The 111,051-nt window shown below is 28.5% G+C and overlaps 3 protein-coding genes across 10 annotated transcripts in view; 1 reads left to right on the forward strand and 2 right to left on the reverse strand.

Annotated features, from left to right (window-relative positions):
• The window catches only part of LOC147812746 (cell cycle checkpoint protein RAD17-like), a 9,806-nt gene extending 1,080 nt beyond the window's left edge, over positions 1 to 8,726 (reverse strand). The window contains exons 1-5 of the mRNA XM_087158727.1: positions 8,537 to 8,726; positions 5,359 to 5,487; positions 5,207 to 5,246; positions 3,010 to 3,090; positions 2,866 to 2,920 (exon numbers count right to left, since the gene is read on the reverse strand). Coding sequence (XP_087014853.1) covers positions 2,866 to 2,920; positions 3,010 to 3,090; positions 5,207 to 5,246; positions 5,359 to 5,475 — 293 coding nt within the window. The 5' untranslated portion in view covers positions 5,476 to 5,487; positions 8,537 to 8,726. The remainder of the gene's footprint in view (positions 1 to 2,865; positions 2,921 to 3,009; positions 3,091 to 5,206; positions 5,247 to 5,358; positions 5,488 to 8,536) is intronic.
• Positions 8,727 to 21,020: 12,294 nt separating this feature from the next.
• LOC122273133 (uncharacterized) lies at positions 21,021 to 40,120 on the reverse strand. 2 transcript variants are annotated; one of them, XM_087158752.1, is made up of 8 exons: positions 39,968 to 40,119; positions 39,693 to 39,895; positions 33,093 to 33,208; positions 32,400 to 32,589; positions 28,895 to 28,982; positions 24,372 to 24,545; positions 22,219 to 22,305; positions 21,021 to 22,137 (listed from the first exon to the last, which is right to left on the reverse strand). In XM_087158752.1, exons 3-6 carry the CDS (start codon positions 33,171 to 33,173, stop codon positions 24,482 to 24,484), a joined length of 423 nt encoding a protein of 140 aa, XP_087014878.1. In that variant the 5' UTR covers positions 33,174 to 33,208; positions 39,693 to 39,895; positions 39,968 to 40,119; the 3' UTR covers positions 21,021 to 22,137; positions 22,219 to 22,305; positions 24,372 to 24,481. The 2 variants fall into 2 exon arrangements, with proteins under 2 accessions (XP_087014878.1, XP_087014879.1); XM_087158753.1 differs by lacking the exon at positions 28,895 to 28,982 and having other exon boundaries at positions 39,968 to 40,120.
• A 125-nt stretch (positions 40,121 to 40,245) lies between these two features.
• On the forward strand, positions 40,246 to 73,314 carry LOC139424848 (cell cycle checkpoint protein RAD17-like). 7 transcript variants are annotated; one of them, XM_087158743.1, is made up of 13 exons: positions 40,246 to 40,484; positions 43,290 to 43,367; positions 47,561 to 47,696; positions 54,118 to 54,242; positions 56,113 to 56,165; positions 58,083 to 58,208; positions 58,826 to 58,889; positions 58,968 to 59,079; positions 61,782 to 61,895; positions 61,976 to 62,593; positions 63,527 to 63,602; positions 67,668 to 67,792; positions 73,092 to 73,314. In XM_087158743.1, the coding sequence occupies exons 1-10, from the start codon at positions 40,371 to 40,373 to the stop codon at positions 62,101 to 62,103; spliced, it is 1,050 nt and encodes a 349-aa protein (XP_087014869.1). In that variant the 5' UTR covers positions 40,246 to 40,370; the 3' UTR covers positions 62,104 to 62,593; positions 63,527 to 63,602; positions 67,668 to 67,792; positions 73,092 to 73,314. The 7 variants fall into 7 exon arrangements, with proteins under 7 accessions (XP_087014869.1, XP_087014871.1, XP_087014870.1 ...); XM_087158745.1 differs by having other exon boundaries at positions 67,668 to 67,744; XM_087158747.1 differs by lacking the exon at positions 40,246 to 40,484 and adding an exon at positions 42,961 to 43,114.
• Positions 73,315 to 111,051: the final 37,737 nt, after the last annotated feature.

Below are 111,051 nucleotides of genomic sequence, written 5' to 3' on the forward strand. Positions count from 1 at the left end.
AATGCAACTTTCTAAACTAGCTAACATGCGGTGAATGAAATTATCACTAAGTTTAGTAAGTTAAATTAAAAATAATGTAACTCTAGTGAAAAATATCAGAAAGTCTTTTTTTGAAATGATAATAATATTTGCTTTCTTGGAAAGGTGCGTCGTTTATGAAAGAGCAAAATCATTGATCTGTCTGGGCTTTTTTAAGAGGTACCTATTTTGTGAAAATTTAGACATAATTAGTGCAAATAAAAAATTATATTTAAAAAATCAACACAAAAATATGGTAAAGGAAGAAAATATTTTCAAAAATTGTCACTACAAATAAATATCATTTATGACTTATCTCTATATATTTTTCCCTATATACTCAAAAATAATTTTGGTATTGTAAAATTTTGGGCTAAAAATTTTATCTAAATTACAAAAAGCATAAATCTGTAAAATTCATTGTCCATAGTAAAATTTCAACTTGAATTTAGTAAAAACATGCATTTAACAGTACTAATACTAAAAGTTATTCTAATTATGAGAACATTTTCCTCTGGGTCATACAGAAAAAAGTTTCACAGAGAAAAAAATATTAGAAATGTCAGTTAAAAGAAATTTACAATAGTGTTTATGATAATGTTCGAATTTCGACTTCTTGTAAAGCTTACAGAGGGGCCTTGCTTTTAATTTTAAAAAACTCAGAGGGAAAAAAATTCGCTTTGATAATGCGTAAACGACCGATTAGGTTTCCCACATTGACTGAACACATGCTACCGTTTTGTAAAAGACAGCTGGCAGGAAAGCTCTTCTTTTCCATAGATTGCAACAAGAACACAGGTTTGCATGAGAACTTGCTTTTTTATTTGTGAAACTGCCGTTTTTCCTAAAGTTGAATTTGTGAAGGTACCGCTAAATGGTAGGAAATTTACCCTGAACAGACCCTTGAGCTCAGTATTTATTTAATATCCATAAAAACAATACAGTATAACCCTACAACAACACAGAATTCAATACAAGTTAGCGTTCCAAAATCGTGCAATTCTAAGATGTATTTATTACTTAGTTCTATATATTTAAAGAATAATTAATACATTTAGGTATATATTTATAAAATAAAAATAAAAAATACCTTGGCAAATATACTAAATTAAAAAATACATGACACTAAAATTTTATACTTTCATTGTAAAATATATAAAATTGTATCTATTATTTGAAATCAAAGTTCTAATTTTTGGTTAAATTAGAACTAATCCATATTGCCTTTATAGACAACTGAATTTAAATCCTTAAAAATATTTTCTCACAGCGCTTCTGTTTTGAGATTAAGCTCTTTCGTTCTCCTATACGGTTTATTTTTATGTTTGTACGATTACCTACGCTTATGTACGGTTACTTTCTTATGTTTGTATTGTTTAAAAAATGGTTCCAAGGAGTAAAAAATAAAGATTTGTTAAATAGCTGCAAAAAACAAAAAAAAAATTTAAAAACTATAATTTTTATTTTTCAATCATAAGACCCTTATTTTCTTGAAGAAATCTTAAAATAGTTTTTAATTTAAGAGAAATTGTAATGGTTAGCACCTCTGAAAACAGCACAGGAATATGAGTGTGATGCTATTTTCAACATTTGTTTTGATGCCAGTTGATGGTAAATTCAGAAGGAGTAGGTGGGAACAAATTGTGTAAATATTTTCATAAATAAGCAGACATTCAATTTCAATATGAAGATGAAAGAAAAGCCATGATCTCCAAATAATCTGCTGTTGAAAAATTTAGTGTTAAGAGTTACGATTCTGAGAAGAAAAAGAATGGAACAGTCTTCTTCTCTAACTAAAGATAGTATTATCTCAATATATTTATCTTTAGCGCAACTTTATATTTCATTTTACAACCGCATTGAACAGTCAAGCCAATTTCAGGTTTACAACCATCAATGCTTAACTATGTTTCCTTGTAAATTTTGAACCCAACCCAGAAGACAAGAAAACTCCTGGATCAAATATTGGGACTAACCAACCCTTGTAATGTTGCACACAATTTTTGCACAGCACAAAACTTAATTTATAATCCTAAATTGAGGTACAGTGTTTCAGAAGATATAATTTTCAATATTTATAAAACATTTTCTTGAGAGTGTAAAGACAAATGTATCTAGTCCATCTAACTGGAAAGAAAAACACAAAATTCTTCAAAACAGACAATCTTTTACAAGGTCTAACATCAAAGCAAATGTACTACATTAGAGAATAAAAAGAAAGATAGTATACATACAAGTACAAAGTAATAGCAATTGTATGTGGTCACCTTTAAGACAAGTTGGAATATTTTTAGCTTTAAAAATATTTAACACATATTTTTTCAAAATATAATTTACAATTTTATTAAAAAATATAATTGATAATTTTAAAACTAAAATCAATAACAATAAAAACCAAATTGAAGAGATTTTAATTGTTTGAAAGAATCAGGGGTGATTTTGAGATGAAGTAAAAAAACCTGAAAATTTCTTGAGTAAAATCATTAATGACGTATTTCAAAAAATAAATGTTTTTATAAATTTAAATCATTGATATTTTCACAACATGAAATTCTAAATAAATCATATACAACATAATTTAAATTAATAATAGAGATGCCTGTAAAGAGATGCCAAGCATAAATTCTAGTTCCTAATATTTCTAAATAAATTATACAACAATTTTTATGCATAAATGTGATCAATGATTTCTTGAAACTTCTAGATCTTGGATTTTATGAAATTTTCGGATTGCGGTAAGCAGAATCATCTCTGAACAATATTGGACTTAATACAGCTTAATTAGTAGATTGCATCACTACAAGGTTTTAAAAATTAAAAAATTAACATAAAATGATAATTAGTTACCTAAAAAACTTTTTTATTTTCATATCTCCTAATTCTTTTGTTAGTGTTACTTGAGCTAAAATAAAAATAAAAAAAATTGAAACAAATATTTTTAATCTATTTATTATGTTTTTTTTTTCAAATAGAATATTAAAGTGTTAATACCAGGATTTAAATCCCTTATTTGCAATTTTGAAAGATAAGGAACTAAGTCAACTTGTAGCTGTCTCATACTAAGAGAAGAGCCTGAAAAGAATAGGCAATGCACTTAATTCATAAGCTAAAAGAAAAATCCAAGTTGAACAATAAAATATAAATTAAAAAGTTAACAACATTTCATAACCATAAATACCCATAGCTGCCAACATGGATAGGAATAAATCCAGTAGATTTTACGAAAAAATAAAAATTTTATAACTGTTCCATAATTTTTTAACCGTTTTGAGAAGTTTGGGATTTTATAGTCATCACAATACAAAAACTTTATTACACTAATAAAGTTTATTACAGTATAAAACTTTATTACACTAATAAATAGTCTGCAATATTTTCCATTTATGATTAATATTAAATGAATTTGAAATGTTTCTTTTTATTATTTTTAACATCTATTTTAAAAAGACAAGTAAATCATTATTGATGATTAATAGATTTTACTATTTAAGTACAGAATAAAACAAACTTAAATTTTCAGAAAAAAAAAAAGCTTTAAACTAATTACAATAAGTGAGTCTCGTTCCATTATGCACTAGCAATACTTATTTAAGTATTCAAGCAAGTGATAAATTGTGTAAAAATTCTATTCCGATTAAGGATATTTTTCAAAAACTTAATCAGTTATAGGGAATTTTCTAAAATGTACAAAAACCAGGAGAATTTTCATTATACCAGTAGACCTGGGAAAAAATGGCAAAATCCAGTAGTCGACTGGTAAATCCAGGAGAGTTGGCAGCTATGAATACCCATTTTAAAAACATCATCATCATCAATGGCTCGACAGCCCAGGGTGGGCCTCGGCCTTCTCAAGAAGTTTAAACGAAGTTCAAGTGAGTTTAAACTTCTGAAAAAGTTTAAAAACATACAAATGCAAATTTTGAATATTTTAGGTGGATCCAAGAATCTAGTTAAAAACTTCCAAAGTCTAAAAAAGTTAAAGCTTTCTAGGAAGACCAATGCTTCCTAATAATGAAAAAAAAAACCTAGAAATATTTTCTCTGTTAATTGTAATCTATAGTAACTGTTAGGTTATTTTAAAAGATTTTGAGCAGAATGAAACATTTTAGAAAATCATGTTATTTATGCCCATGCAAATTTTATATCAACTATAATGCATGGAGAATTAGTGGCTTTTGGATTTGGCTTTGGTTCCTTTTTGAATTGTGGCATTGTAACATAGTGTCTCTTTTATTATTAGAAAAAATAAAACTATAATTTCTTTCCAAGAAAAAAAAACTATTTTGAGAGAATTTAATGAATATTTACAGTTATATTGTTTTCAAAACTCACAACATAACACTTTTGACAGCAATGAAGCATTGACTGTATTATTATTGCAGGAAGCGTTGCCAAATCTTCCAACAATAAATAAGCACCTTTTAAGTACTTTTTAAGAGTTCAAAATATATTTTTAATCACTATATACATTAACAAAATGCAAAATAATTTTCAAATTTTACATGATCATGATAAAATAACCAGTTTCTGACAACGAACTCTTTTCTTGATTATATTAGCTTTTATAAAAAGATCAAGAGTTTTTCCAGTCTGATATCAGGTGGTGGAGAATGAAGTCTAAAATTAAGAATATCTAGCAAAATACAGCAGAGTTGCACATGAGAGAGCAAGAATGTCAGTGAGCCCAGCTCAGTAGACGCACATGCAGACCCGCAAGTATTTCATCAAACAAGTAAAATTATTGGCGCTTTCATACGCTACGGATCGAGGGTACATTGAAATGGATTGTGGTTGAATGAACTGTGAAAACGTTGAATAGAATAATGTGAAAAACACGCTTCTGCATAATATGCGGCAAAAATCGACAAAGTAAAGAAAAAAAATCTGATTTTTGAAAAGGAAAAATTAAGCAGTTTTTAAAAACACTGAATAAAAAAAGCATCTTAAGGGCCTTTAAAAAAAGAACATCGAAGATAAGCACCTTTAAGCACTTTTTAAAAACTCTATGCACCATGTATTAAAACAAAGATAAAAAAATTCATTTTACAAAACTGCAATTAATCTTCAACTACTCACATAAGTACAGTTAAGATATTTTTACTAAGTGGTAATGCTGGAAGCAAGTTTATAATTTTGCTTTAAAAAAATAAAAAGTAGGAACAAAGTAACTATTAAAATAAAGTCCTACCACTAAAAGCATACTTCAGAGATTTTTGCAACCGCCTTTGCTGTAAGATAAAAAAAGAAATAATAAATAAATAAAATTTTAAAAAAATGAAAGCAGATATAAAATTACAAATCAATAATTTTGGCAAAGAATCGAAGAATCTTCATTTATACCTTAGATAAATTTTCATAAAATTGAGGTTTGTGCAGTGCTCTCCACCTCCTATTAGTCACAGAGGACAAATTGAACATCAGACCTCTAGACGCCAAAGACACCATATAATCATTCATTGTGTCACGACTCTGAAACAAATATATACATAATTTACCCTAGAATAATGGTAGAGACCATTTCAGTTTTTGACTTTTTTTTAAATTTCTCAAGGTTTTTAGATCATGAGAGTTTTTTTTTATACTTAGCTATAAAGCTTAAAGTTGTCAGAAGTTTGAGAAACCAACAATAAATTACAAAAAAAAGGATTTTTTAACACCCTATGCCAGAAAGTCAATCAAGAATCTTGTAACTTGTATTGATTATTTTGGTTGTTATTTGCAATAACAGCATAAAATTTCATAAACCTAGCTTAAATATTTATGGAGTTATAGACATTTTTAAAAAAATTAATTCCCTTGTCTTATGTTTTTTTTTTTTTTTTTTTTGTTATAACTTCAATATCTAATATAATTAAACAAAGTTGTTAGAGAAATTTAAAATTATTTACAAAAATATAGATTTAAAATTTGAGAAAAAAAATCAATAAAAACTACTTAAGATATGAGTAAGACCCCTGATGGTAAAAGAACAAGAGGAAGACCCAGACTTACCATCCAGCGCATGTTTTTGGGCGAATTAAAAGAATGTAGAATATCTGGCTGGGAGGAAGCAAGATCTATTACTAGAGACAGGAGGCGTTGGAGGGATATGCTAGAGGCCTTAAGTGCCTAAGGCACGTAGAGGATAAGTAAGTAAGTAAGATATGAGTATTTAAAGTAATTCGCTTATATTGCGCACACACAGAAAATTTTTTAAAAAAAATTCACATTTTTGTAATAAATTGTATTTTGGCAACTAATGAAAATTATCTAATTTAAATATCTTAAAAATTGTAAAAGTGTCTAACAATTTTCTAAGTTGTTTATATATTTTTTAAAAGAAAGCTCAGAATGATAAGGGTCTTTCCACAAGTTTCATTTTATATTATAAAACAAGATTTATTAAAATTGATGTCGGAAAAAATAGGCGAGACTACAAAATAAAATTTGTGAAAAACGCTAACCTTTTGTGATTTCTTTTAAAAAATTACTTAGAAAAATGCTTGAGATTCTTAAAATTTTTAAGATATTCAAATCAGTACTCTTTTCATTAGTTGCTAATTGCGGTTCACCGCAAAATCAAGGCCTCCATTAAACTTCGGAGAAAAAAAAATTTGACTTTTTCAGGTATACCAGGTAAATTTCAATTAAAATCAAGATCATATTTTCCTCGGAAAACTTTGATTCTTTTATCTGTAATGTGAAATATTTGATTTTTTGTGTAAAAAAAATTTCATTAAATGAGGATGGGAGTATTTCAGTTTGACTAAAATGTGCAATTTTTATAACAAATAATAGATGTCAGAATTATTTAACTTTAATCTCAATAACTGATTACTGTTACTGACAATTTTAAGACTGGTTATTTTCCAGGCATGATATAGAAATTTTCCAAGCTTTTATAAAGAAAATGCAGCGTTCTCTGACTATTCCCTGATTTTTAGAGTCAAAAAAAAAAATTCCCTAACAATTCCAAGTTTACCCTGAGCTAGGGGAACCCCGAAAATTATGAAGAAAAAAGAACAGTTTAATCGAGATCCCCACAAAAAAAAAGAGTTAATAAATTAAATATTTAAATAAGTTGTTCTTTAAATATTTTGAAATAAAGGCAAATAAAGGCAAAGATCATTTCATCTTCAGACAAAAGAGAAGAGCAAGAAATAATAATTTTTATGTGATTAGTTTTTCTTTAAGTCTTTCTTTAGGAAATAAAGATTAAATTTAATTTTAATAACCTTAAGACTAATTCAAAAATTTTTAGAAAGGAAAAAAAATATAATGCCTCTCTTCAGACATATTCAGACTTCAAAAACTCCAAATTATACAGCTAAGAGATTTTGCTTAACTAAATTACATGGCACAGAAAAAATAAAAATTCAACTGAAACAAGTGATTCCAAGATTAGGGACTGGAGTATATTAAATAAATCAAATGTCACATGACTTTCTGTTCCAGAAAAAAATTTAACGTCCCAATAAAACCTTTGACATAAAACAAATTGATTTAGAAACAAGAATTTGACAAGAGAGTTTCAGCCAAATGGTTTCTTTAATGAACATACAACATTTCATTTTATTTTATTTTATAACCGTTGTTGAACAGCCGACCCAATTTTTGGACTTACGACTGCTAATGTTCAACTCCATAGCCTTGTAATTTTGAACCCGATCCAGAAGACAAGAGAACTCCTGGATCAAGTATTGGAAGGAATTTACCTTCTGGGAGAACTTTTTGATGAAACTAACCCGCATTTGCATTACATGGAGGGGAAGACCACTAGAACCCCCAGGGACAGGCTGACGGTAATGGGACTGTAACCCATGATCCGTCTACCACTAAGGATATATCACGTCAGCATTGTGGTTGGTGTAAGCGAGATTCGGAATTGTATCAACCAGCCATTGCTGGGATTTGTGCCCGGTTCACCTCATTGGAAGGCGAATGCTCTAACCCCTGAGTCATTGCGGCTCAACATACAACATTTTATTTTATTTTATAACTGTTGTTGAACAGCCGTTTTAATTTTGGGTTTACAACTACTAATGTCGAACTCCCTAGCCTTGCAATTTTGAACCAATCCAGAAAACAAGGAAACTTCTGGATCAGTACCCCCATAGGAATGATTTGTTATGGGAACATAAAGAACTTTGTGACACGAAAGATTTAACGTGCATCAGTCAACATTTACTACACGGAAAGTCTTTGGTCGGCAGGGACCGAACCCAGAACCTCTTGAACATGGATCCAGTGCCCTACGGACTTAAACAAAAATTCCTCAATCATAGAGCCTTTGGGTATTGAAAACTTTGCCCTACTTTATAATTGAGGAAAGTTTGGAAAAGCTGATGGACACTCCATTGAAATTTAAGCTTATGTAAATATAAAAACAGAGTGTTTGGTTTTAAAAAGAGAATTATTTTGGGAGTTATTGTTCCCACTCTTCAAATTTGCAAACTAAAAGATACATAAAAAATATAACACTATTTCTCAAAGTTTTTAAATAAATTATTAGTAGTTTTAAAAAAAAAGTGATACATACATTCCATAGAGCGCTGACGTAATCAGCTTCACTTAACCAATGTGCACATTCAAAGTTAGCTTCAATGTCATCAACAAAGGGAATATAATTCTCTTGCAAAAACAAAGTAAAAGCTTCAGCAGAAATAGATGTTTTATCAAACACTTCCTAAAATAATACAACACAAGATTAGTAAACATCAGCAAATGAATTAAAGTGATAATTATTAAATACAGTCTGCACTGCATACCTGCCAACATTGGAGAAATAAAATAGTGGAGATTTTACTAGCGACATTTTTTAGGCTATGAGTAATGTTTTGAAACATTATGCATAATCATGTAAGTCAAAAAGAAAAATTCAAAATTAGAAATAACAAAAGCACTTACATTTAGCGAAGTAAAAAATACGTATATAAATCTTAATCTAAAGAAGTTTTTTTTTTAAAACCATTATTTATAATTACTTAAACTATTCTATAACCGTTGTTAAACAGCCAACCTAATCCTGGGTATATGGCTACTAATATTCGACTCCGTAGCCTTGTAATTTTGAACCCAACCCAGAAGACAAGGGAATTCCTGGATCAAGTATTCCGAGAAACTTGCTTTCGTGGAGGACTTTTTGATGGAACTAACTCGCATTTGTGCTAGATGGAGAGGAAAACCACTAACTATCAACAGCTATTAACAGTAAACATTATGCAGTACTGGCAATAGCACTATCTGTTGAGGAAAAAGAGAAGTATTTTTGCCTTAAGCGGTTATTTTATCAACAATTTTTTTTTAAAATTTCATCAGCAAATACGGAAAAATTTGAGAATAACAGATCAGGAGATAGTTGTAAAATACAGGAGTGTTTTTTAAAAAACTGGTGACTAGGCAGATATGGCATTGCAACCAATACATCTATTCCATAGACAAAATGTTATTTTATTGTCAGTTAGAAAGTCTGAATGTTCATTCCAATAAAACATGAAATTTTTGTTTAATTTTTTTATAAGAAAATCACATCCAAAATAAGTGTTAAACATTTTTGCTCTTTCAAACACTTTGTTTTAAATTAACAGAAATATGAAAGCTCTCAGTAGTAGTAAAGATCATAATATTTCTGAAAACACCAAAATATCTGATGTTCTTATATGCATGCAAAATTTTAGTATATTTTCAATATAAAAATTAAACAAAATATTGACAAAGAGAAGAAAAAATTCTCAAACATTAAATGTTTTTACTGTCACCGATATATAAGAATCTAGCTGAAGTATCAGGTCATTTTTATTTTGCTAACATTTTAAAACCACACTAATTTACTCATTTCTTTTCGTTAAAATATTTGAACATAAAAGTAACTTTTCTGCGTTGTTAGTGCCTAATCACTTGCACAGCTTGGATTGAAAAAAAAATCTAAAGTTAGAAAATATTTTTTCTAACCTAGCTGTTGAAGAAATTAGACATGAGGCTGGCCAGATGCTTATAAGAAAATCACATCAAAACAGAAAAGTCTTCTGCTTGCAATGCATTAATAACATTAGTAAATTTTTTAAAAAGGATTCAATAAATTCATGACTCATATTTTTCTTGTTTGAACTCTCTCTTTTCGTTAAGTAAAGGAATTAATAGTTTTCTTTTTTTTTTTTGAAGATAAAACTTAAGGTATTTGTATCCTTCTTGATTTTAGTATTGCTTAGATATAAGAGCTATCTGGATATATGTTATTTAGCAGAAATGTATTTTAGTAATCAGCATAACAACATATGCTAAGAAGAGAAATTAAAAATTAAGAACTAAGTAGATAGAATAGCAGAAGAAGAATATTTTTGTCAAAATAAGTTCCGCATTTATGAATAAATACTTGCTGTAATTTTAGGTACTTATGATGCAGCAACTTCATGTTTAGAAGTGTAATTTCATTTAGACCACACAGTACGAGTCCCCATATCAAGTGTCGACTATATAGTTAAGTACCTATATATTCGACTCTAAGCAGAAGCTTAGAATTGAAGGAGCAAAAATTCTTAAGTCAAAAGCTCAGGATGAATACTTGTTGGGTGGGAAAAAGTATCTAATTTGACTAGAATACATTGTTTTAACAAAAACTTCACATAACAAATGCATTGTATGGCACAAAAGATGACATTGTATACGAAACACTTGAAATCAAATGTAATAGTGGGAGAGGACAAAATCATTTTCAGAACATAATACTGACAGTTTGAGAAATTATAGGTCCATTTAAGTCTGTAATGCTGGTAAAGCACTTCTTATTAGTCCTCATTTTAATTTTTTTTTAAAATTCCATGCTGTTGACCATTAAGGCACTGAAGGTGTGATTGTTCTTGTTTTCTAGTCTATGCCCAAGAATTTTGACTTCTGCCACACCCATATGCAGTGTTGCCAAATTGGGGTTTTCCCCCGAAATTTAGGGGGATGTTTTATCTTCAGTGGGTATTTTAGGGGAACTTGTTTATAGAGGTTTGTTTTAGGGTTATTTGTGAATTTTACTAGTTTCAATTTGGTTACACTCTAATATTAAATTTTATAACTGAATGTGTGAGATGGTAATATGAAAATCAATGTTAAACCAAAACAAAAAGATTAAGATTTAATTTTAGAGCTTAACCCCTTTGTTGAATGTTAATAGTAACTTATTACATAGCTCGATCAACCTGTATGTTTGGTGAATTTGAAAACAAATTATTTAAAAATTTTAACGTGCATGGTTTAAAAAAAATAACAAAGGATAAATAAAAAAAGAAGTACATACAAAAGTACAAGAAAGATTGGGAACACAAAAATCAGTTTAATGGTAAATTAATAGTACAATTGTTCATCCTTTTTTCAATTATCAGCACATTATTAATTTCTTGATAATAAAATATTCAAAAGTATTAAAGCAACGTTTTCTATACATTATTTAACTTTTATACTATTTTATAATACTTATACATGTTTAAAATTTTGGGTTCTTTTTTTAATTTTTAGGGCATTTTATAACGCCATCTGGGGTGATTGGTTACCGGTACCTGACAACAGTGCCCATATGTCACACCTATTTATAAGGCAGACCCATTCATACAATCTTTCTTTCACTCACAGATCGTAATTTTGACCTGAAGCAGAAAATGATCAATCTCCTATCAAGTACCCCCAGAGGTATAATTTGTTATGAGGGCATGGAGCACTTTGTGACCCGACAGATTTAATGTGCACCAGTCACCATTTACTACATAGAGAATCCATGATTGGATTCGAATTCCTGTTCTCACAATCGTGAGTCTAGCACCCAACCAACCAGGCTATCCCGGCCTTTTAATATCATAAATGTATGATATCAATAAAACACTTTACACTATTTTTAGTATTACTATATTACTCATGGGCCAGGATAGCCTGGTCGGTAGGGAGCTGGCCCCATGTCCGAGAGTTCGAACCCTGCCGGCATTAAATGGTGACTGATGCACGTTAAATCTGTTGAGTCGCAAATTTCTCCATGTTCCCACAACAAATCAATACCTCTGGGGGTACAGGATTGAACATCGATCGTTCTCTGATTTTTCGAATTGATTAAAGAAACAAAACCTGTAGATTAAATTTTTAAGAATATCTAAACTATTACAAAAATCTTCAATTTCAAAAATAATTATATAAGAAAACATGCTTTTTATCACTTATTTTTATGCAGATATTCAATAGAAATGAGGTTAATTGAAATGAAGCTATGAAAAAAAACTAGCTTAACTCTCTCGCTTAAATAATGAATGTTTCATTACAGAATTCACTTAAAATCTCAATTTTTTTTAAAAGTTACTACTCTCTCAATTTCAAAATTTACCCCTCTCAAATTCAATCCCACTCAATTTTCAAAATTAATAAATAAATAAAGTAAAAAAAATAATAACAATGATTTTAGGATTTTTCAATCACTTTGAAGGACCTACTCAATAACAGTTAGTATGCTAAAATACATGTCCACTAGATTTTATAACATTGGAGTATATATTAATTGCATCAATTTTACATTGTTTAATAGTTCTGGCAATTTTTAAATATGTGTTGCATATCTACCAATGCAAATGAATTAACAGTTGCATTGTGGTTTAATTAACAAAAAACCTCGAATTGACATTAGCATACATGCAAACTTTTAAAGACTAGAACTGGTAAGACTTTTCATTAAAAAATTATGAAGCATATAAGAATTTGAAAACTAATATTTAGCATGTCTGTTTCAATTTTAAAAACACAACACCTCAGAATATCAATAAAGTATTTTGGGCACAATAAAATCCTTTGTAGTACAATATTTTGACAGATAACAAACTTAAGATTTACAAAACTATAGTTTCCTTAAAATAAATCATAAATTGCCAATTTTTTTTATTATAATTCACAATGACTAGTTTTTTAAAACGTGTTTATATAAAGTGCAATATGTTGCCCATAGATATAATGACATGAAACATGAAGCAAGTCTTAAAGATGACGTAAATTACGTACAAGATATAACTTGCAAATTGAAATGCAACGTATGTTCCGTAAATCGAAGCATATATGAATAGCAAACAATAAAGTTTGAAAAATGCACAAAGTAACAAGTCATTAATAGCAATGAGTGATTAATAAATCCCCAAAATGCAAACTTTGTCACATGATTCTTTGATTACTTCAATGCAAAACACAACGCGTTATTTGGTAATGATTTTTATGTAAAAAATGATGCATAATCTAGCAATCATTAAATGCAAAAGGAGATTCATATATCACTTTGATAAAAATTGAAAACAGTAATTTTTAAATCCCATTAACGCTATTTGCAATAGGCAAATTTTAAATCCTTTAAACACGAATCTCAGTGTGTGATTCATAAATCACTTAAATAAGAATCGTGATGCTTGATTCGGAAAACACTTAATAGCATGTAATACTTAGTATGATTCAGGAAGCATTTCAATGCAGACTCTGATGAGTTATTTACAAATCATCATAATGAGGCACATCATCTGTAAATCACTTTCATATTAAACACTATGCTTAATTCTTTTTTCACGGAATATTTACCTATGAGGGATAAAAATATAATGTATAAAACTGAATATAAAATGATAAAAAAGTGAAATGAAGCTAACACAGTGACTACATTTAAACTTCTGAAAAAACACCACATACCGAGTGGCAACTATAAAGCTATGCACAGAAATGAAAATTGTTTGCTAAAAATTCTAGTTTACTAAATATCAAAGTGAAAAATAATCTGGCAAGAAAAAGCCAAAGGGAAAAATTATGTATTCCTTTTTGACCTTCAAGAATTTACTCATTGTAGCTTTTTAAAAATTATGTTGGTGCAAATTTTTTTACCATTTCATATTTGATAGCTATATAGATTAAACACATCACAAATTATCAGATTTTCTGAATTAGAATAAAACTTCAATTTTCATACACTAGCAAATAAAATAAAAAGCTTCAAAAACTACACATTTTAAAATTAGTGCATGCTATGCATGGATAAAACAAGGCTATTATTAGACATGGTTTCGCTAATTACTTCCTTTACACTTTTCCCACACCCTACTTGTATTTTGATATCCAATCACAGGAGAGGGGTAAATAAGGATAAAGGTCTTTTCCAAAATTTAAATCAGACTCTCATTTAACTGACCTAGAACTATTTTTATAGTAAAAAAAATGTCAAAGGAAAGAGGAGTATTTTTTTAAATTTCATATTAACTTGCTATAAAATTTGATTTATATAAAGTTAATATCTTTTATTAGAATTTTATCCTTAAATTAAATTAGTACAGTAAAAATCAAAGTGAAAACCAGGGGCTGATGTAACATCTTGACACATGGAGAAAGGTCTGCAATTTACCTAATTATGCTGATAAGGTGTTCAAAATTGTCCAAAATATTCTTATATAATATTTGAAAGGCTTCTAGTTTAAAGCAATCATACTGTGATAATAGTAAGGAAAAGCATTAACTAATTTGTCCAAACAATGTAAAAGGATAAATAAAATGGAAATAAACAAGGTTTAGCACTTAGAACACTATTAGAAACTTCATAATTTGGAAATGAAGACAATATAACTCTATAATATATAATATTACATTATAATAAATAGGTAATTATAAAATTTTTTTATTTTAAATTGATCGGAAAAGGCAAAATATTATCATTGATCGGAAAAGGCAAAATATTATCTTCATTAAATATAATTTTTCAGGGCCATTGAAAAACATTCTAAAATGGCAACATTTAGTTATAAGAAATTCATTAACAGTATATTTTAATACAGTGTTCTGCTTAACTGTTTTTTGAAGGGCGACCCGCCCTGCCCCCCCCCCTTTGATCCCAATAAATGTACACTCTTTGCTCTTTTTATAAAAATAAGACACCCTTCATTAGAAACTATGTCTTTTTATTCAGATTCTAATTTGAAAAAAATTAATTCATTGTTTAAATAATAATTATATTGGTAAAATTATGTGCTTATAGGTTAAATTCAGATTTCTTATACAAACATTTACTTTGCTTGGATTATTCTCAACTGGTCAAATTTCTAATAAGTATCTTTTTTGGGGCAGGTGGAAGGGGGATATTAATTTTTTTATAAGTGATTTAAATTTTTTTTTTTTAAAAATTCACCTTTAAAAGTTTATTTTCTTATAATTTTCTGTTAAAATTATTGAGAAAAGCTTTCTAGTTGTTTATCAATTAATCGTTTTTTGTTAGTTCTTTTATTGAAAAAAAAACATGCACAGAGATTGCCATTTAGCATGGCTTTAATTATTTTTATAAGCTACAATTTTTCTCATATTTTGATAACGAAAAAGAATTACTTCTTGAAATATACTCATAAGATAGTATGAGATGGTAATTTAAAAATTGTCTAGGATAAAATTCAATTATACATAATAATACACATTTTAACATTTTGCTTATAAAGCTTTTTTCAGAGAGGAAATACCCTGCCCTTATTTTATTCATAAGAAAAACTCTGTAATACAATATATTTCTTATTTCTATAGACATGAGTTTGAAGAGCTTTTTTTAAGATCTCATTTGTTTTAAATTCATATTAATAAACAAAATTCATAGGAATAAGTCACTAAATAAATCAAAGTAAACTAACTAAAATGAGTTTTATTTGTTATCAAATAAAAAATTGATTTCAATTAAGAAAGATTTAGTTGAGAAGAATAAAAAGAAATATATAAAAATATAGAAGACAAAAAGTTTTTATTCAGAAACTTTATTAATTCTATAATAGCTATATAACATTTTGTACATCATTATAATGATTTTTTCAATTTTGTATTTGTGTATATTGCTAGATTAAAAATAATGAATCAGAATAAGCACAGATATTTTAAGATCCAAACCTGTTTCAATATCATTAAAAAGAATTATTATTAGACCATGCTAGTTTAATAATAATTCTTTTTAAAGAATCATTGAGAATTTTAGAATCATTAAAGTATTTCTAAAATCTAATGGATTTAATCTATATTCTACCAAAAAATGTATTCCAAATTTCTATTTCGCAGTATACCTTCATTTGACTAAGCAAAGAGAAAATAACATGGGAGAAGCTAATAAAAATTTTTTACTTTAAAAATCTGACACATAAACCTTGCTTTAATTTTCTATTTTTAAATTTTTAAGATAAATTTGTGATTGTTTTCATTAAACTAAAGAATAATTAGGTGATTGGTTGCAAATTGCTTAATTCCTTTTGATGCCCAAGAGCTTAACCTTTGTCTCTGAGTTTTTCGTCTAAAAAAATTCCTCTGCTTAGTAAGATTTTTTAAGACAAATTTGTTGGATGAAAAATTTGAAAAAAAAAAAAATTCAAAATAATAAGGTATAAAACTTGTAATTTTTCAGTGTTTTATGCAAACTTTATTATAATTATTTATTTTTATTAACGAAAAAAAAAAATTCAAACTTTTACTTTAAAAAAATATGTACCATCATTGATAATGAAGATAAATAAGCAAATTTTATAAGACTACAAAAATATCAGCAGTTAAAGGAAGTTTAGCAAATTTATAGTTATTGTTTTATATTTATTAAGAGTTTTTATATTCTGATTTAACCCAACACTGTATAGGTATAGAGGTGGGTCGGATAAATACCCAATGAGTATGGTATTTATAAATGGGTATTTACCCCCGCCTTGGGTTAATACCCTAAATCAGGGGTTTCATAACTTTTCATTATTATCTAACTAACTTTTATCAAACCATCAATTGTGTTCCTTATAGTTTTGGAAGTAACAAAATTTTCAATTTTTAAAAAATGAACATTAATACTTAAACTTTATCGATTATAGGAAAAATATTTTTAAAAAAAACTTCAGACACTCAGAAGAGGAGCTACATTGTCACAATAGAGAGTATCGTAAAAAGGTTTAGTTGTGTAGCATCACAAAGTAAATTTTATGATAAGTGATTTATGTGAAGGTTAAGCCCCTTTCAAGAAAAAATCACTTTTTTCCCAAGACAATGGTATTAACTAGATAAAATAAATTTATAAGCATAAAGGATGAGTTTAAAATTTCCTAAATGTGTTTATTTCTATTAATTCCATAAATTTAATATTTATATTAGATGACTAAACTAAAACTGGAAATTTCCCTTGTAAATTTTTATAAAAAATAACTACATAACTAATTTATTTAAAATAAACATATAAATATACATTTTTTATTTTAAATTTAAAATTATTTGATATTTTGTTTAAAAAGATTTTTTCTGCCTCCTATTAGAAAAAATAAAAATGATTTTTTTTAAAAATTCCTGGATATTTTAGTCAAATTTAAAAAAATCATTTTAACAGAAAAATATTAAAATATACAATTTAGTTTTTAAATTAACGAATTATTTTGTTAATTATGAGCAAAACACAACTTAACCTTTAGAATACAAAATAATTTAGATAATTAAACAAGAGATAGCTGTTGTTTAAAAATAATAAAATTTGACTGAGTTAAATTTATTAAGAACTTGTATTTTGCTTTCAGTTTCATATGAAAGATTGATTATTAATATTGTGCTCTGGATTTTTAATTAAATATTAGTTTAAATCAAACTCTTTTGTGATTTGTAAGAAAAATACACATTGTAATGGACAATATAAAAAATTTAATGAGTTTTTAAATATAAGTTTTTCTTCAATGTTTGTTTATAGAAATATGTAAGCAGGGATACCCTGGAGGATGCACTTTTTAGGGGGTGTCATGTGATATGTATATATTTATATATCAATACGTGAATATACGCAGTGTTTTCCTTAAGTGATTTTAGAAGGGCAACCTGCCCTGTCTACCTTTTGATCCTTATAAATACATCCTCTTTTCCCTTTCTGTAAAAATAGCCACCATCCCTTAAAAACACTGCCTTTTTATTCATATTCCATTTTTAAGAAAATTCAATGAGAATTATACAATGGTAAAATTATCTCTGTTTATTGACTTAATATTGATAACTATTATAAATATTTACTTTGTTAAGATTATTTTCACATGGTAAAATTTGTATTTTTCTGAAAGGGGTATATCAATGAAATTTTAAGGTTATTCTTTAAATAAATACTTTACTTTAAAAAAATGGACTGTTAAATGCTTAGTTTTTAAAAAAAATTCTGTTCAAATTATAGAAAAAGGCTTGCAAGCTGTTTATTAAAAAACAGTCTTTTTATTTAACTTTTTTAAAAAAAAAAAGAAATATGTATGCAGAGAGACTGTTTTTTAATTATTTTTCATAAACTAAATTTTTTTTCTTATTTAGATGAGTAAGAATTACTTTTTGAAATATATACATAAAATAGTACAAGAGAGTAATTTAAAAGGAACAAAAATAAAAATAAAAAACATTTTCAGAGAAAAAACAATGTGAAAAGGGTAAACAACGAATTATTATTTTTTTTTTACAAATCAACATACATTTGTAAGTTTTTCCCTTTAAACCAAAGGGAAATTAATACCAATTTTTATATTTTTTTAAATTTATTTCAGCAAAAAGTAATCAAGATGGAGGGCACACTAGGATAGGTCCCAGTATCCCACTTCATCCCTGTATGTAAAGAAGATAAACTTTTTGAATTCTTAATCTATCAGATATTATTTAAAAGTTATATCATTCAGGAATAAAATATATTTTCAAATAAAATTCGGTTCAGATAAATTATATATAGATATGTGTGCTTTTGCTATCAATCTCACTTGCTATAACCTAATCAGATTTAAAATCATGCCTTATTAAATAATTAATCATTTAATGTATTTAAAACATCGATTTCCAAGTTAATTACATACGTTTAAATAACAAAAGAAAATAACAATAAATTTTCATTGCTAGAAGTATAAATAAATTTCAGTTCTCAAAAACAATAGGTATTGAAAAACCTATATATTTTATTTATTTATAATATTTCATGTAATAAATAATACATGTAAATCTTGGTTCAGAGTTAAGCAGTTAATTAAACATCTTTCAAACGCAGAAAAAAAAGTAGTTCTTAAGAAGAGGTTTTTTTTAAAAAAGGGAAGAAGTGTAACAAACTATTAAACTTGACAAGCATGCTAGCATTAGCATATATTTTCACTCCATTGAAAATCTATTTAATATTAATCTCTATACTTTTTAATCAAACACTAATAATAAACACTAATATATAAAAACTAAAAAATTTACTACCAATTTAAATTAACACATTAAGCATTATTGTTCAGATATCATCACAGCACATCTAAATATGGAGCTGCGAAGGAATGAATAATATTCATAAGTAGCAAAAGTTTTGTATGATAAATTTTCTAAAATAAATACTTAAAATCTGAAAAATATTTTACATTTTAAAAATATATATCTGAGATCAGAAACCAAAAATAATAGGAATTATGAATCAAAATGTAAACTTCAGAATGATTAAACCATAGCCACACTCAAATAAAAACTTAAGTTCAATGAATACATATAATGTATAATTACATATGTTGCAATATAAAATTTTCATTTAAATGAGTTATAACATTAAGAACAAAATAATTAAATGCTACAGAAATTAAAAAAAAACAAACACTGGCGAATAATTTCAGTATTGACTACTCATTTAAAAAATTGCAATAATTTTGAAATTCCAATTTTCTTTTTTTTAAACTTTCTTATTCTTTGCGCCTTGAGAGTATAGGACAAAATTAATAGTCACCCGAAGCATGCAATGTCTAAAGTTGTCCAATCACATGTTGTTTTTGCTAGCTAAAAATCAGTTTTTGGTTTTGTTATTCAATGAACATGTTTTGTTCATTGTGTGATCATTTTTTGTTCATTCAACTGATGAAAATTTTCGACACAAACATAACCAAATGTGAAATGCTCAGACTGCATGCTGCAATAAGGAATGATTACAAAACTATTTGTTTTAAATACTAAATTTTAACATTGCTTTTAGTGAAAAATAATTTAAATCTGCTAAATTTATTCCTACTAGTAGGATATTAAATTAATTTATTAAATTAATTACTATCTAGTTAAATCAAGTGGGAAAAATTATATAACACACAAATTATAATAAATTAAAAGTTCAACCAAAACTGCTTTGTTGAGCTGATTTGTTCTTAAATTCTAGATGTTGTTTTAATGTAAAATGGCTTTAATATGGCTTAAACCCACAAATTAAAAAATTACTAGCTTGAATATTTTTAAACATAATAACAAAATTGTGCATTGTGGGAGTTAAACAAAAATGTAAAATTTCTGCAAATTAGTCCAATTAACATTACTCTTTACAAGGTTTTTGTTAAACCATTTCACATTCAGATGTTAGAACTACACTTTCAGCAAATTCAAAACCCCTAAGTCAAAATTGAGTCAGATCAAAATTGAGCTGATTTGTTCTTAAATTCTAGATGTTGTTAATTATTTTAATGTAAAATGGCTTTAATATGGCTTAAACCAACAAATTAAAAAATTACCAGCTTGAATATTTTTAGGCATAACAACAAAATTGTGCATTGTGGGAGTTAAAGAAAAATGTAAAATTTCTGCAAATTAGTCCAATTAACATTATTCTTTACAAGGTTTTTGTTAAACCATTTCACATTCAGATGTTAGAACTACACTTTCAGCAAATTCAAAACCCCTAAGTCAAAATTGAGTTAGATCACAAATGATCAAATATAGAAAAAAGTCATGTATTTTTAACAGAACTCAGAGGTACTAACTACACTCAATATTTATTAATGTGTAAAAAAAAGTTTACAGCTTTCTAATAAATATTTCAATGTATCCATTATGAAAGGTTTAAACTAGTGCAATGTCTGTAAGTGTGCAATCCAAATGAATAGTTATGTGGTATAGATCTGAGAAGTATAACTTTTTCTAATTGAATGGGGAAGCCTTTATGAGTAAACAAGAATTCTCTATTTCTGGACAAAACCAAAGTATTTGTATTTGAAAAATACAAATACTTTGAAAAATATTTATTAATGTGTAAAAAAAAGTTTACAGCTTTCTAATAAATATTTCAATGTATCCATTATGAAAGGTTTAAACTAGTGCAATGTCTGTAAGTGTGCAATCCAAATGAATAGTTATGTGGTATAGATCTGAGAAGTATAACTTTTTCTAATTGAATGGGGAAGCCTTTATGAGTAAACAAGAATTCTCTATTTCTGGACAAAACCAAAGTATTTGTATTTGAAAAATATATACCAAAAAAGGGAAAAGTTTTATTATTAAAAGATAAATAAAAAATAATATTAATATATTTTTTTTAATACTGTAATGATTACATTAAAAATTCTTAATGCATAAGAATTTCAATAATATAAAATGTTTTTAATTTATTTATGTTTGCAGGATTAAATGTAAAAAATTTAAGGTTTTGGACAAAAAAGTATAAATAGTCTTACATGAATCTCTCTTCATTAATATAGTAATTTAAATTCATATTTCCAATATGAAGCACATAAAAAAAACTTTACCTTTATAAAATTTCATTTAAGAAAAATATTTAACTTGTAATTTACCAAATTCTACAAAGAGCTGCTTCTTCAATAGATTTAATGAAGTATCAACTTGCACAGATACTGGTGTATCAAAGGAAAGCTGGCACAAACATTCTTTACCTTTTTTTTCTCCCTAGCATACATTGCTGATTTTTAGAAAACTTCATAGAATATACAAAAATCAGGAGAATTTTTAATGAATCAGGATAAATAAACAAAATCTGGCAATGCTGATAACTACAAATTTATCTCTCGAAATAAAACTACATGCTGTTAAATAGCATTGCTATCAATCTAAGCAATGACGAAACTACTTTTCTTAATCTTCTTACACATTCTTTTAAATAAAGCATCTGAATGGAGGACAGTTCACAAAACTATTAAAAAATGTCTCAATATATGCTTCTTTTTTTGTATTTTAGAACTTAGATGCAATTTTCTACCAAGTTCTTGGGTGATTTTCTTTGCCAAAAACTCCATTTTCGAAGCTTTTCCGTGCACCAGCAAGACTTTAGATGGCTCACAATGCTGAATTAGTTCTAATGAATCCTTTAGCATCAGCATGTGCACTGAACAACATATACTGCACAGACATTTTAACCTCTACCTATTTAAATACTCATATCATGAAAAGAACTTCAGATCATAAATTTATTAAAACTAACAACTAAGTTAATAACTAACTTACAATCTGGCTTTCAAATTCAATTTTCTTGGCACTGATAATGACTTTATGACCAATCGTTTCAGATACACAATAACCTGGCATAATTATCTATAAAAAAATATGATCAATTTTGATTTAAACAAATATTTTAAACATATACATAATTTCTAAAAAGTCACTTAAAATAAAGTAGCCCTTCACTTAGCCACAATTGGGTACAATGAAAAGGTTCATCGTATTAAAATGAATTTTTGCCAATTTATGCTCTTTGCAAGATTGATTTTCTTAAATTGTAAGAAATAAGAATTGAAAAATGACTTACAAACTTAGTTATGGTTACAATTATTCTAAATTAAATTTAGGAATTCAAATTAAATATTGTAGGGGACTATTGCCGAACTAGATTTGCCATCACTCTAAATATAAAAATTATAAAAATATAAAATCTAGCAGAAAATTTGGAGAAATAGGTAGCATTGAAAATGTAGGTTATAACGAGACTTATGAAAGCAATAAAAAATATAAGTATGTTAGTTCCAGCTTGCTAATTATAATTCTACTAAACAATTACACTTACTCTTATTGTAAACTATTCTTCAAAAATAGCAACGTATGCTCCCTTCAAATGAAAAATGAATCAAAATTGGTTCTCAATCTCTATTGCTACAGATAAAAAAATAATGAACGAGGGTTATAGTTATGTGGGGGTTCTCTTATATTTTAAAATACAATGAGAATTCATAGATAAGGCTAATCTTCATTAATAGAAGACCCAAAAAAAATTTGCAAGGTTATCCAAAAGCATCAAAAGAGAGCAATACATTAAAAATGTAATTATCTGGAATGCACAGCAATCGGCAAATTCTGGATTTGGAAAGTTTCGGATACTTAAGCACCAAAAATCTTGGTATATTACATTATATTAATTTCTGGAAAAATGATACACTTTAATAATAAAAATTATTGCAATTGACACTTATAAAAAAAATGATAAAGGAAAAAACCTAAAAAAGTTATTCAAAAAAATTACTAAGGATAAACAAAAAAAAACTGAAGGGCAGCTCTTTTTAAACTAACTACTTGTTTATAATTGAGAGATATTGAAGGAGAGGAGGTATTCATTAAGAATCCATCAATATTTTACAGTGTATTTTCAAACCTTCCTTTTTAAAAAGAATAAACTATAAATTTCTGAAAGTTCTACTTTCTTTATCTTTCTGGTCAGTCAAATTTTGAGCAGCCAGGCTTTTACTTTATATCCATAGAATGAAATATGTGGAATGGAATTCAAAATTCATAAAAAAAAACTTTTTTCATTTTGTAATATCACAAGTTAAATTATTTATATAGCTACAAAGTATGATTACAAAATTCAATTTAATGTTTACCATTACTGCCATAAAATAGAAACTTTTTTTAAAACTAATATTAAAGTCCCCTGTGAAATTGCAACAGCTTTCACTTTTAGCGCACTGTATATTTCATTTTTTATCACTAATTGTTTTAGAATTATTTAAAAGTAAAATCAGATTATCTAATTTAAATACAATTTTTAATTATTTTATCAAACTAAAAAAAAAATTACAAATAAAATATTCTTGCACTATAAAAAAATTATAATTTGAAATACAGTACGACCTCGAAAATCCGGAAATCACTAACCTGGTAACAAGAAGCACAATATGGGAAAATGTTCTAGAGAAGGCCAAAGTGGATTGCTGTACCAATGATGATGATGAATACAACAAAGTTAACAGTTTACTCAAGTTTATACCCAAAATATAAATATTTGCTTCAATCTTATTCTGTATCAAAAAACACAGCTTTGGGTGCCTGGACAGGGATTGATATTTTCTATGTCACAAATGAACAAGCAAAAATTTTTACTCAATAGAACCAATTTAACCTCTTTCCTGGTTATAACTGATTGATTGACCTGGTTATAAAGATTGAGGCAAATGTTTTTACTGAAAAGAAAACAGTTTATAAGTTCAGCCTAACAGGCATTGTCTAATGCCCTTTTAAACTTTGATTCATTTTAGACCCTTGGAAGGCACAATATAACAAAGAGTTATTGTAATTTCATGCTAATTAATATGAGAATAAGATAAACTTCAATGATGAACATTCACAACACTGAAGATAATTAAGAAAATAGGAAGATGTAAACTTACTTTACCACCTTCTTCAACTCAGTCATATACTCTGGTCAAAAAATCTCTTTCTCTACAACGTTTTGAGACTCTAATAGTAGTAGCATCTGTAGAATCTGTAATCAGCAGGTCTAGCCTGCATTTATCAATCCACGCAGGCCCCAAGTGACTATCTGGAGTTGTGTTAAAATCCCCCTAAAACAGAAATAATTCTGAATACATGAATCTACATACTTAAACCTATGATGTATTTCAGAATATGCACGAACAGAAAGCATGTGTAGAAATGTAACATGAATGAACAAGCTTCATGCGTTTTTAACAAGATGTTTCTGTGGCTTTTTATTTTATTTTGTTCAATAATCACATTGTTTAACTAATTTTATCTTTAGTGATCAGAAAAGTAATTTGGTGTTTGTTATATGAAGCATTTGTAGAACATTCCATCACATAAATTTATTTTAGACATATTTGTAGAGAAGCTACAATATTTAGGAATTTCAAATCATTTATTTGTATTTATTTTTAGAAAATCGATTCCTTTCCTTTCCGAATCAAACCCTTCCCATTCAGAAAATTTTATGAGAAAATTTTATTTTTTATCAACTGGTTCTATTCAAATTAAATTTTTTATGTATGAAAAATTTAAATATTTTAAAAAACCGTTTAGTATAAATCAACCTACCTTGATGGCATAAAATTTATATTCTTTAGTTAGTTTGTAAATTCATTACGAATTTAGAAAATCATTCTTTTTTATTCATATTTTAATAATTTCTTTTATAATAATTGGCACAATATTAATTTTAGGTAATTAATACTTAATGGAGTATAATTTTGAAGGATCATATATTCTTTTAATTGATAGAAATTTTAATCAAATAACATATTTTTAGATTTTAAAAGTACTATCTTAAAAAATTTTTCTTATATATTTTTTTCCTTTTAAAAAACCTTTAGTTTGCTTATTTCCTTGAGGTTAAAATTTCTTTTAAAGAAATAATTTAATTTTATATAAACTTGAAATATTTTCACATGTTGTTATAAAGTAAAAAATTCGTTCATAGTTCTTAATCGTGAAAAATTAAAATTTTGCTTAAATATTAAAAATATTAACATTACATAACATATTAATAGCTACAAACTATTTTGGTGAGAATGTATTCTTTCTAGTTCAAAAAATATTAAAGCTTTGCTATCAAATTCTTTATTTAAAATGCATTTTTATGTTCAATTATTAAATAGATTGATCTGTAGTTACAAAATGCAATATATAAACATTGTTAAGCGATATGTACCGCTTCAGTTAGTTTTCTAACTTATGGAAGCATTTTAAAAGTTAATAGTTTATAATAGATGAGTTTAAAGTAAGGAAATTTGGTCATCACTTTTTCAAAGTCAATCATAGTTCTCTCTATTTTTAAACTAATTAATTGTTTCATAATACTGTAAAGAGAAGTTTTAACCAGGTTGTTTCGTTAATTCATAGGATATTATTCATAGTTGTTTTAATATTTGATGCTACAATCCGCTATTTTACACATTTGCAATAGATATTATAAAGTACAGTGGAATTTTATAAAATTAATACTTAGTTTAAATACAAGCTGGAATATTCATTTTGTGCTATTATTACCTTTTGTTACAATCAGTTAAGATTTATTTTTGTGTAAAGTAAATAATAAAAAAACTCAGGTGGTTTGAGCAACTTTAGTAAATTGTATAACGTAGAATATTTGTAAGAGAAAAACTAAATTGTTAAAAATTATTGGATAGAATTTTTTTTAAAAATATTTCCCTGGGATCAATAAAAGTATTTTGAATAGTTAGAATTAATTGATAGTATAACTTAACCCAGAATTAAAATGCGTCAGAAATTAATTAGATATTTTGTTTCTGTGCACATTATTTAATATACCTGTAGTAAAATAAATTGGTTACTTTTTTGCAGGAAAACTAGATTCATTCTGATTGGATGCTTATTAAGAAGTTATTGTAAAGTTTTTATGTACTTGTTTGTATTTTGATTTGTTATATTGAAATAAAATAATATTCTTTTCTTAAGGTCATGTTTTATTTTAAATTTTAAGCATTTCTTATTAAAATTCTAGCTTTATTTATTTAAAATCATAGATTTTGATGTGTCATTTACATGAACCCAGTAATTTTTTTAAAAACTATTTATGTCTATGTCTTGTTTATCTATTATTGAATATGAATATTATTGAATAGAAAGTTATCCAATATTAAATATGAATAATATTGAAAATAAAAATAATGACTGGGTTGTGGCTTTGTTTCTAACAAGAAAAGCTAATTGTAGGTTTAATAAATATAATTATTTTAATTTTTTTTCATAACTTTAACTTATACACTAGGTTGCTAAATGTTTTATCTTAGAATAAAATTTTTATTTAGTTTTACCTCATAATGTGTAAAAAAATGTGAACACGCAATGTTTTTATACGATTCTACTTTTAACTTATTGTATTTATAATTGTTTAAAATGATCTAAAAAAATCTGTTTTATTATGTAAGAAGATTCATTGGATGATAATTGAATATGAATTAAACTTTTCACCCATCATTTTGCTTTTTATATTGTCATAAATTTTTTTGCATAAAATGATAGTTATTGTTTTATTACAATATAAGCAGCTAAAATGCAAGAAATTACTATTGCTGATATCTGCAGAGTAAAACAAACGCTCGTGACAATATATGTTCCCAAAATATGAATTGTTATCAACATACAGTAAATTTGTTAAAGCATTTGAAATTAAAGGCAAGTTAATGAAAAAAAATTGCCGCGATAACTAAAATAAAGATGTGATATCAGCAAGGGCGGCATTAAAGTTTTCTATTGAACCAAGTGTAAGGTGAGTTAAGGGTGGTATATTGGCAAAGAAATTCGCTTAAATTCCTGAAATAAAGGTGCGATAGCGGCAAAGACGGCATAGACGTTTTCTAATCAAACTACAGTTAAGGTGGCTTAACGGCAATTGAGGCAACGACGAGTGCCAGTGAACGTATTCAGTTTTTGATAAAAAGGCAAAAGGGACATCATAAAGGTACAATAAAAGCCTTTATGGCAATTTTCTCTTTAATCTGTGAAATGAAATTTGTTTTCCGGTATTTAACAGGCAAAAATGGCAAAGCAATCCAAAGGCAACAAAGTAGTACCGGACCTTTAACGATTGCCAAAAGTTTGCCTGAACTGCCATGCACTGGCCCTCATTTTGGCCCAGATTTCACTTTATTAACGGAACCGATACGGCAATGAAAAGCCCGCCGTAATGGCACTTTAGGTGAGACGACATTGTCCTTTCACTAGCCCAAAAGTCGTGTGCTTGTTGGGTACTGATTGTGATCCTACTTTTATCAAAAACATTGCTGCACCCAACACATGCCCATCATAAAAAGCTTTGATCAAGCTTTGATCATCAACCTGCATAAACAATATTTTATTTTAGGGTAGCCAGATTTTTCAACAAAAAATAAGCACCCTTTAAGTATTTTTCAAGCACTCAAAAATATTTTTAATCACTATAAAAAAATCATAATTAGGATCTGTGCAGTAATAAAAATTATTTTTTTCTTTGTTTAAAGTTCTTAATTTATAAACATAAAATCAATAAAATTCAATAACATTTTTAAGAACTTAACATAAACATGATAAAATAACTAGTTTCTGATAAATATGGTAGAGAAAATTGTGAAGATCATGCTTTTTTTTATAATTTAAAACCCCAATCGCCACAGCAAAGAAAAAATCTCTTTTTGAAAGATAGAATTAAACACTTTTTTCAAATCCCGAATATAAAAAGCACCTTTAAGAGCTTTTAAAAAACGTAAATCAAAAATAAGCACCTTCAAGCATTTTTTAAAAACGCTATGCACTCTGTATTCAAATAAAGGAAAATTTCATTTTTCATTACACTATACATTCCCAAAAATATTTTGAATTAATAAATAAACATAGTAAGAAATATATATAAACTTATTGCTGTTAAGAGTGCCAATGGTCATTAGCAGCAAAATAAGTATGATGTTTCCAGTGAACTTGCAGTTTTATAGTTAACTTTGTAAAAACTAACATTAACATTGTTCTATTAAATTTCTATATCTAATCATCTTGTTCTTAACTGTTATATTCCAAATTATGATTCTTAATTAAAAGTAAAATACAAAAGTGAGGTCGTTATTACTGCGATAACATATTATTGAGTAACCATTAATTCCGACATATTAGCACTGAATAATGTTTTTATTCACAATAAAAACACTAAAGCTATGCATTTCAGAAAACTGTCTTGTCTTTTTTCCCCATTCTGTTCTGATGGTGATGAGATTTAAGATACTTGACTCTCACTCAACACATTATAATATTATATTATTTGTATTTTACAATGTGTTTTGTGTAGCAAAAATTTTTTTATTGACCAGCTCAAATGTGTAAACAGGCTAAATAACATAAAATGTCTAGATAATGACTTATCTTCTTAATTTATCAATATAAAGAGGACCAACAAATAAATGCATACCTGTCAACATTGGAGAAAAAAATAACGGAGATTTTACTAGTGACATTTTTTAGACTACAAGTAAATTTTTGATGCATCATGCATAATCCTGTAAGTCAAAAAGAGAAATTCAAAATTGGAAATAATATACGCACTTACATTATGCTAAGTAAAAAATATGTATATAAATCTTAATCTAAAGAAGATTTTTTTTGCTTATATTTTTAAATAATAAGCAAAAATATATAAATTAAAGATTTTTTAATTTTATTTTTGCCATCAATAGATATTTTATGGAAAAATATTTTTTTTTAAACATTTCTTCAACAAATACAAAGAAACTTACTGAATATACGGGTAAACAGGAAACAGTTGTAAAATACAGGAGTTTTTGTTACAAAACAGGAGACGATTGAAAAAATACACTTAAAAAAGAAGTTAAGACTATTTTGTGTGCAGTAAATTTAGTAACCAACTATGCATTTTAATTGTTGTGTTAGGGAAGAAAATATAAAATCTAAATAATGTAGGAAAATATAACTTATAAGCAAATAGAATAGAAATTTTAGTATAATAGAATATTATACTAAAATAGAAATTTTACAATATACAGATCTCGCCTGAAATTACTTATTTAAGCTAGTTGATGAATTTCATTGTATGTTTATTAAATATTTATGTTCTTGAAAAAATTACAAAATCTAAATAATGTAAGAAAACATAACTTATTGGGAACTAATTTTGAAATACAAATTTTAGAGTATCTTATCTGCAGTATCGTATTTAACAGATATGGCTTGAAATTTTATTAAATTATAGCTAGTGGATAAATATGCACTTTAAAATGCTGCCACTCTACTTGCAACAATACTGATGGTACTTTTATTATTCCAGTTATAAGAAATATTATTTTAGAATATTTATAAATAATATTTTTATATAAGAAATATTTATTTATTAGATTAGAAGAATCTTATACTAAGTAAAATTAATCATAGCCTAATTTTAAACTTTTAACAACGAATAATTGATCAATATATAACTATACCATTTAAAAAGTGTTTAATGAGATGTTAAAAATATAAAAGGTAATGTAGCGAAGTAGTAAATAAAGGAAGTATTAAATGAAACATTTATGCAGCAAAACTGAAAACCAGTACCTAAGTTACAACTATCTGGACTAGTATGCTACAAAAATAAATTAATAAATGACAAAGGATTTAAAAATTTAGACTGTAAGCACTTGACACCATTCCTTATTAATTGATAATTTTTTTTGTTTGATTTCAGTAGTTATCATAAATTTTGAAACATACAAAAAAGAGAATATTGAAAGTTATTTTTCAACTATGTAAATACTTTTTAATGTAAATGCTTTTAACTAACTATCGTAAATTCTTGAGAATAGTTTTTTCTCCTTCGTTTTTTTTTGCGAAGCATTCTCCTCAAGTAGGAAGAAAAAGTGCAGTAAAAATAGAAAAATAACTTTAGAAAATCTGTAAGAATCTGGCACAAATGTTTCAAAAAAAAAAAATTTTTTTTTTAAAAAATAACTTTACATAGAAATACTTATAAATTATGTTATTTTACACCAAATAAAAATTAATGTAATTTTGTTCCTCTGTGTCCATTCATAAGAGTATAGTCATTGAATGTATTTCATTTTATTGAAATAAAAAAGTTGTACAAAATTTCAGAGTCATGCTAATGTCAACATAGTTGTTTACTTGCCTTCAGTTAATATTCATGTTGTCTCATAATAGAAAAAATAATTATTAGTAAGTAATTTTAAAAACTAAATGAATAAAGTTAACATGTTAATGTATTAGGATGTATTTTTTCTTGTACTGATTTATACGCTACAGTGTAAAGTAGAAAGCTAAAAGTCCTGCCTAATGATTTCCTCCTAAATTTGCTTGAAACATTTCTGTAATTTTTAAATTTAGAATAGGGTTAAACTTTTATAAATGACATACTTTGCATCCTAACAGGGATAAGACACTATTTTTGCACATTCAGAATGCAATGGAATAAACTGGATGAAATGGAAGAAATCCTTAATTATCACAGAGAATAAAATTAAAATTTATGAAATTAGTTGAAACTAAGTCTTTAAACAGGCTTTGTTCATTTACATTGAATTTGTAAACTTAATATAAAAGATAAAACTAAAACTATAAATTCCATGTTTAAATTTATTTATAAAATTATTCATAAAACAAAAAATTAAAGAAGATAAACTTTATTAAGCTAAATTTATTAAGTAATATTCTATACTTATATTTTATTCTATACCAATTAGGAGTAAAAGATATTAATGCAAATAAAATTAATTTCAATTAATTATCATTTTTTTAATGCTTTTGTTGTAAGCAATTTCACTTTTTTATGTCCTAATCAAACTTAAGTTCAGCATTTAATTTATAATAAAAAATTTTTTAAAAATGAAAATCAATATATAAAAAATAATAATATGCTTTCTTCATTCTTGTAAGAATTATAAATTAATAACTCTCTAAAAGATAAGGAATTAAATGACAATACTAAATATTAAAAAAAATTATTATGTTATTTACATAATAAAATATATAAATCATTGTTTAGAGTTTTGCAGAGCAGTTTTGTTCTGTTGGAGTACAAACTTCATGATCTCGTTTAAACTTAATTTACTGAAATATTAAAACATTAATGTTAGCATATAATTTATATCCCTTTGAAAATCATACTAATATTAAGCTATATTTCTATTAATTAGTATTAGAGACGTAGAAATTTAAAAAAATTTACAGCTAATTTAACACATTGGACATTTATTATTCAGATCATCAATTCAGAACTGAATACGGATTAAATAAAGAATTGTGCAGTATTCATATTCTGAAACAGATTTGTATGATCAATTCTTTAAAAAAATTACTTAACACCTAAATAAACTTTTACATTTAAAAAATATATTTCAGGCAAATCTCTTCTCCTTTAGGTGTTACTTTTTAAGTCACAAATATTGGGAATTATAATCAGAAATGTGAATTTAAGGGCTATTAAACCATAACCACTCTCAAATAAAGAAAATTAAAAAATTGTGATTTTAATAATTTATATGTATATTGTAATAATTGAATTTTTCTTCAAAGTTAATAATGAATTAACTATTGACAATGCAAGAAAAACTAAATTGTGCCTTAAATGCATATAATTATGTAAGACTTTAAAAATAAATATATATACCATTGAATTAGTAATAAAACTGATAACTGATTTTTTTGGAATATTAAAAAACATAAATAAAAAAAATGTGATTGTCAATTAAAATAACTTTGCACAATTTCTTGATTCATAAGAAATTAGGACAATATATATCCTTCTTAATGAAGAAAAAATATTTTTATTTCTTGAAAAAAAAAAGTACTTTGAAAAATTCTTATTTATAAATGTTTTCCATTAAAATTAAAATGTTTTAATTATATATAGATTAATACAATAAGTTAAAAGTATTACACTTATTATCAGCAAAAATTTTACTTACCAGATGAAACAGTGAAGACAGAATTGTAGTCAGGCATGGTAGCTTGCTTGGTTGAATCATCTTGTATGTACACAGGTTGAATCTTGAATACATGATCTTTCGTGCTTCGTTCCAAAGCTCTGGCCATATCTTCTTGTTGCTCATAATGATGAGTATCCAAAGCAACAGATTCAACTTTTGTTTCAGGTTCCTATCGAATAAATGTGATTTTACTTAAAATAATTATTTATACACTTGCAGAGGTACATTATCTATTATTTATACAGTAAAAGCTTATGGAAATTAAAAATTAGAAAATTTTAAGATGCATATAAATGTTTGTTTGTTTTTTTCACAAGTATTTATTAAAATTTTATGAACTTTCACTAGAAAAGAATAAAACGCTTAATGAACATTTATTTTTAATTTATTAATGTATTTCAGTTAACAAAATTACGTTAATATCTGGTGAAAATGTGAGAAACTTTTAATGACCACTTTAAAAAACTAGCTGTCTTTTCAAAAGGAAAATAAAAAAAATAATATAAGTTTAGTTTTTTTTATAGACTTTTATACTTTAGAAAAATTGACAGTTAAAAGGATTTTTTTATTTTTTTACAAAAAACATGATTATAAAGAAGCAATGATTTCATTTAACCACATGCAACAACATAAAATTCGAAAAATAGAAGGGTAGTTTAATTAATAACTAACCATCAGGTCAGCTGCTAGCTTTTTGTTTTTGACTACCAGTGATACCAACATCAATTCTTTCATATTTGTAATCTTCAGCATCCAAAAATACTTCAAGGATGTTCAACATTTTCACCCTTTAGGTAAGAAAGGAAAAAATATTTTAAATTAAGTACATAAATAAGCTAAGTTACCAACATGAGAGAAAAAAAACAATCCGAGGATTTCACAAAAATGTAAATTTCACACCAACTCTCAAACCATTTAGATAACATTCTAGAAAAAGGAAATTTTAGAGATTTTATAATCAATTAAAAAAAAATGGTATTTTAAATTTGCTGCACTGCTTTAAGTTTGCAGTTGTCTTTAAATGGGGATGATTTCCGTATCGTGATCTATGCCAAAATTTGGCGAGATCCCTACGAGTGCCTGCGGGGAGTTTTTTGAGGGGGCGTGGCCAAGAACGGCAAAAATGACGTTTTCGCAAATCGTCTGGAGTGGGATGGGCTTCATGATGTAGGAGTTGTTTGAATTACGAAAGAAACAAACCTGATCCTTTCTCCCTTTGTTTGAACTGGAAACTAAACAAATATAAAAACAAAGAGACTTAGTTTTAATTTAGGAAAAGAACAATCTTTTAAATGAGTATATTTAAAAAAAAAGTTTTTTAGTATTTCTTTTAAAGTTAATAATTATTGATTAGCAAAATACGTTTAAAACAAAACCTTTATTCTAACTCATGCAACACTGTTCTGACAAAAAATTATTGTAATTAAACATTAAAGAAGAAGTAATTATAATTTTTAAAATAAATTCTTGTTACATATTATTCTAAATTGGTGAAGTTTTTCTAAAAAAGGAAATAGATTTAAAAAACAAATCTCGAGTTAATTGAACTAATTAAGCACTTAATATTATTAATAAAAACAAAAACTAAGTATTTTCTTTTATAAAAATAAAGTTCAAACTTATTGTAAAATTACTTACCAGCTCTTTCAATGAAATTATCCTTAGATATATAAATAAATCACGGCTGTATTGAAGGAAAAGGAAAGACATAAATAAAAATGTCCGGGGGGGGAGGAAGTAGGCATATTCTTGATTTTCAATTATCGGATCACAAATTTATTAAGTTGATTATAAATAATTTATAAAATACTTGGTGAATACAGTTTTTAAAAGCTTAATCTTTTGCTCGGCATTGACTTCATATTAAAAAATAATAACTATGCTTTAATTAAAATGCAGAAGGGTAATTTCTAAAAAATGAAATTAAAATTATTAGTACTGTCGAAGTTATAATTCGAAAATTGAAATAATAAAATTCATTTAAAAATGCCAAACGTTATAACATAGGGAAAAATTATACGTGAACATGCCTATTCAACATTATAGCAAAACTGAATGACCGCTCTAAATTACCCGCCAATTGTTGAACAAGATGACGGTCGTTCACGTGTCTCCATATGCGTAGCATGAGGGGGGGGGGGAACATGCTTTTTTTTTCATAGAAAACTGTTTCTTTATTTTAATTTTTTTTGTATATATGCATATTAATTCTTTATATTAACGTATGTTTATTAATAAATGTATATATATACTATATATATAACTAAAATAAAAGAGCAGTTCTCAAAAAAACAATAAGCGTGTTCCCCCCTCACGCTACACCTTTGTTTGGAGAAAAGAAAGTACCGTGTGCAAAAAATGCAGCGAAATTGAATTTAAACATGGCTGACAAGTATTTTTTTTTCGTAACAATTATTTTTAACTGTTCCAGGGAGTTTTTTTCTTTTTCTTTTCTTTGAAAACTTACTGGGAAAAATAAGAGTTAGCTTTCAAAAATTAAGAATTCTCAATAACAGTCAGTAGTGTCAATTGTGTTTTGATCTGAAATTCCTGTGAGAAAATAAAAATACTTCTTTATGTTGCGAATTAATAAATGGACTATGACGAACGCATTTAGTTTTTTACGCTAAATCCTTTAAATTGATCGGCAAAATAGTTTTGAAATTATAGGGGTTTTATGCACAAAAAGTACTATTTTGTACATGTACATATATTTAAGCTTCTGACATTGCTATCTAAAAAAATAAGATATTGCTCCCCATTGCTATTTAAACAAATGAGATATTGTTCCGTATAATTCTGATGCTTCCAAAATGTTTAAATAGTTTTTTGTTAGCTAAAACAGGACACTGGAGGTCAGGCAATTTCTTACCACTTACTATGAAGAGGGTACTTGAAGGTTTGCTGATGTTTTAATTATTTTTTTTAAGATTTTCATTTTAAATTCTATTTTTTCTATATAAGTAACACTGATACAGGAGTTGATAATTTTTATTCCAGCATATTATTCACATCTAGTTTAAAAAGTTAAAATAAATTTAGTTAATATTTTTTAGCATTTTTGTAATGATAATGGTATCTGTAAATTAATTCTGAATATTTTCCTGTTAATTAATTAAGTTAATTTAAACATTTTTATATTATATTTTATATATATATATATATGTAGAGAAATTAGAGAGTTCAAAATGTAGAGAAAGCATGGAGAAATTACAGAACAATGACAAAAGAGAAAAGAAAAATAATAAATATCCGTAGGAAAAAAAGATATGATCTTTTCATTAGCCCACACGATTATATCCGCAAAAAGAAGTGCTTTCTAATACTGTATCAATATAGCCGAAGCAAAATATATCAATACAATAGTGTGAGGAGCACTAAAAAAATAGAACCCTTTTTGGGTTCATCTAATATATATATATATATATATATATATATATATATATATATATATATATATATATATATATATATATATATATACATACATACATACATACATACATACATACATATACCTACTCCCCTCTGTAGAGGATCAAAATTGTGATGGTATGTCTTCGGATCATCCTCAGGGATGTTTCCCAGACCGTCGCCAATAGCCCATTGTGCAGCTCTAGTGCGACGTAAATGAACTACAACGACATATATCTACACATATATACATCCTAGAGTTGGCCGTCGATTACAGTAATCGATTACAACTGTAATTGATAACAAATAATTACAGCTATGTGATCAATTACTTGTAATCACGATTACAAGAAATCGCGATTTCAAGTAATCAAAATTTTCGATTATATCAGAGTTGAGCGAAAATGTAATCGATTACATTTTTCAATTATAGTAATCGATTACTTGTAATCATGATTACAAAGTTTGATTACAGCTGTAATCATGATTACATAGTTGATTACAGTAATCAATTACTTGTAACCGTAATTACAACTTTCAAAAAATTTTGATTACAGCTGTAATCATGATTACAATTTTGATTACAGTAATCAATTACTTCTAATCATGATTCCAAGTAACTGCGATTACAAGTAATCACAACAAAAACGATTACGGGTAATAAAATGCATACATTTACATGTGCATCGATATATGTACACGCAAAGTATGTACTTATGTATACTTTGTACAATCAAAACTTTGTACATGTATACTTTGTACTTACGTATGTACTTGTATAACTACATACTTTGTTAATACTTAAGCGCATGTAGTGCATGGAAGTACAAAAAAATAGTTATATGTACGTATGTACATACAACGTATACATATACATAATTACAAGTAATGTATAAATACATGCGTACATTTAAATATATGTAATTACAATATACACATACATTGCGCATATATTAAAAAAAATTTATGTAAGTAAAGATATTAAAGTTTGTTTTAAAATTTATTCTAAGGCTTATAAAACTCGACCTCATATTTTTTGAAAGCAAGAGATAATTTTATTTTAAATTTCTAAATATTATTTTCACACATAAAATTTACCGTTTTTTTTTGCCATTTAAAAAATTTCTATAAAACATGCATTATGTTATAAAAAAAAATAAATAAATCTGCATTGCCAAACAATTCATGAAAATACCTGAAAATAATTCTTTATTCAAAGAATTTCAAAATGACTTAGAATAATTAAAGCTGATAACTAAATTTAAATGTCGTTTGATTTTGTCATTTAACTTGCTTGAGTCATTATAAGTTAACTTACATGCATTTTATTTATTGCATTGTACACATATTTAGACGTAAATGTATTGTACATATGTATACGTGTAATGTATGTACGCATGTACAATGTATGTACAAACATTCACGCATTGTACATGCATATATAGTAGTACAAATGGATATGCATACATGGCACATACGTGCATTGTACATGTGTGGATACATTCATTGGACATATGTACATTGCACCATGTGCATAGATAGGGATAGCATACATGTACATTATATGAATATGCATCAGTACGCTATATGTATATACATATCTACAATATATGCATCTCAAATGTGTGTATGTACATATGTTATGCATGTCGAATGTATGTGTGAATATATCTAAAATATAAATTGCCCAATGTACGTACAATCATACTCAAATGTATTATGCATATTGGGATACATACATTGAGCATGAACATATTGTGTATATGTACATCCATACATTGGACATGCATATCATGAACATGTATAAATACATATATTGTACTAACTATATATATTGTACATACTATATATATACCTATATTGTACATACTACATATATACCTATATTGTACATACTACATATATATCTATATTGTACATGCATACATATATTATACTGTTCATAAATACATGCATGCACACATACATAAATATACATACATGCACATATACAAACATACACATATACATACATAACACATATGCATACATACATACATATATACATGCATACACACATTCACGTATACATAAACATATAAATACACACACACATATATAATATGATAGATATATAATATATGTATGTTTATATATACACCACTAGGGTAACTGTAGAGGTTTCCGTGGTCTTCCTCTCCATGTAATGCAAATTCTATAAAATATTCAAATTCTCTCTTTATTTCACCAATATATACATATTTATATAATATATATATAATGTATGAATATATATATATATAACCTAAGTATATATATATATATATATATGTAATATATATATAATGTATATATATATATATATATATACAGTGTTTTCATTACAGAAAAAAAAATGAGAGAGAATTTCTCACCCTTTCTCAAAAACAAGGTGAGATCTCAAAAAGTTAAGTGAGATTTCTAAAAATTAAAAAAACGCGAATAGACTTGGAAAAAAAATATTTCTTAAATTATAATACATTTTTAACATTTTCTAATTTTTAAAGCATTGAATATTTTTACTGCATCATCATATGGAAAACGTTCTATATCTACTTTTTCATCAGGTTTTCTCATTAGGTTGCTCCAATGTTTATCAGTCATTTGTATACGATATTTTGTCTTAATTCGGTTTTGAGTGCTAAATGACCTTGCCACATATGCTGAACAATTCGGAATCACTTAGTAAATTTGTAGCATTGAAAAAATTTTTAACGTCTTACATGAAGAAGTCTTACCTTCTGTGAACACGTGGTTGCAGAAAAATGTGTTCTGAAAGGTGTTCCGTAATTCGTGGGGGGGGGGGTTGTGTTCTGGTTCGCACCGGTTCTGAACAATACTGGTAGGGAAGCTAGATAACATGGATCCATGTTGAAAATAATGAAAGATCAAGGAAGAGAAGTGAAACGGATTTTATTCAAAATGGCAGAAGACGAATTTTTTTCCAAAATTCGCTCATTTTGAAATTGATTAATAGAGTGCGCAATCTTCTCGCGTTAATAATTTTTTAATGCGAGAAAAGAAAAAAATACGCGAGATTCTCGCGTTCTCACGCTGTAGTGAAAACACTGATATATATATATGTAATATATATATAATGTATATATATATAAAGTATATATATATAATGTTTATATATATAATGTATATATATATATATATATGTATAATTTTTTTGTTTTTAAGAAATTGAAATATTTAATGGAACATCATTAAACTATTTGTAATTAATCTTTAATTTGATTATTTAATTTGATTATTATTAAAATATTTTTCCGAAATAATTTAAAAATTTATTTGAATATAATTATTAAATGTATTATTTACAAGAGGGATTTAAAAAGAAAACATTACTAAGAAAAATGAATAAATAAATAATGAAATAAGTTTAATCCATTGTAAACGTAAAGCGTAATGTTAAGAGTCACGTGATATATGACGCTTGAGCAGTGACGCCAGAATTTAAAGTAGAATCATGTGACACGAGACTCTTGTTCAGCCTCTCTACTGAAGCTCCGCCCCTTCCAATTATGTTCTTTGATGTGCTCCCTGGATCGCTTGCGTTGAATCGCGCCTTGGCGAATCTTGTTGGCGTCACAGATCACGATACGGAAATATCCCCACCCTAAGCCACCTCAGACAAACTTCTACATATTTTTATTTACTTTATTTAAAATTTTGTAGTTCAATACTTTTTAGCTTAACAGTAGATGGCTTGAACAGATTCCCTAATGTATTGCGAAAAAAAAATGCGATATATTAAAACAATTAAGATCTCCAATAATTACATATGAAATCAACATTAAGAAAATTACCCAACTCTCTAATAAAAGAACATACCAGCATGACCTCGAAACTTTCTCACTATTTGGGCGGTACTAACGTCCCAATAAAAAATGCTATATGTGAACTATCAGCTGAAGTCTGAACGTCTAACACTTCATATCCGTGTCCCATATAAGTCTTCAAGAGCGATGATTTAAAAGGATTCCATAGTTTTATTGATTCATCAGATCCACCAGTTATGCAATAGTTTCCATCAACTAAAAATAAAATAAAAGGGTTCAGCAAGAAAAACAAAGAGCATTGTATTTTAAATGGTTAACAAAACATACAATTAAAGCGGATTGTGAGAACAGCGCCTTGTTTACAAGTAAATTGATTTTTTAAAATATTTGGATAACCCATAGCTAAAGAAATATACAAATTAAAAAACAGTTTTTCTTGCTCTACCCAACTTTCAAACTTTCTGCAGTGGTTTGATTGCAAACATATGATGACTTGATGGAGTCTCAGAGGATCAACTTATAGCTTACGTAGTACTACCGCAAAAATCTCTATGAAGTATAATAAAGCCACAAGCTCATAATTTTGCAACATATTTTCACTCCAAAATCGGAAACGGGCAAAGTAAAGTGAAGTTTTGATTTCCACCAAAACAAAGTCATTATGCTTGACAATAAAGGAAGAGCGATATTTTAAAACTTCTTCATTGTGATTCTAAGACTCATTTTTATTATGGTCTCTAAAGGGACTTCACTGAAGCGCAAACACAAAGATTTGTTTCAGGGCGGGAATGATAATTCAGAACATTACTCGACATGGGTCGAAGAATTTTCACCGACTAATGTTGTAAGACTAAATATTGTACAACTCATCTGTTCCTTTTTCTCAGGAACGGGTAGACTATATTTGAGGGTGCCCCTTGATTCTCGCCAAGTTGTGAGACCCAATCGTGATTCTGATTGATTTAGAATTAGATTCTAGCGTTATTTTTAAATGTTCAATGGTTTATGTAATTTCAGAGGTCCGTTAGTTCTACATTTTATAAGGTTAATCTTGCTTCTGGTCCTAAAAAAGACTGCAGTAATTAAGTTTCTGTATGATTTGAATAACAATGGAAAAAAAAGCAGTGATTGACTGGTGTAAGAATGAAGGTTTAAATAGTAATAGATATAAATGTCCTGTTTGTGGGAGTTTTTTTCCTTTTCTTTCTGTGCTTACTTCATAAATTTTTGTTTAGATTCAAATTGCACTTTTTTGGGTTTATTAGTTTTGCTTATATTGGGTTCATTGTAATTTCGGCTCCCTCTTTCAACTTGGAGCAACTCCCATCGAAATTCTCCATGGCCATCGAGCTCCAGAACTGGCAAACCTTGTTATCAAGACTTTTGGAGGACTCTAATCTTTGCACTAGCATAGACACGACAACAACATTGTAATTTTATAAAGTTTTGGCCGATGCTTTGAAATTTTCCAATGTTTTATTGAAATATTATGTTTTGGCCGCATTCCTGTTACCACAGTGTTCCACGCAAACAGGAATGGCGCCAAACATAAGTCGCCAAGGGGCACCCTCAAGTTTATTTTTACCCTCTTATTAATTGTACTCTGATAAAAATGTACTTGTACATTTTTATCAGTGCAAATCTGAAACTGCTCTCTATTCTTGATCTTAAGTATATCTTATAATTTTTGAGATTTGTACTTGTGAAGAATAAGATCTATGGGTTTTTTTATGTTTTGAAGTTTTGATTCAAATAGAGTTAATTAAAATTTCCTAAGTGTATATGTTGTTGAAATAGCAAATTTATTTGAATATCAATAGTTGTTGTAACTACAGTGACAGTTTTTTTCTTCTATTTGTTTGTTTCTTACAGATTGACTTTTTACCAATCCTTTGTTCAATTAGTTATTTTTCTAAGTACAATACAGAGACTCTTATCTGGAAATCAGAAAACCGAAAATCCGGAACGAAATTTGATAAATTTTCCCCACTATTAAAAAAAAATTTTTTTTTCCTCAAAAGATTTTTCTGTCTTTTTTAAAAGGTGTTTACTTTACCATCATTTTAGAAATAAGCATTAGTTTCATACTCTGTCAAGAGAGGTAGGAGTCTTGTACTAAATAACATCAATCATTCCCTTCTAGATAGGTGTTTCTTTTCAATCATAGCTCTGTGAGAAAGGGTGACTTATTGAATTTATCTGTTTTCTTATCATCTGGCCCTTAAGCAAGGGGAGTCATTACTGCCAGTTTCTCACAGTAAGAATATGTCGATTACTTTGTCCAGAAGAGTTAAAATAAATAATTATTTGTCTTCTTTGATTCTTGGAAATCTCTTAAAGTATGCCCTACAGGGACTGCAGAACTCCTATTATCTCTGTACCCCTTCTTTTTTTCCTGTTATTTCTTATTTTTTAAAAAAATATCTGTCATTTCTGCTATTTCCCCTTTCAGCATAGTGAAAACCAAAGAAATGGGAATAATGACTCAAAAGGTCAAGTATTAGAACTGCACCTGTTTTTCAATTCATTCATTTTGAATGGTGTGTGAGGAGGGGCAAAACATGGTAGAACATAAATTATTTTTATTATGTCTGCTTGCTAATTTAACTGAAAACTGCTGGTTTAACTGGAGTAGAGGAGAAATAAAATCGCTCATCTTAATGAGGAATAAGATTGTGATACACATGTTTTTCCTTCTGATTTCAATTAATGTTTTATCAAAATGTTGAAACCCAAGTTAAACTCTTCTAGATAGTAATTGCTTGCCAGAATCGCGGCGATATTGTCACAGAACATTACAGACTTTATTGTAGAAAGAATTTTCCTTTGGGAAGTAAAAAATTTCTTTTTCTGCAGAAATTTTCGAAAGATTTTTTTCCCCATCCAGAATTATATTCAAACGATGTCTTTCTAGCTCATAGGAGGAGGGAAAAGAAATGCTCGCGATTTTTCCCTTCTCATTTGAGATTAATAAAGAATAACAAAGTAAAAAATTTTGTTTTTCTCCAGAAATTTTGGAAAGAATTTATTTTTCATCCAGAATTATACTCCAATGTTGTCTCTCTCAGACATAGGAGGGAAAAGAAAAGCTCTGAGTTTTCCATTTTAATAATGAAGTAAAAAATGGAGTGGATGGTTTTGAGTCCTGACGCAGATAATGGCGAAGTAGAAGAAAACAATGTGGAAGATAGAGTCCATCTCCCCCTTTTTTTCATTTTACCTTTGTTCATTTTATATTAATCCTGTATGTATTTTTATTTCATTATTTTTTTTCTTTTATATGCTATTAATCTTATGTATATTACTTTATCCTTTTTTCTTCTTTTTAAAATTATTTCTAAATAATATTGTTTTTTTTTAGTTGGGTTTGACAATAAAAAAACAGCATTTTGTAGCGATTTAGAAAACCGTAAAAATCAGTTATTCGGAATAGCGATGGTGCAGATCGTTCCGGATAATAGGTTTTCTGCTGTAGTAAAATTTGCTTGATTTTTTTTTCTTTTACCTAGATATAATAAAATTTCAATAAAGAAGTTAAATAAAAATTTTCTTTTACTTAAAAAAATTTTCTCAAAATTAATATTTCATATTTTATTTAATATGTTTTTGTAAAAAATAATGAACTATTGATGAACTATTTTCTTTTTAGGAAGAGCTTGCAATTCATAAAAAAAAAGTTTCTGAAGTACAAGTCTGGATTCAGACTGGAACTAATAAACAGAATAAAGTAAGTTTTTGCTTTCTTGTTTTATTTTGAAAGGGCAGTTCCTCTCATTCAAATACAAATGCAGTAAAGCGAATTTTAAGTATTTATATTTTTAATTAAATTAATGAAGGGAAAAAGTGGGGCAAGACCTGGTAGCTCGATTGTGTTGGAAATTTGTTGTTTTCTAATGAACAAACTCTGATTTACACTTAACTGGTCAAGAAGAAAGATGATGTAGATGTAATTGCTCGTTCCCTTCCTGTCCTGAAAGATGCATTTCTTGCCCTTGAGGTGGCTGCAAGATAAATGGGCTTAGTTATAAATGTAGAGAAAAAAAATATATATTTTTCTCAAGAAACAGAGTCCCATTCTCCTATCTTGTAATAGATTCTTATGGATTTGAAACAGTAAGGAGTTTTATTTACTTAGGATCAATTATTACCATTGACAGCAGAATGTCTCCTAAAATTAAAAACCGACTCTATTTGGCAAATAAGGCTGAGAAGAATTATTAAATCTAGGTTTCTTTCTAGGAAAGCAAAGTTCTTAATCTACAAAACTCTTGTCCGGTCAGTCTTGACATGCGCTTCTGAAGCTTGGACAATGACAAAACTGGAGAAAAGTATTCGCAATATTTGAGAGAAAGATTTTGTGGAGTATACATGGTGGTGTAAATGAAAACAATTACTGGAGAATGAGATATAACTTTGAACTATACAAGATTTATAAACGACCCTATACAGTATAGGACCTCAAATCCGGCATTCATGGCACCGATGAAATTCCATGTTTCGGAAATTCCTCGGAATTCCAGTTTCAAGCTAAAAACTAAATATGATAAAAAAAAACAAATTATCAGTTAATAACTAATAAGAAAACAAAAGAGTATAATTAACATCAAATAAAAAAAGCAGCAAAAGGGATAGTTCATCTTGTACCCCAAGTGGTTCTTTTAATGTCAAAAGGGTGTGGCTAATTTATGGTCAAATTGGAGAGGGAAATGTGTGGACTAACCAGTAGCACTTGCACAGCTGTCAAGATTGATTGATCAGTTTTTTCCAACTTCCATTTCTTTATTTTGTTCATTGGAAATGCAGGTGTTTTTACTTTTCCCTTTATTTTAAACTGCTTTAGAAACAGATGTTTCCTTTGACACTGATTTATTTTTTTTTCATGCTTTTTTTTATTTTTAAAAGATAAAATAAAGTTATTTGTTTCAGCAGAATAAAATTCCAAATAAAAAGAGAATATAACTGATTTTTTTTCCTCTTATCAATAAAAATTTCTGGAAAAAAAAAATGAGATCGGATTAAGTGCTGCCGGATTAGGGGTCCCATACTGTATTATTAAATACATAAAAATAAATAAAATAAATTGGATGGCCCACGTGATTCGAACGAGTGATGACAATACAATAAAAACGATGCTGCTTTTTAAACCAACTGGAGCATGAAAGAGAGGAAGGCTATGGTTGAGATAGGCTGCCTCGGTGGAGTCTGATTTTTCTGCAATTAATACAAACAATTGGAGATCAAAGATAAATCGGAAGTCCTCATGGAGAAATCTTCAGAGGAAGGCATTGGCCCACATTGAGCTGTCTGGCCAACTATGATAATGATGAGTAAAGAAGAAAGACCTACAATTCCGTTATGTTGTTGATTAATTGAAGTTGTATGAGTAAATAAGTTAGAAGTTTGTTTTATTTTGAATTTTATTAGAAAATGTTAAAAAAATTCCAGTAATTCACATATATTTTCTGGTTTATCATTCTCCAAATTGTTTTTAATTTTGAAATGTACTGAGCTATGCACAGTAAATTATAAATAAACATCTCTCAAAGGCATAAAGTAAGCAATTGCTTTTAAATCTGTTGCTACAAGGAAAAAAAATTGAAATTCAAACTTCTTTTATCATTTGAGGAAATTTTGAGGGTGAGCCCTGTGGCAGAATTTTTTCTGGCTTTCTGCGACAAACCTAACTAGAACCAATATCTCTCTGCGAGATATTTTTATCGTTATAAATACAGTACAGAACCCGTTATCCGGAAATCGGAAACCCAAAAAACCGGAACGAAATTCGATAAATTTACCCGCCATTTAAAAAAAAAATGTTTTTTTTCCTCATAAGATTTTAGGATTTTTCTTTCTTTTTTGAAAGATGTTCACCTTACCATCATTTTGGAAATAATCATTAGTGTATTACTTCATCGTGTTTTATTCTTTTTAAGATTATTTCCAAAAAAAATGTTTTTTAGTTGGGTTTAACAATAAAAAAACGGCTTTTTGTAGCGATTCAGAAAAGAGGAAAAATCAGTTATCCGGAATAGCGATGGTCCCGATCGTTCCGGATAATCGGTTCCCTACTGTATATGTGTAATGAATTCATAATAATAGATGCACTTCGTGGTTATAAAAAGGCATACATGCATAGAATAAAACTGTGTAATTTTTTTTTCTTAATTTCATAATATAAGTTTACATTTGTTTAAGTTTAAATTTGTATAATCTTATAATAAAGAAAAATTATAAATGTATAGATCTGCAAACAAATGCTTACTAGAGCATAAATAAGGATCACCCAGAACCTGTAAAAAGATAGAATAAAAATAGCTAAGAATGGAGAAAAAGATTAAATTTAGATTTAGTTATCAGATTAGTATCAGTTTAAAAAAGATTTGAAGTATCAGTTTAAAACAGTATGATTTAATGTTTTATTATAGTAGTTATATCAGGTACGGAAACAAATCAGGTGAAAAAATTAATATTAAACTTGAATAATACTTAATATAAAATATTTTTTTAATCATTTTAAGCATGGTAAACAATTGGCTTCTGTATTCACTTTGTTAATTACTTTGGAAGTGATAAAATTTTTCATTATCTTGTTACTGTTAAAATTCGTAAAATGTACAGCGTAATTGGGTCCATACATATCAATTAAGCCTGCTTTTATGAACTTTTGATTATTTTTGTATCCAGCTAGTGGTCTATTTATTTGAATAAATGTTCTCTTATCATTTGTTCCAACATCTTCATTTCCTTCTTTAGATCTTAATCTCTGTTTATTTACACTGTCAATAATTGATCCCCATGTTTTACAAACAGCTTCTGAAATTGGTATGTTAAGTGAAGAAGCAAAAAAATAAAAGTTGGTATCCTACTGTTTAATTCTTGGAATGCGGTTTTGAATAGTAAATTTTGAGAACAAATATTGTCATCACATAAGTAGCAATGTAATTTGGAATACATCCATTTATTAAATGCAGAAAATTCAAACCAAAGAGTTTCCCTCATAACTGTATCTTTTGAAACAAGGAATTTCATCCAACATAGAGTTAAAATTGCTTTATCATTAGGAAATTGCTTTATCATCTGTTGCTACTAGGAAAAAAAAATAGAAATTCAAACTTCTCTTAGTCTTGGCAATTTCCGGGCAGAGGCCAGCGAGAAACTAAAAAAAAACATCACAGAAAGGGACTAGCTTAAAAGGTATTACTCGCTTAAAAGGTAAATATTTTTAATAATATTTAAATACTCGTTGCCATTCCTGGACAAATATCTACATGTTTTTTTTAAATTGCAAGTTTAAAATCTATTTGGCACCTTATTTATTATAGTTAGCATGACAGATCACAATATGGAAATATCCCTCATTTGAGTTAAAATAGCTTCCTCAAAAAGAAAAAAGAAGAATCTGCCCTGACTAAGGATTTCATAATTAATGTTATGAAAGTGATTGAATTATCTTCTTAGCTTAATCAAAAGCTTTCTTCTTTTAATATTCACTTTATTTTTTGCATCAGAAATGATGATAAATCAAATAAAGTAGGAAATGTAGGAGGTCCTCTCAATTGGTTGTTGTTTAGGAAAAAAGTTACATGTTATCTATTTAGTTTTTGTGAGGAGCGGTTCTGGTAATAGTATGATAATAATGACAAATGTAAAGAGCACTTATGATGCTACAGAAACAGATATTTGAATATATGAGCGAATTTTTTTTAATGTAAAAAAAGTTTTATTAAATGTTACTCAGAAATGATACATGCTAAAAGGATTATTTTTCAAAATTTAAATGTGTGATTCTTTTAAAAATAAATATTTAAACCATTTAAATTATGATTTGAGTAGTAATCAAGCTGATTCTAATTGGCGTTTACTGATTTTTGTATTGTAACACATTGTTGAAAAATTAATGTACATTTTTGTTTAATATAGGAGTGTTTCCTTATTTTGAGTGGCCCACCAGGTGTAGGAAAGACTGCAACGGTCAAAGCTTTATGTAAATCTCTTGGTATTGAGTTATTCACTTGGTCAAATAAGCATCAAGAAAATGCCAAAAACACATATGATGGTAATTTTTTTTCCTTTCTTGAATTTTATTTAAAAAAATATTTATTATGCGTAAAATTGTTAAAATATAAGGTATACAATTTTTCCTGTGATATTTATGTTTGACTTGCCTTCTTTATTTTAAAAAGCCTCTGTCAAAATACATTTTAAAATAAAAAAATAAATGAAAAGATGAATGATAAAAATCATGATTAAAAGGTAAAAAAGAAATCAGATTTATTTGATTGAAATCAATTTTGTACTTATTTATTTTAAATTTACCAATTTAAGATGCAGTACAATTTATAAATATTTTTAATAACAATATGAACCAAAACTTATGAATAATATGGTTAATATTATCATACAATTATTAAAAACAAATCCAACAAATTATAATTTTTATTCAAGCTCAACAACCCCATGAAGTGTTATAACATTAAGGCTATTTTTAAATTCGCTAGGTATTTACAATGGTAAGCAAGTTGCAGACATTGATATAAGAGTATAATAACTATTTCTAATTTGAAGAAATAAAACTTGTAAAATCCACAATTAAAATCTATTTTTTTTAAAAAATATTAATCCATTCTAAATCCCTCATAACTTCCAGAAAGCATTTTATTACTTTTCTAAGAGTGCTAATCATTAAGTTATTTTTAACACAAAAACCCCTCACTGTCTGAAATGGGGAGTCCATGATTTATCAGAAACTGACGTCATCTGTTCTTTCCTGTCTGCCATTCATTTGCAATCATTATGTTGAGAATGCCATTATGTCTTATCTTCGTTTAAATTTTCATAATAAAATCCAACTATTTTAGATGGGAAATAACTATGTGTGAACAAAGATATATAAAATAAACTGTCCCCTAATTTGGCATACTGAAAATGTGAGCTTAATCTAACGTATTTTTATAATATTGTTTAATTTCAATGGTACCCATTGAAACATTTCTTAATAGTTGGCGAGATTTTCGAGTTCTGAATGTTTAGGAATTTTTAGTTCAATAAAAAGGTTTTTGTAATGAGTTATGGATGTCTAATATTACTGATTAAAATAATGCATTATAAATGCAAAATAAATTTGTACTTTAATTTTTTTAGCCATCTTAAACTTAATTTTAAAGTATATTTCAATTTAATTTTGAAGATTTATTTTCATGTTAAGTGAAAAAGAATGTTAAATCTATTTTTTTTTTATATTGAATAGTTTTAGATTTAAAAAAAGTAGAAAAGCTTAAGTTATTGATTTTATTTATTTATTCTAGCTTGAATTTAATGCAGGAAATTATCTTCAGCATAGCAGTAGCCTTTAATAAAACTTGTGAGCCCAGTAAGAATTTTAATTCATTCTTTCAAAATATAAAGATAATAATAATAAATAAATGAATAAAATAAGTAAAAAGAAAAAATTACAAAACTAATATATTATAGTATAATTTATTAATTTTATTTTAATTGCATTAATCCGGAAGAGTATTAAAATCAAACATGTGTATTTATTTAGTTCCACATTACAAAAACAGGAATTAAATTTTATAAATACCATATAAAAATAATTTTTGCAGAATTAAAAATGTTCAAAAAAGATATCAACATTACTGTCTCTATAATCATTTAATAAATAATTAAAAAATGTGCATTAGAATTTCTTTTCATTTTGCATAAGGGTCATTCTCACTGAAAAGGTATAAATAGACTAAAAAATTTTCTTAAATTAAAGTAATTAAAAAAGTGATAAAAATTACATAAATACCTTTATTTATTTTTGTTATATGTCTTTATAATAATGGTCAAGTTTTCTATTTTATTTTTCACAAGATTTAAAATATTTTAAATTCTGCCTTGTCCATGGAGGACATGTAATAGTCAACTGAGGAGACATTTTATGTTATAAAATATGAAATGTCAATGAAGACTAATTCATTAATTATTGGGTACAACTGATATGAGTTTAACATTAATAAGTAAATAATAAAATATTTCATTATTAGAGATAGAGCTACTTCCGATTAATCATGCTGCTATGAAAGGAAACATCCATTTTTAACCTAGATGTACAATTTTTTAAGTAACTCTTACTGAATATTAATAAATTAAAATGTAAAGACTATTGAAATAAAAATTCAGATTCCATGTGAAAGTTGAGTGTTGAGGGTACTCTTTAATGAACATTTTATGCAAATTAAAATTACTGTCATCTAAATAACGTTTTTGTTTCTTCTTTTTTCTTCTTGTTATTGTTTCTTTTTTCCCTGGGCACAAACGACTTGCTCTATCAATTTCTAAAAATTTAAGTGCATTTAATCACGATTTTTCTGTTAAATCTTTTTCTGATACAGATTTTAAAGTTTCTTTCTCTTTTTTTTATTTTTTTTTTTACTTTCTTCAAACAATATAGGGTTTTCTTTTCATTTCTGTCTAGCTTGTTTCATACTAAGTATTTTCTGTTCCCTTCTCTTTTGCATTTAAACATTTGATTGCTTTCTTTTTTTACATTTTGGTTTTGCCATTGTTTTCCTAAAATTTGAAGAGAAACAAAATGTTAAGCATCACAGAAATTATTTAGAAAAATTGCCAATATTTACTTCACCGATAAGAAAAAGTTAAACTTAATTGATTTTCTTTAAAAAATAAAAACAAATTAACACATTTGTTACATTTTAAGAAATATCAATTAAAAGAAAATAGTTTTTTAATAACTAAAATTGTATTATGGTTATCTAACACATTGTCTCTTCCATTGACTGTGACATAACAAGTCCACGGAGGAGACAAAAACTAGCTCTTGAATTTTACTGATTTTTAATTTTAAAGTTACAAATTTTTTTTTGACAGTTCTTTTTATTAAATATACTATTTTTGCAATCGAAAATTCATCTATCAAAAATAAAATAATTTTCTTTGCCTTCTTTATGATGACCACGGAGTATACGGTGAGAACTTTGCCAAACCCCAGTTGAACACAACAATCCAAAACTGACACCAAAGAGAACAAAAACAACTGATAGTTAACATTAGAAAATAGAATGGTTACTTTTCCCAGCAGCTGTCTTATAGGGATTTCGCATATGCTGCCCTTTATTGCATATTTACCGAACTATATTAATTGACCATGGAGGGAGATTTCATTTTTGATGGACAAAGTTTACTAGTCTTTTATTTTATTAAAATTTTTTTTAAAAAAAAATATTAAATCTGAAGTTACTATAAACATTTAACTAGGTAAAACTACAAAAATCATTAAAATAACAATTAAATTGTTTAACAGCCATTAAAAATTATTTTGTGTCACAGAGGTAGGGACGTCCACGGAGGGGATTTTCAAGTTATGTTTATTAAAAAATAAGAATGAAATATTAAATATATTTAGCAGAAATACATATGATTTGTTAGTTAGAACTTTACAAAAAATGATGAAGAAAAATATTAAGAAATCTGCTGTATTTCCTAATATCCTTTCCAAAGTTTTTGTTGATTTTACCATTTAATCCTCACATCAAAATACTCTCTTAAATTTAATAAACGGCATATCTTTATTAGTATAAAGTTTGTTATTTTCACTTAAAACTAGCACATTGAAAGTAATTTTAAGTATTTAAATATTCATTTGCTACTTTTCTTTTCTCAGAAAAAGAATATCCTTTTGATATATAAATGTACTTTATACGTTACTATATGCTTAAATGTACTCGACATGCTAATAAAAGATCTGTTTGCTGGAAACTCTATAGTTGTCAAGCTACTTTGAAAAATACATTTTAATGATTGTAAAGTACTTTAAACATTCAAATAATTATATATGCCATTATTTCTTTACATAGAATAAAATAGGGTGATTTGAAACTTTTAAGTTTAAAAGTTAAATTACTGATTACAAAACATAAAAAATTTATACTTTTATTAACTTTTTTTTTCATATTTACTGAACTATATTAATTGACCATGGATGGAGATTTCATTTTTGATGGACAAAGTTTACTAGTAATTTATTTTATAAAATTTTTTTTTTAAAAAAAATATTAAATAAAAAGTTACTGTAAGCATTTAACTAGGTAAAACTACAAAAATCATTAAAATAACATTTAAATTGTTTAACAGCCATTAAAAATTATTTTGTGTCACAGACGTAGGGACGTCCACGGAGGGGATTTTCAAGTTATGTTTATTAAAAAATAAGAATGAAATATTAAATACATTTAGCAGAAATACATATGATTTGTTAGTTAGAACTTTACAAAAAATGATGAAGAAAAATATTAAGAAATCTGCTGTATTTCCTAATATTTATTACTAAGGGACTTAAAAAATCACCTTTTTGTGAGAATGACCCATAAGTTATTTTTAATTCTTTAGCTTTAGTGAAACAAAGATGTCTAGCTTAAAGCTATTCGCTGAAATTATGTTGCTAAATTAAATTAAAATTTAAGTATAAGCACATAGATTCTTGAAAGTGTTGATTCGTTTTTGGGGTTACTGGATGCTTAACCTGAGATTTTTTTTCACCTGTTTCAATAAACAGTTTTTCCTTAAAAATGTATAATGCATTAATTTTACGATTTTAGAATTCTTCTTTGCAAGCTCTGACAAGCAGATTTGCAGAATTTAGAAGAAAAATTAATGGTAACCATATTTTGAAAATACTATATAGCAGGAAAAGAAATTAAAAATTATAAATTTAAAAATAAAAATAATTTCTATGTGGAGAAATTCCTATTTGCTCAAAGAATAATATTGAGAATATGTATGAGTCTTAATGTGTGCCTAAATATTTAACATATAGCGAAGAAGAAGAAGGAAAAAAACACTGCATTATTAAATATTTACTTAAAGAAAATCCTTCAACTCTAGATAAGGAAAAAAAAGAGGCAAAATTAGATTACATTACCTGAATTTTTGAACATTAGCACAAAGATTGTAAACGATGATGGATAGAATTATTTTAATGTACTAGATTTATGAAAACACTGATTTGTTTTTATGCTATGACGAATAATAAAATCATCCACCTTATATCTAAATGAGTACTACTTCTATCAAAATTGTGACTGATTTTAATTAAGCTATAGGGCTGCAATGGAACATTATTTTATTTTAAAAAAAAAATTTAAATAAAATAATATCAGTACTCTGTCCAGGACAAATTTGCTACCGTTTAGCTGTACCTTCACAAATTCAACTTAAGGAAAAACAGTTATTTCCCAAAATACTTTTTAAAAAACAAGTTCAAAGATTCTCTACCCTCGTCTTCTTAAAATTTTGTTGTTATATCCCCGTAAAAATGATGAACCCTGGGTTAGTTACGCATTTCGATTTGCAATGAAACTTTTCTAACTTATGAACTATTATTTTGAACATAATTTTAAATTTATTCTAATTAATTCTTTATTTTTTTATGAAAGATTTTTTTTTCCTCTGTGAAACTTTTTTCTGCATGACCCAGTCGAAAATGTTCTCATAAAGTGAAGATAACGTTTAGTGCTAGTACTGTTAAATGTATGTGTTTATAAAATCCCAGTTGAAACTTGTGTATGGATAATGATTTTTATGGATTTTTAAATTAGGATGCAATTTTAAGTCCAAAATTTTACAATAGCAAAATTGTTTTTGAACATATGAGAAAAATTTATGTAGAAATTTACCAGCCATAAATGATTTTTATTTGTAGTATCAATTTTTGAAAATAATTTCTTATTTCACCATATTTTTGTGTGGGCTTTTTAATATACTTTTTGGTTTTCACAAATTATGTCTACATTTTCGCAAAATAGGTACCTCTTTAAAAGGCTTAGACAGACCCCTGAATATTTTCTGTGAATTTTAACACCACTGATTTCACCCAAGAAGAAAAGTTGATTCTCTGTGAAGAGCTGCATAACCATTTCTTTAGTTATTTTAGTGATAAATGTACAGTTAAAAGTTATAAAATCTTTCTTCTATTTTGGACACCGTAAATTCAATTCACAAAATTTTTACTTATACTATACAAAGCTGACTGTTCATACAAGTGATATCAATGAATTCATCAATATTCAATATATCAATTCTATAAGAGCATTGAAATAGCCTTAGCGGATGGATGAGGTATGTTTCCATTCAGCACATGCGACATCATAACCAATCAGAAATAGTTTTTGATTGCATCCACTACGGAGGCCTTTGTGGGCAATTTAAACGTTTAATAATTAAGTAAATAAACGTTTAAGGAAAAAACTATTAGATCTTTTTGTTCAGGAGAGAATTTTCAGTAAGTTAGGATTGAAAATAAAGAAAAGAGATGTTGTAATTGTCCATTATTTATTTATTCAAACTAGGATTTTTACATAAAATTTTTTTATATTTGCCTGTATATGACTTCTCTAACATCTTCTATACCTTCCAAAAATTAAATGATATTTTCTATTTGTATAAATGTTAAATATTTTTAAAATGTCTGCTAGGCTTGTTCTGCTTTGGAGATCAGATAACCACCAGGGAAACTCAAGCACAGTCCTTCAGTCGATTTCTCTTACAATCTTCAAAATATTTCTTATATTCAAACGGTAAAAGAATTATACTTATAGAGGTGAGACTTCTTTATTCAATTATTAAATTATCAAACAAAGAAATTTTTAGGAGGGGGAACTAAGATCATATTTTTTTTTAAAAAAAATTACATTTCTGTGTTATTTTTAAATTTTTTTTTTAAAAAAAAGTCTCATTCCTGCACTGAGGCCTTTTTTTTTTAACAAGGAAATTCATTTTTCTATGGATTGTTGACTTTTCTTTAAAGATGCTTCATAGTGATCTTGTGTACATTTTAAAAACTAAGTTAACATTATGATGAAGATAATTTAATTCATTTTCTGTTGTATGAAAAATGATAAAATATTGTTAAAAACAAACATGAATTAAATTTTTTAATAAGTTAAGTGCTTATTTAAAATATATCCTAAAATACAGACTATTATTATTATTTAAAAAAAAATTAAATTTTTTCCACCTTCCTTCTAATAATAAAAAATTGTAACTTAATGTTAAATGTTTTAAAATAAATCTTTTTTTTTTCTTTCACACTTTGTATAATTTTTTCTTTTTAGAACACAATTCTATAAAATGTAATACATTGAAACAAAGAACTCGGATAATTGTTCGTGGATATGAGAATTTTTTTTTTTTTTCACCTTCAAGTTTGACTTAAAACTGTTTCAAACTTTACTTATCAATGAGATTGTTGTAATCATTTAAAAATTGAAGGAGTCCTCCCTTCCTCCCAAAGTTGTTTTGTTGTCCATGGGGACTCAAAAATACAGCACAAAAAAATTATAATCACTGCCCACTGGAATGGTATGGAAGTTTCTAAAAGTTTTAAAGACGAAGTAAGAAAGATAAATTTGTAGAATTCACTTAGAACCAATTCACCTATTTGAAGAATTCACTTCTACCCAAAAGTGGCTTATAGCGTTTTCAATTTAATCCCTGAACTGTCTTAAATAAAATTACTAAGAAAATGAACATAAAACAAAATTTTTTTCCAACTGCATTCTTAATTTACTGATCTACTTGTAACCTTTCTCTCATTATTGGATTGCAACAATTTTGTTTTTAAAGTCTTGTTTATTATCATAGGTTCAGTATTTGCAATGAAATGTAATTTTAAATTTGAACAAATAAACTGCAAAAAAAAAATTAAAAAACGAATAAAAATAATTATAAGTGAGACCATCACATTAATTTCAAACTAATTATTAAATTTTTTTATTTTTTTGATTAACAGTTTGAAGCAGATGAAAATTTTAATTTCCTGTATGTTTTTTTACCATTTTTTGCACTCCTATGAATTTGTTATAATTGTTTCAAAATGTTTCCTATGTTCAAATTGTTTCCCATGATTCAAAAATTGCTTTTTATCCGTGGAACATAAAAATAATTTATGGAAAAAAATTAATTTTCAAGTACGTTTTTCTTACAAATGTTATCGATGGCTGCTTGTGCCAAGCTTTTATATATAACAGTTTATTGTGTAAACTTTTTTATATTGGTCTTACTCAAAAGAGTATCAAGTTTAATTCTTTTCTTCTAATAAAAATACTTTGTCGTGATTAATTTTTATTAAAAAAGTATTTATCTAAGTACAATTATGAGAGTTCAATTATTTTCTCGGAATATTATGACTTTGGATTTTGACATGAAAATATTTTCCGATTATTCATAAATTTTTTTTATTTACTCATTTTTAAACATAAAAATGTTTATGAACAGTAATTTTTTCATAATTTTCTAGTTGGTTTTATGAATGCGTTAATAAAAATTACTTGAAAACTATTGAGCTCCTCATTAAATCATGTTTACAGTTTAAGATTGTGTTTCAAATAAATATTGTGTATTATTAGTTTTATTTATTTATACTCTTTCAAAAATGCACCAAATACTTTTTAAGTTTTTTTCTCCATTAGGAGTTTCCAAATGCTTTTATAAGAGATCCAACACTGCTTCATTGCATTCTAAGGTATATTTGTTTTTTATTCATTTGTTTTTACTTTAGATTGAAAAATTCATGTAAAAATAAAGAGAAAATATATTTTTATTTAAAATTTGAATTAATTCTTAGAACAACTTTGTTTCCCCTGTGCATTTTTTTTCACTGTCAAATATTTTTGGCAAATTTTTGCTGCTGCCGCTTTTGTTACATGATAAAAACTAACAAATATTGGAACCCTACTAAACTCAAAATTCACTTTTATTTTTGGGATACAAAGTTGAAATGAATTATATCTTTTGATTTAAGTCATGTTTTAAATCAGCTATATATTTTTTAAGAAAACCACTGTTTTAAACAAATTGATTTTTTTTAATAATTGAGACCATTTATGATTAATCATTAAGTCAAAAATATGTTTGTAATTACATTCTTTACTGTGCGATTCTTTTTAAAGTCTGATTTCATTGATAATGAAGGTTTTATCCAAAAATATAAAAGGTTTTATCCAAAGGGTAAATTATTATATTTCTAAATATACTAATAAATAAATAAAATTAGTCAAACTGTTAAATTATAATTTTCCATTAACTGTATGTAAAACACAATCAGCTAGGAATTTAACATATAGTTCAATTATACCCATTTAATTTTATGTTTATTTGAATGCTTTAAGTGTTTTTAAAACATATTTACCCGCTATTAGTGTTTAAATACTGATAACTATATTGATAAAATATAGCCCAGAGAAAATTTCAATAATATTTTCTTTAATGTGTTCTGATATTAACTATTTTACTCTTCATTAGGTATCTAACTGTCAAATTGCTTCCCTGTCCTTAAAAGTTTAGATGTTTAGTTTGTAATAATAAATGTTTTTTTTTTTTAAATAGCATTTGAAATAGAAATATTAATAGTTTTAGCTATATTATTGTTTTAAAATTGCACTTTTAATTCATAACTTATTGCTAATGTATTTTATCAGATAATTTGGCTACTATAAAGAATTTTTTTTTTACTTAAATAAAAAAAAAATTGATTTAAAAAAAAATTTGGCAACTACGTTGGTATTGTTATTTATTAGCATCACAAAATATGCATTTCCTAAATAAAAAATATGGAAGATCAGGGGTGATTGAGCTCTGGAAAAAATCCGGATTTTTCGCTACCGCGTATTGAAAGTTTACGGAAATCCAAAGTTCAGAAGTTTCAAGAAATCATCGATCGCATTTATATATAAAAATTATTGTATATTTTATTTAAAAATTTTTCAAACTAGAATTTATACTTGACATCTCTTTCATTTTTAAATATTTTTTCTGGTAGAATAATAAATGTGATTAAAGATAAAAGTAAACTTACACATAATTATTCATTTAAATTAGGTTGCATATAATTCATTTAGAATATCATGTTTTGAAAATTTTGATAAATAAAGATAATTTTATTTTATAAAGTAAATATTTAAATTTAAAAAGATATAAATATTTTGAATGATTTTACTCTAGAAATTTTCAGGATTTATGAGTTGGGCTCACGATCACCCCTGGAAGATCTTTATAAGATTTTTTTTCTCCTTTGCAAACATTTTGTTACCTCTCAGCCACAAGTTTCATAAAACTATAGCACTATATATGCACAAATCTATGTTAATGTTTGTTTAGTGTAAAAGGTGAGAGTGAATTTAAAATATATTATGAACATACATAAAATGAATGTTTTTCTATGTTCACATTTGTGTATAGTGTCTGAAAATATTTATCAAAAGTAAGATTAACTTTTTACATTGGAAATTTAATTTACATTGGTTTTTACATTCAAAACATACCAAAATGTTGCATAAATATGAAAACATCAAATATGTTTGTTGTCGAAAATATTATTATCTTTTTTACTGAGTGCTTACATATTTTCATTATTTTAAAACAAAGTGTTTGTTCTCAAAAGGAGGTACGCTGTTCAGTCTTATCATCCAGTCAATTTCATCATTAGTGATAATGCTAAAGGAGAAAGTCTTGAAGGTTCTCTTTTTCCTAAGGATCTGCAGTTTTCTTTGAAAATCAAAAATATTAGGTAAATAGTTTTATTGTAGTGCTACTTTTATGTGTATTAAACAGAGATAGACCAGGGAACAGATTTTTTACTGATACACTACAGTTTTTATGTAATATTTTTTTTTCTATCACCTAGTATTTTGGATTTGTTTTGTAACATAACGTATTTGAACATGTTTGTTGACCAACCACTATATTAAATATGGTACATTTTAGGATTTTCAGAAGAATGGAGTGCCTAAAAATGAGCATTTTTCAACTAAAAATACAGTTAACCGATGACAATTGTGAGCCTCCGTTATCTGATTTGACAAAAGTAAACCATTTTTAAACCCTAAGCACTCTCATAATTACAAAAATATACATTTAAAAATTAGAAGATATTGCCAACTAACATCAAATGATTGCTTCCCTATTAAATAAAAGTTGGCTTTTTTTTTAAAATGGACACATTTATAAATGCAAAAGAAAAAGTTTCAGTAAATAGTTTTACTGTTTATTAATGCTTATTTTGTATAAGTATCTAATTTATTTTGTGTTATTGAAAACTATGAATTCAATGAATTTTGCTTTAAAGCTTTGTGTTTTGCATGTTATTAATAATTTTTTTGTTGAATACTTTTTACTTTTTTTTAGTTTTAATGCAATTGCCCCAACCATGATGATGAAAGTGCTCACAAAAATTAATAACTCACAAAAGGTAAGGTGTCTCCTGCATTAAACTTCAGATCTCATCGAAGGAGACAAATTAATAAGTTTCATTTCTTTTAAATTTTAGGTACATTCCTGCTACAAAAAAATAAGCAAGTCTGAAATTGAAAATATTGTTGCCGATTCTTTGGGAGATATACGGAATGCCATAAATTCTATGCAGTTCATGTGCATGTCTTGTACGTTATCTACATAATGATTCTAATTTTTATAAACATATGATTCTTAATTTTTCGTGTTGCAAAAACACTAAGCGTTTGATAAAATTATCTAAGGATTGACTTTATGTTTAATGCATTTTTAGAAATAACTTAGAAACATTGTTAAAGTTTATCATATAATGAATTTCCATTCTTTGTTAGACTTTATAAACTTTCCTTAATGCATGTAATAATTATGATTCTAATTTTTACGTGATTCTTTATTTTTTGTGTGACAATAGCACTACGGTTTTGATAGGATTATTTTTATTGCACTTTTAGAAATTACCTAGAAACATTGTTGAAGTTTATCATATAATGAACTTCCATTATATGTTAGACGTTATAGACTTTTTTAATGCATATAATAATGATTCTAATTTTTATGTAGTTTTTTATTTTGTGTGTGACAAAAGCACTATGGTTATGATGGGTTTATCTTGGTATTGACTTTTACTTATATTGCATTTTTAAAAATAGCTTAGAAACATTGTTAAAGTTTATCATATAATGAACTTCCATTATATAATAGACTTTCATTAATGCATTTATTAATAATAATTTTTATGTGATTTTATAATTTGTGTGTCACAAAAGCACTATGGTTTTGATAGTGTTATCTTAGATTTGACTTTTATGTTTATTTCATTTTTAAAAATAACTTAGAAACATTGTTGAAGTCTATCATATAAAAATAAAGAAACTTTAAAGTTTATTCCCTTAAATGTTTATATATTTATAAGATTTTTTTTCCCATTTTTTTTCAGTTAGCACAAAAACTTTTTAAGTGCATGAATAAATTGCTACAGAGTATTGAGCGCTATGAATATTGTTTGCAATCAAAGTATGAAATTGATTTAAACAAATTTTAAGATAAAAATTTTAGGTTAAAACTTTAAAATAATAAGTCAAAATGGAAAAGTGTTAGAAGCAGCTAAAACCAAAATTGTCTTATGTAAACAATTGAAATAAAAAGTTAGAAACCAAAAATAAGCAAAACTTTAGTTTAGTTAGTAGTAAAAACAGTTAGCACAAAAACTTTTAGAGCGCAAAAAAAAAAAAATTATTGGGGAGTATTGAGTATTATGAATATTGTTTGCAGTTAGAGTATGAAATTGGTTTAAGGAAATTTTAAGATAAAAATTTTTGGTTAAATTAATAAGTCAAAATGGTAAGGCTCTAAAAGCAGTTTAAAACCAAATCTGTCTTATGTAAGCATTTGAAACAAAAAGTTAGAAAGCAAAAGTAAGCAAAACGAAATTTTAAAGATATGTATGTTAGCAAATTTTTTCGGTTAGCATTTGTTAACATACATATATTTAAAATTTCCTTTTGCTTATTTTTGCTTTCTAACTTTTTATTTCAATTGAATATTGTTTGTTTATAAGGAGTAAAAGATAACTTTTTAAACTTCATACCTATGCAAAATGTTACAATACACTTATTACAGAGTGATTTAAAAAATTTCAGAAGCTTTTAGAGATATGTTATCTTAAGCATTAAATTTTTTTAATGTTAAAGGAGAAAAAGAAGAAATATGTGAAAAATCTTCAGTCGAAATTAAACATATATATTTCAAGCATAAAAAATATTTGATAAAAAAGAAAAGAAACCTAAATTACTTATTTTTTAAAACAACAGAACTCTATGAACAAACATTTAAAAATATTATATCTAATTAAAAGATTCCTGAAAGAGAAAAAATATTCCCATTTAAAAGTGAAAGAGTAAAATTACAAAAATTTATTCAATAATTTTTATTTAAAAATATCCAGAAAAAAGAAAAGAAAATGCAATCGAAGTTCACAGAAGTAGGAAAATGACTGAATGACATTAAAGTTTACTTTCAACTAAAGAAATTAAATGTTAACAGAAAAAGTAGAAAAAGAATTTGTTTTTCTTTATTCATTAAGTTTTTGAAACTAAAGTTATATTTTTTTCTGACACTTTAAAAGCCACTTAATATTTTTTTTGTCATTTCTATTTCAAATAAGAGTGCAAATATTATTTTTATATGAATTTCATGGCTGCTAAAGATTCTTGGTTGTCGTAATTTAAAGCATTTTGAAAATTGTGTGAACTACATGAAAAAAAAAAAAAAAAAAAACAGAACTTGTAGGATGCTTAGTTTAACACTTCACTTTGTTTCTCTGAATGAGTGATATATTCAGTTTATTGAATGTCTTAATTTATAAAAATACAGCAAAAATCATAAAACAATAATAACATATTGTGTAAGGAAAGATTAATTAAAATTTAAATTGTTTCTTTCTCTTACTTTCAAGAGGGGTGACCGGACTATGTAGGGGTCAGGGAACTGACCTTGCACCAGGAAAGTTTTGGGTTAGAATCCCATGCAAAGCATGGATGTTCTTTAATCCTCTGTAGTATCTGTCCTTACTGTGAGAGCAAACTTTGGCCCACCTAATATGGTACACCTGAAAGAGTGGCCAACAAATCTGCACTGTAAATGTCTAAATTGACAAAATGTTAACATGGGTGGGTATTGGAAATAAAATAAAAAAACGTTTCAGAAGTTTCATATTTATTTTCACATTAAATTTGATGACTTTAACTGCAACTCTTTGCACTGTAGGCATCTTGTAAGGGTTAGCATTTCCTTTTGTTGATGTTTATTAATTTTCTTTTTCAATTTTAAAATTATCAATATTTTTTTTAAGACTTTAAGAAGCCCTTATCTGTGCAAGGGAGTGTATCTTCCTCTGAAGATGGTAGTAAAAGGGATTCCTCTCTGTTTCTGTTTCATGCATTGGGAAAAATTCTTTACTCCAAGCGTAAGTTTATTTCCTATGGGATTCAATATTGATTGTGGTACTTGCTAAATAACTTAAATGTTGATATTTATTTTATTTAGGTGATGGATCAAAGAAATCAAATCAAGATGTACTTCCTACTCATCTGAAAATGTTTGAAAGGGATCCTCTCATTTCTAATCCTGAAGTAAAAAATTTAGAAATAAATACTGTCATTATTCAAATATAAACTGCTTTCAAGTGAAAGCCACACTCCAAATTCTCAGCCTCACTCCAAATTCTTCTTTTGTTTCACATACAAAATAGGTTTTTTGTTGTTGTTGTTTCTAATGCGACTTGCCATACGGGCAAGCCTGCTTGGTGAAACCAAGCAAATTTAAGGCAGAGTGTGCGATTCTTGTTCTTTCAGTGGCGCCATCCTATGGCCAAGAATTCGTCTTCAGGACCCATTAATTCATCCACAGGTCGTAATTTTTATCAAACATGTGTATTTCGTGTTTTGTAACATTTAAGAAATTGGTTTTTTGCCATTTGTGTCAGTCATGTTCTCTTTGTTTTGTTTCATGTCTTATTTTTAATTAAATATTTTTTTACTTTCAGGTCTCTAATCCATGGGCTGGTAATGATGAAAAAATCTCACTGGTCACATTGATGTCTTCTTTGTTGAATTTGGATATAATATAAAGATTGGAGGATAAGCGATTCTTCCTTTTCCAGAGGTAAGCTGGAAAATAAATGAAATTAATAATAAAAGTTTACTTTTGCTGAATGTTACTTTTTTCATTAATGTTTTTTACAACTATGGCACACAAAAATGTCTAATATAAAAAGTTATATCAATTATACAAGGAAATAGCCCCCAAGGGTAAAATATTCCCTATTAAAGTTTCAGTTCATTTACTTTTAAATTAACAAAAACTTCGTAGCTTACCTGCATTTGTGATGTAGCGTTTAGACTTTCCCTTTTTGCTGAAATGTTTGGGTTTTGATAGAATATTTATTATCTCTAACTTTTTTTTCTAAAAATGTTTGCAGCTATTTAATGTTTTATTCAATTTATAAATTATTTTAAAAACAAAAAAATATCAGTAGCTATTGGTGATCGAAATGGGTTGCAGGTGGCGTAAAGCAGAACTCACTACCTATGGCAACACTTCGCATGCTTTCCCCATTAGCGTGTGGAAAGTCATAGAGTAAGAAAGTACGTTAGTTTCTCTCTTGATTTGTATATAGATTAAAGTATTTTAAGTTGGAAAACTATGTGGAACTGAAAATTACATTAAACATAGTTCTAAGGAAAGGCATCATGGAAATTTTCAAAAATAATTTTTTTTAAATAAAAAGAAAAAATATTAAGTAAAGGGAAAATACCATAGTACATAATTTAAAATTTAAGTTTTAAAAAAAATTTATTTCAAAATTCAGTAAAAAAAATGCTTAAACTATTTTATAACCACAATATTTTGAAATTCACATTAAAATTTTATAATTAGTTGAAGAATAATCCATATATTTCAATTAAAAAATAAATATGAAACATCCATTAATTTTTTATTTTAAAATTTAATTTTTTGAAAAGAATTAATTTTGATTAAAAAAATTATAATTCATAAATGAAATAAGACTTATTAAATAGTTATTAATCTTTTTAGATGAGGAAATTTGAATTGAACTCTGGACCTCTCTGGTAGAAGGTGAACAACTTAACGGTCACACCACAGTGCAAAAGTAATGAAGTTATATATCTTGAAATTGAAATAAAATCAATTATAAATGATTAAATAAAAATAAAGAAAATCATAGAAATAACTTGTTTTAAGGAAAAAATTTCAGCACTTTTTCAAAATCGCATCAGGCAATACATACCATCTCCTTTCTCACAAATTGTGATGTCAATTTCGACCAATAGCGTGTCCCAGCTATTCTGAAATTTAATCGCTTGTTTAATTTGATCCCTATCTTAGCTACATGTTCTTTAATTCAAGCTTAACTTCGTTTTAATTGGAGTTTTCAAGATGTGTTCTACCCTGGCTAGAAGCAAACTTTTTTGCATGCATTGATAATATTTTTAATTCATGAAAACCATTTTTTCAATTATAATTTGCATCATCACATTCTTGTAAGTAATTGTTTAGTTTGTCTTATATAGTTTGCTGTAGAAAACACGAGAGTGAAATATAAATTTTTAAATACGCTGAAACTTTTTTCTTTTTTTTTTAACTATACACTTTAGATTCCCCCCCACCCCAATATTCTGCTCAGGTTTCAGCCACTATTAAAATATTTACTTCTATTAACTACCATTAAAATAATTACTTCGATTTACTATAAGTTAGACCATGAATAAATTTTATAAGAAATTGAATATTCTAATGTTTTGATATTTAACAATAAATCATTTTATTAAAAAATGAGCAAATTTTAAGTTAGTGAATTTGTATGTTTTAAAAGAAATTCCTCTCAAAAATATTATTTGCATATATGCATTATATAATGCTTAAAAATTAAATGGTTTATTTTTATCTGATAAAAACTTGAATTATTCTTATACTTTCATTATAGAGTTGTACATATTTGATCTCAAACTTTTTAAGAATCGTTCTATGTTCCATTAATAAAGTGTGTTGAAATATATCAGCTACTGCTATGTACTTTCTGTTTTTAAGTAATTTGGAAAATAAAAAGAGTATATTTTATAATTCTTTTTTGAAAACCTTTAATACATTTAAATAGACCAAATTATATGTTTCTTAGTTTACCGTATGTCTATTTTGAAATTAGTCTTTCATATATTTGCTGTTCCAAAATATGTCGTTTTTTTTAAAAAAATTTGTCATTGGCCCACTACAAAACCTCTATTGTATCACATATTCTGTTTCCCTATGTTTCAACTTATTTTTTCTCGGGTGCAGTCTGTTATTTTTAAGTCAAGATAATCGTTCATATTATTTTATATATAATATATTAAGAAAATGCTCCAATATAAAATTACAATAACTGTTATTTTACTTGTAAAATAAGTTTATTTTGCGAAAAGATCAACCTTTAAAAGAAAAGAATGTGGTGCAATCGTGGGAGTTTGTAAGAGCCACCAAGTTTTTGTTTGAACATTGACTAATCCTACATTTTTATTAGAAAAACTTTTTGTTAGACTTCTAAATTTAAATATCGGTATTCAAACACTAACTTAAGTGGATAGTTTTTATTCTGTAAGGATTTATGTCAGATATTATAAAACCATTTGAATGATTGGTTATTTTTATTTTTTTCATGTATGTTACATATGTTTATTTTTTTAATTAAAGTACATCAAAATCAGGGGAGTTTCTATATAAAGCAATAGCTTAATACAGTATATATGCATGGTGCTAAGTAAAGTTCAAGTCCCTGTGCACTCTTTTAACTTTTGTTTTCAAACAACTATACAGCTATTTAAAGGTGTCTGCAGCTGTTAGAGTGTCTATGTATTATAAAATATCTATGTACTACATGATCATATTACTTTTAATGCCAACTGGAGATTTGCTTTCCTGTCTTGACAGTGGTACAAGATGTGGGAAAAAGTAATGATGATGATAATAATTTTTAAAAATTTGTGCATTTAAAAGAACACAAAAGAAAAGCTCTTTGAGTACTTAAAATGATCATAGTACTGTAAAGATTGTTAAAAAAAATGCAGTAAAAACCAAACAACAACGAAAAATGTTTTATTAGAAAGAAACGTTATCTTAGTAAGTCATAAAAAGTTGAATAACGTTAAGCTGGAAGGTGTGGAGGGAATTTAAACATTATCTAACACATTAAGTATGGCTTAATAATTTTTTATGCCTTATAGAATTAAATCAAAACCTAAATAAATGGGATAAAAAATTTAATAGTTTTAAGAGTTATCATACATAAAAGGTATAGATAATGAGTTAAACCTATTTGGACATTAAAACCCTTATAACTTCCAAACTATGAAGCATTCTAAATTCAACTAGATATTTGATAGCAATGCCTCATGTATATTAATTTTTTTTATTTAAAGGGTAATTTAAAAGTTTTTACAGGTAAAACTTCTAGTTTTGTATTTTTGGCTTTTTTTTAAAATCACATTCAGAATGAAACAATATGCAGATAATAATATCTCACGTGTTTAAATAGCAATTTTAAACACACAAATAGGTAAAATTGTATTTTTTATTCTAAATTTTAAAATTTATATTTTGGGTATTGTCTTTTTTGATTTTCAAAATCACTTCTCTAGACTGCGTTAAAAAGTGTAAATCAAAACATAAAGCCTCTAAAACTCTTGTCTTCTGCTAAACACATTTTGGACTGTCTGGGTTTCTTTTGCGAAAATGTTTCTTTCTTCTTTTTTATTTCATCATTAACTTTTTGAATATCTTCAAATTTCGGTCTTACTCTAACAACTTGGTTTGGATTTAGAGCAACTATTTTAATTATTTTCTTTTGATCGTGTTCAATTTAGACTAAATGTAACGTATGAGACAATACCTCACTTGCTCAGGCAGCAATGTCAGATGCTTAAATATTTATAAGTCTAAATTTGCATTGTTTTTTTCATTAAACCACATTAACTTCTAAACTTTTAGTTCTATTGATTGGGATTTGATTTCTATTTTTCGATTTAACATGAACAAATTCATCAGAAACAATACCTCCTTTGTCTAGACAGCAAAATTTAAGTTTTGCACCACTCTGACTTCTTCTGTAAATTTAAGATAGTAGCAAAGCTAACTTAAAATATCTGCATTTTGTTTTAAAATACGATCACCTATTTTGAAAGAATGTTCCTAGATCCCTAGTTTTACTAGTTCTCTAGTTTTGTGATTATACAAGTTAATATTATGTAAGTACTTATTTTTCCAAATATGAAAGAAATTTTAAATTTCATTAGCTATGGTCTGATCCTTATAATAAATATCACTAGACAAAGAAATTCTATATATATATATATACATAAATGAATGCCTACAATGAATGAGATTCATAAATCAGCCGTCCGAAAGCAAATGACATTTGGCATATCAATAATCTGGAGCACGAAGAATGTCACTGTCATTGTTCAAACAATATATGACAATCTGTTCAAGCAGAATGAGCAACAAAAAAAATGGAATTTTCTGCTTGATTAAGCATAACCCATTGTTTTAAATTTAACTTTTGAGAATTCATATTTTCAAATATTTTACAGATGACATCAGCAGTGATATTTGTTAGCTTATAGGTCTAATTGTTAAAAAAAAAAAAAGTTAATTTCTAGTACATTAATATTTAATTATTTTTAATTGCTTTGTCAGATAAATTTAATGAACTTTAATGGTAGCATTTTATTTATTTTTTATTTTACAACTTGATTACTATTCCAATTTTATTCTTCTTTCTTGATATTAGTTAAGTTTCTTGTCGTAAGGTAGAAAAAAAACTACCACTATTAAATACAAATTTCATGTTAAATTTTATCTCCAAGGCCTATGAACAGTTCTTTCTTGGTTTGAGTGCTGTGCGAAGCATTGGATAAAGCTTTGGTGGCTGATAAAAGGCCGGCAAATGGTTAAAATTTTGTAATAAAATTTTTATATAAAAATTAGTCTTACCAGATACTTCAAAAATTTCTATTATAAATGTTTGACTGCCTGGTAATAAAACTAAAAGAACATGATATAGTGGGATTCTCAAGAAATATGTTTTATCCAAAAGTTTTTTACTTTTGAAAGTTATATTTATTTTTTGTTTAAATTTCTATTTTTATGTATCTGTCATTCATTATCTTATGTTTCTCGGCAGGTGAGCGGCACTGATTCGCTTCTAGGATTTGAATCCCAACCCTTCATCTTCTCTTCTGTCTTCTACCAGTTCATCCTGTAAGTCAATGCCTTCCTCTGTATCCAAACCTCCAGCCAGAGTCCGAAGTAAGTTATTTATTTGCCTGTTTTTTTTTTTTTTTTTTTTTTATTCTAAAGGCCTTCTCTCGTCCTAATTTTTAAAAAAATTGTTTGTACTTGATTAATTCATACATTCTAAAAGATATTAATCATTAATTTTAATAGCAAAGAAAAGCAACCACTTTCTTTTTGAAGTAACAAACTATTATATTCTTTATTGTTTTATGACACATTTTCAGTTAATTTTTACATTAAAGATTTTAACTAAGTTGCCCTATGTATAGTGGACCTTATCCTCATCTGACCCTTTGCATAAAAAATATTGACAAAACAAAGAATGCTAATTTAACTAAAAACGACAAGTTATAATTGCTTTGAAATCACTGAAAGCTAAATTTATAGTCATTTTTTGCACCGAATCTTTTAGTGGAAATTAAAGTTTTTCAATTAACTATTTGAAAGATTTTCAATGCTTACCTTATATTTTGTGATCCTAGAGTCAAACTTATAAAATTTTGTTGTTTTATTGTTGACAATTCCATCTAAAAAGTTTCCTGACCTGCAAGTTATTTTTCTCAATCTGATTTCTTAACAATTTTATTCAAATTTTCTGTGTGTCCGTTGTGTAATGCTTTTTAAAGTTTTGCTGAAAGTTCGATGAAATTTTTTTTGTTTTTTTTTTGTAGATCTCAAGTTAATATTGACATAAAAAACATAGAATTTTAACGAGTTTTTATAGTGAATGCAAAATATAGCTCAATACCGTATGAAAACTATTTTTTTTTTCTTGCTCTTTAAATGTTGGAAAGCCTGTGCCAGTCCTCCGTGAATTTTTGTAAGTTTTCTTATTACTTACTGCATCTATTATTCTTAATTGGTTTATCGCTTTTATGTTTGTAACAATCGTAACTTGCGATTGAGATTAATATTACTTTCCGACTAGTTAGAGTACTAAAATCTGTACTGTAGCTCTGTGCTTGTCGACTTAGCTTACCAAGTAACTGAAATGCTCCAAATTCAGCTGTTACTCTATTGACAAAACAAGTTATGATTGCTTCCAAACAAATCACTGAAAGCTAAGTTTATAGTCATTTTGTCCCTAAAAACTTTTTTTCGTTACACTAAACATCAAACCCTTATATTGAGTTTTATTTAAAAGTTATAGACTGATATAATGACTAGTTTGTTACACACAATGTTCTTTCATTGCATTGAACTCTAATTTAAAAGTAAATTTACAAGTAGTCTGAAACAGAGCTTAACGAAAAAATCTGGCAGCTTTCTTGATAATTTTCTTATTTTGTTTACATAATCTGTTGGTTGGAGCAAAATGATTGCTGTCAATCTTACTGCAGCACAGTGAGGGTTTAAATGCAAATTTTTAATGATGATTGCAATAGGTGGCATATAAAAGATAAATATTTAATTATAATCAATCGGTAGAGTTTTCTTCAAAATCAATTATAAATTTAAAAAACAGCTTTTATGTGAAGCTGTTCTATTTTAAATCAATTAAATTAAGAAAAACAACTGTTATCAACCAATTCCACTGATACAGACTAATTTTTAAATTCATTAGTCGATGATTTACTATTTAACTTATCTTTTTTATTGTCTTCAAAATCTTTGATGTGCATAAACAATTTAATATTATTTTGAGAAATTTTATTTATTATTTTATTTATTATTTTAAAGAAGGATTAGGGGCACTTTAATACATTCAGAGAATTCATTAATAGAATACCGTGAATGCTCACTTCTGCACCAGTCTTTGGGACCAAGAGAAAAAGTGCATAAGATTTCAGAAACAGTAAGTTTATACAAATAAGAAAAGTTTCAATAGCTGAATTGAACTATAAATAGTTATGAGTAGTGGCTAATCCTTCTAACTCTTTTTTATGACTTTGAGAAACTTTTTCGCCATCTCTGTTTTCTCTGAAACTGAATAATAGTAATCGCTATAACATTCATTTACCAAAAACTAACGTTTTAATCAGTGGTGGGAAAGAAACTGTACATGATAAATTTTCAAAGCATATGGGTGGTATATATATGGTGGTTTCAATATGGTTGTTGTACAGATAAGACACCTTATTCAAGTTCATAGAAAAAATGTCTTCCTAGAAACAATAAACATGAAAAGTCACAAGGGGAAGAAAAATGAACTATTTCACTAGATCCAGTAGCATATTTCATTTTATCTGTTAGGAAAATTGTTCATTTGCTTTAATTTTTAATGTAAGCACTTTTTTCTAAAAAAAAATGTGATTATTGTTTTCCTATTTAAAGAGAACAAATTAAAATTTTTGTCTATTTTTTAAAATAATTGCCCGCGTAATTGAAATATTTATTTTCTGAACTATGCATAAACAAATGATAATTAACATTATTTTCCTATATAATGATCAAGGACCTTTGAAAAGTTTTGTATATGCGCAAAAGGCACATAAAAGATCTGGTGCAGAAGTGAGAGGTCACTGTATGTTGTTTTATACTTTAATAATGGTTTTTCATATGCATAGTTCTCTTCCCTATTCAATGAAAAAAAAATTTATATTTCCAAATTTTATATTCTTGTTTATAAAATATTTTTTTCATATTAAGCACAATAAAATTTTGATTGAATTTAGGTTAGAGAAAAAAAAGTTATGATAAAGTACCGATTTGAAGCATCTTGAAACTAACATGTACAGCAGTGTTTCCCAAAGTGTGGTACGCATACCCCCAGGGGTATGGGAACAGTTTAGCAGGGGTACGCGCTCTTATGTGAAATATCATGCAACAAACGAAAATTTCAGAAAATTTTATTTAAAAACAATGCTAGCCGTGAAATTTACGATTACGTATTTTTCTATTTTTGGCAGAGTTAACAGTTAATAATTAGTGGTGTCAACAGCCAGTTGTGATTTTTAACTTTTAGGCAATTTTTTTATAGTAAAAAATACATTTATTTTTTTATTAGCGGTACACAGAGTTTCGAAAAATTTAGAAAGGGTACACAAAAGTCATAAGTTTGGGAAACACTGATGTATAGTATTGAATGCCTTCGAAGACATTATTTGGCAGAACAATTTTTTTCCGATAAGAAAACCTATTTTTAGTCTAAGCACGTGAAATGTCTCATAAAAGTTAAAAATTCTTAAAAAAAATTAGTTAAATGTGTAGGTAAATTTAATTTATCATAACTTAAAAGCAGTGTTAATAACACCTACATTTCACTGATTTATCTATTCTTAAATAAAAGAAAATCTTTTTATTTAAGGCAAAATTCACCTTTTCAGAAAAAAAAGTTTTCTTGAAACAGAAGTTTAAAAATTAAACACATTTAGAGTCTCAAAACTTACATTTAAGTGCGAGCGAAGCAAAAAAATTATAGATATCTTACGATTCTCTTATGAGTAAGGGGAGATGAAAAACACCAGAACCAATTTAATTCCATAATGAAATGTTGATTGTTTCTGTCCTCTGGCAATCAAACAGGTTAAATACTTTCAGTCCAGCTTTCCTCCAAATTATTCATTAGTTTTCAATAAGGTTTGTTTCTTTTCGTTTGTGCCCCTTAATGCGTGTATATTTTTACAAAATTTTTTAGTAAAATTTGATAAGTATATATTGTAAGTGGCTCATATGGAGCACCTGCTACACCTATATACAGAAAATGGCAACTAATTTTTTTGTATCAAATGAAAATGCATGTAGTATGCAGTGTACTTCCTGGGGAAGAGCCACCCGCCCTCACTGCCCTTTGATGACAATGTCTTTTTGTTCATATTCCATTAAAAAAATTTAATGTTTAAATGATAATTACACACTTTTAAAATTATCTGTGTTGATAGGTTTGATTCTGATACCAGTATAAATATTTACTTTGTTAGGATTAATTAATTTATTAAGGGATGTTTAAATTATTTTTTTAATAAATATTTTTTTATATTTATTTATTTATTTTAAAAAAATGTGTGCACAGTGATTCTCTTTTAGCATGTCTTTTTTTTTATAAACTACAAATTTTTCTCTCATTTTGATAATGAGTGAGAATTCATTTTTGAAATAAGAGGGTAATTTAACAATCGTTGAAGATCAAATTCAGCTATTACATAATATTACACATTTTGTTAAATATTTACGGTGTTAAGTAAGAGCCCTTTCAAAACTCAATGTACTCTTTTGTGTAAGGAAGCACCATGCCCTTTTTTAATCTAAAGGAGAACTCTGTAGTTGGCATGGTAATGGAGTATATAACAAAAATTTTTAGTTAAAAAAGTAACTAAATAAATAAAATAAAAATTGACGAAAATAAATTTCTTCAGAGATGTAAATAATGTTATGTATAATATTTATGTAAACTTGTCAATTTTTGTCTTACATCTATACCAGTTGCACAGAGACATTATTGAAATTGTGATTTAGTCAAATCTGTCATTGATAGTTTTTTTTTTTTAATTACAACTGTTCTTATCTAATTCTCTTTCTTTTTATGTACGGAAAACATATAAATTTCAGAAATCATCACCGTTGAAGTAAAAATTTATTAAAATATAAAGTTATTAGAGTATTGGAAAATTATCTGCTTTTTCAACTAGCAAATTTTGAGCAAAATTTTTTCATTTATTGCTGAACTGGTTTAAATTTTATTACATATTATCATTTTAATGTATATTTTAATTCGAAAAATATTGTAAATTTTGAAATTTTTTTGTCAAAGGAATACAATTAAAAATTTAATCATGAAAGTAAAGCGAAAAAGAAATATGATTGATAAATTCATATCAGTATGTAAGTTGTATATATTTAAAAGTAATTTTTCTTCTATACCTTTCTTTGAAACAATAATTTACATTAGAATAATCATTTTATCAATCTTCATAATCATTTTAAATATTAAAAGCAATGAAATTGAGCACCATAAAATAAAGAAGGAAAAAAAACAGTAAGTTTTTGAAAATTAATTAAATATTTTCTGATAAAAGGTGTGCACAAAATAAAAAAAAGTGAGCACCCTGAATAGCTTTTCATTTAACAGCCAGATTTTCATGTACTAGGTGTCAATCTTAATGGGTTTGTGTTTCACTATTCAATAATTTCATTCAAAAAGGATTTTTATGTTCAAAATCTTTCTAAATTATAAGGCAGGTGTATATCTGCATGGTGTATATCTGCATGGTGTTACAATAGGTATTTTAATGAGTCAAAATGTATAGATGAAATGACGTAAGCAAGAACTTTTCAAGATAAAATTTTAGTTTTAAAAGCCCATTTTCACAAAAATACTTATGTTGCTTAAAATCTATGATTTGCATAATTTTTATTTTATCCTCTCTTTCAGGATTTTGAATAATGTCAAGCATTGTTTGTTGTAGTTGATTTATTGAAGTTCTTCAGAACTCTTCTATTGTTAAGCCCAAGTGATTCTATGTGGACAGAAATATTTAAATTCTCTGTTGTCCTTATTATTTTTATATTGAATATGAAATATAAATAGAAATTTGTGTAATTTTTGTATTGTTTATAGATATGTCTTTGTATTTAAATAAAATGTATGCAATAAACAGTGTTAATTATGTATTTAGCTAATTCCAGGGTACATTCAATTTATTACATTATATTAGCAGGTTGCTACATTTGTACATTTTTGTACAATACACTTATTTTTTGCAAAATTTGCTGCAAGACTTAATATAGTCAGCAAAACACGACTTCATGATCAATACCGCACTAAATCATCATCTGTAGGCGGCTTCTTAATATTATCAGCTGTAGGTTGTATTTATTTCTGTATAGGATACAATAGTATAACTTAAAAACACACAGCTTTCATTTTAAGGCTCTATATTTTTAGCTTTATTCTATATTTATTATGTTTACATACATATATATGGACTACAAGTTAAAATTTGCACAATTACTTGTGAGATACATTATTTTTATGAATTTGGACAGCAATTTTATTATTCTGCTTTTAAGTAGTACAGCACAGTAAAGGAAAAATTATTAGAGATTATTATTAGAAAAATTACCTAGTTTGAAAATGTATTAATAAGTGGAAACATGGCTTATGCTTGGCACATATTCTAGACCAGAGGTCGCCAAAGTGGGCTATATAGACCCCCAGGGGTCTATTTAACAAAAGCAGGGGTCGATACGAATCAGAAGGGTAGATTGGGGGTCGAAGAAAAAACAGTTTTTAATACGCAAATCACACATACTTAGTTGAGTTTGTGAAATTTGTGAATTTTTTTTATAATTGACTTAATATCAGTTTCTTTATAGAACATAAATTAATAAACGTATATTTATAGCAATGAAACAAGTATTTACGTATTTAAAATTGCAAGTTCTCTATTCAACTTAATGAATCTGTTTTTGGCGTTTCTGCTATTATGATGTACGTTAGATATTTCAGTAAAATTAAAGGACAAGTCATTGATAAATTTTTATTTGCTAAATATTTTGAAACTGATGGAGAAGGAGAGACAATTTTTAGATGCTTACAAGAATATTTAAATAAATTAATAAATATGATATTCCGCTTGAAAATAAAATAGCGGTAGCCACAGATGGGGCACCTGCTATATGATAGGGCGTTACCGAGGTTTTGCCACATTTCTCAAAGAAAAAGTGCCCGGTATATGTACTATTCATTGTGTGTTGCAAAGGAACAACTTAGTAGCAAAATTATGTGAGTCCAGAGTTACCTAAAGCTTTACAGTTTTGTATTAAGTGTATTAATCAAATTGAAGCCCAACCTCTTATATCAAGAATATTTTCCAAACTTTGTGAAGAGAACGACGAGTTATTTAACCAATTACTTCTGCACACCGAAGTTAGATGGTTGTCTAGAGGTATATGCTTGCAAAGGCTCTTTGAGTTATTTGACTCCACGACCGAATTTCTCAGCGAAATAAACCCTGTTCTGAGTGATGAACTCCAAAACAATAAGAACCATATTTTTTATTTAGCGGACTTATTTGGAAATTTTAATGATGTCCAAACAAAGCTGCAAGGAAAAGATGTAACAATTATCGAAGCTTGAACAATGCTGTTAGGCTTCCAAGTAAAATTAAATTTATTTAGATCTTCATTGATACGTAAGGATTATCAGTATTTCTCAAATCTGCGACAGACGGAATAAAAGAAGAAGACTTGGAAATATATGCAGATCATCTTCAAAAATTGAGCGACGATTTTAAACTGCGCTTTGTAGTTTGGAAAGCATTGACATCCCTGGTTGGATTATTGCGCTATTTTCTGCTCAAATTGCAAACGTGAACATCAACCTGCAAGATGAGCTTGCTGAATTATTATCGGATCTTGAAGCAAAGACGCTTTTTGAAAATTTAACAATAAGCAAATTTTGGACAAATATGCGAAAATATGTAAAACTTTACGAAATAGCTCAGCCATTTATGCTAGCATTTCCAAGTTCCTATATGGTTGAAGCCGGTTTCAGTCACGTAAATTCAATCTTAACTAAGAACAGAAATAAATTAAATGTGGAGTTTCGAGGGGATTTAAGATTAAAATTGACCAATTTTGAACTCAATATAGCGAACACCAGACACACCCATCTCATCGATTAAGAAGCAATATATCTGCAGTTACTTTACTTATTATTTCTACTTATTCATAATTACTTATTAGTATTTAATAAATATTAAAGTATTTAAATTTCAACATTAATATATTTTTCATAAAACTATTGGTACACAGTGTGCTATTACTTTAATAAATGTTTAAAATCATTAAATAAGTGTACAAACACAGTATCTAATAGAGTTTTATTTTAATTAACAGAAAATTACTTTTTATGGGGGTCGATGGAGATTTCGAAAAATTATGTAGGGGTCGATGATCAAAAAAGTTTGGTGAGCTATGTTCTAGACTAAGGGATTGCACTGTGTAAAAAATACTTTTTTTTACAAAAAATAATTTAAATGTAAAAAATACATTAAAAAATTTTCTTAGTTCATTTATTAATAATTTATTCAAATATGTATTAATTACCTAGATAGCTAAATATTCATTTAGCTAATTGTTAATTAATTGAATTAATATTCTTCATAAGATTAAATAAAAATAATTAGATTTGCGGCTGTCAATTAGGGGTAACTAGGTCTATGACCTCTAGTAACCCTCAATAAACTGAATATATTAAACTGATACGTGATTCAATTAAAATATTATGGGTCAATATTAAGGTCTGATATGGGGTCTTGCGTTAATATTGAAAAATGACTTCCTATCGGCTCGTTTTAAAGATTTTTAGAAGACGAATTTCCACATTTTAAGGCGTTTGAACAAACTATTTTAGATATGCGAACATAGTAAACTACAGGGCCACATTGTTATTATTAGAAATGAGGTCTATAAATATTTGCTCAGCAAATAATTATAGACCCTGAGCAAATAATTATAGACCCTATGAAGTCTATAATTATTTGCTCAGGTAGGGTACACTATTACCAGTAATATAATACGTGGTCCAATTAAAATATTATGGGTCAATATTAAGGTCTGATATCGGGTCTTGCATTAGTTAATATTGAAAAATGACTTCGAATGTTTAAAGCTCCTTAGAAAACGAATTTCTTCATTTAAACGCTATTTAACACACTATTACATTTATGCATACATAGGAAATTAAAGAGCCACATTGTGTATCCCCATGAGGTCTATAATTATTTCCTCTGGTAGGGTACGCTATTACCCAGTAATATAATACGTGGTCCAATTAATATATTATGCGTCAATATTAAGATCTGATATCGGGCCTTGCGTTATTATTGAAAAATGATTTCGAATTTCCTCGTTTTAAAGCTCTTAAGAACACGAATTTCCTCGTTTTAAAGTTCTTTAGAACATGAATTTCCTCATTTTAAAGCGATTGAACACACTATTTTAGATATACATACATAGTAAACTACAGAGCCACATTGGGTACCCCCTATGAGGTCTCTAATTTTTTCCTCTGATAGGGTACACTATTACCCGGTAATACAATACGTTGTCCAATTAAAATATTATAGGTCACTATTAAGGTGTGACATCGGGCCAGTTTTTTCCCAATAAAAAAAATTATTTCCTACATTCAGGACCCTCCAGAATATCGAAAAACACATTAAAAAAATAATATAATTTAAAAGAAAAAATTTTTTTGAAAATTTGACCGTCTCTGGGATTTGAACCCAGGACCCCTCCCTCCAGCAGCGAAATGCTTGTCTGGTGGCCTACCATCCAGTCCACGGTGATACGTGAAGCCTACCACAGTTTCGCTTCAAAAGCTCTCTCCTCTCATCTTCGCAATATACCTTTAGGGGCCCACTGTGACCCCCATACTCGGCCTATTAAAATTCTCTTTGGCAGCCATGTTTGGACCATAGACCCCTACATAGGATCTGAGTTTGAAAATTATACCTTGATATTAAAGAGAGCTAGGGGGTCTCGAAATTTGAACCTTTCTCGAGCCATTTTATTTTTTTATTATTCCATTACGCTTTCTTTGCTGGATTTCACTCACAGAAAACACCCCACGCATGCTTGAATATCCAAAATGTTACAAAAGAAGTCGAAAAAGAGCAAATAAACTGATTTTCCTGGATTTTTCCAGTTTTTTCCCAATAAAAAAACATTATTTCCTTCATGCAGGACCGTCCAGAATATCGAAAAACACATTTAAAAAATAATATAATTGAAAAGAAACAAAAAACGAAAATTTTTTGAAAATTTGCCCGTCCCTGGGATTTGAACCCAGGACCCCTCCCTCCAGCAGCGAACTTGCTTGTCTGCTGGCCTACCATCCAGTTCACGGTGATACTTGAATCCTACCACAGTTTCGCTTCAAAAGCTCTCTCCTCTCATCTTCGCAATATACTTTTAAGGGCCCACTGTGACCCCCCTAATTGGCCTATAAAAATTCTCTTCGGGAGCCATGTTTGGACCATAGTCCCCTACTTATGGTCGGAGTTTGTAAATTATACCTTCATATTAAAGGGAGCTAGGGGGTCTCGAAATTTGAATCTTTCTCAAGCCATTTTATTTTTTTATTCTTTTTTTTTATTATTCCATTAAGCTTTCTTTGCTGGATTTCACACACAGAAAACACCCCATGCATGCTAGTATATCCAAAATGTTACAAAAGAAGTCGAGAAAGAGCAAATAAACTGTATTTCCAGCATTTTTCCAGTTTTTTTCTATTTTCCCCCAAAAAAATAATTATTTCCTACATACAGGACTCTCCAGAATATCGAAAAACACAAATTAAAGAGCATATAATGGCTGAAAAAGGGACAGAAGTCATATCAGGAGGCACATACACATCACACCCCGTAACTCCTTATAATATTAACCTATAAATTTCAAACTCCGCCCAGAGTTTAATATATCGAACAATTGTACCGAAGGATATTTTTATAGACCAATTAGTGGGCCCACAATGGGCCAAAATAGGAGTTGTTTACTACCCGGGAGGAGGTGTTTTAAGTCAAATATTCGCAGGTTTGGCTTGTGAAGCGTGGCGCAGTTGGTAAAGCTGTGTAGCAAGTTAGATTTGTAGTTCCGAAGGCCCTGGGTTCGACACCCTGCGAGGGTCGACATTCAAATTTTTTCTATTTTTTATATTATTTTTTTATATATATATTTTTAAATTTTAACGTGAATCAAGTGCTCTGTATATTAAAAAAAAAACTATTTTTTCTTCGGGAAATAGCGAATAATAGCTAATAAACGGATAAATTTCGGATCATTTTTATTTATTTATCTATTTTTATTTATATTGTTTTTTTTTCTTCTCTTCAATATTTTAAAGCGAATAAAGTATTCTATATGTGAAAAGAATTATTTTTCTTTGTTAAAGAGCGAATAATGGCTGAAAAAGGGACAGAAGTCATATCAGGAGGCACGCACGCATCACACCCTGTAACTCCTTATAATATTAACCTATAAATTTCAAACTCCGCCCAAAATTAGAGTTAAATGTATCGAACAATTGTGCCGTAGGATTTTTTTTATAGACCAATTAGTGGGCCCACAATGGATCAAAATAAGTGTTGTTTACTAACCGGGAGGAGGTGTTTTAAGCCAAATATTCGCATATGAAGCGTGGCGCAGTTGGTAAAGCTGTGTGGCAAGTTAGATTTGTAGTCTCGGGGGCCAAGGGTTCGAAACCCTGCGACGGTGGCCATTCAAATTTTTTTTTTTTTAATATTATTTTCTTTAAATATTTTTTTTGATATTTCAACGTGAATCAAAAGTTCTGTTTATAAAAAAAAAACTATTTTTTCTTTGGGAAATAGCGAATAAACGGATAAATTTCGGATAATTTTTATTTATTTATTTATTTATTTAAATTTAAAAAAAATTTTTTAACTTCTTTTCAATGTTTCAAAGCGAATAAAGTGTTCTATATGTGAAAAGAATTATTTTTCTTTGTTAAAGAGCGAATAATGGCAGAAAAACGGACAGAAGTCATATCAGGAGGCACGCACACATCACACCCCGTTACTCCCTATAATATTAAGCTATAAATTTCAAACTCGGCCTGAATTTAGAGTCTAATGTAACAAACAATTTTACCAAAAGAATTTTTTATAGACTAATTAGTGGGCCCACAATGTTCCGAAATATGTTTTGTTGACTAACCGGGAGGAGGTGCTTTAAGCTAAATACACGCGGAGCAGGTATGTGAAGCGTGGTGAAGTTGGTAGCGCTGTGGGCAAGGATGATATGTAGTCCCGGAAATCCTGGGTTCGATACCCGTCGACTTTAAATTTATTTATTTTTTTTTATTATGTTTTTTAATATACTTTTCGACAATTTTGCGTGAATGAAGTGTTCTGTATATAGAAATAACTATTTTTCCTTTATGAAATAGTGAATAATAGCTAATAATCAGAAAAATTTTGATTATTTTTTATTTATTTAATTATTTTATTTAATGTTATTTTTTTAACTTCTTTCTCAATATTTTTAAGTGAATAAAGTGTTTTATATATGAGAAGAATTATATTTCTTTGTTAAAGAGCGAAAAATGGCTGAAAAAAAAAGGTAGTATCAGGAGGCACGCACACATCACACCCCGTTACTCCCTATAATAGTAGCCTATAGATTTCATACTCGGACTGAAATTAGACTCTAATATAACAAACAATAGAACTGAAGGAATTTTTTATAGACTAATTAGTTTGCCCACAATGTTCCAAAACATGTTTTGTTGACTAACCGGGAGGAGGTGCTTTAATCTAAATATACTCTGAGCGAGGGGGGGGGGCAGGTTCAAACCCTTTCAGAGGTCAATTTTAAAAATTGTTTACATTATTTTCTTTCTTTTTTTTCATTATATTATTTATTTAATGTGTTTTTCGATATATTACAGGATCCTATATGTAAAAAATATTTTTTTTTATTCGTGCAATTTCAAATAATGCTTAAAAACTCGAAAATTTCAGGAAAATAATTTTTTTTTTAATTATATTATTTTTTTTTTTAACTTCTTTTACAATATTTTCACGATAGTTTAGTATGCGAAATGTATTCTGTGTTTGAAATCGAGTGTCTTTCTTGGTGAAAGATCCCATAATGGAATAAAAAATAAAATAAAATGGCGGGAAAAAGTTCAAATTTGCAGTCCGTCTAACTCCCTTTAATTTAAAGCTATAATTTTAAAATTTGGGCGGAATGTTGGCCTCTCTGAGCCAAACGACCCTACCAAGGAAAATTTTTATAGACCATATAGGGGGGCAGAAAATGCCCCTTAAGTTTTTTGTTTAGCTAACAGGGAGAGGGTACTTGAAGCTATGTAGTAGCCTGATCCCCGTATAAACGTGGTTCAACGGCTAAGACCGCGTGCTGGTGACTTACGCCTTCAGCGAGGGGGAGCAGGTTCGAACCACGGCAGAGGTCAATTTTGAAAATTGTTTACATTTTTTTCTTTTGCTTTTTTTACATTATATTATTTATTAAATGTGTTTTTCGATATAATACAGGATCCTATATGTAAAAAAAAAATTTTTTTTATTCGTGCAATTTCAAATAATGCTTAAAAAGTCGAAACATTCCGAAAAATTAGTTTATTTTTATCATATTATATTTTTAAACTTCTTTTACAATATTTTCACGATAGTTTAGCATGCGAAATGTATTCCGTGTTTGAAATCAAGTGCCTTTCGTGGTGAAAGAACCCATAATGGAAAAAACGATAAAATAAAATGGTGGGAAAATGTTCAAATTTACAGTCCGTCTAACTCCTTTAATTTAAAGCTATAATTTTAAAACTCGGACGGTAAGTTAGCCTCTATGAGTCAAACGACCCTACCAAGAAAATTTTTTATAGACCATATAGGGGGGCAGAAAATGCCCATTAAGTTTTTTGTTTTGCTAACCGGGAAAGGGTACTTGAAGCTATGCAGTAGCCTAATTCTCGTATCAACGTGGTTCAACGGCTAAGACCGCATGCTACTGACTTGCGCCTTGAGCGAGGGGGTGCAGGTTCGTACCCCGGCAGAGATCAATTTTGAAAATTGTTTACATTTCTTTTATTTTGTTTTTTTTCACATTATATAATTTATTTAATGTGTTTTTCGATATATTACAGGATCCTATATGTAAAAAAAATTTTTTTTATTCGGGAAATTTCAAATAATGCTTAAAAACTCGAAAAATTCCGGAAAATTAGTTTATTTTTATTATATTATTTTTTTAAACTTCTTTTACAATATTTTCACGATAGTTTAGCATGCGAAATGTATTCCGTGTTTGAAATCAACTGTCCTTCATGGTGAAAGATCGAAAATGGAATAAAAAATAGAATAAAATGTCGGGAAAAAGTTCAAATTTTCAATCCGTCTAACTCCCTTTAATTTAAAGCTATAATTTCAAAACTCGGGCGGAAAGTTGGCCTCTATGAGCCAAACGACTCTACCAGGATAAATTTTTATAGACCATATAGGGGGGCCGAAAATGACCCTTAAGTTTTTTGTTTAGCTAACCGGGAGAGGGTACTTAAAGCTATGTAGTAGCTTGATCCCCGTATAAGCGTGGTTCAACGGCTAAGACCGCGTGCTAGTGACTTACGCCTTAAGCAAGGGGGAGCAGGTTCGAACCCCGGGAGTTGTCAATTTTTAAAATTGTTTACATTTTTTTCTTTTGTTTTTTTTTACATTATATTATTTATTTAATGTGTTTTTCGATATATTACAGGATCCTATATGTAAAAAAAAAAATTTTTTTATTCGTGCAATTTCAAATAATGCTTAAAAACTCGAAAAATTAGTTTATTTTTATCATATTATTTTTTTAAACTTCTTTTAGAATATTTTCACGATAGTTTAGCATGCGAAATGTATTCCGTGTTTGAAATCAAGCGTCTTTCTTGGTGAAAGAACGCAAAATGGATTAAAAAATAAAATAAAATGGCGGTAAAAAAGTTCAAATTTGCAGTCCGTCTAACTCCCTTTAATTTAAAGCTATAATTTTAAATCTCGGGCGGAAAGTTGGCCTCTATGAGCCTAACCAACATAGGAAGAAAAATTTTTATAGACCATATAGCGGGGCAGAAAATGCCCCTTAAGTTTTTTGTTTAGCTAACCGGGAGATGGTACTTCAAGCTATGTAGTAGCCTGATCCCCGTATAAACGTGGTTCAACGGCTAAGACTGCGTGCTAGTGACTTGCGCCTTAAGCGAGGGGGTGCAGGTTCGAACCCCGGCAGAGGTCAATCTTTAAAATTGTTTACATTTTTTTTCTTTGTTTTTTATTTACATTATATTATTTATTTAATGTGTTTTTCGATATATTACAGGATCCTCTATGTAAAAAATATTTTTTTTTATTCGTGAAATTTCAAATGATGCTTGAAAACTCGAAAAATTCCGGAAAATTAGTTTATTTTTATTATATTATTTTTTTAAACTTCATTTACAATATTTTCACGATAGTTTAGCATGCGAAATGTATTCCGTGTTTGAAATCAAGTGTCCTTCATGTTGAAAGAACGCAGAATGGAATAAAAAATAAAATAAAATGGCGGGGAAAAGTTCAAATTTGCAGTCCGTCTAACTCCCTTTAATATACAGCTATAATTTTAAAAATCGGGCGAAAAGTTGGCCTCTATGAGCCAAACGACCCTACCAAGAAAAATTTTTATAGAACATATAGGGGGGCCGAAAATGACCCTTAAGTTTTTTTTTAGCTATCCGGGAGAGGGCATTTGAAGCTATGTAGTAGCTAGATTCCCGTATAAGCGTGGTTCAACGGCTAAGACCGCGTGCTAGTGACTTACGCCTTAAGCGAGGGGGAGCATGTTCGAACCCCGGATGGTGTCAATTTTTAAAATTGTTTACATTTTTTTCTTTTGTTTTTTTTTACATTATATTATTTATTTAACTTGTTTTTCGATATATTACAGGATCCTATATGTAAAAAAAAAATTTTTATTCGTGCAATTTCAAATAATGCTTAAAAACTCGAAAAATTCCGAAAAATTAGTTTATTTTTATCATATTATTTTTTTAAACTTCTTTTACAATATTTTCACGATAGTTTAGCATGCGAAATGTATTCCGTGTTTGAAAAAAAGCGTCTTTCTTGGTGAAAGAACGCAAAATGGAATAAAAAATAAAATAAAATGGCGGTAAAAAGTTCAAATTTGCAGTCCGTCTAACTCCCTTTAATATACAGCTATAATTTTAAAAATCGGGCGGAAAGTTGGCCTCTATGAGCCAAACGACCCTATCAAGAAAAATTTTTATAGACCATATAGGGGGGCAGAAAATGACCCTTAAGTTTTTTGTTTAGCTAACCGGGAGAGGATACTTAAAGCTATGTAGTAGCTTGATCCCCGTATAAGCGTGGTTCAACGGCTAAGACCGCGTGCTAGTGACTTACGCCTTAAGCGAGGGGGAGCAGGTTCGAAACCCGGGTGGTGTCAATTTTTAAAATTGTTTACATTTTTTTCTTTTGTTTTTTTTTACATTATATTATTTATTTAACTTGTTTTTCGATATATTACAGGATCCTATATGTAAAAAATAATTTTTTTTATTCGGGAAATTTCAAATAATGTTTAAAAACAGGAAAAATCCTGTAAAAATAGTTTATTTTTATTATATTATTTTTTTAAACTCCTTTTACATTATTTTCACGATAGTTTAGCATTCGAAATGTGTTCCATGCTTAAATTCAAGTGTCTTTCTTGGGGAAGGAACGCATAATGGAATAAAAAATAAAATAAAATGGCGGGAAAAAGGTTCAAATTTGAAGTCCGTCTAACTCCCTCTAATATTAAGTTATAATTTTCAAACTCGGACGGAAAGTTTGCCTCTATGAGTCGAACGACCCTGCAAAGAAAAATTTTTATAGACCTATTAGGGGGGCTGCAAACGCCCCTTAAGTTTTTTGCTTAGCTTACCGGGAGAAGGTAGTTGAATCTATGTAGTAGCCCGATCACCGTATAAACGTGCTTCAACGGCTAAGACCACGTGCTAGTGACATACGCCTTAAGCGAGGGGCTGCAGGTTCGAACCCCGGCTGAGGTCAATTTTTAAAATTTTTTATATTTTTTTCTTTTCTTTTTTTTTACTTTATACTATTTATTTAATGTGTTTTTCGATATATTAAAGGATCCAATATGTAAAAAATAATTTTTTTTATTCGGGAAATTTCAAATAATGCTTAAAAACAGGAAAAATCCTGTAAAAATAGTTTATTTTTATTATATTATTTTTTTAAACTCCTTTTACATTATTTTCACGATAGTTTAGCATTCGAAATGTGTTCCATGCTTAAATTCAAGTGTCTTTCTTGGGGAAGGAACGCATAATGGAATAAAAAATAAAATAAAATGGCGGGAAAAAGGTTCAAATTTGAAGTCCGTCTAACTGCCTCTAATATTAAGTTATAATTTTCAAATTCGGACGGAAAGTTTGCCTCTATGAGTCGAACGACCCTGCAAAGAAAAGTTTTTATACACCTATTAGGGGGGCTGCAAACGCCCCTTAAGTTTTTTGCTTAGCTTACCGGGCGAAGCTACTTGAATCTATGTAGTAGCCCGATCACCATATAAACGTGGTTCAACGGCTAAGACCACGTGCTAGTGACATACGCCTTAAGCGAGGGGCTGCAGGTTCGAACCCCGGCTGAGGTCAATTTTTAAAATTTTTTATGTTTTTTTCTTTTCTTTTTTTTTACTTTATACTATTTATTTAATGTGTTTTTCGATATATTAAAGGATCCTATATGTAAAAAATAATTTTTTTTATTCGGGAAATTTCAAATAATGCTTAAAAACAGGAAAAATCCTGTAAAAATAGTTTATTTTTATTATATTATTTTTTTAAACTCCTTTTACATTATTTTCACGATAGTTTAGCATTCGAAATGTGTTCCATGCTTAAATTCAAGTGTCTTTCTTGGGGAAGGAACGCATAATGGAATAAAAAATAAAATAAAATGGCGGGAAAAAGGTTCAAATTTGAAGTCCGTCTAACTGCCTCTAATATTAAGTTATAATTTTCAAACTCGGACGGAAAGTTTGCCTCTATGAGTCGAACGACCCTGCAAAGAAAAATTTTTATACACCTATTAGGGGGGCTGCAAACGCCCCTTAAGTTTTTTGCTTAGCTTACCGGGAGAAGGTAGTTGAATCTATGTAGTAGCCCGATCACCGTATAAACGTGGTTCAACGGCTAAGACCACGTGCTAGTGACATACGCCTTAAGCGAGGGGGTGCAGGTTCGAACCCCGGCTGAGGACAATTTTTAAAATTTTTTTTTTTTCTTTTCTTTTTTTTTACTTTATACTATTTATTTAGTGTGTTTTTCGATATATTAAAGGATCCTCTATGTAAAAAATATTTTTTTTTATTCGGGAAATTTCAAATAATGCTTAAAAACAGGGAAAATCCTGTAAAAATTGTTTATTTTTATTATATTATTTTTTTAAACTCCTTTTACATTATTTTCACGATAGTTTAGCATTCGAAATGTGATCCATGCTTAAATTCAAGTGTCTTTCTTGGTGAGAGAACGCATAATGGAATAAAAAAATAAAATAAAATGGCGGGAAAAAGGTTCAAATTTGAAGTCCGTCTAACTCCCTCTAATATTAAGTTATAATTTTCAAACTCGGACGGAAAGTTTGCCTCTATGAGTCGAACGACCCTGCAAAGAAAAATTTTTATAGACCTATTAGGGGGGCTGCAAACGCCCCTTAAGTTTTTTGCTTAGCTTACCGGGAGAAGGTAGTTGAATCTATGTAGTAGCCCGATCACCGTATAAACGTGGTTCAACGGCTAAGACCACGTGCTAGTGACATACGCCTTAAGCGAGGGGCTGCAGGTTCGAACCCCGACTGAGGTCAATTTTTAAAATTTTTTATGTTTTTTTCTTTTCTTTTTTTTTACTTTATACTATTTATTTAATGTGTTTTTCGATATATTAAAGGATCCTATATGTAAAAAATAATTTTTTTTATTCGGGAAATTTCAAATAATGCTTAAAAACAGGAAAAATCCTGTAAAAATAGTTTATTTTTATTATATTATTTTTTTAAACTCCTTTTACATTATTTTCACGATAGTTTAGCATTCGAAATGTGTTCCATGCTTAAATTCAAGTGTCTTTCTTGGGGAAGGAACGCATAATGGAATAAAAAATAAAATAAAATGGCGGGAAAAAGGTTCAAATTTGAAGTCCGTCTAACTCCCTCTAATATTAAGTTATAATTTTCAAACTCGGACGGAAAGTTTGCCTCTATGAGTCGAACGACCCTGCAAAGAAAAATTTTTATAGACCTATTAGGGGGGCTGCAAACGCCCCTTAAGTTTTTTGCTTAGCTTACCGGGAGAAGGTAGTTGAATCTATGTAGTAGCCCGATCACCGTATAAACGTGCTTCAACGGCTAAGACCACGTGCTAGTGACATACGCCTTAAGCGAGGGGCTGCAGGTTCGAACCCCGGCTGAGGTCAATTTTTAAAATTTTTTATATTTTTTTCTTTTCTTTTTTTTTACTTTATACTATTTATTTAATGTGTTTTTCGATATATTAAAGGATCCAATATGTAAAAAATAATTTTTTTTATTCGGGAAATTTCAAATAATGCTTAAAAACAGGAAAAATCCTGTAAAAATAGTTTATTTTTATTATATTATTTTTTTAAACTCCTTTTACATTATTTTCACGATAGTTTAGCATTCGAAATGTGTTCCATGCTTAAATTCAAGTGTCTTTCTTGGGGAAGGAACGCATAATGGAATAAAAAATAAAATAAAATGGCGGGAAAAAGGTTCAAATTTGAAGTCCGTCTAACTGCCTCTAATATTAAGTTATAATTTTCAAATTCGGACGGAAAGTTTGCCTCTATGAGTCGAACGACCCTGCAAAGAAAAGTTTTTATACACCTATTAGGGGGGCTGCAAACGCCCCTTAAGTTTTTTGCTTAGCTTACCGGGCGAAGCTACTTGAATCTATGTAGTAGCCCGATCACCATATAAACGTGGTTCAACGGCTAAGACCACGTGCTAGTGACATACGCCTTAAGCGAGGGGCTGCAGGTTCGAACCCCGGCTGAGGTCAATTTTTAAAATTTTTTATGTTTTTTTCTTTTCTTTTTTTTTACTTTATACTATTTATTTAATGTGTTTTTCGATATATTAAAGGATCCTATATGTAAAAAATAATTTTTTTTATTCGGGAAATTTCAAATAATGCTTAAAAACAGGAAAAATCCTGTAAAAATAGTTTATTTTTATTATATTATTTTTTTAAACTCCTTTTACATTATTTTCACGATAGTTTAGCATTCGAAATGTGTTCCATGCTTAAATTCAAGTGTCTTTCTTGGGGAAGGAACGCATAATGGAATAAAAAATAAAATAAAATGGAGGGAAAAAGGTTCAAATTTGAAGTCCGTCTAACTGCCTCTAATATTAAGTTATAATTTTCAAACTCGGACGGAAAGTTTGCCTCTATGAGTCGAACGACCCTGCAAAGAAAAATTTTTATACACCTATTAGGGGGGCTGCAAACGCCCCTTAAGTTTTTTGCTTAGCTTACCGGGAGAAGGTAGTTGAATCTATGTAGTAGCCCGATCACCGTATAAACGTGGTTCAACGGCTAAGACCACGTGCTAGTGACATACGCCTTAAGCGAGGGGGTGCAGGTTCGAACCCCGGCTGAGGACAATTTTTAAATTTTTTTTTTTTTTCTTTTCTTTTTTTTTACTTTATACTATTTATTTAGTGTGTTTTTCGATATATTAAAGGATCCTCTATGTAAAAAATATTTTTTTTTATTCGGGAAATTTCAAATAATGCTTAAAAACAGGGAAAATCCTGTAAAAATTGTTTATTTTTATTATATTATTTTTTTAAACTCCTTTTACATTATTTTCACGATAGTTTAGCATTCGAAATGTGATCCATGCTTAAATTCAAGTGTCTTTCTTGGTGAGAGAACGCATAATGGAATAAAAAAATAAAATAAAATGGCGGGAAAAAGGTTCAAATTTGAAGTCCGTCTAACTCCCTCTAATATTAAGTTATAATTTTCAAACTCGGACGGAAAGTTTGCCTCTATGAGTCGAACGACCCTGCAAAGAAAAATTTTTATAGACCTATTAGGGGGGCTGCAAACGCCCCTTAAGTTTTTTGCTTAGCTTACCGGGAGAAGGTAGTTGAATCTATGTAGTAGCCCGATCACCGTATAAACGTGGTTCAACGGCTAAGACCACGTGCTAGTGACATACGCCTTAAGCGAGGGGCTGCAGGTTCGAACCCCGACTGAGGTCAATTTTTAAAATTTTTTATGTTTTTTTCTTTTCTTTTTTTTTACTTTATACTATTTATTTAATGTGTTTTTCGATATATTAAAGGATCCTATATGTAAAAAATAATTTTTTTTATTCGGGAAATTTCAAATAATGCTTAAAAACAGGAAAAATCCTGTAAAAATAGTTTATTTTTATTATATTATTTTTTTAAACTCCTTTTACATTATTTTCACGATAGTTTAGCATTCGAAATGTGTTCCATGCTTAAATTCAAGTGTCTTTCTTGGGGAAGGAACGCATAATGGAATAAAAAATAAAATAAAATGGCGGGAAAAGGTTCAAATTTGAAGTCCGTCTAACTGCCTCTAATATTAAGTTATAATTTTCAAACTCGGACGGAAAGTTTGCCTCTATGAGTCGAACGACCCTGCAAAGAAAAATTTTTATAGACCTATTAGGGGGGCTGCAAACGCCCCTTAAGTTTTTTGCTTAGCTTACCGGGAGAAGGTAGTTGAATCTATGTAGTAGCCCGATCACCGTATAAACGTGGTTCAACGGCTAAGACCACGTGCTAGTGACATACGCCTTAAGCGAGGGGCTGCAGGTTCGAACCCCGGCTGAGGTCAATTTTTAAAATTTTTTATATTTTTTTCTTTTCTTTTTTTTTACTTTATACTATTTATTTAATGTGTTTTTCGATATATTAAAGGATCCAATATGTAAAAAATAATTTTTTTTATTCGGGAAATTTCAAATAATGCTTAAAAACAGGAAAAATCCTGTAAAAATAGTTTATTTTTATTATATTATTTTTTTAAACTCATTTTACATTATTTTCACGATAGTTTAGCATTCGAAATGTGTTCCATGCTTAAATTCAAGTGTCTTTCTTGGGGAAGGAACGCATAATGGAATAAAAAATAAAATAAAATGGCGGGAAAAAGGTTCAAATTTGAAGTCCGTCTAACTGCCTCTAATATTAAGTTATAATTTTCAAACTCGGACGGAAAGTTTGCCTCTATGAGTCGAACGACCCTGCAAAGAAAAATTTTTATACACCTATTAGGGGGGCTGCAAACGCCCCTTAAGTTTTTTGCTTAGCTTACCGGGAGAAGGTAGTTGAATCTATGTAGTAGCCCGATCACCGTATAAACGTGGTTCAACGGCTAAGACCACGTGCTAGTGACATACGCCTTAAGCGAGGGGGTGCAGGTTCGAACCCCGGCTGAGGACAATTTTTAAAATTTTTTTTTTTTTCTTTTCTTTTTTTTCACTTTATACTATTTATTTAGTGTGTTTTTCGATATATTAAAGGATCCTCTATGTAAAAAATATTTTTTTTTATTCGGGAAATTTCAAATAATGCTTAAAAACAGGGAAAATCCTGTAAAAATTGTTTATTTTTATTATATTATTTTTTTAAACTCCTTTTACATTATTTTCACGATAGTTTAGCATTCGAAATGTGATCCATGCTTAAATTCAAGTGTCTTTCTTGGTGAGAGAACGCATAATGGAATAAAAAAATAAAATAAAATGGCGGGAAAAAGGTTCAAATTTGAAGTCCGTCTAACTCCCTCTAATATTAAGTTATAATTTTCAAACTCGGACGGAAAGTTTGCCTCTATGAGTCGAACGACCCTGCAAAGAAAAATTTTTATAGACCTATTAGGGGGGCTGCAAACGCCCCTTAAGTTTTTTGCTTAGCTTACCGGGAGAAGGTAGTTGAATCTATGTAGTAGCCCGATCACCGTATAAACGTGGTTCAACGGCTAAGACCACGTGCTAGTGACATACGCCTTAAGCGAGGGGCTGCAGGTTCGAACCCCGACTGAGGTCAATTTTTAAAATTTTTTATGTTTTTTTCTTTTCTTTTTTTTTACTTTATACTATTTATTTAATGTGTTTTTCGATATATTAAAGGATCCTATATGTAAAAAATAATTTTTTTTATTCGGGAAATTTCAAATAATGCTTAAAAACAGGAAAAATCCTGTAAAAATAGTTTATTTTTATTATATTATTTTTTTAAACTCCTTTTACATTATTTTCACGATAGTTTAGCATTCGAAATGTGTTCCATGCTTAAATTCAAGTGTCTTTCTTGGGGAAGGAACGCATAATGGAATAAAAAATAAAATAAAATGGCGGGAAAAAGGTTCAAATTTGAAGTCCGTCTAACTGCCTCTAATATTAAGTTATAATTTTCAAACTCGGACGGAAAGTTTGCCTCTATGAGTCGAACGACCCTGCAAAGAAAAATTTTTATAGACCTATTAGGGGGGCTGCAAACGCCCCTTAAGTTTTTTGCTTAGCTTACCGGGAGAAGGTAGTTGAATCTATGTAGTAGCCCGATCACCGTATAAACGTGGTTCAACGGCTAAGACCACGTGCTAGTGACATACGCCTTAAGCGAGGGGCTGCAGGTTCGAACCCCGGCTGAGGTCAATTTTTAAAGTTTTTTATATTTTTTTCTTTTCTTTTTTTTTACTTTATACTATTTATTTAATGTGTTTTTCGATATATTAAAGGATCCAATATGTAAAAAATAATTTTTTTTATTCGGGAAATTTCAAATAATGCTTAAAAACAGGAAAAATCCTGTAAAAATAGTTTATTTTTATTATATTATTTTTTTAAACTCATTTTACATTATTTTCACGATAGTTTAGCATTCGAAATGTGTTCCATGCTTAAATTCAAGTGTCTTTCTTGGGGAAGGAACGCATAATGGAATAAAAAATAAAATAAAATGGCGGGAAAAAGGTTCAAATTTGAAGTCCGTCTAACTGCCTCTAATATTAAGTTATAATTTTCAAACTCGGACGGAAAGTTTGCCTCTATGAGTCGAACGACCCTGCAAAGAAAAATTTTTATAGACCTATTAGGGGGGCTGCAAACGCCCCTTAAGTTTTTTGCTTAGCTTACCGGGAGAAGGTACTTGAATCTATGTAGTAGCCCGATCACCGTATAAACGTGGTTCAACGGCTAAGACCACGTGCTAGTGACATACGCCTTAAGCGAGGGGGTGCAGGTTCGAACCCCGGCTGAGGTCAATTTTTAAAATTTTTTATATTTTTTTCTTTTCTTTTTCTTACATTATACTATTTATTTAGTGTGTTTTTCGATATATTAAAGGATCCTCTATGTAAAAAATATTTTTTTTTATTCGGGAAATTTCAAATAATGCTTAAAAACAGGGAAAATCCTGTAAAAATTGTTTATTTTTATTATATTATTTTTTTAAACTCCTTTTACATTATTTTCACGATAGTTTAGCATTCGAAATGTGATCCATGCTTAAATTCAAGTGTCTTTCTTGGTGAGAGAACGCATAATGGAATAAAAAAATAAAATAAAATGGCGGGAAAAAGGTTCAAATTTGAAGTCCGTCTAACTCCCTCTAATATTAAGTTATAATTTTCAAACTCGGACGGAAAGTTTGCCTCTATGAGTCGAACGACCCTGCAAAGAAAAATTTTTATAGACCTATTAGGGGGGCTGCAAACGCCCCTTAAGTTTTTTGCTTAGCTTACCGGGAGAAGGTAGTTGAATCTATGTAGTAGCCCGATCACCGTATAAACGTGGTTCAACGGCTAAGACCACGTGCTAGTGACATACGCCTTAAGCGAGGGGCTGCAGGTTCGAACCCCGACTGAGGTCAATTTTTAAAATTTTTTATGTTTTTTTCTTTTCTTTTTTTTTACTTTATACTATTTATTTAATGTGTTTTTCGATATATTAAAGGATCCTATATGTAAAAAATAATTTTTTTTATTCGGGAAATTTCAAATAATGCTTAAAAACAGGAAAAATCCTGTAAAAATAGTTTATTTTTATTATATTATTTTTTTAAACTCCTTTTACATTATTTTCACGATAGTTTAGCATTCGAAATGTGTTCCATGCTTAAATTCAAGTGTCTTTCTTGGGGAAGGAACGCATAATGGAATAAAAAATAAAATAAAATGGCGGGAAAAAGGTTCAAATTTGAAGTCCGTCTAACTGCCTCTAATATTAAGTTATAATTTTCAAACTCGGACGGAAAGTTTGCCTCTATGAGTCGAACGACCCTGCAAAAAAAAATTTTTATAGACCTATTAGGGGGGCTGCAAACGCCCCTTAAGTTTTTTGCTTAGCTTACCGGGAGAAGGTACTTGAATCTATGTAGTAGCTCGATCACCGTATAAACGTGGTTCAACGGCTAAGACCACGTGCTAGTGACATACGCCTTAAGCGAGGGGGTGCAGGTTCGAACCCCGGCTGAGGTCAATTTTTAAAATTTTTTATATTTTTTTCTTTTCTTTTTCTTACATTATACTATTTATTTAATGTGTTTTTCGATATATTAAAGATCCTATATGTAAAAAATAATTTTTTTTATTCGGGAAATTTCAAATAATGCTTAAAAGCAGGAAAAATCCTGTAAAAATAGTTTATTTTTATTATATTATTTTTTTAAACTCCTTTTACATTATTTTCACGATAGTTTAGCATTCGAAATGCGTTCCATGCTTAAATTCAAGTGTCTTTCTTGGTGAAAGAGCGCATAATGGAATAAAAAATAAAATAAAATGGCGGGAAAAAGGTTCAAATTTCAAGTCCGTCTAACTCCCTCTAATATTAAGCTATAATTTTGAAACTCGGACGGAAAGTTCGCCTCTACGAGTCGAACGACCCTGCAAAGAAAAATTTTTATAGACCTATTAGGGGGACTGCAAACGCCCCTTACGTTTTTTGCTTAGCTTACCGGGAGAAGGTACTTGAATCTATGTAGTAGCCCGATCACCGTATAAACCTCGTTCAACGGCTAAGACCGCGTGCTAGTGACTTACGCCTTAAGCAAGGGGGAGCAGGTTCGAACCCCGGGAGCTGTCAATTTTTAAAATTGTTTACATTTTTTTCTTTTGTTTTTTTTTACATTATATTATTTATTTAATGTGTTTTTCGATATATTACAGGATCCTATATGTAAAAAAAAAAATTTTTTTATTCGTGCAATTTCAAATAATGCTTAAAAACTCGAAAAATTAGTTTATTTTTATCATATTATTTTTTTAAACTTCTTTTAGAATATTTTCACGATAGTTTAGCATGCGAAATGTATTCCGTGTTTGAAATCAAGCGTCTTTCTTGGTGAAAGAACGCAAAATGGATTAAAAAATAAAATAAAATGGCGGTAAAAAAGTTCAAATTTGCAGTCCGTCTAACTCCCTTTAATATAAAGCTATAATTTTAAAATTTGGGCGGAATGTTGGCCTCTCTGAGCCAAACGACCCTACCAAGGAAAATTTTTATAGACCATATAGGGGGGCAGAAAATGACCCTTAAGTTTTTTTTTAGCTATCCGGGAGAGGGTATTTGAAGCTATGTAGTAGCTTCATCCCCGTATAAGCGTGGTTCAACGGCTAAGACCGCATGCTAGTGACTTACGCCTTGAGCGAGGGGGTGCAGGTTCGAACCCCGGCAGAGGTCAATTTTTAAAATTGTTTACATTTTTTTCTTTTGTTTTTTTTTACATTATATTATTTATTTAATGTGTTTTTCGATATATTACAGGATCCTATATGTAAAAAATATTTGTTTTTATTCGGGAAATTTCAAATAATGCTTAAAAACTCGAAAAATTCCGAAAAATTAGTTTATTTTTATCATATTATTTTTTTAAACTTCTTTTACAATATTTTCACGATGGTTTAGCATGCGAAATGTATTCCGTGTTTGAAATCAAGCGTCTTTCTTGGTTAAAGAACGCAAAATGGAATAAAAAATAAAATAAAATGGCGGTAAAAAGTTTAAATTTGCAGTCCGTCTAACTCCCTTTAATATAAAGCTATAATTTTAAAACTCGGGCGGAAAGTTGGCCTCTATGAGGCAAACGACCCTACCAAGAAAATTTTTCATAAACCATATAGGGGGGGGGCAGAAAATGCCCCTGAAGTTTTTTGTTTAGCTAACCGGGAAAGGGTACTTGAAGCTATGTAGTAGCTAGATTCCCGTATAAGCGTGGTTCAACGGCTAAGACCGCGTGCTAGTGACTTACGCCTTAAGCGAGGGGGAGCATGTTCGAACCCCGGGTGGTGTCAATTTTTAAAATTGTTTACATTTTTTTCTTTTGTTTTTTTTTACATTATATTATTTATTTAACTTGTTTTTCGATATATTACAGGATCCTATATGTAAAAAAAAAATTTTTATTCGTGCAATTTCAAATAATGCTGAAAAACTCGAAAAATTCCGAAAAATTAGTTTATTTTTATCATATTATTTTTTTAAACTTCTTTTACAATATTTTCACGATAGTTTAGCATGCGAAATGTATTCCGTGTTTGAAAAAAAGCGTCTTTCTTGGTGAAAGAACGCAAAATGGAATAAAAAATAAAATAAAATGGCGGTAAAAAGTTCAAATTTGCAGTCCGTAGACGACCCTTTAATATACAGCTATAATTTTAAAAATCGGGCGGAAAGTTGGCCTCTATGAGCCAAACGACCCTACCAAGAAAAATTTTTATAGAACATATAGGGGGGCCGAAAATGACCCTTAAGTTTTTTTTTAGCTATCCGGGAGAGGGCATTTGAAGCTATGTAGTAGCTAGATTCCCGTATAAGCGTGGTTCAACGGCTAAGACCGCGTGCTAGTGACTTACGCCTTAAGCGAGGGGGAGCATGTTCGAACCCCGGATGGTGTCAATTTTTAAAATTGTTTACATTTTTTTCTTTTGTTTTTTTTTACATTATATTATTTATTTAACTTGTTTTTCGATATATTACAGGATCCTATATGTAAAAAAAAAATTTTTATTCGTGCAATTTCAAATAATGCTTAAAAACTCGAAAAATTCCGAAAAATTAGTTTATTTTTATCATATTATTTTTTTAAACTTCTTTTACAATATTTTCACGATAGTTTAGCATGCGAAATGTATTCCGTGTTTGAAAAAAAGCGTCTTTCTTGGTGAAAGAACGCAAAATGGAATAAAAAATAAAATAAAATGGCGGTAAAAAGTTCAAATTTGCAGTCCGTCTAACTCCCTTTAATATACAGCTATAATTTTAAAAATCGGGCGGAAAGTTGGCCTCTATGAGCCAAACGACCCTATCAAGAAAAATTTTTATAGACCATATAGGGGGGCAGAAAATGACCCTTAAGTTTTTTGTTTAGCTAACCGGGAGAGGGTACTTAAAGCTATGTAGTAGCTTGATCCCCGTATAAGCGTGGTTCAACGGCTAAGACCGCGTGCTAGTGACTTACGCCTTAAGCGAGGGGGAGCAGGTTCGAAACCCGGGTGGTGTCAATTTTTAAAATTGTTTACATTTTTTTCTTTTGTTTTTTTTTACATTATATTATTTATTTAACTTGTTTTTCGATATATTACAGGATCCTATATGTAAAAAATAATTTTTTTTATTCGGGAAATTTCAAATAATGCTTAAAAACAGGGAAAATCCTGTAAAAATTGTTTATTTTTATTATATTATTTTTTTAAACTCCTTTTACATTATTTTCACGATAGTTTAGCATTCGAAATGTGTTCCATGCTTAAATTCAAGTGTCTTTCTTGGGGAAGTAACGCATAATGGAATAAAAAATAAAATAAAATGGCGGGAAAAAGGTTCAAATTTGAAGTCCGTCTAACTCCCTCTAATATTAAGTTATAATTTTCAAACTCGGACGGAAAGTTTGCCTCTATGAGTCGAACGACCCTGCAAAGAAAAATTTTTATAGACCTATTAGGGGGGCTGCAAACGCCCCTTAAGTTTTTTGCTTAGCTTACCGGGAGAAGGTAGTTGAATCTATGTAGTAGCCCGATCACCGTATAAACGTTCTTCAACGGCTAAGACCACGTGCTAGTGACATACGCCTTAAGCGAGGGGCTGCAGGTTCGAACCCCGGCTGAGGTAAATTTTTAAAATTTTTTATATTTTTTTCTTTTCTTTTTTTTTACTTTATACTATTTATTTAATGTGTTTTTCGATATATTAAAGGATCCAATATGTAAAAAATAATTTTTTTTATTCGGGAAATTTCAAATAATGCTTAAAAACAGGAAAAATCCTGTAAAAATAGTTTATTTTTATTATATTATTTTTTTAAACTCCTTTTACATTATTTTCACGATAGTTTAGCATTCGAAATGTGTTCCATGCTTAAATTCAAGTGTCTTTCTTGGGGAAGGAACGCATAATGGAATAAAAAATAAAATAAAATGGCGGGAAAAAGGTTCAAATTTGAAGTCCGTCTAACTGCCTCTAATATTAAGTTATAATTTTCAAACTCGGACGGAAAGTTTGCCTCTATGAGTCGAACGACCCTGCAAAGAAAAATTTTTATACACCTATTAGGGGGGCTGCAAACGCCCCTTAAGTTTTTTGCTTAGCTTACCGGGAGAAGGTAGTTGAATCTATGTAGTAGCCCGATCACCGTATAAACGTGGTTCAACGGCTAAGACCACGTGCTAGTGACATACGCCTTAAGCGAGGGGGTGCAGGTTCGAACCCCGGCTGAGGACAATTTTTAAAATTTTTTTTTTTCTTTTCTTTTTTTTTACTTTATACTATTTATTTAGTGTGTTTTTCGATATATTAAAGGATCCTCTATGTAAAAAATATTTTTTTTTATTCGGGAAATTTCAAATAATGCTTAAAAACAGGGAAAATCCTGTAAAAATTGTTTATTTTTATTATATTATTTTTTTAAACTCCTTTTACATTATTTTCACGATAGTTTAGCATTCGAAATGTGATCCATGCTTAAATTCAAGTGTCTTTCTTGGTGAGAGAACGCATAATGGAATAAAAAAATAAAATAAAATGGCGGGAAAAAGGTTCAAATTTGAAGTTCGTCTAACTCCCTCTAATATTAAGTTATAATTTTCAAACTCGGACGGAAAGTTTGCCTCTATGAGTCGAACGACCCTGCAAAGAAAAATTTTTATAGACCTATTAGGGGGGCTGCAAACGCCCCTTAAGTTTTTTGCTTAGCTTACCGGGAGAAGGTAGTTGAATCTATGTAGTAGCCCGATCACCGTATAAACGTGGTTCAACGGCTAAGACCACGTGCTAGTGACATACGCCTTAAGCGAGGGGCTGCAGGTTCGAACCCCGACTGAGGTCAATTTTTAAAATTTTTTATGTTTTTTTCTTTTCTTTTTTTTTACTTTATACTATTTATTTAATGTGTTTTTCGATATATTAAAGGATCCTATATGTAAAAAATAATTTTTTTTATTCGGGAAATTTCAAATAATGCTTAAAAACAGGAAAAATCCTGTAAAAATAGTTTATTTTTATTATATTATTTTTTTAAACTCCTTTTACATTATTTTCACGATAGTTTAGCATTCGAAATGTGTTCCATGCTTAAATTCAAGTGTCTTTCTTGGGGAAGGAACGCATAATGGAATAAAAAATAAAATAAAATGGCGGGAAAAAGGTTCAAATTTGAAGTCCGTCTAACTGCCTCTAATATTAAGTTATAATTTTCAAACTCGGACGGAAAGTTTGCCTCTATGAGTCGAACGACCCTGCAAAGAAAAATTTTTATAGACCTATTAGGGGGGCTGCAAACGCCCCTTAAGTTTTTTGCTTAGCTTACCGGGAGAAGGTAGTTGAATCTATGTAGTAGCCCGATCACCGTATAAACGTGGTTCAACGGCTAAGACCACGTGCTAGTGACATACGCCTTAAGCGAGGGGCTGCAGGTTCGAACCCCGGCTGAGGTCAATTTTTAAAATTTTTTATATTTTTTTCTTTTCTTTTTTTTTACTTTATACTATTTATTTAATGTGTTTTTCGATATATTAAAGGATCCAATATGTAAAAAATAATTTTTTTTATTCGGGAAATTTCAAATAATGCTTAAAAACAGGAAAAATCCTGTAAAAATAGTTTATTTTTATTATATTATTTTTTTAAACTCATTTTACATTATTTTCACGATAGTTTAGCATTCGAAATGTGTTCCATGCTTAAATTCAAGTGTCTTTCTTGGGGAAGGAACGCATAATGGAATAAAAAATAAAATAAAATGGCGGGAAAAAGGTTCAAATTTGAAGTCCGTCTAACTGCCTCTAATATTAAGTTATAATTTTCAAACTCGGACGGAAAGTTTGCCTCTATGAGTCGAACGACCCTGCAAAGAAAAATTTTTATAGACCTATTAGGGGGGCTGCAAACGCCCCTTAAGTTTTTTGCTTAGCTTACCGGGAGAAGGTACTTGAATCTATGTAGTAGCCCGATCACCGTATAAACGTGGTTCAACGGCTAAGACCACGTGCTAGTGACATACGCCTTAAGCGAGGAGGTGCAGGTTCGAACCCCGGCTGAGGTCAATTTTTAAAATTTTTTATATTTTTTTCTTTTCTTTTTCTTACATTATACTATTTATTTAGTGTGTTTTTCGATATATTAAAGGATCCTCTATGTAAAAAATATTTTTTTTTATTCGGGAAATTTCAAATAATGCTTAAAAACAGGGAAAATCCTGTAAAAATTGTTTATTTTTATTATATTATTTTTTTAAACTCCTTTTACATTATTTTCACGATAGTTTAGCATTCGAAATGTGATCCATGCTTAAATTCAAGTGTCTTTCTTGGTGAGAGAACGCATAATGGAATAAAAAAATAAAATAAAATGGCGGGAAAAAGGTTCAAATTTGAAGTCCGTCTAACTCCCTCTAATATTAAGTTATAATTTTCAAACTCGGACGGAAAGTTTGCCTCTATGAGTCGAACGACCCTGCAAAGAAAAATTTTTATAGACCTATTAGGGGGGCTGCAAACGCCCCTTAAGTTTTTTGCTTAGCTTACCGGGAGAAGGTAGTTGAATCTATGTAGTAGCCCGATCACCGTATAAACGTGGTTCAACGGCTAAGACCACGTGCTAGTGACATACGCCTTAAGCGAGGGGCTGCAGGTTCGAACCCCGACTGAGGTCAATTTTTAAAATTTTTTATGTTTTTTTCTTTTCTTTTTTTTTACTTTATACTATTTATTTAATGTGTTTTTCGATATATTAAAGGATCCTATATGTAAAAAATAATTTTTTTTATTCGGGAAATTTCAAATAATGCTTAAAAACAGGAAAAATCCTGTAAAAATAGTTTATTTTTATTATATTATTTTTTTAAACTCCTTTTACATTATTTTCACGATAGTTTAGCATTCGAAATGTGTTCCATGCTTAAATTCAAGTGTCTTTCTTGGGGAAGGAACGCATAATGGAATAAAAAATAAAATAAAATGGCGGGAAAAAGGTTCAAATTTGAAGTCCGTCTAACTGCCTCTAATATTAAGTTATAATTTTCAAACTCGGACGGAAAGTTTGCCTCTATGAGTCGAACGACCCTGCAAAGAAAAATTTTTATAGACCTATTAGGGGGGCTGCAAACGCCCCTTAAGTTTTTTGCTTAGCTTACCGGGAGAAGGTAGTTGAATCTATGTAGTAGCCCGATCACCGTATAAACGTGGTTCAACGGCTAAGACCACGTGCTAGTGACATACGCCTTAAGCGAGGGGCTGCAGGTTCGAACCCCGGCTGAGGTCAATTTTTAAAATTTTTTATATTTTTTTCTTTTCTTTTTTTTTACTTTATACTATTTATTTAATGTGTTTTTCGATATATTAAAGGATCCAATATGTAAAAAATAATTTTTTTTATTCGGGAAATTTCAAATAATGCTTAAAAACAGGAAAAATCCTGTAAAAATAGTTTATTTTTATTATATTATTTTTTTAAACTCATTTTACATTATTTTCACGATAGTTTAGCATTCGAAATGTGTTCCATGCTTAAATTCAAGTGTCTTTCTTGGGGAAGGAACGCATAATGGAATAAAAAATAAAATAAAATGGCGGGAAAAAGGTTCAAATTTGAAGTCCGTCTAACTGCCTCTAATATTAAGTTATAATTTTCAAACTCGGACGGAAAGTTTGCCTCTATGAGTCGAACGACCCTGCAAAGAAAAATTTTTATAGACCTATTAGGGGGGCTGCAAACGCCCCTTAAGTTTTTTGCTTAGCTTACCGGGAGAAGGTACTTGAATCTATGTAGTAGCCCGATCACCGTATAAACGTGGTTCAACGGCTAAGACCACGTGCTAGTGACATACGCCTTAAGCGAGGGGGTGCAGGTTCGAACCCCGGCTGAGGTCAATTTTTAAAATTTTTTATATTTTTTTCTTTTCTTTTTCTTACATTATACTATTTATTTAATGTGTTTTTCGATATATTAAAGATCCTATATGTAAAAAATAATTTTTTTTATTCGGGAAATTTCAAATAATGCTTAAAAGCAGGAAAAATCCTGTAAAAATAGTTTATTTTTATTATATTATTTTTTTAAACTCCTTTTACATTATTTTCACGATAGTTTAGCATTCGAAATGCGTTCCATGCTTAAATTCAAGTGTCTTTCTTGGTGAAAGAGCGCATAATGGAATAAAAAATAAAATAAAATGGCGGGAAAAAGGTTCAAATTTGAAGTCCGTCTAACTCCCTCTAATATTAAGCTATAATTTTGAAACTCGGACGGAAAGTTCGCCTCTATGAGTCGAACGACCCTGCAAAGAAAAATTTTTATAGACCTATTAGGGGGACTGCAAACGCCCCTTACGTTTTTTGCTTAGCTTACCGGGAGAAGGTACTTGAATCTATGTAGTAGCCCGATCACCGTATAAACCTCGTTCAACGGCTAAGACCACGTGCTAGTGACATGCGCCTTAAGCGAGGGGGTGCAGGTTCGAACCCCGGCTGAGGTCAATTTTTAAAATTTTTTATATTTTTTCTTTTCTTTTTTTTTACTTTATACTATTTATTTAATGTGTTTTTCGATATATTAAAGGATCCTATATGCAAAAAATAATTTTTTTTATTCGGGAAATTTCAAATAATGCTTAAAAACAGGAAAAATCCTGTAAAAATAGTTTATTTTTATTATATTATTTTTTTAAACTCCTTTTACATTATTTTCACGATAGTTTAGCATTCGAAATGTGTTCCATGCTTAAAATCAAGTATCTTTCTTGGTGAAAGAACCCATAATGGAATAAAAAATAAAACAAAATGGCGGTAAAAAGTTCAAATTTACAATCCGTCTAACTCCCTTTAATTTAAAGCTATAATTTTAAAACTCGGGCGGAAAGTTGGCCTCTATGAGCCAAACCACCCTACCAAGAAAAATTTTTATAGACCATATAGGCGATGAGTTGTCATTGTTTGGTGGATTAAAAACATCAAATATAATTTAAAAGAAAAAATCTTTAGATTTTTTTTTTTTAAATATATACAATTTTTCATAGAATTTATAAAAAAAATCATTTATTAAGTTTATACTTAATTTATTCAAATATTAATTGCTTCTTTTGACCTATAATTAGCTTTCATTTAAATTTCAATTAGTAATTTAGATTAATTTTTTAATGAAGTTCGAATAATCATCAAAGTACCAAAATCATTTGACCTGTCTCTTTTCCTACTTGTTTTTCTGGTTGAATAATACATATTTTTTATTTATCAATTATTTCAAAGTATCTATTTTTTTATCAATTATTTTACAGTTTTAGGGGCGAAAACTCTCATGGTTATTTAAATAAATTATATTAAACTTATTTGTCTGGTTAAAAAATATTTTTCAATAACAATGTTTCATAATTATAATTTAAATTCAACTGTTTTTATTATAATACACTAAATAAGGTGACGGAGGAACTAAAGGTATGAAAATATATTTTGCGATGCAGCTTTTTTTTATACATCTAAACATAATAAATTACTAATTATTTATTTTTGTAGAGAATTGTTAGGACGGCGAGAAAAACATTTTACCTTATAAATTATTCATGTTAATAATATATTGTTCAGATGTATTTTATGAAATTTATTATCGGTGGATGAGTTATAAATTAAATGAAGGTTAAATGACTTTTTTAAAAATATATATATATATCGAGGATTTATTGGAAAAAATTTCAATTATTAAACTATCCAACTTTAATTAATTTTGCAAGATCTCAGAGAATAAAGGATTCCAATGACAAAATCCAACCCATGATCCAAGAAAACTTCTCATTTGGTTTTATAATACAAAAAGTGGGAGCTCCAAAGACAGATATTTTGAATCAGTGTTTTAGGAATCTAAGTCTATATTCAACTTTTTGTCTTCAGATTAGTGTTTTTAAATTTAAAATGACAGGGAATTTATCGGCAGTATTTAAAGTGTGCGCGTACATTTGTAAAGTTGGGGCCAAACATTCTTATGCGCTTTAAATCCAGAATGTTGCTCTACAAATTTGCAAAAGAGAAAGGATTTTTTTTTTTTTTTTTTTTTTAACTATAGACAGCATGTTTTTCGATTGATCAATATTCATTTATAAAAAAATCGGAGAGTCACGTGGACAGATACGCTCTATGATTGGTTAAAAATTTTATCGGTACGATAGCAAACTGAATTTTACTGCGCCGATAATCGGTGCAATAGACACTCCGTATTCCAGATATAGGATGAATAGCATAAAAAGCTAAATTACCGATAAATTAGTTTCTGTAAAGTGGCGCTGTTGTCAACGTCGGCGCGATAGCTCTGAGGATATCTTACCGATAGTCGGTGCAATAGCCACTGCCTGTTTTTAATGACGTTTGTTTTGTTTATTAAATAAAACGAGATAAATTATCATTAAATTCTTATTGTGCTGTATGAAATTTTGTAATAAAAAAAATTCCAATGACTTAATCATTGTCATTTACGCTGAAGAGGAGAATTATTTATGTACCTGTATTTTTATAAATATATAAATCATTCTCTTCAGATTTTAAAACAAAAGAAATTTATTATTCGAGCAATACTTGATTACAAAAGAGGTCCTTTCACTTTAAAAAGTAGTTAATATACATACTCTCTTGTTTGTATTGTTATCTTTATTTATTATGGACGAAAAATCAGAGAAACTTAATTTTAATTAAGTCTGCATATTTCATACTACAGAGATTCATGTTATGAATCTTTCATAAAAATAGCTGAATTAAAGCAGTTCATTGTGAAGAAGAACCTTATACAGGCAGTGAATGTGATATTCTCAACAATGTATTTAAATGAGCACTCTCTTGTCTATAATATAGAGGCGCCTTATTCATGTAATGTATGTGATAAAACATTCTCAAGCAAATATCATTTAAACCAACACTCTCTTGTTCATACTGGAAATAACTCGTGCGACGTGAATAATGAATTATTCACCGGAATTACCATTTTAAAAAAACACTCTTTTGTTCAGGCTGGAGAGAAACCTTACTCCTGCAGTGTATGTGATAAAAAATTCTCAAAGAAAACCACCTTAAATCAACACTATCTTGTTCATACTGGAGAAAAACCTCATTTATGTCATTTGTGCGATAAAACATTCTCACAGAGAGCTAGTTTAACCAGACACATTCTCTTTCACACGGGAGAAAAACCATATTCATGTAGTGTATGTGATAAAACATTCTCAACAAAGAATCATTTAAACGAACACTCTCTTGTTCATACTGGAGAGAAACCTTATTCGTGCAGTGTATGTGGTAAAAGATTTTCACAGAAAGGTAATTTAAATAAACACTATGTTGTTCATACTGGAGAGAAACCTTATTCGTGCAATGTATGTAAAGAAACATTCACGCAGAAAGGTAATTTAAATAAGCATAATCTTATTCATACTGGAGAGAAACCATATGCTTGCAATGTATGTGATAAGACATTCTCCACAAAAAATCACTTGACTGTGCACTTTATTGTTCATACTGCAGAGAAACCTTATTCGTGCAATTTGTGTGATAGAGCATTCAGAAAAAAAGTTAGTTTAGATAAACATTTTCTTTCTCATAAACAATAACAAAAATTATTCAAGCCTTATGTGATAGAATATTTTCTTAAAAAAGTATGATAAAACCAGGGTGTGTTGCATTTTTAAAAATTGCCTAAAGGTACTTATTTTTTATTTGTATTTCTTAAAAGCCCTTAATGGTGCTTTTTTTATTCGGGGTTTGTAAAAAGTGCTTAATTTTCTATATTTTAAAAAGATATCTTTCTTTGACGCATCGATTGTCGCCATGAATTACAAAAAAGGCATGATTTTCTCTGCAATATTTATCAGTAACTAGTTATTTTATCATGAATATGTAAAGTTTCTGAATTTTATTCATTTTATGTTTATAAATTAAGAACTTTAAACAATAGAAAAAAAAATTTTTATTGTACAGATCCTAATTTTAATTTTTTTTTGGAAAATGATTAAAAATAAGTTTTGAGTGCTTGGAAAGTACTTAAAAGGTGCTCATTTTGGGTTGAAAAATCTGGTTATGCATCCTGTAAAACGCTTTTTTTGTTCTTAAGGAGAAAAAAAAATTTATATAGTTTGTGTGATAAAAATTTTCCTAAAATGTTAATTTTAAATATATATTCTAAAGATAAACTCTTTTCTAGTTGTGCCTTTTATGAAGATGGTCATTTAAATAAAATTATGTAAAAGTGCTTTTCTTATTGACAGTTATCTTATTCTCTGTAGAGTTTTATATTGTTTGTATAAAGTAAGAACTCCCCTAGCCATTAGTCTGTACAATTTTCGGTGACTATGATATCAAGGTATAACTATTTCAAGTAAGAGTCATTGTTTAGGATGGGTTTCCTGCTTAAGTCGGCTATAGAGAAAAGGAATTTTTCTTTTCAGTCTATTGTGTTAGTCCTAAGCCCCGTTTACATGCACAAAAATGCGGGGTAAAAGCTGGAATTTTCGTCATTTTCTACCCTTCTTCCCCTACGCAGGGAAAAATTGAAGGACTGAAAGAAGGGTATAATAATTCCTAGTAGGAGATGGAAATATGCAGGGTAAGCTCACCTCGCTTTCCCGAGGTGCATTGCGAGTCACGTGATTGTTTACGTTCTGGGCCCATGTGTTTTGTTTTGGAACTCGGAACGTGAAAATATTTTAATTTGTTTCAAATAATGGCGGGAAAAAAAGAAAAGAAGCCAGCTGATATATTTTCTTACTTCCGATTTATCATGTGACCAATGACGTAGAGGAAGTTGTTTGAAAATCCGGGGTTGAAATTCTTTTGCGTGTAAACGGGTTTTCTTACCGATTATACATTGCCCTGTAAAATCCCTGTACCCTTCTTTTACCCCGGATTAATAGATTTCTCATGTAAACGGGGCCCTAGAGTGAAGAGAAGCCGTCCCTGAAATGCACTATTCTTGTTTTCAGCAGCAGGTGGCCTCAGACTTAGTAGTAGGGGGAGTTCTTACCATAGACAAACTATATAAAAGTGCACGGATGGTTGACTGAATGTAAACAATAAGAAACTTCCTGAAGAAAATTATAAAACTCCCGGTGTTAACCCTCCACTTATGTTATGATTACGAGGCTATGTGTGAACATGCTTGATATTCTAAGAAGTTTTATTATGATTTTTTTTATCAATTCTACACGTAGTTTTACCATTCATAAAAGTTTTTTGTATTTAATGAAATCTAAAAGGTCGTGAACCGAAAACAAATGTAAGGAAATAAATCTAACTACATAACAGAGTTGGCAAGGTGTAGGACAAAATAGATTAATCCACGGTTTAAAAACGTCCTGTCCAAAACTCTTCTATTCAAATTATGTCACAATTTTTAAAAAATATTGTCAGAAATAAAATGACTAGCAACAAAATGGTAACTTTTTGTTTTATTAAAAAAGTTTATTATTATTTTCAATATTGCATTATTTATCCTTAAGCAGAAACATAATTTATTGGTCTTAAAAGCATATTTATTCATATTTAAAAGATGAGGTATTCACTTTTGTTGTTCTATGAATTGTGGAGCTTTAAGAGTTATAAATATTTTCCTTTTATAAATTAAAGCAAATTGTATGAAAAAGTATCAAAAATTTATTAATCTATCTAATTATTATGTGTACAATGGTTACACATATAGAATTTTTATCCTTTATCAACATTTAAGGATTTGGACAGTTAAAGACAACCAAACCCGCGTGTCCTGACGTCCAGAACCCCAACCTTGCAACATAACTAAAGTGTAAGGTTTGCCACATCTGTCCTAAAGTGTATGGTATATCAGCTGTTCAACAATGATAATAAAATATATATTGGTATGAAATTGAGTGCCTAGGTTATGCTCCTATAGGAATGTTGTGTTTGTGACTTTTGTTACATTAAATTTGTCAAAATACTGAAAGAGTATCTACAATGATCGTATTAATTTAAAACACATCAAAATCTTTACTGGCATAGTAAGTTATCATGAAAATTTGGAATTTTATAGGTGGAAAAGCTAATCTAACAAAATGAAATAGTGTTAGATTTGATCAAAATATTTTAAGAGTACCATTTTGTGTTATATAAGTCCTAAATTGTTTGATTTTCAGTTTTTTAGAATATTCTTTTTTCAGAAATACATAAATTTTCACCAATAATATAAAAATTTCATTGTGTGGTCAGAACTATTTTGATCCTATCCTACAGGAATAAATCATAGAATATTTCATGTTATTTTGTTTAGTATTTGCTAGAATATATATGTTAATATATTTCAACATTGCATAAAAGTAAGAATATAGCAATGGTATTTTTTATTTTGTTCCATCAGAAAGATTTTAAAACATTTTGTGATGTTATATATAGAATGGTTCTTACATTTCTGTGTTCTAAATAAGAATCATAGCAATGCCAAATCGAAAAGAGCAAGTGCAGTTAAATTAATGTACAGTCCACAAAAAAAAAGTTCACCTTGAATAACTTTTGATCTAATGATCAGAGCTTCATTTTCTAGGACTTCTTTTATTAGCTACTTTATTTAATGGTCAAAATTTTTTAATTGCAAGGTATACAATTTTTTTAATAGTTTTAAAGAGTATAATTTTACATGCCGAAATACAAAATCAATCGAATAGTTCCTGAGAAATCGTATTTTAAATATCTGACTTTTTTGAAATTCAATTTAAGAACTATCCAATTGATTTTGCTCAAATTTCGTATTTTACCATGTAAAATTATATTTAAAATTATGTGAAAAAAATTTTACACCTTACAATTCAACATTTTTTTGATTATTATTAAATAAAATAATAATAAATATTTAACAAAACTTTTCATGGATAAGCAAATTTTTTATTTCGCTTCCAAAGCTCTTAAGATATAGGGAAATACACAAAAAATAGGAATCCGTCAGGGGGAAAAGGTATGTTTTTGTGTCTGATTTCGTAACTTAAAATATCGTCTGTACATATTAATTTGCATATTTGAGGTCACCTTCTCCTTCTCGAGCCATTAAGATTGAGACCTAGAACATGAAAATCCGATCATTAGATCAAAAGTTATTCGGTGTGGTCCGCTTTTTTCTTTTTTTGCTCACTCAACATGCATCAGTGCATCAAAGAAATATGCAGGTCAGTGCAATTAGATATAAAATAAATTTTGCATGCCGGTGCAGTTAAATAAGGTACATCATACAATAGTATACAATAGTTAAACTATTGTATACTAGTAATACATCATAGTTTTGTGCACAGCATTGCATTTAGTTAGCTTCAACCCACTTTGGGTTCTGCATGTGAAAAGTCAAATTTTAACCTGAAGTCATCGTAGAGGAGAAACCATCTCCCAATTCTGGCCATTTGCTATGTTGCCATTTGGTCAAAAAAAGTTTTAAAGTTCGCCAATACTTTTGATTTCATACAGGATAATGTATGTTAAGTTAGAAGTGTTTTTACAATAAGATAATTTATGACCATCAGTATATTAAGTTTAAAGTGAATTAAATTTATATACATCAGCACATTAAAATAAATTTAAAAAAAAAATTTTTTGAATTTTTTTTTTCTTTTTAGCTTATTAATGGATATAAAAAAATGCATCTGTTTTGTTTGCATTCAACATTGTTTTTATGCATGATATTCTATTAGTGTTCAAATTGATTTTGTGTGTTTTGAAATTGGTGTGAATAAATATATTGGTTATTTTTTAAACAAACAGCTTTTTGTTAAACAATAATTTATATATATTTTTTTTTCTGAGGGCATTTATAATTTCTTATTTATTCTGAAAGGTTATTCTTACTTTATAATTTTATAATCGTCGTTGAACAGCCGACCCAGTTTTGAGTTTACGACTACCAATGTTCAACTCCATAGCCTTGTAATTTTGAACCAATCCAGAAGACAAGGAAACTCCTAGATCAGTACCCCCAGAGGTATGATTTGTTATGGGAACATGGAGGACTTTGTGACTCAACAGATTTAACGTGCATCAGTCACCATTTACTACACTGAACATTACATTACTGAATTAAAAATCAAAGACAATCTTAATGCTAGTGAAGTTGATGAAGCAACATGTGAGGCTGTATTTGATGAATCGGAAATTTTGATCGCTGCCATCTTTTTGAACAGCAACTTAAAAAATTTAGAAGTTCTGAAGAACATTCTGTATTAGGTGAGAATATTTTGTCAAGAAATACATATTAAAATTCAACTTCCAGTTTTTATTGGAAATATCAAAAATAGGTTTTATTTTTGGGGACAATTTTTAAAAATTGATAAAAATCGCAATTCAGATAATCATAATGAATATTTGTATCTATCACAAGCCATACGTGAAAGAAAATATTGCTGAGGAGTTGATTAACCCCATCTCTGTTGAATTTGCATGCCATGCGACAAAGAGAAAAATTCCATCGTTGAAATTTAATTCGCCACTACTTACATGTTTCTTTAAATCCCACAGCTATTTTTGTATTTATGAGTATTGTTAAGAATATTGTGACTCTCCCAACATGTTGATAAGCAAGAGAGGAGCTATTTATTCAAATTTATGTGAGACATCTACTTTCTCTTATCCTCCAAAAAGAGTGCAATTAGCGAAAATCATTGAGAAGGCTGTGTGATTTTTTAAGAGACTAAATTACGTAAAGTGGAGACCTTAGGCATAACCAGAGTTAAGTATGCATCCATGTTGTTCCCCAAGATAATGAGAGAGAAATAATCTTTGAAAGTTCATATCAATAATGTGTATTTTTTATAATAAAATATTTTATATTGTATCTAGTTTTATTGTGAATAATATTCAGAGATAAAATCAGGAATTTTTGTAGGCATCTTATTTGTAATTTAATTTCAAAACACATCCCTTCTCTAAGAATGATTTTTATTAAGTTAATTATATTCACTAATTCTATTAAATTAAGTCTAAATAATGGATCAAATGTTATAAATTTTTATCAATATCATCAAAAAAGCGATTTTTATTGATTTAACTCGAACAGGAAGAACCTTTTATGTTTATTGGCGATCGAAATGAGCTGTCTACCTGTGGCAACACTTCGCATGTTTTCATGCTTTCTCCAGAGTGTGGAAGAGTCATAGAAAAAGGAAGTACAGTTTCTGTCGTGATTTTCATATTGATTAAAATCTTTTTTTTAAATTAGGAAACTATATGGAGCTGAAAACTACATTAAACATATAGTTCTAAAAGTTAGCATCATTTAAATTTTAAAAAACATTTTTAACAATTGAGTACGAAGAATATCAAGAAAAGGAGAAATATCGCAATACATTGCTATGCAACTGAAAAAGGAGGACAAGGAAGGGCCAAAAGCATGAAAACAGTCTTCTCCCCTGATGGCGTATTCGAGCGTTGCGATCGCCTGTATTATTTACTGATGAAGAATTTATGATTTAAAAGTAAATGTCAATTGCATCACATTTTGAGTTATAAATTCTAGCAATCGGCACGATTTTTTTCATTCTCTGAATAGTAAGGAGGCTGAAGAATTTTTTTTTTATTTACCAACTCCCACCTTTGGTACCATTTTGACAGTTCAGGCTTTTATAGGGCAGATTTGTTAGCCACTCTTTCAGGGGCACCATATTAGGTGGGCCAATGTTACTCCCACAGTAAAGACAAATAGTACAGAGAAAGAAAGAGCATAGATCCATGCCTTGAATTAGAACCCAGAACTTTTCTACTGCAAGGTCAGTTCCCTGACTGCTATACAATCAGGTTCGCGGCTGAACAATTTTTATAAATCATCTGAAACGTTTGTTTTAGGGAAATTTAAGTAAAGACGTGTGATGAACGTGCCCTTAGTATTTCGTTCATATACAAACTTCAACTCTATATTTTGCATTTTTATGCCCTCAATAGATCTAAGAGTTAAAAAACCAGATTATAAATTTGTAATTAGGGTTGTTTTTTTTGTACTCTTACATCTATTGAAAGCATAAAAATACCAAGTAACAGTGTTCATATATGAACGATATACAAATACGTTGCACTTCTATATATATTGTTGCACGTTTTCCAGCAGATCAGGAATAATTCCTGTGAGACGTCCATCACTGGATAAGCTATGGATCAAGTTATCCATATTTCATTCACGTAAAAACTATGGTGTATGTCTGATGAATGGCTTTTAGACTTCTACGGGACCTTTCCTGGTTCAAATATGGATGTCTTATGGACCTCCATCTGGCGATCACATGGACTTTCGC

This window comes from Parasteatoda tepidariorum, chromosome 3 (genome assembly GCF_982258835.1).
Source record: "Parasteatoda tepidariorum strain Cologne lab strain chromosome 3, Ptep-v5.0, whole genome shotgun sequence".
Classification (NCBI taxonomy): Eukaryota; Metazoa; Arthropoda; class Arachnida; order Araneae; family Theridiidae; genus Parasteatoda; species Parasteatoda tepidariorum.

What these genes read in the sequence shown, in the direction of transcription:
- LOC139424848 (XM_087158743.1), top strand. Translation starts at nt 40,371, where the DNA reads ATGGTCTCTAAAGGGACTTCACTGAAGCGCAAACACAAAGATTTGTTT. An exon ending in AATTTTCACCGACTAATGTT is followed by an intron (nt 40,485 to 43,289) that starts GTAAGACTAAAT and finishes TTTTCTTTTTAG; the next exon opens with GAAGAGCTTGCAATTCATAA. An exon ending in GAACTAATAAACAGAATAAA is followed by an intron (nt 43,368 to 47,560) that starts GTAAGTTTTTGC and finishes TGTTTAATATAG; the next exon opens with GAGTGTTTCCTTATTTTGAG.
- LOC122273133 (XM_087158752.1), bottom strand. Translation starts at nt 33,173, where the DNA reads ATGCTGAAGATTACAAATATGAAAGAATTGATGTTGGTATCACTGGTA. An exon ending in AGCTAGCAGCTGACCTGATG is followed by an intron (nt 32,590 to 33,092) that starts GTTAGTTATTAA and finishes TTTATTCGATAG; the next exon opens with GAACCTGAAACAAAAGTTGA. An exon ending in TGTCTTCACTGTTTCATCTG is followed by an intron (nt 28,983 to 32,399) that starts GTAAGTAAAATT and finishes TTTGACTTACAG; the next exon opens with GATTATGCATGATGCATCAA.